The sequence below is a fragment of the Lissotriton vulgaris genome, chromosome 7 (assembly GCF_964263255.1).
Source record: "Lissotriton vulgaris chromosome 7, aLisVul1.2, whole genome shotgun sequence".
NCBI lineage: Eukaryota > Metazoa > Chordata > Amphibia > Caudata > Salamandridae > Lissotriton > Lissotriton vulgaris.
The window spans coordinates 1352525862-1352670040 of NC_141695.1; the positions used below are offsets into that span (position 1 = coordinate 1352525862).

General features: G+C 44.8%; 1 protein-coding gene across 1 annotated transcript; it reads left to right on the plus strand.

Moving 5' to 3' along the window:
* Nucleotides 1-15880: 15880 nt before the first annotated feature.
* On the plus strand, nt 15881-57117 carry LOC147703682 (perforin-1-like). The gene is made up of 3 exons (XM_086932042.1): nt 15881-15912; nt 45647-46231; nt 49751-57117. Exons 2-3 carry the CDS (start codon nt 45684-45686, stop codon nt 50835-50837), a joined length of 1635 nt encoding a protein of 544 aa, XP_086788168.1. The 5' UTR covers nt 15881-15912; nt 45647-45683; the 3' UTR covers nt 50838-57117.
* The last annotated feature ends 87062 nt before the right edge of the window (nt 57118-144179 follow it).

The following is a 144179-nucleotide window of genomic DNA, read 5'->3' on the forward strand; positions in this document are numbered from 1 at the left end:
ACGGAGCCGTCTTTTTCGAGGGTCTTCAGGAGGTCGGGTAGGGGCTCGGAGTCCTCTTCAGCCCCACTGTCGGTAGCCATCAGGAGACTAAGTTCTGAGCGAACAAAGTGAGGCTTAAGTCGGTTGGCATGGAGGACCCGGAGGGGGTTCCTGGGGGACTCCATGTCCACCAGGTATGTGACAGGGCCCTTGCGCTCCACCACTTTGAAGGGCCCAACCATTTGTCCTGGAGGGCGCATGGTTCGACCGGGGACATGACCCAGACCTGTTGTCCCTGCTCGAACTCAATGGACGAGGCGTTTTGATCATACCACCGTTTCATGTCTTCTTGGCTGGCTTCGAGGTTGGCCTTGGCAAGTTCCCTGAACCGCCGAGTCTGGTTCCGGAGGGTCAGGAGGTACCGGTACACATCAGGAGGAGCATTCTGGGTGGACACCTCCCATCCTTCTTTGACCAGACTTAGGGGACCCCGGACGGGGTGCCCATACAACAGTTCGAAGGGGCTGAATCCCAGGGACTTCTGTGGGACCTCCCGGTAGGCAAATAGGAGGCAGGGTAGCAACACGTCCCATTGGCGCCGTAAGGGTTCTGCTAGGCCCATGATCATACCCTTGAGGGTGCGATTGAAGCGTTCCACCAGTCCGTTCCCTTGCGGGTGGTAGGGGGTCGTAAATTTGTATGTGACCCCGCACTGTTGCCATAGGGACTTCATGTATCGGGAGATGAAGTTCGTGCCCCGATCACTGACGACTTCTCGGGGGAAGCCCACCCGTGAGAAGATTCCCATCAGGGCTCGGCCCACCACGGGCGCTGTCACGGTCCAGAGAGGTATGGCTTCGGGATAGCGGGTGGCATGGTCCACCAGGACGAGTATGAACCGGTGACCTTGCGATGTCCGGGGCTCCAGGGGCCCCACAATGTCAATCCCTACCCGCTCAAAGGGAGTGTTGATGACTGGAAAGGGTTGCAGGGGGACTTTTCGTTTTCTGCTGCTCTTCCCGCTGGCCTGGCAGGTGGGGCAGGCTCGGCAGTGGGTGATCACATCGTTCCTCATCTTGGGCCAGTAGAAATGGGTCACCAGGCGGCTGTAAGTTTTGTCCTGCCCCAGGTGCCCGGCGAGAGGTACATCATGAGCCAGGTTCAGGAGGAAGTCTCTGAATCGGAGGGGGACTACCAGCACCCGGCTGGCCCCTAGCTCGGCAATCTTCTGTTCGCTGTAGAGAAGCTCATTGTCCCAATAGACCCAGTGAGCCCCCGAGGCATCCCCTGTGCTCTGGGCTGTGGCTTGCTGTCGGATCCCCTCGAGGGAGGGACACGTTTTTTGTTCTTGGCGGAACTGTTCTTGAGTGGGACCACCTTCCTGGTGCCACTGGGCCAGCTCCGGGAGGTCACGGAGTGGGTCAGGTTCTTCGTCGTTGGGCCCCGGTGGACCGGGTTCAGGGGTCGTGTCTTCAGTGACGACGGGCGGTGGAGGTTCGGGCCACTCGGGTTCTTCAGTGGAGGGGATGGCGCGGGCGGCCATGGATCGGGTCGTCGCACAGACCCATTCAGGGAGGCCAAGCATCCCCAGGTGCTCCCTCCGTTCAACGGCAGTCCAGGGGGAGCTCTCGAGTTCGTTCCCCAGGAGGCAGTCTACGGGGGCATCGTCTCGGACGGTCACTTTCAGCATGCCTGACACTCCCCCCCATTCAAAGGGGACGCGGGCCATCTGGCACAGGCTTTCAGAGTTATTCGCAGACCGTACTGGGCATCGCACATTGGGCAGGATTTGATCCGGGGTCACCAGATGGCAACAGACGGCCGTTACGCTGGCTCCCGTGTCGCGGAGGGCTTCGGCCCGGTGTCCATTAATGGTGACCCACTGGCTGTACTTCTGCGTGTTGGCCGGGATGGGGGTCCGTGGGACCATGTCTCTTTCGCCTAGACATACCAGGGACATGGCTGCGGGCTCCCACTCGGTCTGGTATTGTTCACAGTCTTCGGCTTCTTCTTCGCCTTGTTCCTCCCCTAGGGCGACGGCGGTGATCTGGCGGTTTAGCGGACCCGTGGCATTGGATGGTTGGTTTCTCGGACAGTTGGGGTCACTGGCGTAATGACCGGGTCGCTGGCATTTGTGGCAGATAATGTTGGAGCGGAATCCCGGCCGTGCCGGAGGGCTTCCTCTCCCGGCCAGGGACCGGGGAGTGCTGGTGGGGGGCACCGTGGCGGTGTCCCGGCCCCGGCCCTGGCCTCCTCCTCCTCCTCGTGGACGGTGGGATCCCTGGGAGGCTCGGCCTTGGTCTCCCGTCCAGTTCCGGGGGACCCGGGTGCTCTCCCATCGATCCGCTTCAATGGAGAGTTTCCGGGGCTCAGTCAGTTTACTGTCGAGGAGATGCTGCCTTAGTTCGACGAAACAGTTATTGGAGAGGTGTTCCCATACGATGAGATCGAACAATTGTTCGTAGGTGGTGACCTGGCTGCCCTTGATCCACCCCTCTAAGGCTCTGCTATAAAAGTTCACATATTCTACCCAGGTGGTACCGGGGATCCTTTTACAGTCTCGGAATCGCTGCCGGTACATCTCGGGGGTGAGCCCATAGCGAGTGAGGAGGGCGGCTTTCATATGCTCGTAGGAGGTCATCTCAGCATCGGGGAGCTGTAGCAGGGCATCTCTCCCTTTGTTGACGAATCTCCCCCACAACCCGGCCCCCCAGTCTTTTCGCGGAACACGGTGGGAGGTCATGGCTACCTCGTAGGCCTTAAACCATTGCTGGATGTCGTCGTTCTTATAGTACTCTCGGACGACATCTTTGGGGATGTGGACCTTGGTGTCCGTAGAGGGAGCGGAGCTCTGGTTCTCGGAGACGCCGATGTCCTTGTTTTGTTTCCTAATTTCTAGCTCTTTCAAGCCACGCTCGTGTTCGTACGCGAGCTTCTTCTCCTCCAGCTCCCTCTGGCTTTTTTTCTCTTCCAGGTCTCCCTGTAATCGCAGTTGTTCAAGGGCTATCTTTTTTCCGCTAGTTTCAGTTCCCCATCTAAGCGGAGTCTAGCCAGTTCCAACTCGTGGAGCCAGCTCCTCTCTCGTTCTCGGGCATCCTCGTGAGAGAGGCCCGTGTTCCTCTCCTCCTCGGGGGTTGCAAGGTTCTCAGTGATTGCAATGTTTTTGTTTTGGGGAGGCGACGCTCCCGTCTCCACCCAAGTCTGCAGGGCCTGCTTGAGGTCATCTTTGGTGCTTAGTCCCGTGGTAGAGATACCCAAGTCTATGCAGAATTGCTTCAATTCCTTGTGACTGTAATCTTCCAGCCGTTCCATCTGGAATTTCGCGGTTGGTCCGGTTTCTTTAGTCGTCATGGTCGCTGTGTGTTTTTCGTTTGTAGTGGGGAGAGTTGCTCTCTGTACGATTTGCGTCGGTTCGAATCGCGCCGCTGGCCACCAATGTTAGACGGGAAACCTGAGGGTCGGCCGAGCAAGGGGGAGAGGCCTCCTGGCGAGGGCCCTCTCCTAAGATCGTACGGACGAGCAACCACCCCCCTACAGATGGACGCCACACAAAGATAGGTTCTTAACACTTTTATCGGTATTCTTTGGCAGGTTATCACAACGATACAGAAGGAACGGGATGCTGGGATCCCTTTAAACTTAGTCTCTGTGGTAAGGGGGTAGCGGGACAGTCTTGGTACCGGTCCGGTACAGGGATATCTGGCGCACAGCTCTCAATCCTCGAGCTGGAGGGTTCTCTGGTATGGGCCTCGGCAGCGCCAGCAGGACTCCAAGATGGTTCACGAAGATGAGCCGCGGCAGCGCCAGCAGGACTCCAAGGATGGTTCACGAAGATGAGCCGCGGCAGCGCCAGCAGGACTCCAAGGATGGTTCACGAAGATGGGCCGCGGCAGTGCCAGCAGGACTCCAAGGATGGTTCAAGAAGATGGGCCGCGGCAGCGCCAGCAGGATTCCAAGGATGGTTGCAAGAAGATGAGTTCGTCTCGGTGTCTCTCGACTCCAGGACACAACTCCCGACCTGCTCCGGAGCGCCCCCAGTTATAGGTCTGGAGCCCTTTGATGTCCGGACCCTCGCACTTGGAGGTCGGGGGGTCTGGGATGTGCGAGTCCAGACACCCAGCAGGGGGTGGAGCCAGCGCCCAGGGAGGCTGGGGGCGATCGAAACCAGGCGGATGGGGGACCATCGAAACTCCTTCCCCCATTGACTCGTCAAGTGGTCTCTTTACCCCCTGGTTGGATGGTGATGCCTCGATGTCGGGGCTTTGCTGGGCCTGAGGCTGGGGTCGGGCCGAGGCCAAGGCCACGAGGCCTGGTCGTGGAGGGTCCAAGATGGCGGCTGGGCCGGAGACGGTGGTCCGGGAAAGGGTCCGGGCCAGCGAGAGGGTTGAGGAGATGAGGTCGAGTTCCGTCGGGGAAGAGCTGGGGGCGGCCCGGATGGGCGGCACTCGTGGAAGGTGGAAGGTGCTGCTCTTGGCCGGGGAACAGGGGTCGAGGTAGTCCGGGACCCGCCATGCGGGAGGGGTGGGACCACGCCACGAGGCCGGGTCCAACAAGTACCTTTACCACGCAACCTTTACAACGCAGGTCATTACAACAACTTGCGCTGGGGGGCGCTGTAGGATAGGGAATAGTTTAATTTACTATCCAAAACCTTCTCTATTATCCACAGGGACTGGAGTTGGAATAGTAAATTAAACTATTCACTATCCAGCGCCCCCCAACGCAAGTCGCTGTAACGACTTGCGTTGTAAAACCTGCTTGGTAAAGGCATGCATTGTAAAAGCATGCGTAGTAACAACATACATCCTTTTTTAAGCAAGAGTCACTGGGGTACTGCATGTCTGAGCGGGACCTCCAGGATAAAAAGCAATACAAACCATTTTTTCCCCTCATTTGAAGAGAAGACATTGTCTTTCAGTGGATTCTCTGATTGCTTCCCTTCTATTCCCTCAGGCAAGTGGAACACTAGGTTAATATGGGGTAAGAAATGGGGATCCTAACTCTTTTATATAAGGAGGAGAAGGCTGTGGTTTCCATTGGGTTCTCTTATTGCTTCTCTTCTACTCCTTCAATATCCTTAGAGAAACCAACTTGGAAACGAATAAAGGGGGCAACTATGAGGAATTGCATGCTCATCAGAATTGAAAACAGATTTTTACACTTAGGGGGACAAGAAAGGCTGTGAAAGGGAAGGAGGTAATGACTCTGTATTGCATCTTTGGTCCCAACAATAAAACATTTGTATCTGCAAATGCGGTTCACGTGGTCAATCTTCTGCTGCAATTTAGTCAGAAGTGGGCTAGATCAGTCACGTCAGCCCATGGACAATGTACTGTAACAGCTGGTGGAATGCCAAATAGTATGCCTCAGAAATATACTATTGGAGAAGATCCCAGTTACTTCTTTACCATCTTTGAATGAATGGCACACAATGCAGTATGGCTCCAGGAAAGATGAGCGGATTACATGGCTCGCTCCTCACTGGGGAGCTGAAGAATGCCCATCACGTGGCCAACCCAGGCCCAAGAGGATATAATGAAATCAATACGTTGTTTTTGTGATACTGCATTTTGATAAAGATGCATATTGGAAACAATTGTGGTACATTAGGCTGAAAGCCAATAAAACACTGAACTTTATTTTCAACTAAGGGAATGGTCAAAATTAGATATAGGTCTTCATTCGCACCAAAGAAGACCTTAAGAATAAGATGATATTTTAACAGTTAACTAAACTTTTGCCTCTCTCCATGCAAAGTGGGCCCTCAAGTACCCCCACCCCTAGTTAGCAGGTGTTGAGGACAGTGATGGCTGGTAGTGAACGATGGTGGGGAGGCGAGGGGAGGGGGGGTGGATAGAATATAAAAAAGTTAACAAAAAATACAAAAACGTACCTACTGCTTGCGCCACCAGCTGCTGCCTCTCTTCAGCCTCTCCAGCATCCTCGAAGTAGGAAAGCACCTGGATTCTGAGGTCCCTAAACCAATCACAATGCTGCAATGCAGTGTTATGATTGGTCTGAGGAGCTGTGGTTCGGCGCTCAGAAAAGGACAGGGAGCCTGTGAATGTTCCCCACCAGCCTTTGTAATGCAGCCTGGTGGGGAACATGCAAAGTGGGCATGAATGTTTGGCTGGCCCAAAAGGGCTGGTCAAGAATTAATGCGCACTTTGAGTGGGCAAATCACTCCTTCCCTCGGCCCCTGCTCTGGCCAGCCCCATCCCTCCCCGCACCTAGGAATGGGAAAAGAAAGTGATAATAACGCATTTTGTTATTATCATTTTCTTTTTCCTCTGCACTGCCTTGAAGCAGTGGGGCGACAGTCCTCCACCTTAGCGGAGGAGCCCCCCCTGGTTGCGGACCTCTCTCTGGCATATCTGCAGGCTATACCTAGAAACCTGTTTGTGTTCCTTCCACAAGCAACCTGTAATTCCCAATTCAAGCCCACATATGTGTGTGTCTGAGATGATCTTTTGAAAAAAGTAAACACTCATTGTTAGAGAAGCCCATAGGTAGGGGTACAATACCCCAGCTAGGGCTGCTATGCTGAATGAGGACATATAGCCAGAAACTATCATAACAGGCCCAAAACTGAACCTCTGGACATAGGTATGGTGGGGGTCCATTATAGACACACTCATCACTGCTGTTATCCATAATATTAGCAAAGTAAATATTAACTGAAAATCTACTCAAAGTTTGGTAGACATTGGTCCTATATTTGTCCCTAGACCCTTCCGGAAAGGGATCCAATATATCTCAAATGCTTTTGTGAGGTTGAAAATCTTGTAATCATAGAGACTCTGGGACATCTTTTCCTTAGCCTTCAGGGTTCTTTCTAAAATATAAGAGCCCATTGACCAATGACAAATATAACCATGTTGAATTTCTATTCTAGGAAACAACTTTCAATTGGTTACAACAAGCACTGTTTCCTGCGCCATAACTCAATGATTTTTTAGAAGCCAGTGAAACAAAAGAAGAGAAAACCCAAGAAATGAGAAGAAAAGAAACTGGGAAAAGAGATATTGTTAACTTCAGAGGGTGAAAACACAATTGACTGGAGACCGGAGGGGTCATTCTAACTTTAGAGTAGGTCAAAACTAAGACCATGTTTTACAGTATGATGAACTGAAAGCAAAAATGGAGGGTTCCTTTGATATCCTCCTGACCTGTCCCTATTTCCAGCACAAAGCGGGTTTGCCCAGGGAAGACATGGCTTGGCTTTTCGGGCTGGACTGTTCCCATGAGGCACAGGGTCAGACTGATTTGCATATGGCCATGTCTGAACTGGTGTGGCGGAGTGAGCTAAAGAATGGTGATGGATTAAACCCAGATCAGTTGACTGGGGGTGAGTGTTTGTATTGTCAACGCTCCGTCCATCATCCCCTTTGGTTTTTCTTTGTTCGCCCTAAGTTGGCAGGGTATGCTCAGACGTGAGCCCCTTGCTCACTTTGCCACTGGATTCAAGCAAGCCCGGCTGAAGACGGCTGTAATGCCAGAAACCGGTCCTGGAAGCTTGATTCCGGTCCAGGCAAGACATGGCTTGGCAGTTTGGGCTGGACTGTTCCCATGAGGTACAGGGTCAGACTGATTTGCATATGGCCATGTCTGAACTGGGGTGGCGGAGTGAGCTAAAGAACGGTGATGGATTAAACCCAGATCAGTTGACTGGGGGTGAGTGTTTGTATTGTCAACGCTCCGTCCCTCATCCCCTTTGGTTTTTCCATATTTCAGAACACTGGCACCAGTGGTATCCATTTTAGGATCCTGGTTTAGCATAGCACAAGATGGGGCATGGGATATAGCTCCCCAGACAATGCAAGTGAATTTCCTACATTTCTGAAGATGGAGGTTGCAGAACCAGACCCTTAAGTGAGGGCAGATGGAGACAGGACTGAAGTTAGAAATGCAATGAGGACATTTTAGCAGAGGATTGCTAAATGGCCCTTCATGAGCACTTCCATTTGGTGGATGGTGTGTGAGATAGGGCATGTCAGAAGATTCTGCTGTTAAAGTTCAGGCAACCTGGGTCTGTCCTTTTGTCCTTCCAAGATTACTTCTTCAGGGAGGCCTATGACACCTAAGTGTCAGTCTTTGCACTTAAATGTGCCTGTGTTCTCAGATAGTTCTGCTACTAGCCAGCATCATTAATACCCGCTGGACGAGCACTTTCACTTTGTACAAAGTCTTGTCTGCAATGCAACCAGGAACTGTCATTTGAAAAAAAACCTCCTTAAACCAACATTCAACAGTGGATCAAATCCCCCTGTCTGAAAAATGAATATAAAAGTGGGGCCCAAAATATCCCGCTTAGTTCCTGTTCTAAGTAAGTCTTGACCAAGAAGGGACGTGCTCTGCAGAGTACTCGAAGAGCTGCTGTGGGAGAAGGGCTGGTGTCTGCATGACTGCCAGTCTCCCAAAGGTAAAGGGAAATTACCTGAAGTTCTTGTAACATACTAGGGAAGCTGTGGGTCTGCAAGGAGCCTAGAAGCCTGCTTACCTGCTCAGGATGGGAAGGAGTGTGACTGGCCGGGCAGGAGGCGATACATTCAGGAGCAGAAGTCTAGCCATTTTACTAACGTACTGAGCACCAGGAGAACTGACTGATATTAGGAGCAGAGGTGTAAGGAGTCCACTGGTCTCCTGGTGCATGTAATGAAGTAAGTGGTACCCCTGCAGAGCTACTCGAGGGACTTGTACTGCTGCTGCCTCAACATGTGGCGCAGCATTGCGAGAATCAATGTCGCTGCTATAGTGGAGGAAAAGCCCCACAGCCCAGAGGCTGCATCTACTGAAGATGAGCACCCACCAACCAGGCCTACAGTGCTGCTCATTTCTTGCAGCTTGAGTGAGAAGTGAGGCCACCTTCTGTGGTCCTGGGCCTCTAAAATGCGGATCCTTTGAGATTGTCGATCTCACCAACCTGTACATCACTAAGCCTCATCTCTGCTGTACAAGTGGCATGTGAGTGAAACTCTTTGGGGCCTATTCACAGACTGCACTTTGTAGTAAGTTTAGTAGTACTATGGCCATCTTATTAATGTATTATTAAATGCTATTCAAAAACTTACTTGCAGAGGTCTAGGCTTCCACCACTCCTATCTTTTCTATATAGAGGCCTTCGACCCAATTGCGGATATCTCCACACAAATAGGGCTGGAAAATGTAAAATGTTAATTAGTTAATACATGGGGTTTTAGGGAGGACTGAGAAGGAGTTTAGGGAGGAACATCTACCAACCCACAAAAAGGGTAATACAACTATTATTCACAAACGGCACTTCCAAAACTACTGCAAAAAGCGCCAAAACAGTTGTAAATATACTCCTGTGTAAGTCCAGCACCACACAGGGCCAAGCACTGATACTGCAACACCCTCACAAACAAAATAATGGTGGCAGAAACTTAAAGAAGATCCCCAAAGGACATATTGGTAAAATAAAGTCATTTATTTTGACTTTTCAAACATTTTAATACATTTAATTTATTGTTAAAATAAAACATAAATATTATCTTATAAAATATTTGAATACATTTTTGTATTTAAAGTTATATGTGGCTTTTATTTTTCAATGAAAAATGTAAATGAATTCTACACATAACGTTTAGTAATTGTTACTGCATAGTATATAAAGATAAACATTTTAAGTTTGGGGTGATTAATGATTGTGTAACGTAATTTGACCTTCAACTCGAGCACCTGCTTTACTTTATCTATTAGTGCGTCCTGTTGAAGCTGACTTTGTAGCTATTTTAGAATGGCGCTGGCAGCTTGCCGACGCCATTCTAAGTGGGGCTGAGGGCAGAAGGCACAAAGTGGGACAGAGGGCAGAAGGGGACAAAAAATGAGTGGGGCAGAGGGCAGAAGGGCACAGAAACGAGTGGGGCAGAGGTCAGAAGGGGACAAAAACGAGTGGGGCAGAGGGCAGAAGAGCACAAAAACAAGTGGGACAGAGGGCAGAAAGGCACAAACACGAGTGGGGAAGAGGGCAGAAAGGCACAAAAACGAGTGGTACAGAGGGCAGAAGGGCATAAAAAACGAGAGGGTGGCAGTGATGAACCAGAGGGCGCACCACGGTCTAAAAAATCCGCAAATTTGCACAAATTCGTGAATTTTGCGGATCGCGAATTCGCAAATCCGCGAATTCACGAATCGCTAATTCGCAAAATTCGCCCATGCTTAGTTATTGTGCACGCTCATTTAATGTTTTAGTTCAGAATTTCTCCGTCCCTTACTATCATTCCTGAGAAGCCTTTGACTGCCCTCTCTAGCTACCCTGAGTAGTGTATGAAGAGCCATAGAAGGATGAACACCATGGGCAATTACCACAGCCATCACAGTTGTGGCCCAGTAGCCCTGTCAGCCCTTTGGCATCCCCAAAACGGGTCTGGCATAGACACCAAAGACCTATCCTGAAGCAGTTAGATATCTCTAGGTTTCCTAGTTTCAAGGCCTGGTGGTTTTGTTAGGATCTGTTTCGATTTCAGACATTTAAACAAAAGGGGACATTTACAACAAAATGCCGGAGCGCTGCGCTTTGCAAAATCTGGCAACGCCGCACTACATTTTCTAAACGCAAGGATGCGCCGTGTTTACCAAAATATGGCACACCATTGAGTTTCTCCTAGCGCTGGTGCTAAAAAGGCTGCCTAGCGCCAGCACAGGCACCCTTGCACACCCTCTTGCACATAATCAATAATGGTGATTTGCTCTTCCTATGTGTGCTGCAGCCCACATGGAAAGATGTTGCTCCTTGGCTGCTGCAGACTGTGGCGGTACCGCTGTCAAGTACCAAAGGGTAATGGAAGTAGCACATAATCCCAATAATTTGCATGTGTCAGACTATTTAGAAAAAAATTGTTTCGTCAGTCCTTCTTGTAGGATCACCTGGTACACTTAAGGTTCGATTATAAATCGTGCAGACCAGAATTCCTATGTGGAATTCCATGATGCACAATTATCAATGAAACAGCGTTCCCGCACTATGGTTTGCTGGGTGTGGGAGCAATGGACCTGGTTTTAGTGGATGGGAAATATGGCCTGCATAATCACTGTGGGAAAGGGTCTCATTACAGCCCAACCCCTTGCCCAGGCCCTGCCGACTTCATGCAATGCATCCAGGGGAATATGTAATACTACTCTGCCAGGCAACATTCACCCCAACCCTCAAACCTCTCCCACAGTCCCCACCATCATCTCTGCCCTACTCCACAAATAAGTCTTTGGAGACAATTAATGTCTCTGTTAAGCCACCGGAGTCTGGAATACCCTGCAGAGTTCTGCCTAATAAATCATGATCTGCACAGGTATTTAACATTTTGAAGGATCTAACTTATAATTGAAGGAATTCAATGTGGTAATTCTAGAAAGTGTCAGTAATACTGGAGGGACAGACTCTTTGCATTGAATGTCTCACAACTTATGATCAGGGCCCAAGTGTTGGCACGTCCTTGTCTCCTCATGGATGGGCTCAGAGCAAACCCCTTCGAATATGTCCAGGTGGCCCAAAAGTGTCAAATATCTCATTTATGCACTCTGCAAATTTTTCCTAATCACAAAATGTTTTTTTTTACCTATATTAAATTGCAATCTAGAAGGGGTGTATTTTGGGTATTTCTTCCAATTTGCGATTCAATCAGCTATGTATCAATGATTTGCGACAACCGTTCTTCTTCTACTGACTCCCAAGTTGGGGTGCTAACTGATTTACAAAGGGGAAGGGTACCCATTTGGACTCATTTCCCTTTGGAAATCAGGGTGGCAACTGAAGTTTTTCAAACTGCAAAAGATTTTTTTTTAAAGTAGCCACATTTCCTTTAAGGGAATCAGGCTGCTTTGAAAAACTATGTTTTCTGTTTCGAAAAAAACTCACAGGATCAATGAGGGGTCTGCTATTCCTGAAGGTCATCATACCTTTGATTGTAGCCAGTAGCAGTGAGTCACAGATTGTGACCTCCCTAATAAATATCAATTAGGCTGCGATTCTCTATTTTGCAAATTGACTGATTAGTCCATAGGTCGTTAACAAATTCAGATTTTATTACCTAAAGTTGGAGGGCCGGCTATAACACTGGTGGTGCCCTGTGCTACAATGTTTGTTGGCACCCCCCACCCCCAATGGCCACATCTGCCACGGTTCTCTCAATAGCACCCTTTAACAGTGCCTCTCAAGTCTCCACACTAACTCTCTCTCAGATTAATTTAGTTTTATAGCACCACTCACTGTAAGGTGTCAGAGCACTTTACATCACACACACATTGCACAGAGACAATCATATGTGTGTAAATCAGTGTATAGAAAATGTGACATCAGACAGCACAAAAAGGTTGTAGGAGTGACATGTCATTGATACTGGTAGGCAATATCGTTTAATATCCTACTTCTAGAAAAGCACATATTCAGAATTTAAAACATAATACCATTATTACAGGTTCTTTTAATAATAAGAATTATTTTAAACCCAAATTAACCCTTTTGGGAAAATTAGGATAATGAAAGACTGTGCATTAAAACATATAGCTCCAACATATACCTTGCAGTGTGCATGCAGCTTTTTGATGACAGTTAATAACACAATGTTCTAATATTATGATTTTGACTTATAAACTACATGTAACAAAATTAGCTATTTTACAAAGCAGTAACCCACTGATCCAATTTACATTATATGCACGTTCTGATCTGCATGGTACATGTTCTTAGCAGCAGGCATTTTAACCCTCTGCACTACCTTAGGATGATTCCAAATTTCCACTAGACAACCCTGTCTCTTCCCAGGAAGACAATTAATCACAGGAGTTATCTACATTGTAATTGATGCCTGAAATAACTGGAGGCCAGAAACACAGCAGCAAATGCTTTTAAAATGTTAATATACTTTCAAAAATGACGCCCCCACCCTAAGTCAGCGCCCGGTGCGGTGGCACCGATTGCACCGCCCTAGAGGCGGCCCTGGTTGGTGTGCAATTTGGGACGGCTTTGAGTGAATCAAATCATAGTACCTCTGGGCCATTTTTCACATATTTTGATTCTGCAAATATTTCACAGGAATTTGATGAAGAGTGAAGTCTTAACCACACAGGATATGTGAGCCAATTACTTTTGTGATTCACTTCAGCTGGTAGCTTCAGAAATTATTGACAAAAATATTACTGAATATATCGCACATGATGAACTGGAATACTTTGGGGCCTTTTCACAAACTGCAGTTTGCACTAAATGTTGTGGTACTTTGTGATATTACAATACATCTAGCCATGTACAACAAAATGGGAGGGCTTCAGAAAGAAGTAAGGAGTGGTTTAGGGAGGGCTAATGAGGTGCTTAGGGAGGGATAGACCCCCCCCCCCCCACTAAACTGTAAGCCCATTTCTATACACAAACTGCACTTCTAAAACTGCTACAGCAAAAAAGGATCCAAACAGTTGTAAATATATTATAGCTCAGCTCTAGAGTAGGTCTAGCTCTGCACATGGCAAAACCAGCAGTCCTGCAGTACCCTCCCATAGAAAAGAATAAAGGCAGGAGCTTAAAATAACGCACCAAAGGAAATAATGTTAATATAATTCCTTTTTTTAATTAACTTTGACTTTTTATCAAGAAATAAAAATGTAATTTGATGTAAAAAAATTATATATAAACATATGTAATATTATTTTACTGTACAATAAGTTAATAACCTGTGGTAAATCTAATATTAAATGAAACTTTAAAAATAACAATTACATTATTTTACATTCTATGCATTTCTTTTTAAATCTTTTTACTACATTACAAATATAAACCCTCCTTCTTTAGGTGGTATTTTGTAAAATAAATATTTAAAAAATACACTTAAAGTAATGTATTTAAATTAATTACATATTTTTTCAAAAGTAAATTCTCAGTGCAATAGCATTTTATTTGTTCTACATTTTAAATAAATATATGACATTTATTTCCATCAATGTTTAATATAAATATATATATATTTTTTTTAAGTTTAATAAATGTTTAAAATTGTCTCTCTTCTTTGCCATAGTGAGATCTCAATCCTATTGGTATATGTCTCTGCCAAATTGGGTAAAGATACAAGTAGTAACTTTACACTTGGAAATTTAGCGCGATCCCTGGTTTCAGGAGGTAGAGACATGTAACTTTACACTTTGCAGTATATTTACTCTTGGAAATGGTGAATAGCCAATAGTGGTATATTTTCTGCAAAGTGTAAGAGTAAAGTGCAAATGTATCTTTATGAATTGGCCCATTTATGTCTGTGTTATTGATGTGTGCATAGTCCTGTCTCTCTAACCCACACACACTGTCATGTGATGCTAGGTGGCTACATACAAATAGCAGGATTGCACAGGTCTGACTTATCAAAACTTTGCACTGGTGCAAAATCAGCAAAAGTGATACAAACAGGTGCAAAGTGTTTTTGGGGGTTACTTTCTGCTGGAAGTTGCATAAAAGTAAAGCAAAATAACACTATGCACTACTTTGCTTTACTTTGCATCAAGCAGGCGTCCTATGTGTGGTGCCTGGGAAGTCCCATGCAACCACCCATGGTTTTGTTGCAAAGCTCAATCTACTAACATTAGTAGAAAAGCCTTTGTACCAATAAACTATGCCTCCTTGGGCAGGCACACAAAAGTAGAACATTTTCTACAAACTTTTTTAACTTTTCATGTGTGCTGCACTGTACAGGACATATATAACTTGGAAAGAGGCTAAAAATAGATATACCCATAGTTTCTGACCTGAAAGGGCAGTTTTCCAGTTCAAAATATAAGTTATAAAAACACAGACACCTTTGCACTATGGTGCAAAGGCTTGTGCATGGTTCAAGACAGTTAAATGGTGCACTGGCGCTTGTGGAAAGAGTAGCAGCAGCACCATATCTTACTAAAGATGGTGTTGTCATATTCACCTTCTTTAACGCAAAGCAGCTCAGCAAATTAGGGCTCTGCACTGCTTTGCGTGAAATATTAGTAAATCTGTCTCACCACGTAAATATTCACTCAAGCTATGCATTTGAGACACTTTAGTGAGGCTTCTGCAAGAGAAAGATTAGCAGGGTAGGCCTTCCAGAGCTGCTAAAATGAAGGGATTTGCGCCTGTATTTTAAAGCCTTTTAAAAAAGTAATTTTGCGCCTATCTGTACCCTAGCAAATAATGCCCTGTAGCCTTTTACTTTTAGTTTGGACATACAATTTAAATCAGAACTCTCCTTGTTGCAGCAATAGCGCGGAGATACCCCTTCGGGGGTGTAGTCTGGCGCTTTACAAGAATATAAAATAAATAAATAAATAAATAAAGACCTTGTGGTGTGGATGACTAATTGGTTTAAGAGGCCCCCTCTGGTATCTTGACTTCCCTTGGGGCCTGATGACCTTGGATGGATTTCTGAAATGTGGAGATGATGTCCCTCAGGCGTGGAGCAGAGGACCCGGAACCGCAATTGATAGAGAGGCTGTAATCCTTCTGGATAGCCAAACTGAGATGAAATGGAGGGGGTGTCCAAGACGCGGGCCAGAAGGCAAAACAGAACAAGTAGCAAGACTGAAGATCCTGAAGAAACTCCTCGGGTTGTACTAGTGATTTAAGAAGGCTTGAATCAGAGAGTACCTGTGCCAGTGCTGCATGGAGCTCGGTCCGTATATCAAATACCTAACATATATATTTGTATACGTGCCATAGCAATGTAGATAGATAGTTTGAATTTGAGAAACAGAGACGAGGAAGTGGACAGGCAGGATGTGTTGAAGAGTGTGAAAATAGTGATGAATAAAGATAGACCTCACATGCTGGAAGGTGCGACTGCAGCTATGAAAAGAGGAAGGGGGCAGGCAGAAGCAAGTTGGGAGGAGGGGTCTGTGAAGCCACAAAAAGGAGCGGTGGCTGGGTGGTGTAAGGAGAGCTGTTGAGACCCGCTGACCAGAGGAGAGCAGTGGGTGAGTACTTCAGATCTATTCTGACACTGGGCTCCTGGAAGTGTTGTCAAGGCAGCAGAATTGGGGAGAGGTTGTGGCCTTCGGGCCGGAGCTGTTGACTTTGGAGCTGGGGGAACCAGGTTCGAGTCTGGGCTCAGCATCCTGTGATTCTGGACAAATCACTTACAGCTAGATTCATGAAGCATTTTTGCGGGCGCAAACGATGCGAATCGCAGAATTCGGCCGTTTGCGCCCGCAAAAATGGCATTTGGAATTCATCAATGGGTCATGAACTCGCAATTTGAAAAATCGCAAAAAAATTGCGATTTTTCAAATTGAGATCGCATTTAAGGTATCTCAATTTGAGATTCATTAAATGCTATTCATGAACCATTAATAAATTGCGATTTCGCTATTTTTTGCCGCTATTTACCACGAAGTCTGACTTCGTGGTAAATAGCGAAAACTGAGAAAAATGCACTTTAGTGCATTTTTCTCAGTTGTATGTTACACACGCACATGTCCTTTGGACATGTGTGTGCGCAACATAAGTCTAAATTTACATTTCAGGGGTGTTACAGGGTGACCTTTGGACACCCCTAGCACCCTTGAAATCGCATCCTTATTTGCGATTAGCAAATTGCTAATCGCAAATAAGGAATAACTCCCGATTCATTCGTATGGGCCTAAAAATTCCTTATTTGCGATTAGCAATTTGCTAATCGCAAATAAGGAATGTGTAGGGATCGCAATTTATTTAGCGATTCCTACATGAATCCCCTTTTGCAAGTCCTTAATAGCGATTCCTTAATAATCCCAATTAGGACTCGCAAAACGGGACTTTGATGAATCTAGGGGTAAATCTTCCCGTGCTTACCAAAAATGAACTTGTTGTGTAACACTAGCTGGTGCTCTTGTAGAGCGCTCAAATACCTTCGGTTCGAGTTCGCGCTACATAAATCTGTAAAAAAAAAAAAAGATTCCTAAATCACGCCCTGAAATGGTTCTCTCCTAGTGGCACCCTAGAACGAAAGAAGTACATCAGTCCTTGCCCACGGACACTAGGAAAGGGAGGTTGTTATGTCCAGATCAAGGAGGTCTGCCCCCTTGATTTGATGTGGCAGGATCGTGGTGCCCATCCACTGCGGGCAGAGACGTGTGCACACGTGGGGTCTTGGTAAATTGCACGCTAACTTAACTTAAGGTTTGACTTCTCAGCATTCTGGGAGGTAACTGTGCGGAGCCAGAAAAACGCCCCGCAGGAATATTATTGTATATTCAGCCTGATGAGCGTTTTTACTAAGTTCACTGGTAATTGCCAGGTGTAGTTGTAATGCCAGGAGAGGCGCAGTAACAACATGCACTTCCGTAATTATCTGGCATTGCTGTGCCAGCGTTTTGCTGCAACGGGAGACATGTTTGATGGCAGGTGGAGGTGATGTCTGTGCCGGTTATTCCCCACACTCCAGCCCCATATGTAAACACAGCTAAAATGGCTGTGGGTAACGGTAGTTCTGGGTCACTCACCCCTTTCCTTCACATATCACGACTTAGGTTGTAAAGGGAGCCTTAGTTTAAAAGTATGACAGGGTGAATTGGACGACGCCGGATTCCGGAGGGGGGTTGAAAGGTTACTACTATGTACCGAAGTAGGGGTGCCCTGTGGAGTGAATGGTCCATCTGATTGAACTAATATTGTTAAACTAATAACATCTGTTAATTAAAGCACTTCAAAGCTGCAAGCTAGTGGCAGTAAGATGTACATAGATACTGCATTTTATTATACTGATATTGCAATAGTGAATAAGAAATGAGATTTATCAGAGCTGCTGATATTATTAAATACTAGCAGTAGTCCATGCTTGTATTTTCGTTATTATCTTCTTTACTATACTTCTGACCATTACATTAACTCTGGCTCCCAACTATTCGCAATACAACTGGCCGGAAAATGTGGGGGGCACTGGGGAATGCGTCCTCTTAAAGAAACAAGCATAGACAAAGCCAATAGTTTTGTCTTTTTTTTTTATAAATAAATGTTTTGTATTTTGCTGCATAGAATTCTTGTGTGCTAACACATAGACCGTGACTACCAAATCATTCAGTTTTATGTTGATACCATGGCTAGCTTTCATGTTATCTCAGATAAAGTAGAGTGCATGAGACATTTACCGGTAGATGCATCAACGTTGTCATTAGCGATTCCTTATTTGAGAAAAATAAGGAATCGCAAATAAGGAATCGCAAATGGCAATGCATCATTTCTTTCGCAATTTTATTGAGATTCTGTAAAAATCGCAATTTGTACCGAATCGCAATAAAATTGCGAGTTTCAAATTGCGATTTCGCAATTCCCATTGATTCCTATGGGCCAAAAGGCCCATAGGAATCAATGGGAATTGCGAATTCGCAATTTGGAACTCGCAAAATGTTAATGCATTCCATGGGTGCAGGGGGGGTCCAAAGGAACCCCTCCTGCACCCCTGAAATGTATTTTAAAGTGCATGTTACACACATACATGTCCTAAGGACATGTGTGTCTGTAACATGACAGTGTTTAAAAATGCATCTTTGGGCATTTTGACACATTTATGCAAATTTGCACCCCCTATTTGCGAAATCGCAATTTTATAAATAATCATGCATTGCTTTTAAGGAATCGCAAATTTGCGATTCCTTAAAAGCAATCGCATTTTTGGAATTCGCTAAAAATAGCGATTTTCCAAAAATGCTTGATGCATCCCAGACACCTATTTAGGAAGTGCAAACGGCCGAATTTTGCGATTCGCACCGTTTGCACTTCCTAAATAGGTTGATGCATCTAGGCATTCGAGCTTTAAAAAGATAGCACCGTGAGCACCCACCTTTTGCCTGCTGTGACCAACCATAAAAAGGTGAACGCGTTTTGTTTCCAGCAGTACACCTTAGCGATCTTACCTTGGGTTCTGGAGCAGCATGCTGCCCGGTATAAAGCACTTCATATGGGGAAGTAAGCGCTATACAAATGAAATTACAATACAATTGTGACTGTTGCTAGGTGGTTGTTAATGGTAATAATTTAGTGTAATGGGGGAGGGGGTTGTTTTCTTTGTTATGTACCTTGAGGAAAAAAGAAAGTAACAGTAAAGGTAAATTACATACATTTACAGCTGATGGAGATAATCCCCCATTCTATTATAAGATGAATATTTCTTTGTATTTTTGTACTATAAAAAGATAAGTCCATATATATGTGTATGTATTCATATATATATATATATATATATATATATATATATATATATATATATATATATATATATATATATATATATATATATATATATATATATATATATATATATATATATATATATATATATATATACTCGCACCTAATTTTGTATAACACTGGGGGGGTACATTTATTTCTCCCCAAAAACTGCCCATGGCTCCCTGCAATCCCTCTGATTGAGCCCTTCGATGTGTGTGACAGGCATTCAGATGTACTATACAATTATGTTTTGTTCACTTAAAGAGTATCACTTGCCACAATGCATTAATTCTTATATTTACATGCCTTGATTTTTCTTATAATTTGTCATGGTGACATTAACCATTTTCTACTGATTAATTAGGATGACTTGCAAATAGCAATATTTATTTCATTTCTATGCACACTGTCTCTTTAAAAATGTGGGAAATTCATGGAAGGTCATGTGACCAAGATCTCAGCCGAGATCGAAACGCGTCTTCTTTGTTTGCCTGAATAAACCCGCAATACTTCTTATCGCATACCTGGTGTGGCTTGTCATTTCTGCAAAAATCGGTGGGAATTCTTGTTGAATATATATATATATATATATATATATATATATATATATATATATATATATATATATATATATATATATAATATATATATATATATATATATATATATATATACATTCATTGAAAAAAGCAAAGTTTAAAGTAAAGTTATAGTTAGATGTCATAAAAAGATTATCTTTGTTTAAAAAACAAATGATACATTCATTGATAAAAACAAAGGTTAAAATAGCGCTATAGTTAGGTGAATTTCTCAGTGTCTTCATTACCATTCTAAAGATAAAAAACCCCACAGAAATTCTGCAGTTATAGTTAGTAGACCTAACTATAATTTGTGCTCTACCATTTACTGCTTATGACCTCACATATGACATCATTCATGACATGTTCTATGACATAATTGATGACATCACTAATGACATCACTGATGACATCATCCAAGCTTCTTTTGTACAAATAACTCTTTAAACCTGTATACAATGACTGCTATGAAAGTAAGTGTAAAATACTAATACAAAGTCTTTATTGCTATTGTACATACAACCCTGATAGGTAAAGCAAGCTTATGTTATTTGCAGCATTGACCCTATACCATACACTTCATGGGTATCTGAGTTCATATTGACTATGAACCATAGATGAAAAGGTAACCTATCCTGCACACTGTATTCAATCTGAATACACCTGTTCAGGGACAACCATTTTCCTCCAGATACTCAAGCCTTGTTACTTAACTAATGTCCTACTACAGACAGTCTTTACCTGTGTCAAACCTCTGACAGTCACTTAACCTACATTGAGAAATAAAATGGATATGAGTAAATAACTGGGTACTGTTAACACTGTGTACTCCATGGAGAGAGTTTCTTCTGTACTACACTGTTTGCAGACAGTGAAAATCTCATGAGGAATACAGCACAGAGTTTTTAAAAGTATCTACTAAGAACGTGTACACTCTATGTAAAACATCTGAAGAGCGATTTAAAAATACCCAGGTCTGAAGGTGCTAGAGATCATACTAACCGCAGCCTTAATACTGTGTAGAAAAATGTACTGATAGCCCATCTTCCTAAGCAAAACAAGCACATGTACATAGGCTAGTACCTGTTGCACACAGTCATCTTTGTCAAGTAGAAATTGTCATGCTGAGATGATTCTGTCTAAAAGTGCAAGGCTTCTTACAATACTTAATATGTAGTACATAGAATCTTTGCTCTGCTGGAATCTTTTTCTGCATTAACAAAAAATTGTGTGAGACATAATGAACACAAGTCAACTGTCACCTGGACACAGAGTTACTCTTCAAAACAATGATTCAGAACGTGCTCTATACCTCTTCACACCTATGGTGCATCAACAGCACATGCGTTTTATAAACACTTACACCAATTATCTGAACACAGGTGGTTCAAAATAATGTAGAAAACTATTATGGCAGTTATCCGCCACTATGTAAACTATAAAGCAAACCAGCAAATTCATTGGATGATGTCATCAGTGATGTCATTTGAAATGTCATGAGTGGTCAGTCTGTCAGTCAGTATAACTTTATTTCACAGATAAAGTATCAACATAAAAATTATTCTGCAAACATACATTCATCAATAGAGATTTGGGCTGACATATAGCTAAAATATAGGTTAAAACAACAATTGTGGTTTTAAGGACAAAAAAGAAAAAAGTTTTAAGAAACATTTCAGTAATTCATATATATGTAAACAGATTTCCAAAAGAGCCAGTTTTTTAATTACATTTTAAAATCTGGTAATAAATTCAACTTCCTTCTATTTAAAACAGATAAAAAAAAGCAGCCAGAGAGAAACATGTAAAAGGGTCTGGTAATGACAGAAGATAATATAGGGCTACACGACATTGTCTAAAATTATTTTTCCTGATAAGAGGGACATAAATCTTTTACTTTGAGTTTCGTAAAATGTACAGAAAAATAAAAAATGCAGGTCATTCTGAGACGGTCTCTTATCACAAGGGCAAGGTGGAAGTGCACTAACCACATAAATGTTGGACGGGTAGGCTTGCATAAGAGAAATATAATTTAGGCAAAATATCACTAAGATGTATCTGTGTTGGGGATGCGGCACAAATGTTAGATATGAGGCCTTAGTGTTAATTATGATAGGTACTGTTTGATGGTGTCTTACAGTAGACAATTTGTGGTTAGAATCATCCTTCTTTGAATTAAAATAAGATAATAAGCGAGTCTTCAGTTCCCTTTTAGTTAATGACATGTACAGTTTCGGATCCTCATAAAAGTTTTGTAGGTCAACGGCTTGCAAGGTATTCCTAATATATTTTAGCCAGTTTATTTTTCTTACACCATCTAAATTCAGAGAATTGTTTATAATAGCTCTAGTTAATGGGAGAGTTTCTTTTCGCCATACTGAATGCCACATCAGAAAAGGAGTGATCCAAACTTTGTCAGTAATATAGGGAACTCTCAGCTCCATGTGGCAGATATAATTAGAGCAAGATTGAGGAAGAGATATCACATTTTTCAAAAACCATCCTCTCTATAAGCTGTAATTTAGAGATGTCAGATATATCCCAAACGGCTGCACCATAAGATGCAGCAGATAATGTTTTGCCTCATAGACCTTTTTTATTCTTTCAATTGGCTTAGTCCCAATTTTCTTCATAAATTTAAAAAGAGCCCCAATGTTTTTTAACATCAATAGTCCTCTATTGGTGACCATATTTGTCAAATTGCTATCTCTGTCAAACACGATCCCCAAGTATTTAAAAGAATCTACGTGCTCTAACTTTAAGCCTTCAATATACAATCAAGACTGTCTCTGCTGCTTGGACCCTGCCACAAGAACAAAGGATTTAGTGTAATTAATGTTCAGATCCAAATTGTTCATATATTTTCAATACTCCTCTATTAATTGCTGTTACGCATTACCAGTACTTGCAATGAGCGCTGCCTCGTCAGCATAGAGGAGTATCGGGACAGGGGAGGGGTTAATATAGGGAACAACAGTAGTGGAACCTAATAGAGCGGATTTGACGGCATTAGTATACAAAGCAAATAAAAAGGATGTAAGCATGCATCCTTGCCTCTCACCCCTAATAATTCTAAAGTGGTTTGTGCATTCACCATCCTTGCCGAATCTGACGCAGGCCGTGGCTTCTGCATATAAGTCATGGAGAACATTAATTATCTGCATACCAATTCCCATGGCTTCCATGATCAGCCATAATTTAGATTGTGCCACACAGTCGAAGTCTGACGATAAAATCCATAAAGCCAAGGTATAAATGATCATTCTTAGCCGCCATATATTTTCCGATAATTAGATTTAAATTCAAAAATTTATCCACTGTTCCCTTACCTTTTCTTCAGCCACATTGGCTTGGAATTATTAGATTCTTATCCTTGGCCCATTCCTCCAGTCTATTTAAAAGTAGCCGGCCCATTAATTTAGCTGTTGAATCCAATAAAGATATTGGCCTATAATTTTGTGGGACCGACTTGTCCCCTTTTTGTATAGATGGGAATGATAACTGTCTTCTTCCAAGAAGATGGTACACCTGTTTGAGCTATTTTATTAAAAACATTTGTAACAAGTGGAGCCCAAAGTTCTTGATTTTCTAGGAAAAATAAATTGGGACCCCATCAATTGGGACCCCATAATTAAAAGAATCTACGACCTCTAACATAAAGCCTTCAATATACAATCGAGACTGTCTCTGCTGCTTGGACCCTGCCACAAGAACAAAGGATTTAGTGTAATTAATGTTCAGGTCCAAATTGTTCATATATTTTGAATACTCCTCTATTAATTGCTGTTACGCATTACCAGTACTTGCAATGAGCGCTATCGTCAGCGGAGAGGAGTATCGGGACAGGGGAGGAGTTAATATAGGGAACATCTGCAGTGGAACCTAACAGAGTGGATTTGACGGCATTAGTATACAAAGCAAATAAAAAGGATTTAAGCACGCATCCTTGCCTCACACCCCTAATAATTCTAAAGTGGCTCGTGCAGTCACCATCCTTGCCGAATCTGACGCAGGTCGTGGCTTCGGCATATAAGTCACGGAGAACATTAATTATCTGCACCTCGATTCCCATGGCTTCCATGATCAGCTATAATTTAGATTGTGCCACATAGTCAAAGTCTGACGATAAAATCCATAAGGCCAATGATCATCTTCTTAGCCGCCGTATATTTTCCGATAGTTAGATTTAAATTAAAAAATTGGTCCACTGTTCCCTTACCTTTTTTGAAGCCATATTGGCTTTGAATTATTAGATTCTTATCCTTGGCCCATTCCTCCAGTCTATTTAAAAGTAGCCGGACCAATAATTTAGCTGTTGAATCCAATAAAGATATTGGCCTATAATTTTGTGGGATCAACTTGTCCCCTTTTTGTATAGATGGGAATGATAACTGTATTCTTCCAAGAAGATGGTACACCTGATTGAGCTATTTTATTAAAAATATTTGTAAGAAGTGGAGCCCAAAGTTCTTGATTTTCTAGGAAAAAATCAATTGGGACCCCACCTGAACCCGGTGCCTTTAATCTTTTACACTCGCTAAGAGCAAGCTGTGTCATTTCCAGGCTAAAAATAATCTTATCTTCTAAACTAGAAGGCAAAAAAGGCGGTAGCTGGGGGATTAAATTGTGTGTGTTACCAAAGACACCTTCAAAGTGTGCGAATTCATGCCTCCTCATCCACATGAATATCTGTAGTCATCATATTATCATCCCCCAGGAAGGGGGCATTAATTATGGACCAAAAGTCCTGTGAGCTATTTAGTGCTGCAGCCCTTTGCAACTTTTCTGACATCTCATCCTTTGGAAACTTTAGCTTTGTTATCCTTGCTTTTTTGTATGCCTGCTGTAATGTCTTCCCAAGGTTCTGATCTCTGGGTTGTACCTTCAGAGCCATGTGAAGATTTGTAAGTGCTATCACACAATCATTGTCAAACCAAGTGGAGGACTTACGATTCTCTTTGGCTATAGCGTAGCAGATTATGATTAATTTTCAACAGAATTAATTCAAAGGCTAGTGGCATTTCGTTGTTAGTAATTGGGTCGAGACATATCAATATTTCTGATGCCTGCTGCTACTATATTCCCAACAAACTTGGCCGAATCCACCCCAGCTTTCTTTGCAATCAAAGGTTTAATGGCTAATTTAGCAGAAGGTTTATTAATTTGGGTAAAGTAATTTCTGATTGAGTCTGAAACCAAATTATAATCAAGAGTTGAAAAATAAGAAGCAGAAGAGAACGTAAAATCCAACTGACCGTTAACAATATCCTGTGGATTTATCATTATAAGATTAGTCGCTATCAGTAGCCTATTAAAAAGGTCGCAATACTTATTGTGACTAAAATGGGGAACAGAATGGCCCTCTACATCTGTCAGCACACATGCAATTGTGTCAGCACTTTTACAGGGGTGGGCATTAAAATTGCCCATCCAAACTATGGGGCCGATTATGATAGCGGATAATCCGCATCCTCCGGGCCGGCGGAAGCCACCGACAGCCCGGAGGATGCGGATTAACCGCTGCGGACTGAGAAAAGCCAGATTAGGATGGCTGGGGCATCTTTTTTCCGTCCGCCGCTTTTCCGCCGCGGTCGCCTTCCGACCGCGGCGGAAAAGCTCTAACATGGCTGGCGGTGTCTATCAGACACCGTAGCAATATTAGGATGGCGGCGCTCCTATGCCTTTCCACCGCGGCATTTACGCCGTGGAAAGGCATACAGTCATTTCTTTGGGGGCCCGTTGCGGGCCCCCAGGAGTGGAGGGGGGTGGGAGGTGCACATGTGGGGTACCTATGGTACCCCCCTGCCTTTGCGTGCACTAAGCAGCAGGCACCACGCGGTGCCTGCTGCTTCGTGCACGCAAAGGTAAACATGCATTTATTAACATTGCGGCGTGTGCTACTTCAAGCAGCACCCTCAGCAATGTTAAACATACAGGATGTGACCGCCAGGGTGGCGGTCACATCCTAATTCACACGGAGGGACCGCCGCTGCCCCTGCGGACGTTCCCTCTTCCTCTGGGGTGGCGGATGGACGCAGGTTCGTCCGCCATCCTAATAGGCCCCTTAGTCACTAGATTTGTGATATATGTTCTCCAATGTCGCAATTTATTTTTAAGAGGAGCCAAGATTTCTGCTTGATTGGTACCGAAATGAATATTATATAAATGTATAAGAATCCATGTTCTATCTTTATAATGCTCACAAGGAATGATATCTTATTAAGAAGATGTAATACGATTTTTTTTTTACCTTTAGTGTAAGTGTGTTAGACAACAATGTTAGTAAGCCTCCCCTTGAACGACTGGCATTTGATGGCATAGCAGAAGACTGACCTGAGGGAAATTACTTACTAGCATGCAGAGGGGAGAAGAGGGTGTGTTACTGCTTCTGTGGACTGTTAGCAAGCCTCTGATGAAAGAGCAGGAGCTCTGAAATGCGTCAGGCTATGAAAATGTTTGGGATGAAATGCTGGTTTGAAAGTAAAATTTCTGATGAAACATCCTTTGCTTAGTGCATCTTCAATTTTTGGATGCAGATTTCACAGATTTTCACAATAATTTTGCTGGCCTTCACCCCAAAATACTGATCAGACTGCTACCTTAATGGCCATGTGGCAACTCTGCTTGCAGCATTTCTGTGCTGTCTGCACCCGTTCTGGGTCTCTATTGGCCCGCCTGCCCCCTGCAACCTTTCAGTGCTCCCTAGCTTGCCCTGCAGCCCCCACTTTTAGCACCAACTACATCCAACCCCTCTTTGTTCTCTCTGCCACAACTCTGCAGCATCTCTATGGACCCCCACCCTTTGTGGCACCCATATGTGCCCCACCTCCCCTCCATGTGTCCCTGTTCCCCTGCAGTCCCCCGCTGTGCTACTGCCCCACCTGTAGTCCATGTACTCCACCACCACCACCTGCCCCTGCTACCTGTTTGTGGCTACCACCCCTTATGTGCTGTGCCTCATAGCCCCACAAGAAGCTATGGTATGCCACCCATGCACTGCTCATATGCGCCCTCCCCTCTCCCCCCTGGAAAGCCTCTATGTGCCTTCTCTTCCTCCTATTTGCCCCCTGAAGCTCCTCTGTGTGCCCCTGTCTTGATCCTGCACCCATTCTGTGTGCCACCTCCCAGTATACAGCCCGTCTTTGTCTCCCCCTTCATCGCTTGCATGCCATGCTCTCCTTGTGCCCCTTGCCTCTCAAAAGCCTCGTTGTCTCCCTGCCATCTGTGCAGCCCCTGTTTTGTTGTCATGCCCCTACAACTGCTCTGCATTCTCCTCCTCAACTCTGCACAGACTTGTGTGTCTCTTGTATCTCCAGCAACCCCTCTGGCTGCCCTACATGCCCCTGTTGTGTTATGGTTAACCCTGCAACCCCTTTCATGACTCACTGCTCCAACATGCTGGGCCTCTCTGTGGTCACTGCAACCCTTCAGCCCCTCCTTATGCCACCTTCCCTCACCCCCATGCAAATCCTCTGTGCCCCAGTGTGTGATTTTAACTGGTGGCCACAGGGGAGCCCAATGGCACTTAATTTTGGGGACTGGCAGCTGTTTTTCCTCTATATACTTTAATTCTTTATCCAAAGAAAGAATGAGATAAGCAAAAAAGAACATGCAAGAGTTAGATAATGAGACAGGCAGTGCCTGATGCTGGGCTAATGTGGCATGAGGTGGATTCAAGACTATGCAGCCTTGGTATTTTATCCAGCACCTTGACAGTCGGCCAAGGTGTCATGCGCACTTTAGGTCCTGCCACAACTCCTCCCCCTGTGACGCAGGAAGCCCAGCTCCGCCTGCCTACAAAAAACAAAATGATAATAGCAAAGCTATGATAATTTTATTTTTTGCATTCAACTTGCAGCTGAAGTAGTGGGGCAACGCCCCACCGCCTTAGCAGGGGAGTTGCCATTGGACAAGATCGAAAGTCAGATAACCCACTATTCCGTAGCTCATGCAATGCTGTGGGCAACATAGAATTGTTTAAGCTGCGGGTACCAATGCAAAGGCATGTACCAAAGGATATGTTTGTATGCTTATAACTTCCAAACCGCTCAACGCACGATCAAGGGAGTCGCCAGAAAATGAAAAAATGCCCCCTCCCCATTTGAAACACATCTCAAATCACACCAAGCATGTGAAGTGAGCGAACGTGACCCTCCAGCATCCCCACACACACTGCAATTCTGCCAATGCACTTCAATCCTCAAACATGTCTCAATTATAATAAATCTTTCATTCTGAGGCAGAGGGCAGCTTAAGAGAGAGTAGTTGCAACCTACATTTTCAATCTAACGAGTGCTGGGAGAGACTCCTTGTTTTCAGATCTGAGGACGTAGGGTGAAAAGTAATATTGGAAGTAAGGAAACGGGTTTCATAACATGAGGACAAGAAGGAATCTGGACTAAGAGACCTACTCCAGTGGGTGAATCAAAGAGAACACCTCCATCTCCAAAGGAAGAGCTGTCTCAAAGCATTACATAGACCTACTCCAGTGGGTGAATCAAAGAGAACAGCTCCATCTCCAAAGGAAGAGCTGTCTCAAAGCATTACATAGACCTACTCCAGTGGGTGAATCAAAGAGAACACCTCCATCTCCAAAGGAAGAGCTGTCTCAAAGCATTACATAGACCTACTCCAGGGGATGAATCAAAGAGAACACCTCCATCTCCAAAGGAAGAGCTGGCTCAAAGCATTACATAGACCTACTCCAGTGGGTGAATCAAAGAGACCAACTCCATCTCCAGAGGAAGAGCTGGCTCAAAGCATTACATAGACCTACTCCAGGGGATGAATCAAAGAGACCAACTCCATCTTCAAAGGAAGAGCTGGCTCAAAGCATTACATAGACCTACTCCAGTGGGTGAATCAAAGAGACCAACTCCATCCCTAAAGGAAAACCTGGCTCAAAACATTACATATATGGATATATGCAGGGCTTTGTTTGGGATGAAATAACTGAGGGGTCTCTCTAAAGGGCGTGGCCGATGTACTTACGGGAGTGGCTAAAAAATACATAAGCTAAAAATCTGTGCTTGACATAGTGTGCCGCATGACTGGCTTTCTCTTGCTTCTGTCAGTTCACCCAGATATGTAATACAACAAGTAACATTACAACAACAATAAACCAGGACTATTGAGTTTGTCAATCATTGTTAGTTGCATATGCTAAATAAGCAACAACTATGGCTTCTTTATGTATAGTATTGAAAATGCTTCAAATTATGAGACAGTGAAAGCAGTTTGGCAGTAGCTCCTTTTCCCTCCCAGCAGCAGGCAAGGGGGGTGTTGGATTCCGCCACCCCGAAAACTCATGCCACCCACCAGAATGCCGTCCCCCCCCCCTTGCTATGCCACTGAGTGAAAGAACTATAACAAGTCTTTTTGATTTTATATCAAAGGCAGTGAATGGAGTTACTCCTGCATAGTTCAAAGAAAAAAAAAATCCACCCTGAGGATGACTACACACATGAAGAGCCCATAAGGACCTGTCGCGGCACCTGCTTTTTAGAACTGCTAGTGCTGAGCACCGGCAGGACCCGGACCATTTAAAGTCCTGGATCTACAGCAGATTAAATCACATCTGAATGCATTGCCTCAGCTTAGCTTCTGTGTATATGGCATACACAGAAATAGTATTTTCTAGATTAGTGGTACCATGAGGTCAAAATTCCCCTGAAAAAGGTAGTTGTAGATCGAAATGTTGCTGCAGTGACAGCTTGGGGTAAGTGCTAATTATCTCACCTGCTGGAATCCAATACCCAGGGGTTTCAGAATGTAACTAGTGTAATAAGTAGCACCTAACACAAATTATGCCCTCAAATTCGAACATAACATGCTAACTCTGGTGCTTTCTGTAACAAAATTCACATATTTCAGTTTGAATAATGAATAAAAATACTTTTATTTGATCTGTTAAAATCATAAAAAGAGTGGAACATACCACCATGATGAAAACATAATTCAGATACAAAATAAAAATTGCATTAAAACATTTTTAGTTGTCGTAACCCTCATGTGAAATGGAACCAAAGAACAGCTGAATATTGAAACAGCAATGTAAACATATCCATGCTTTCTGTTGTAATTAAAGTGCTAATGCCAACAAAAAATGGGGAGGGAGCAAAGTTCAGAACTGCTATGCATAATTTTCTATCCAGTTTCATAAGTCACTATAGTTTCCTATCCCGGAACATTTACTGGTACAATCGTGTTCTTACCTAGAGCTTGTCATAGAAAGGAGCTTTGTAAGAAAGGGAGTACAGAAAAAGGTATGAAAAAGACTTAGGCTGGCTACTTTATACCCTTCTGCCAAATTCTTTTTTTGGTGTTTCATTCTTTCCAAGGTTTTGTGCTGTTTCTTTCTTTTCTAGTTCTTGTGCTACTAGTGACAAAAATTTAACGGTGTTGCAAGACAGTTGAACTGAAGAACCGCTGAGGCATTTCATGACGGCCGCTCTGCAAGTCTGGATTTGAGTTTCTCTTAGGATTGGCCTTAAAAGTGACGTCCTACGGTTATGTAATGCCGGACAGATGCATAATAGATGTAGTAGTGTCTCTGCTCCGTTACCACAGAGGCGGCAGTCCAGTGATGGCCAGGTCTGTAGCCATTTTGGAGTGAGATCTTTATTTGAAAAAGAATCCAATGTCAGTAAGGTTAATTTCCGCTTGTAGTGGTCTCTGAAGCATTCTTGCAGATAGGGTTGTGGTTTCATATGCGTATAGGATGGCATCACAACCATGCATGACTTTTACTGACAAATAAGGTTTTATCAGTTTGAAACAATATTTTTTTAATCGATTTGTTTGTGAGTTTTTTTAAAGCAGGGTATGAAAGGGGTGTTTGCCAGGCTTCCTCCAGATTTAAGGTAAGAAGCGCTTGTTTTAAAATCTGGCATATCAAATTTTTGTTCCTATATTGTATTTCTACCTCCTCCCAGCAGTGGTGGGCAAGCGTGTTGTCTTCCGCAGTCCTCATTCGCCAATAATATTTGGCCAGGACACCTTGTCTGGCTTGCGCCTGGTTCGTTAATCCATATTCCAGGCGTATCTGTGCCCGAGAGATGTGTCACGGGATTAGAAACAGTTTTTTAAACAGTCTGGACTGGGCTAGATTTAGCATTTGGGAGTTCTTGGTTTTCAGCATCTCCGAGCCATATGTTATCGCTGGCAAACATTTTGCAACCACTACCTTTAGGAGATGGTTTGTTGAGCTGCCACTTAAGCTTTTCTGTTGAGTTTTGAAAGCAAATGATAGTTGTTTGATTTTTGTGTCGGCATGTTCTAGGTGTTGTTTGAAACTTAAATGACAATCTAAAAGAACCCCCAGATATTTATATACTTCCACCTGCGATAAGATTTTTGAGTTTATCCTCCAGATGAATTTCGGGCATTTTTTTTAGTGCTGGAAAAACATAAAATGTTAGATTTTTTTAGATTGATTATCAGATGTTCTTTTGAAATGTATATTGCTAGTTGAGAGATCAGGCACTGTAGACCAAGCGGAGTTTGAGAGAGTAACACAATGTCGTCCGAATATTGCAGACTTGCTATTGGTGTCTTTCCTAATTTGGGTGAGTCTCCATGAATGAGACTAAGGTTGCTTTCTAAATCAGCCGTGTAGAGGTTGCAAAGACAAGTCGCCAAAATTCATCCTTTCTTTAGCCCATTTTTGTCGGAAATTTCTTGGGTAAATTCCGGCCATCCCCTTTTTTTTATCTGAGCCCAGGTTTGTGAATATAGGATGATGATTGCTTCTAGTAATTTGGGGGAGATTCCCCAAGCTTTCCTTTTAGCCCATAGCTTGGCTCTTGGCATTTTATCAAAGGCTGCTTTAAGATCTCCGAAACATGTGTAGAGGATGTTTGATTTGTCTGTCGCTTTTTTTGCTAAGAGGGTGAGTGCTGAAATATTTGTTAAAGTCCCAATGCCGGCCCTGAACCCAGTCTGTGTTTTCTGGATTAGACTTTTGCAGCTTACCCATGTCTCCAAGTCTGCCAGTAGATTTGTTGCGTAGATCTAAGTCTCTACATCTATAAGGGCTATCAGTCTGTAATTGCTGGGGTCTGAGCGTGTTCCTGACTTATAAATGGGTTGAAAGATGCTGCCTCTCCAAGAGTCAGCAATATTTCCAGTCTCTAAGCTATTGGAAAACAGGGGGGTTAAATAGCAGGACCAAAACTCAGGGTTGTACCTGAACAGTGCATTCAGTAGGCCTTTGGGGCCGGGTGCCCCGTCCGATCTCAAGTGATTTATTGTATGCAGAATTCGCTTTTGTGTTATCTGTACAGGTTCTACTCTTTGCGCATGCATGATAAAAATGCTACTGGCTTTCTGTATTTCTATGATTTCGGTTTGGCGTTGGATAAAGTCTTTAAGTCAGTGACTGATGCGTCCGCTGATATCCATTTTTCCATACTCTAACTCCTAGCCTCTGATATTTTCTCTGGACTGAAGCACCTTTTAGTCTTGTTTGCATTATCACCTGTGCCTACTGTTGTCTGAACAGTTCTGAAATTGTATGTGTCTTCAATATGAATGCTCCAAGATTGTTCTGTTATGTGGGAGGTAAATTGGAGATGTTTGCTATTTAGCAGAAAGTTTATTTTTGCCCAACACTGTTTCGAGTTTCTCTGCTTACTTACGTGGAGCAAGTTGGTCTCATAATGTTCTTTGTGTGTTTCCTTGGCCACCTTTATCTCGTGTTTTAGTTCCCTTTTTGTATTTTCTATTATTATGAGAGTCTGGTGCGGAGGTTGGGGACCATTAGTTCGAATTAACCTTAGTTGTTTGTTCAGTACCGTATACTTGGCGTGTACCATGGCCCTCCTCCGGCTCTGGGTGTTTTATGATCTCTGTGGGTAGGTTAACATTTTTTATTGATGTTGTTTGTAAAAGACTCCCAGTGCCCCGTAATATCTCCAGCGTGGTCTGCGTCTGTAGATGATAACAATGACTCGCATGTCTCTAATATTTTGTCGATGTTCTTTTCATACCAAATTAACCGTTTTAAGTTGTAAAGTTGTGTTGTTAATGTAAGAGGATTTGCCTGCTCTGACCCAATTGGAGTGATGATAAATATTTCAGTATTTACTGAGTTCATCATACCATTACATTCTAGGAGGTTTGACATGATGACATTAGTGGAAGTATCTGTGGGTGCGGTCTTTATTGTACCTGAAAAATGCCAGGTGCAATAAACATCACACAACTTGGGCGGGTTTTGCACAGGGACTGTTATTTAATAAATATTGAAGGAGAATCTAACTAAATTACTATTTTCATTGAGGCTATATCTTCTCCTGACTAGCTATTGAATCACAACACTTCCTGATCTAGACAGGTATGAAGTTATGGGTTCCCATCACCTTAACTGCTAGTGGTCTATCCCCCCACTGCCCCCCCCCCCACCCTCCTCCTGGAGGTGAGCCATTTTTGGATGTTTGGGGTGGTCTGCGTACTTACTACGTAATAACTTTCTTCATGAAAGTTAATGTCCCTTTTTCCCACATGTTAGGGATTCTAAAGGCACCTAGGGCTTGTGGAATCCCTTGGATGGAACCAATAAAAAAATACCAAATACAGCAAAAATTTGGGGGGTTTGGAAAATTTGCAAAAAAGTGCTGGGCATGAAGCCTAATTTTTTACTAACAATGGCATCAACAAAAGGTACGCTATGCTGGAATCTCCATACACCCAGCTTTCAGGAACACACAGAGTTCCTGGAAAACATTTTTTACCACAGTTTTTGGATTTTTGTATGTGGTTGTCTATTTTTTCTATTTTTTGTGGTTTCAGCCTACTGGAAGTTTGAAGTGGAACCGGGAGTAAAACCTCTGGGTGAACCTGGAAAGCTTTACATTTATGAAAACTAGACAACATGTAGAATTCCGCACTTTGCATAGATCGCTCAGGGTTTCATAAATAAACTAATTATCGAAATAAAAAATAAGGGAAAATATAGAAACCGCTAATTTCATCTGTAATCGTTTCCCCAATGGATGATTCACAAAAGTAATATACTGTTGTGCCAATCAGATCCTTCTAGTCACGGGAATATATAGTGTTTGTTAGTTGTCCAAAAACACACAATACTCAGAGACAACAAATGCTGCTTATTATGATTTTTCACTGTGTTCGACTGTGCTTCATTTCGTATGGTAAAATCTATTGAATGAACAATGGGCATAAAGGAAGTGTTTACATTTTAAAAAATATACACAAGATACTGTGTCATTGTGTAATGCAGATTGATGGGGAATTTGCCTAACAAGGTGATGGAGTAGACCTGTTTCTCATCTGTTCTAGCAAACCTTAGAGGCATCCTGCCTGAATAGCACTGCAGGACCACCAGAGGGGAGGATAGCAGTTCCCCTTACAGGTGGCAGGCTTGCCGACCTGTTGCTATTCTACTGTGAAAACTGAGGGAATTTGAGGTGAGGTGGTGAGACCGTGCTCCCGTAGACGTATTGGGCAGAGCAGCACCTGCAAGGATGACAGCACTGCTCTCGATTGGAGCTGTGAGCCCCCGCCTGGAGGATATTGGAGGATGCAAATCTGAGGGCTATTTCCAAGGCCAAAGTGGGCCTGCTGATCCGGTGATGTTCTGCAGTGCACTTGGAGGGCCCCTGAGGTGAGTAGGTGAGAGCGGGCTAGGCAGATGTTCCAGGACGGAGATGCGTCAGTGAAGTTCGGCTGCACTAGTTCTGATTTGAGCTGAAGCCCCTGGCCAGGAGGACAACAGAGGCTGCACTACTGCGGGTGACCCCTGATGCAGAGCGGCCTTCCGCCTTGGCACAGTTGAGGTGGTCTGTGGTGGTCGCACCAGATGGCGCCTCCTATGGTACTGTTTTGGAGTGGGCACCCAGCTCCACTAAATAGACCTAACAGAGGACATTTGGAGGGTTCCCGGGTGACAATAGGGCTCTGGACCTGGGAGGGGTCCTGTTAGACGGCGGAGTGCAGGTGAATACAAGGCCTCGTGGCACTAAGGAGGTTGGATAGGTCCAATTGAACTATGGCCCCAGATAGGAACAACCCTGATAGGATCAATTCACAGGGGCTTCGCAAACCAGCCTTAGGAGGTGCCTAGCATATTACCTTGGGGGATGTCCCACAGAGACCCACAGAGACCCAGTGAGAGGCCATATCTGGTAGCCGGACTGAGTCCTGGGTCCAGTGTTGCCCAGCCGCAGTGAGTCATGGGTCCGGTGCTGCCAGTGGGGAGGCCCCAGAGGGTCAGCTATACCCATAGACCCTTGCAGCGGGCGGGCCTCTGAGAGCCTGGGAGATGCAGCCAAGGTGAGATAGGGAGATCTAGAGTGGACTGTGGGGAGGGGTTCAGAGCCTGGACCTGAGAAAGTCTTGAAATCCTGCAACCAAGCCGCAGTTGGTGCAACTTATAGGAAATCTGGGAGAGCCAAGTGCACCCCTCACTGACCTTGTGCCTTAGAGGAACCCTTGGCCCACTGTTATTTACTCCAGGAGGCGCAAGCATGGGAAAGGAAGGAGCCCCTAAACACAACAGAATAAAACAATATGCAACTCCTCACCGACCCACACACCTGACGGAGTCCCAGACAGTGCAGAACTGGAGGGTCCCTCAGAGGAGCCTTCAGGGGCATATTTGCTGACAGCTACACACAGCTCTTGCAAAGGGGAGACGGGCTAAACTTGCTATCAATGTAAACCTGGCTTATACAGATCTACAGAAGTTAGAGGAGCGAATACACACCTAATAAGGTATGGTATCAGAACCTCAAATGGAAATGAAGAAATGGAAGGTGCAGGTAACGTCACCAAAACTGGCAGTCAACTTGTTGCATAATGGGGTGGACGAAGCGGAAAATGTCTCCCACTCAAATAACTTGTGCTTCCTGGGCTTTCCAGAGCAGGCAGAGGGTGTCAACGCAGCAACCTTTTCCAAGGACTGGACTCTTACTGGCCTGAGAGCGAGAGACCTCTCCACAGAGTCTGTGTTGGAACAAATGTCCTGGTTTAGCCACCCATGCCAGGCACTCCCCAAGAGCTTTAATTGCTCGTGTTTTAAACCACAAAGACTGGGAACGTATCCTGTGGACAGCCAGGGAGTCAGACCACCTAGCCTTTGAAAATAAGAAAATCATTATTCACCTGGACTACACAAGCAAGATCCAATCGCACCGTAAATCTTACCCTGAGGTGAGGCAAAGTTCAGAGCCACGAATCTTCAATATATGTTGCTCATCCCCGCCTGCCTTAAAGTGATCTCCCAGGGAAAGAGTAACTTTTTCGAGGATTCAGAGGAGGTATAGGGCTTGGCTGAAGGTGTGGGACAATGCTGGGATGCGTCCAGAGGGCCCCCGATGTGAGGAGGAGTGGAACACACAGTGGCAACTTGTGAGCAGCAGTAATAGGAGGTGATCTAGACCCCAGAGAGGGGCCTGCTGAGTGACACCACAGAAAACGATCCGAGCACATGGCACGATGGACAGAAAGACAACTTCTCCTAGGAGGACCAGAGAACACACTATAATGGAGCAGAGGCCATGGTGAAGAAGACTTTGATTGCAAAGACTGGAGGGGGGGAGTCTGAGTCATAAACAATGAGTGACACTGTCCTACCCTGATGTCCCAATGCCTGGAACTGCTGGGGTGTAGGCAGAGACAACGGACAGTCCACTCACTGATTTAGGGTAGCAATAAAATGGGCAAAGTCTGCTTCACAGGATTAGACCTGGGACTGGCTGGGCATTTAAAACTCCCTGGGATTGAATGGCTGGAACAAGACATTGGGCATCTCTTTCCGTACAAGGTGAGGGAGAGAGCAACAGGTAACAGTTTCTGACCCCAACCCCAACCAGGCGATTGCTGTGGAGAACCAACTCTGGTCGGGAAGCAGCCCTTTAGGGAGGAACGGGTGGGTGATCAGACCCACATAGAGTGTTCTGGTTCCATTGACTTTATACTCTTCTTCTTTTTTCTTTTTCTTTTCTCCATTCTCGGTTTGCAAGTAGTGCTCCTGACCCAGACTAGAGACAGGGAGGAGCGACTAGTTAAGAAAGTGGGGGAGGGTCTTTGTGCATGTGGTCCTAAAAAGGAAACCTAGATGTTACATCAGGACCGGGCCCAAGTTGGAGAAAGTGAGCTGTCTGCTGAGAGGGTGGGTGGTGTGACGGAGACCTTTTTGGAGGCATGTTGGGGATCAGTTTACAGTTTATTGATAATGGCAACTGGGACTCGTGCAAGAGACTTGGAAGATATGAAAGGTATGCAAGACTTGGAAGCCGATATGACCATCCCATTGGTATTCCAGAGGGGGAGGTGGGCTCATCCCCCGGCTACCCTACTAGAACATGAATAAGATAGCAGTTACATGAAATGTGCAGGAGTTAATTAATTGCACTAAACACTGCGATGGGCACTCTTAAATCTGGAGATATAAGGTGCAGGAAGAACTTTTGCAGGAGACCCATCTGTTGAGGGCTGGGGCCTCGCGGCTAGGCAAAAGATGGTGTGCAGGTATATATTCTAATTATTCTTGAGGGGTGGTCACGTGTATGGTGGCTGGAGTCCCTTTCCTACAAAAGGAGGAGCATCTCAACCCCCAAGTGCGCTATATCATTGTAGTGGGGATACCGGATGGGTACGAAACCTGCATTGTGAGCTCTTACGTGCCCAACGTAGTTGACCAGGGATTTTACCCTAAGAAGCTGAAATTAATAGCCCACTACATACATGTGCGACTCGTATGGATGTCGGACTTTGAATGCATGCTGAACTGGAGACTGGACAATGCTCCCCAAGACAAGTTTATAAAACCCACATCAAGGTCTCTCTTGAGGAAGTCCTGGAGAGACTTAACTGGGAGTGTGGCTACACATCACCCAACTTAAAGCAACTACTCTTTTTATTCCCTGTACATGGGGTACACAGCAGGCAGGATATGGCACTGAGGTGGACAGAGGGGGAAACAACCTTTACAACAAAACTTTTACAATGCACCATCCACTCCATCGCATGCCATTACAACGCAACCATTACAACGCATGACACTACAACGCATACCACTACAACGCATGTCATTACATCGCAGTCATTACACGCATACCATTACAACGCATACTGTCACAAAGCATAGTACCCTTAATAGTAATTTTTACCCCTACACTATCCAACACTTACCCTACTTTTGCACCCCCCTGGAGTTAGAATAGTAATTTTTACCCCTACACATCCAATACTTACCATACATGCAATGTAATGGTATGCTTTGTAATTGTATGCGTTGTAAAGGTAGTATGCATTGTAATGGAATGCGTTGTGAAGGTAGTTTTTAAAAATTTGTTGTAATGGCATGCGTTGAAATGGAATGCATTGTAATGGATGTTGCATTGTAAAATATGCATTGTAAAGGTATGCGTTGCAACGTCATACATTCGGACAGAGGGCCTAGCTATGTTCAGAAGCTCTGCATACCTTAGCTGATACCTATCAGATCACTCCTCACTGCTGGGCACAGTGCTTAATGGGTGGGTTATGCCTAAAATCCTGCTGTGGCGACTCCATATGGAAGTGCTCCAGGATGAGCACATAAAAAAGTTCACAACACGCTTCATTAGAGAGAACTTGAACACCACTGATAGCAGGCTGACTGAATGGGAGGCTTATAAAATGGCACTGTAAGGGGAATGCATTGACTGCATGCATGAAGTGCAAGAGCAGTGGGAGCAGGACCTCACAGATTTATATCATAGACAGGCAGGTTGGGAGAGCCACCCTGACCAGTACCCCAATGCTGGCCAGCAGAAAATGCAGCTCAAACAAAAGACTGGAGACAGCCTGGCATGACTGGAGAACTATACCTGCACCCAATACAGATAAAGCTTTTTAGGGAAGGTGATAAACCTGGTAAAATGTTAGCATGGCTCTTAAAAAGGGACAGGTCATAATCCCATATTCTCTCAATGTGTGGGGCGGATGGGAAGGTAATGGTGGCCAGTCACCAGACTAATTCTGGCTGTGTGATGTACCTGTGGGATGGTTTCGGCTGAGGCACTGCTGGCGGCTGAGGAAGTTATGGAGAAGTATCACCTGATGGCTGCACTACCCAGGCTGGGCCAGGTGCTTCAAAAAACTCCTGGAAGCCCCCTAGAGCTGAAAGAGATAAAGGAAGTGATAGGTGATATTAGCCTGCAAAGACCCTGTGGACGGATGGGCTCCTTGTGGAACTGTATCAGACTCTCATTGATCCTACTGGAATTTTGTTTAGAAGTATATGCGACAGCGAGGGAGAAAGGAGAGTTACCGCAAACCATGAGAGTATGTACTGAGCTGCCTCTAGTTCACCAACCTATTCCAGCTGGGTTGGTCCCAAGCGCCAAGATGCTCCATGGAGTGGTAGTAGCGCTATACAAATTTGACGTTACATTACATTACAGAGGCCACAATCATGCTGATACCTAAAAAAGGGAAAGATCCAACTGACCTCTCCTTGCTGAATACAAATCTTCAAATACTATGCAAGGCCTTGGCCAATACACTACTGCCGGAGGTACAGACAGTGATACAGTAAGACAAAAACCAGTTCATCCTGGGGAGGAATACCATGTACGATCTATGACAGGGTTCTCCATAGTGGTCCTAGAGGGTCAGATCCATGCCAGATTTTTAAGATAACTACATTTATCTAAATGGGGATATTTTAAAAATCTGATATGAATCCGGCCCTCCAAGGCAGACTTGGCCTCCTCAGCAGATAAGTATGCGGTGGTAGCCCCCGATATTGAGAGGGCATTCGAAATGGTGGGGTTGCATGACATGTGGTCTGTTCTGCGACACATGTGAATCAGCAACAATTTAGTACAATAGATGTGACTAATATAAACGCATCCAGTGGTGCCGGTGGATACTGGGTGTGTGATCTCAGACTCTTGGGTGCTGGCGTGAGAGACGAGGCAGAGATGCTAGCTGTCACTTATTCTTTTCGATCCATTGGGCAATAATGGGCCTGAAACATGTTTACCCTTGACTTTCACTAACTATAGCTGGAGTGGACCATTATATCCACCTCTTGCTTAACTCACGTTTTTATCCCTGACAAAGGAACTCAGTGATGAGCTGCAGGTACACACAGGTTTGAGGCAGCTGATAGCTCTGGTAGGTTGTAGAAGATTGATTACACAACTCCATATAGGACTACTGGCAGACAAGGGGAGGCATACAGTGAGTACCAAAGATAGGTTGAGAGTGGATTGCTGAATGGTCTGAGAGACTGTGAGAAGGTCAGTCTGGTGTCACCCAACACCTGCTTTCAGCTCACTCTCTTCAATTATTTGCTTGACCCTAATGAAGCTCTCTAAAATATATCCTGAGAATTCCACCAAGGGCAGCAGCTTTTTTACTCATGACCTGGTTTTGTGCCTGGCTGGCGGGCTTCTGGATGGAGATGGTTAGCACACTGTCTCATATAAACGGAGTGACCTTGAAAAAGACGGAGAACTTCTGTTTACTAGGGGTGCTCCACAGGCACGAGCCAAATGTCAGCCCAAATGCTGACGCTCAGGGTGGTTCTTGCAAGGTGAGGGATCGCAATTCTCTGGAGGCACCCTGTGGAGGTGGGATTTACAAGAATGGGCTCTAGCAGATGAGAAACATATCAAACATATCCACAGAAACGACAAGGTGGCTGAGGATTTACTAACTTGGAGGAAGATGGTTGCAAAGCTATTGGATCCCCTAACCACTGAGTTTCAGTAACTGTTATGGAAGGAATGTATGCACTAATATGGGGCATACGCATGGTCGAAAATTGTGTGAATCGGTTGAGGGGTGGGGCGGGCTTACTGAGTACCGCAACAGTGAGAGATGTGAAAGAAATGTTTAGTGGGATGAATTGCCCGGGTAGCATCTCATTGTTTTGCTTGCCATGTGTTTTTAGTTTTTTCAATGGAAAATGGCAAAATAAAAAGTTTACAAAAAATGCAGATTGATTGTAACAAACGTTCTACTCCTAATTACTCCCACAATGCTTTATCCCTATTGTGTGGGTGGGCCTAGTACTGAAACAGACCCCCTCATATTGAAAAAATTCAGCATTAAAAAAGACCCATTTCAGCAATGTTGGTTGCTGAAGAATTTGCTGCCATCTGGGAAAACTGACTAAAACCAGCCTTTTCTGAAAACTAGACATTAGTGACACCTTGGAATACCGAAAAAAACACAGGCATTTCTGGAGTCTGGTAGGTATTTCCGACAATGCCCTGCAAGCCTCAAACTTTGGTTAAGTGAGTTACAATATGTACTGAGAGTTCCAATACCAGAGTTGAAACCAGGATAAAATTACCAAAATGATATATTTCATGGGCTTGTAACATGACCTTCCAGGGTATCAAATGCTTTCTTGACTCCTAATGAGGCCAATGTGTATTCCTCGTCAAATATGATCATGTGCGCCAGGCTCCGTAGGTTATGTACAGTGTTCTGCTATGTAATAAAACCTGGCTGTTTAGGATGTATTATATCTTGGCCTATTTTCAGGGCTCTCATTACAATGGCAGGTTAAGAATTTTGCTATCTACTGTCATCATTGACATCGGCCTGGATGAATTCAGTCCTTGTGTGTTTTGCCAGGTTTAGGGACCATTACAAAGAATGTTTCTCTGAATGAGTCAGAAAGATAGGCACTTCCATTGGACTCATTACAAATTTCCAACTTCTCCATCAGTAGCCCAGCATATGCGTGGTAGAACTCTGGAGTGTATCCAGCCAATGGGTCTTTTATAAGATTCACTGAGGATAATATTTACACTTTAGTTAGTGAGTTGTCAAACTGCTCCTTTTCCTTCTGTGTGAGAAGCAGCAATCTAGTTTCCTGTAGGTCTACACTAATCACTTATGAGTCAGGGGTTATTTCCCTTGTATGTCATTTCTGTAATTTAAATATTGTTTTAATGACCATTTGGGTGTGCTGAATTTCTTAGTTCTGATTAACTATATGAAAAATGTGGGAGTTTCCATGTATTTTTCTAAACACTGTGCTAATATCTGCCTCTCTTACATGTGTAGGCATAACTAAATCATGTGTACTAAATAACTAAAACCAACAAATGCAAATGGATGATTAAAAAAAACTAACATGTTTTCAATCTTTTAAGTTTTGAAAGAGAAATTCTTGCCTTTTTCTTATTCCATAACATTTCTAAAAAAGACTTAAAAATCTTAACCCTTTCGATGCGGATGACAAAGCCAGCTCGTCATGGGCGTTACCTGCGCTGCGTGCATGACGAGCTGGCTTTGTCACAAAAGCCGCGATTTTCAAATTTCAGCGCACAGCGGGAAAACCCGCTAGCGCGCATACGGTTAAACTTGAATCTAGGTAAATTTGATAGTGTAGAAATAAAAAAAGGAGCTAGTATCATCTTCAGGATATCAGTTATCTCCAACAGAATATTCTTTAAGGAGAGCACTTCAATGCCATGCACATCTTTGATTTACTATCCCCAAGGTTTACTTCAGTTGTCTCTTCAATTGAGTTAGAGACGTAAACATCCAAACCCTTGATTTTTTGAGTTTTCTAAATCAAACAGTAGTCTCCAAACGAATTCAATAGCAAGTTTTCTAACTTATCAACTAATCATTCATACTTAGAATCAATGGAAAATTAATCCACTTCAGCAAATAATTCTTGCATTTTAATACACTGTTTGAAACGTGTAATAAGATATGGTCAGCATATGCAGATAACTTTAATTCATTGCCAGGAAAACATTATTTTCTTTAATCTGATGTAGAAAAGGTTCTAAATCTGGAAAAGACAAAAGCACTGATAAGGGACATCCCTGTCTTGTACTGCTTCTGAAAGAAATTAAGCAATAAACTAACAAATAAAGTGATATACTTCAAACATTTGGTTCCAATACTATGCCATTTTAAAGTTTGAAACATGTATTCCGAACCCAGCTGGTCAAAAAAGCTTTTTCGTGCACCAACTACAAAAACAACAATTTTTAAGGTCATACCCTAGGTCTTACTTAATATTTATATATTTTAAAGTGACATTATCCTAAAACAATGTTCCCATACTTATATGCAAATAGATTAGGAAGAATGAATCTTTAGCCTCCGAACTTTCAATTTAGCATATAACTTGCAATTCGTGTTAGTCAGCGAAATTGATCTGTAGTTCTTCCATAAAGTTACATCTATCCTTTCTTGACACAAATGTATGGCTCAAGAAAAGAAACTGCTGACCTATCCAGGAAAAATCTCTTATATAATCTCAAAGGACGCAGGTATTAGTATGTAAAAACTTTATTCTATCTGGACTTGGAGAGTTTTGCAATAGATTCAATGTAAGCTCTCCAATAGTCAACTCTACCTCTTCACAATATTTGAACAAATCATTTTTAATATTTGAAAATATGTATTTTAATAGCTGGTGTAGACGGAGTAATCTTTGCAGCATGCAATTTCTCAGAGTATTTAATTAAAACAGATACTAATATTTTAATTCACAACTCTGCTAGTTTAGTGTTCAATACTCTTTACAAGTGATCTTCCTTTTAAGCCTTCAAATAATGTTTATAATTTGCCCATTTTGTTTTGACTGCCATCATATTTGACTTTAGCTTTGCACTGAATAGCGGATGCATTTTTATATTTTTCTTAATAAAGTTGGCATTAACCTTGACTAATTCTTCCAGTACACCTTGTGACCTACATGTTTACTAATTACTTTCTAAGCAGTTCATTTTCAACATATTCTCTTTCAATTTTGAAGAATTTATCAGAGATCTTCTTCATATACACAACGTATTTCATAAAATCCCTAAAAGGTATCCCAAGAGTTTGCACAGAGGTGTCTACATGTGAATTTAGTCCTCAAACTCTTTTAACAAGGGCTTCAACTTTAGATGCATATAACATATCCTTTAACAAACTAGTAAGAATCTCCATCTACTTTATTCATTTTGGAAAAAAAATCTAATTCAAATGTAGTTAGGGCATTATCAAATAGTAAGACAGTTTCATTTTAGACCCCTTCCATTTTGTGAATGGGTTCACCACGTCAACTTGGGAGTGGTAACTTTTCCATGGTTTACAACTGCTATTTTGGACCTAAATCATTGAGACATATGGATAGTAAATGCTATTTTTAAGTCTCGTCTATAACGTCTTCCCAACAATGATTCCTTATATATTTTTAAACCCATTTTAGGAGTCAAAAAAAGTTACTGACCCCTAAATGGGATTAGTACATTGCAAAAGGCTTTTTTGATGTTGCAAACTCCAAATCGGAACATTTGTGAAAAAATTGATACTTGTATAGCGCACTACTCATCCGCAAGGGTGAACACAAAAATGCTTTGTACATCAGGCCCCACATCCCTTAACATATCACTGAACATGTGCTTTAAAGTGGTGGAACTAAATGGCTTAGGATCTGCTTCAAGGCCACAGGATGGGAGAAAGTTTAATGAAGAAATTAAGCAAGATGGTATATTTGATTTTTTTTAAAAGGCTATTTAAAATAGCTTAACCCAATTTCCTGACCTCCTAATAAATGTTTAGGAAAATTGTGCTAAACAAATCAGTGTTTTGCTGCCATTATATAGTTTTCTTTTATGAAGGGTGAACCCCCAAAAGTCCTGTGGAGGGTTAGGTTCCTTAGCATGTTGTAAATCTTTTTTGAATGCTTAATGAGTAACTCGTGTAATTTATTGCACTATATATATCTAAAATGACAGCAAAATCATGGAAGATTTCGCAGAACTGCACAAGGAGCGTAAATCAGCGTTTAGGGATATTTTCCATAGCGCAAAATGCACTCTCGCATCCTAAAGGGAACAGAACACAAATCAGCCAGCAGCCTCGCGTGCTCACTAAGTTCATTGTTCATGTGCTGCTGCAGTAGAGTTTTTGTGCCAGAATATTCATAATTACGTAAACGCGCGTAATAGGGTAGTTTTTGGTAACTTCACGTCAAAAGAGTACAGAATTACTTAAATTACTTAGATTACTCTGGCATAATAAAAATTTCACCCAAGCAGAATTTTTAGAGAATATAAGTGAAAACTATGCTGTAAAAGGCACCATTTTGTTCAATTTTCTTACAATGTAGCAACTCTCTTTCCCACCTTCTCTGAGCGCACCTGAGGGAATCAGACTTGTTTGCTTGTCCACTGTAATTTGAGGTAGGTATTTAATCACCATCACTTTCACCAGCCGGAACTGATAACAGCTAGATTCTGTGACGCAGAAGAAGTGCTACCTTTGCGCCAGTTCCCTTTGATGTCTGTGCTACCCACCTTTCAAATAATCCAACTCTATTAATAGGCAACAACACATATGCCTGTTAGTGAGCTTATAACGAGATGAAATTAAAATCACCCAATAAACGGCACCAAATCAGAAAGAGGACTTGCTACTAATGAAACCTGCTTTATGTTTACTAATGGTAGCATTGGTGCTTCCAAAGTGCAACACAATTTAGTGGTGTGCTTGCAGGACGGTTAATGCATAGCAAATAGACGCCACCTTTTCTATTGCACTGTGCCACGTGAATGCCTTTGCACAAGTTTAGCAAATATACCTTTTAGTTTTCATGGTTTTACCCCTTTTGATTACAAAAATGATGTTGGAAACTGAAATGTAAAGTGTATTTCTTTCACATTCACATCACAGTATTACCAGATTGGCCATGCAAAACAGCTACAAACCTAGGTTTATTCTTGTTAAATTTACGAGATTTTTGGCGTACTCCTCTCAAGGAGGACTAGTTTGTTTTAATTTTGGACAGTTACCTTGGTATGAAGTGACTACATCCGTATATGCTCGTAGAGACATATTGACAGAACCAGTGACCTAAAATATGGTAAATCGTGGGGATGGTGTCTACAATGAACCCTTGATTCTACGCTAGTTGCATTAATTCTCTGTGCTTTGTTTTCAGGTGAGCAAGAGGTCTCTCGTTAGGGCGCCAATAGGTGATGGCCATGGGCCACATTGGGAAACATGTGTTTTCCCTGTGGGTGCTGGTGGTGGCCCCAGTACTTATAGCCAATGCGGACGGCCGCTGCATGTCTGCCACCCCTGAAGAATGCAAGACATACAAATACATCCCTGGCATTTTCAGCGCTGCGAATGGCTTCGATATCACCACGATGAGCCAGAAGCAGTACCCAATAATCCAGATGACAACAACTCCGGGCAAAACATGTATTGTGTGCCAGAACAGACACCAGCACCAAGACTTCCAGAAGCTGCCAGACGTCTTCGCAGACTGGACTGCCATTGATCAATGTCACAGGAAGATTGGCACCACCAACTTCCCATCCAGTGCTGAAGTAGTGGCGTCGCTTGGAAAGTGGGTGAAGAACAAGTGGGCCATAGGACTTCGCCCGCTGCCCCAGCAGAGCACCAAAGAGCAGCTGGTCTACGCCGGCTCTCAGTCGGAGGAGGCCAAGTTTGCGAACGACAAAAGGCTCCACGACAAATACAGTTTCACAAAACACGAAGTCCACTGCAGTTACTACAAGTAAGTAACATTGGGTATGGAGTCGGTGAATGGCCAATGTTCATAACAACATGCTGTAGAAGGGGCTACTTTGCAAAGTGCTCAAAAACTGCGGCGCTGGAGGGGTGGGCGACCACGCTGAAAGGATGGGGAGCGAGTGAGCCTGCATTGAAATGAATGAGGCCAGCAATGCACAAGTGAGTCAGTCTATTTGGTGAGCACGTCACTGACGTGGGAACGAAAGTCGATGAGGTGAGGAAGGAAGAAGAATGACGTGCACTCCGTTGCAGGAAAAGGGACCAGGGAGAGAGGAGCAAGGAGTAAGTCACCGTGGAGGTGTGTGTGGAAGTAGGAGGAAACCTGGTGAAGCAAACGAGGGCAGTCGAGTAAGAATGAGTGGTGTTCCAATTGAATCAGACCTCGCACACTCTTTACACACTAAAGTTGCAGTCTGCCCTACCTTGGCTAAAACAAATGCAGAGCGAAAAAAGTATACATTAATCAAGAGAGAAAGGATCACTTGTCCTGTACAACCTTTAGGCCTGCAGGAGTGGGTTGGTTTGGCATCCCAAAGTAAAAGACCCTCATGCACGTGATGGGTATGGTGGTGTTCAAGCGGTATATCTTGGTTCTCCGCTGTGTACGTCACGTGTGTGCATAATCATAAGGTCATTGAGTTATGCAGCCTCCACCTGGAGGATCTTACCCAAGGTTGTGCCAGTAGTGAGCCAGTGATAGGGAGTCAATAAAAAGGCCCGGAAAACCAGATAAAAGGTATTTATTAGGTCTGGGTTCGGGTCTGAAGAACTCTATAGATGTGCACCTTTGGATGAGTTATGCGTCGTAGATGCACACATAGTTATAAAGTTAAAAACATTGTAAAGGGGAAGTAGGGAATGGTCAACATGTTTCTGCCCTTTCTGCCTAGATTAGGGCTTACAGGCATTCGTCAGGACCGTTTACGTGAATTAGGTGAGGGAAAGAAATTAATAAAGTGCTCTCAAAACAAGGTGATCAGAAAATAGGATTAATTAACCTGTTTTCTTTGAGTAAAGGTCTCAATGTACCTGGAATAGAAATAACACAGATGCTTTTACACATACATGGGGAAGGGGAGACATTTACAAGGGGACAGATAAAAGCAGGTATCTGCTAAGTAAGTCTAACACATTCTTAGACTACATTCACAATTGAAAAATGGCAATACTTCATAAACCAACAGTACATCATGGCAATGTCAACTCTCTCATCTCACACTCCACGCTAGTGCAGTGGGCTGTTGCATGCTCAGGGAAGGTGGATCATGCATGTTTTCTTAAAATCACTCATATTTAAGATTGGGTAAAGATTTACCTAGGAGCGAAAAAAGTAACCAATCTTTATCACAGGGCAGCCTTATTCTTACCTTTAAAAAGGGAGATTCGAGGGAGGGAACAAGCACTTCCTGACAACCACCTACAAAGAGTGAAGTAATGACCAAAAGTGCCAGAACCTTCTTTCCCCTATTAACTTAACAGTTTGGAGCTTTCCAACTCTGACCTAGCTAACCTATCCACATTCCCTATCCTGTGGCCAGCACCAACCCGCCCAAGAGTCGCGGGGAAGACACTGCTATGGCTCTGCTCCCCCACACGCATTTATTAGCACATGTGCAGTTATGTGGTAGCGGGGCGAGAATAAGACTCTCCTTATGCACACGAGGCTGGAGGCAGAGCACAAGCAGGATTCCAGAAGGCGGTATAGCTGATGACGTATCCAGTGCATACAACGCCAGAGGATGGGAGATGAGCAAGATTCCTTTGATAGTCAAGCATCCAGCCTTGTAGAAGGGAGACAGGCCTTTTCTAGAAGGAACAGCATGGGAGACCGGCACACCCCATGTCATTTAAAATGCAATGGAAACTAGTTAAATTGCTGTTTCCCTACTTTAAGAAACTCCAGTATAGAGTCCTTCTTTGAATGTGTTTTGGCACTTTCCAGCGTGCCGATAACAACCTGAAAATCTTCCATTCTAAAAGAGAACGTTTTTGCATCTTTACAGATCCGCCATTTTAGAAATTTCAGTGCGTGACACAGGTTCATATATACATTTTCCTCTAGCCCTGTGCCATTCTCCTACTCTTGAAAATTGACTGTAGGCACATGAACTGGTATTCCTGTTCAGAAAAGGATGTGGAAGGAATGCTTGTATTAATCTCACCCATTAGTGTTCCCAGAATCTGCATGTGAAATTTTAATAATGTCTAAGAACATTTGCAAAGAATACAAATTTTGCAGCTCATGAAAATTGCACTGTTTTCTAATTTTTCAAAAAGTTTTTTTGCAAAACTCTGTGTACTAGTGTAAATGTATGCCAAAAATAGTTTATCAGAAGAATTTTCCTGTAAAAGATTTGGGTGCCAATTCATTACCCTGATCATTATTTGCCCCAATTTCCTGCAATTTGGTTTAATGTATTTCTTACAAAAGTTATTAACTTCATAACCGTTTTAAGACATTGAGAAGATTTTTGAAGATTTGAAGAAATTCACAGTTTTCGGAGAAACACCTTCACAACTTTCCACACTTGAAGTTCAAACACTAATCACTCTTTTTGGACAGATTACTCTGTCTATAAAGACCTCAATGGATTTTCATATCCCCTGATTCAAGCTGGTTATGTACCAACCACTGTCTAGCCATTGTGCTGTGGCCAGAAGGGTTTTGCTTTCTTTCAACCTGCATTTCCCCAGCTGGCTCTGTTGTCACTGTCCTTTGGCCTAAATTCATGAACACTTTAAATCCAGCCTTACCTGCCTATAGGAGAACTAGATGAGAGATCATAACTCAAAAGTGGTAGACCACACTTATTACAAATTTTAAGACGATCTCTGCTTTAGCTCCCCAGCCTATCCTGTAAACTGAGGCTAAGCCCGATACTAATTTCTTGGGGAGTTACTGTCCTGAGTCAGTACTATTTTTGCAACAATACGTCATGAATAGCACCTAGCAGTAATGGAAATAGGTTTTGACACCCGAAGACCGTATAGTAAGAACTGCTAGCAAACGCTGCAATCTGAATTTAAGTTTTTACTATGGTTTTCAATGTTGTAGATCATTAGAATGAAGACCTTCCCTATATGTCACTCTGTGGTGGTTGAATTATTTATACCTGCTTCATGAAAGATTTTCCTGAGTTTCTACTGAGGAGATTCCTCTATTTTCCTCCCACCTTGTGGTTACTCCTAACAAAAGTGGGCAACCAGCTTCTCTTCCTTTCTGTACCTCTCCATACCTTACTTCTGTACATCCTCAGCATGTTTCCAAAGGAGGATATTCTTGCCTGGTCTCTGCATTGAATCTACCACTATACTTGAATGACATGGTTCCCACCCCTTCAAAAAAAGAGATAGAAAACATTGGAGAAATGTAAAAAAAATGCTTCAGTTGAAACCCATCACCAATGCCTTAAAAAGTGCCTTAAAATAAAAATAAATAAACTAGAGAGATGCTAACAGGTGATTCCTTCATATAATTTCCCTTCCCCTCTGTCTTTTGCAGGTTCGGTTTGAAGCGCGATATCCCTCTCGATCCCATGTTCTTGACGTGGTTGAAAAGACTGAAGCACCCATACAACTCCCAAAACAAGGCTGTGTACGAGGAGCTTCTTCAGCTGTACGGCACGCACTACATCCACCAAGGGGAGCTGGGAGGCCATGCTGAGGAGGTGACTGCACTGAAGACATGTGAATTGTCCCTAGATGGCTTGACCGTTGATGAGATAGGTGACTGCCTGTGGTCGGAGGCCTCCACCCAAGTGTTCAGGATGGGCACCAAAACCACCCGCCATGAGATGTGCCAGAAGGCCAAACAGCGCCTGCTCTCGAATGGCTTATTCTCAAGGAAGTATGATGAGCGCTTTGTGAAGGCCACAAGCCGCTCTTCAAGTGATATTTCTCTTCTCTTCATGGGAAGTGAGAGCCGCAGAGAGATGTTGACCTGGATGAAAAACTTGAAGAAGGAGCCAGACGTCATCTCATACTCATTGACACCCATCCATGAGCTGGTCAACTTTAACCCCACGATCAAGGAGGACTTGAAAATGGCAATTACTGACTACATCCGTACCAGAGCCTTTAGGAGGAAGTGCCCGACCTGCCCTAAGGACACGATGCCAAGCCCCCTTAAGCCTTGCACATGCCTTTGCAAACAAAATGATCAGATCACCCAAGACTGCTGCCCCAAGAAACGAGGCCTGGCCATGCTGACCGTACAGGTGAAGAAAGGGGAAAAGTTGTATGGGGACGTGATTGGACAAACAGATGGGTTTGTGAAGGTGTGCCTGGGGAAGAGGTGCCTCCAAACAGACACTATTGATAACAATGATAACCCAAACTGGAATTACAAAATGATTTTTGGACCCATTGTCTTGAGCCCGAATTCCAAATTGGAAGTAAACATCTTCGATCAGGACTATCTCTGGGCAGAAAAACTGGGATCATGCACAGAGGCACTGGGGAAAACCAATGGCTTTGAGAAAAAGATCTGCTACCTGAAGCATGGCAAAATCTTTTACGATATCAATGTGGAGTGTGGCCCTTATCTGACAGGGCTGTCCTGCTCCGAGCACAAAGCCAGCTACCACTGAGCTCCACCAGTGCTGGCCGCCAAAACCAATTTCTCCCTCACCAATGAAAGCAATGACCAAGTAATTTACTTCCAGAGAACATATGGCCCTGTCTGAAGAAGAACTTTACTTCAACATAAAAATGCTTTGATCTGCGTATGAGGCCATCTTCAACCATATTTTAAAATTATATTCTTTGATGTCTAACTTTTATCTTTTTGGAATCAGAATTCAAGCTGAGCTTTAGTTGTAAATTATACAGATTCTTTGTAGGTCTCGCCTATGAGAGAGAAAGTAATGTCTCTTGCGAGACCTCATGTTACTTTACAGGGGGCTAAGAGGCCACCCATTGGTTACCATTACATGGCTTCATTGTCATGTCTATTTCTTTGCTTCTTAGTGGCCAGCTTCCATAGGCTTCCTTACTCTTCGTGTGTTTTCCATTCCCTGGAACATGGACATATTACTTGTGTCCTTCTACTGCTCATTGTTTAGGTACTGCTTTTTGTTGTTCTGTTTTTGTTTATGCACCCCATACAGTGTGTATTTTGCAGATGTCTCCCTCATGTACTGATCCTCCTTTATGTACCTCCCTCAGTCCCTTTTGCCCGCCGACCCTCTGTTGTCTGTCCGATTGTCCTGGCTTCTTCTTCCTTTGCTCTATTGTGTATCTGTTTGCTCCCAGCCCACCCCGGCCACCCATAGTTGCCTATGTGCTAACCTTAACCCCTATCTCACGTCCTTTACTGTCCCTGTACTCTCCCCTCCCATCCCATCATGCCTGTCCTCTCCCCAGCACCTGTCCTTGTCTCCTGCACTAAGACCCTCATTGAAGATCCCGGCAGTGCCTCCACTCTAGGCACCGCAGAGAGATCCCACATGCCTCCACTGTAGAAAATGCTCTGTTGCAAACGCTGCACATCCTAACAGTGCCTTAAATATAGGCCTGCTGATAAAATTTGTGCTGTCGCCCCATTGTGTTTCCTAACCCTCGCCCTCTCCTCCCGCTCTCTTTTCTTCCTCTTCTATTCCCTCCCTCTCTTCCCCTAATTCTCTCTCCCCTGCCTGCGTTTCCTTTCCCCATACCTGATCCTTGCCTTTATAACTCTTGTTTCTCCAGCAATTACATACCTGAAACTTTTGTAATTATGTAACTATGGGCCAGATGTAGGTCGCCAATTACCGGCCGGTAACGGACGATTTCCGCCGTTACCGACCGGTATTTGGGATTTGGCATGTAGGGGGCATTTTATTTACAGAATCGGTATATTTACCGATTCGGTAAATGTACACAATCGGTAAAATACCGAACCGGTAAATTTACCCAATCTGTAAATCAAGATGTAGGTGGCACTTTAATCAGTGCCACAGGCCCTTACTGAATCGTTATTTACCATGGAATACTATTCCATGGTAAATAACGAATTCCAGTGTACATGCACATCTGTGCATGTACACCTGTGCCATGTGGCACACAGACATGCCCTAAGGGCATGTCTGTGTGTCACATGGCACACAAGCCAGAAACAGGGGAGCAACAGGGTGTCAAAGTGACACCCTGTCACCCTTGCAAATTCTGTAATTTTACCGATTCTGTAATTACCGAATCAGTATTTGCCATTGATTCCTATGGGCTTCAAGGCCCATAGGAATCAAAGGCAAATACCGATAATTACCGAATCTTACAGATTCGGTATTTTTACCGAATATTTTACCTACATAGCAATTACCGAATAGTGAATACCGAATCGGTAATATTCGGTATTTACCATTCGGTAATTTGCTATTACCTACATCTAGGCCTATGTTCTTGAAGCAATTGTACCTCCTCATGTAAAGCGCTCTGAAACCTCTGGATTTAGCCAGGGCTATATAAAACTTTGCAAAAAGGAAGGTAGATCCAAGAGTGCTCCTACTGTAAGCACTGCCGATCCCAGCAGGGTCTTTGCTGTGAGCATAGCAATACTCTTCAGTTTCCTTACAGTAAACAGCGCTGATCCAAGCAGTGCCTCCACAGTATACACCGCAGATCACAGCAGTGCATCCACTTTAGACACTCCAGACAAACCCCGCAGTGCCATCACTGTAAGCACTGCTGATCCCTGCAGTGCTTCTCCTGTAAGCACTGCAGACTTATCTAGCGGTGTCTCCACTGTATGCAGCGCGCATCCCTCAGTGTCCTATCTGTCAGCACTGCTGATCCAAGCAACACCTCCAATGTAAGCACTGCAGACATCCCAGTGGTGCCTCCACTGCAATCACTGCTTATCCCATTGCTATCTTACCTGCAAGCACTGCAGTTCCAAAAAGTGCCTTTACTGAAAGAAATGCAGGTCCCAGCAGTGCTCGACTGTAAGCAGGGCAGACAGATCCAGGGTCGGACTGGCCTATATGGCGATCAGTCTGGCAGTGCCAGAATGGCTTGTTTGACCGGTCCATGTGTGGGCCGTTCTTATATGTTTCTGGGCCTGTTCTAGGGTCTGGTGGGTCAGTATTGTGCTGTTATTTTCCCTGATAGTACCAGAAACACTGCATGCAGCAAGCACAAATGTATGCACTCTCTCATACTTCCCTCTTGTCAGGGCACAAGTCCCAAAAAAGAAGTGGGGGGACGGGGTCACCGGAAGTGACGTCACAACAGGAATCTCATGGGTATTCATATGCCTCTAGATGAAAGGTGGTCTGCACCCTGCCTCGTGGGGGCTGCGTTTAATCCCCCCCACAGTGAATACAGGACAGACGTTCTGAATGAGCTCCGATCTTGCCCCAGAGAGGCCAAAGCATGAAGTCCAGCTTTTGGGGCGGGGTGACGGCTTCCACCTGGTAAAAACCCAGTAAAATAAGTGGGGGGACGCCGTGCACCCGCGTGGTACCCCGACTCGAGCCCTGCCTCTTGTTCTTCCCCGCCTCCCTGTTCCTCCACGCTGCCCTCCTTCCGTTATCTGTAGTGTTGCCACCTACCACCCGCACACCCTTCCTTCAGTTGTTAGAGGTGTTGTTCTCAGTCACCCTCCAGTCCTTCTACCCTGTCCGTGGTGTTTGCCTCTCCCACCCTGCTTCCCTGGTGCCACCAGGGTCCGATTGGTAAAGCGGACACTCGGGCAATGTGCCGGAATTTGAGTTGCAGCTGTGGGCCGCTTTTTTGCCAGAGTGGTGGCTGATTTGTGCTGTCTGAGCTGTTAGGAAGCCGCCAGTCGCCCAGTGGGGGCAGGAGGAAAATGGGCCTCTATTACCTCCCTTTTACCAGCAGGATGGAGTGCCATTCCCAGTCTCTCGCCGGGCTGGCCCATTAATGTATGCAAATTGAACAGGGGCAGGGGGCCTAAGCAGACGTGTCCTCACTTATATTCAGGTGTGGTTCACCATTGTAAAATAATCCGTGCACAAAGAGTCCTGGCGACATTTGTATTTTTTTTTTATCTCAGTGAAGTTAAGAAAACATGCCTCTTTTAGAGAAGCCCAAGTCCTTCTTTTTATAATACTTAAAACACTGATGCAGAGTTTTGTGGAAAGGTGCAACCCGCAAATGTGGGACACTTTCTTTTTTAGGGTGCCCTGGCCTATTTTTGATCCCAATCCAACCGTGGGTGCTACCTACATATCTTACCTCTATTCCTTAACCCTACCCCCTCCCGATGCCAGCATACTGCTCTTCCTTGGCGGTCAGATCCGTCTCTAATCCCATAACTCTTGTCGAATGTGTGATCCTCAACAAGAAGCTGTGTATGTCATTTGCCACTGCCTCTCATCTCCCAAAAGTGAAATTTCTTAGCACTCATACGAAAGCTGTTCTGGGCACTATATGAAGCTGGAGAACTGGTCATTTCGACATAGGCAGATGCCTCACCTGGCAGAATCAGTCAGATGCCAGGTGCAACCTCATAAATCATCTTACTGAGAGTAGAACCCTTGTCCTGCCTGCAGTTTGTGTAGATTGCCTCTAGGCGAGTCATCAGGGAGTACGTGACCTGCAAGTTCAGCTGCATTACAAGCATGCTATAGAACCTGCTGCTGCTGAAGGGCATGACAGCAGGATGTTACCCCCTAGCTGGTCTTTGCGCTGGGCACCCCTAGTCGGCTGCGCTTTTCAGTTGGCAGCTGGGTGAGGTGTGTTACACCAGACTTGTTGTGCATCCCATTGTTATATAAGCAGAACTGTGTTAGCCAGATATAAGCTGCAGTATCTATTGCATGGATGAATGACTGAATTCATGAATAAGTGCATGATTAAATGTATAAATGAGAGCATGCATCGATATTTGAATGAATGACTAAATGCACAAATATGCAAAAGCTTGGAAGTATGATTGAATGCATGCATGCATGAATGAATGGTTGAATTCACAACTGAACAAGGAAGTTATTGAATGCATGGATAAACAGATGGATGGGTGATTGAACGAATAACAGAGCACATTAATAAACACATGCTTGAATGAATGCATCCTTTGATGGACCAATGAATTATTGACTTCATAAATGGATGGATGAATTGCCGTACATGCGAGCGACTGATTGAATGCATGAATAAACACATTTATGGATTACTTCTTGAGTGGATTAATGACATTTTGATGGTATGTATGAAATATCTGCTTATTGCATTACAAAGTACATGATTACATTTATCTTTAAAGTGATTCATTTGCATAGTACACCTCTACAAAGCCAGCCTCCTCGTACATGGGCTGGCTTGAAGGACTAGGTGCACAGCAGCAACAACACTTCTTCTCAGGGCAGTGCCACCTTCTGTCCTCCTTCTTACCTCACCCACCCCCTCCGTGCTGCCTCCTGTCCTGCTCTCACTTCCACCGCCAATAAAAAACAAACATCGGCAAAGCCAATAATACGAAAGCTATTGGCTTTGTCAATGTCGTTCAGCTACGTTGTATAGCAGCGACATAGCACTTTTTTCAATGACTTTCAACCATGTCGAACAGCACCATACTGTTACACAACATGACTTAAAGACATTGACAAAGCCAATAGCTCTTGCATTGCCACAAACTATTGGCTTTGCCAGTGCTTGTCTATTTTTACTCTCCCTCCTGGCACTGACAGACAGAAAAAAAGTTATCCCACCACACCCTCTAAATTGGGCAGAGTGTCGGGTGGCTATCCTCCGACGAGCCGTACTCCATCGGGCCATTGTAGGAGTTGGTCTGAGACGAAGCTGGAGTAGTCTTCGCCATCGACATAGACATACTTAAGGTCAGTTGAGCACTAAATCGAGTGGGCAAGCAGTTTGATAGAGAGGGTACTCTGTCTCCGTTGCAATGGAGTACCCTTTCAGCCATACTCAAAACCTCCCCCATGGGCTCCAGTGCCGTTCGGCTAGATTAGCAAAACGCAAATACAGCGTACATAAATCTGAACTTCGTTCTGTAGGTAGCTGATAATATATAACAAGAGAAAACCATGCTGAGAAGCTCTTGAGAATCTAAAGCAGGTGATTTGCATAGGCCAGAGGCTTTTAAAAAACAGAAAAATAACTAGTAAAAATGTCTCCCTTTTATACTGAGTGCTCCACGCCTAATGATGTAACTGAGCTGTGCTGTAGGGGTCTTAGAATACTGCATAGGGCAGAATGGTTGCATCTAAACAACAGTGTCACAAAATCTCAGGTAGACATCCATTTGTTGAAATCGCATCAAAGCGTAATTGTAAATTTACGCTTCATTTTTAATGCCCTGGTTGTGGTCTGTGACTAACTATTTTTCTTGAAGATTCTATGTGCTGGAATACATGTTAGATTTAATTACAAATAGGCAAAAGTGAGACTGAATATCCAAAATAATTTAGAATAAGATGGTATGCCTAGTGAGTATCTAGTAGTCTGAGCAATAGGTTCACTGTGATTGTGTAACTTATTGAAGCTACTTTACATTATGATTTGCTAATATATGTTAAGTATACAAAAACTAAACAAAGTTTGCATTTCTCTTTTTCATAGTTTCAAATATTTTCAAATAGCTAATAATACAATTGAACCTTCAATTTTAACTTTTAGTTTTTAAAAAAAAATTTATTGTTTTATATGCTGAATTTTTTGTATATGCATCATTATATAACTCAGAATTTATGATATATTGGTTCGAATTCACCAAACATGATAAAATATGGGATTTGATGCAAGGTTTAGAGCTGCTCTTTAATTGCTTTTTTTTTGTTTCTTTTATTCCATTGGTTCATGGATCTATACGTTGGTCCTGATTTTTATCTGTAGAATAGTGCACATGATATCCCCTACTACTGAAGTCACATAGGCTAATGAACCTCAATAAAGCATTTTTGGTTTGAAGCTGTAAAGTCTCATTTTGTTGTCTCCCGTAATCTGATGCGTCTGTTGCATTCTCTGCATCGCGTCAGGACTCAGCATTGTTTAGCATTCCACATTTCCTCCTGTTGGTGATTTGTCCATATCTTGAAGAACTGGTGCATCCACCTGCTCTGTAATCCCATTTTGTGAACCATTGTATTAATGCTGCTCATGGTCCAACACAGAGAAGACCTCATATCCAAGGAGATAAGACATCAATAATCCTTGCAAAGCACAAAGCAAGTCCCTGGCTAAAAGGGCCTCTGCACTCGGGCCGGGGGCCAGGCATTCGTGGCGGGATGTCTGCATTGATGTTTCTCATCAAGGAGGTCCCACCAAGATAACTGCAATTAGAAAGCAAAGATAATGTGGGATAGCTGGGATAGCTGGGACAGGGGTACCTTTTAAAAAACAAGCCAGATTAGGTGCCAAAACGTTGCAGGCTCTGTGCAATTTAACTTGTTTACAGACTAGGGAATGTCCTACTGTGGAATCAAAGTCCTTCCCCTGTAAGTAAAAGGTGCTTATCCGCACGCTGACATCTGTAGAGGAAAGGTAACAACCACAATTCATGAATATAGTTATTGCCCAAGGGCTCATATCCACCAACGGGATGATGTTTCATGCATGATGTGTGAACTGAAAAAGTGAGATAGGCAGCGAAATAATCCCATGTATTACCCATACCGCTGAAGCATTCCCTGCTACAGAAAATGGTAACTGTCCAAATATGTAACAATGTGTATGTTGCGTCTTTCATTGACATTCATTTCTGTTTATCAGTCAAATTAAATGGCAAAAATAGTGCAGAAGTATTCAAATAATCCCATGGCACTTTTCCATTTTTGAGTGTTTGCAAGGTCCAAGCAAACTGCATTACAGAACGTAACTGAATCAGACCATTATACAAAACAGACACTTCATGTTGAACATTATCAATGACAGATGAAACAATATTATCTAAAGTATATATATATGGGGAGACAGTGTATTAATGATGTTACCTACTACTGCAAGAACCTTTTCTAAATTAGCTTGGTCAATTTGTCCAGACGCACCGTAGCTTCCATCTGCGAAAGTTTCCAAAATTCATTACTTGCTGAATAAATAAAACGTTTTCTCCGAAGGGATTTCGGACCTAAAAGAAAATCAGCCAGGTCGATGTCACCTGACAAAAGAAAAAGGTGTTGTTTCATAGACGACAGTGTGGAATGTTCCAATCATTGCTGACACAATTTACCCACTGAATATGTGGTAACTGTATGGGAATATGGGAAACGTGGATCAGGTCTACTTTGTGTAACCCTTCTGTGGTATTCAGGAAAAGCAATTGGCAACCATTGGAGCCCTTTGGCCACAGTAATCACCCCAAGGGGTCAATATTAGAAGAGTTAAGTGTACCATTTTGAAACATGACAGCCAAGTCTTCAATTGTGTAGTTAGTGTGTGTTTGACATGCATCATATGAAGGCAATAATGGAATGGAGGGAATATTTAGATTTTTGGCGGTGGCTAAACCAAAAGAAGTAGTCTGTTGTACCGTGTCATTCACAAATAAAAATTGAGATGGTATCAGACATGCGCGATGCAAAGCTTAAGTGCCCTGCAATTGCCAATCTTAAGTGCCCCAAATAGATTTTAAATCTATTACGTCCTTCCAGTGCTCATAACCCTTCATGGACAAATCATTCCTGAAGGACAGGGATTAAACTAAATTAGTGTGTGTCAACATAAATTTAGTTTGGGACGGCATGCTTAGTTTATAAAAATAGGACTGGGGGTCTGAAAGAAAGCAACCAGAAAAATACATAAAATTACTCTGTTTGGTCTTTCAACTCCCCTGTAAAGGTGTCGTGCAATGCTCCCACTGTGTATAAATAGAAAATGGTCTCAGAGTGTTGGTTTTGTGTAAAAAATGATGGCCATAATGTTGATAACAGAATAAGTTTGTGTAATTTGCCGAATTCAAATACAAATCTTCAGTGTCAAAAGTAGCATAATATTTTAAATATTTTAAATCAGAGAACAATGAATAAACGGCAGGAACATACCAGTCATCAGAATGTATGTCAGGCAAAACCACATCTAAGGAAACGCAAAACATGTATGGAATGTTTAAAATTTCAGTCGGGCCATGGAAATAGTAAGATATTTTATCCCAAACAATGCCATCAGTAACCTGTAACCAATCCAAAAATTCTTTATTTCGGTCATTTAGACCATAAAAGATACAGTACAGAGACACAATGATAAAACTTAACTGTTATAAGCACATTTCATAGAATTCATACAATTGATTTCCCAAATAATCAAGGCTTGAAGGGGATTAAAAACAGTTCATAGCATTGTCCACACATTAGAGGATTTTTTTCTTTCTTATCTGCCAGATTGCCATTAAAAATTTAGCAACCGCAAACACTATATGAGGCAGAGTGCTGGTTTTCAGTACTCTGTACGCATGCAGATAACTCCTGAATCCCAGATTTCTGCAAAGCGGCGCCTGCCAATATTTTCTGGATTTATTATAGGCAGGGCAGACAAACATTATGTGAGTTTCATCTTCCTCAAAAGTGTTACAGCATGGACAAATTTAGTCATTACCCTTTAGCCATTTACAAGTGAAGGTTTTGATGGGCAAGGAGCCTAGCCTCCATTGTACAAACAATTTTGTCGCTAAAATGGGATAGATAAAATCCATAAAACATTCAAATACATAGGAATTTTTGGATTCCAGGAAACGGTCTGTTAGAGTGCCACTATTTTGTGCGGACAACAGCAGTGCTAGTCTTTTTTCTTTATGAGTTTGGACCAGACTTTTGCGGGAAACCCTTCGGCAGCCTTGTTCAGGATCCTCCCATAACTCGGACAAGTTCATGGAATACAGTTCTTTTTTTACAAAAGCAAGCCAGGGGATTCTGTCGCCTTGGTTCAGGTTCATGACATGGATAAGGTCTTGCCTGTAGCGAGCAAGTTCGTTAGTGGACCAAAGCCTATGCCAGAACCTCAATGGCTTTGACTCTAACTCCTCAGCGATAGAAGGGAGGCCCATGTCTAATCTTAGGGGCAAGAGCGGTGTGCCTCGAGGCAGGGCCAGGAGGCGTCTGAGAAAGTTATTTTCCACTCTTGCTAATTCTTGGCCTGCTTTATACCCCCATAATTCACTCCCATAGGTTGCGGCCGCCTTGGCTTGGGTTTTGTACGTTTCAACTGCCGGACTAATAGGCTTGTAGGTTGAGGTGTTTACAACCTTCAAGATTGCGCCCGAGAGCTGAGACAACTTAAGCAGAGATCTTACTATCTGGGGGTCCCAGGATAAGTTTTCCTGTAGCCTTACCCCCAAGTACAGAAAAGTTGTTACCCTCTCAAGGCTGGCTGTACACAAAGTGGGGTTGGGTCTGGCTTTTTTGGGTGGATTAAATATCATGAATTTGGTCTTTTCTGTATTGATCTCTAGACCATGTTGTCTACAGAAAAGACCAAAATCATCAAAAATCCTTTGAATCCCCATCGGGGATTTGGAAAGCAGGAGGGTGTCATCAGCAAACATAATAGCCGGCACCCTCCTGCCTGCCAGACATGGGGCATCATTGTCCTTAACATTATCCAGGTGGGATATAACACTGTTGATAAAAAGGCAAAACAGGGTCGGCGCCAGGACGCAACCCTGCCTCACCCCCCTATGAACAGGGAACCTTGATGACAGGGCACCATCCCTCCCGCACCTGACCTGCGCATAATTATTATTGTGGAGCCTGATTATAGTGTTTAGTAATTGAGCGGGTACCCCCAGCTTTTTCAGGACCTCCCACAGTTTCTTGCGTGGGACCAGGTCGAAGGCTGACCTCAGGTCCACGAACACCATGTACAGCCTCCCCGCCTCAATCCTCACCGTTTTCCAATAAAGCAGGACGAGGCGGAAAATCTGATCCATGGTGGACGTGTTTTTCCTGAAGCCAGCCTGGAGGGGAGTCAGGATTTCATTGGCCTCTACCCAGTCTAACAGGTGGTTCAGGACAAGGCGAGCGAATAGCTTTTGGGGGACGTCTATAAGGCTGATCGGCCTGTAGTTGGCTGGGAGCAGAGGAGAGCCCTTCTTATATATAGGGACAATCTCCGCCCCCAGCTAAGTACAGGGGATCTCCATACCTCCTAAGATGGCATTGAAGAGGATGTGGAGGTACGGGCCCCAGATCTCAGGGTGGTGTCTGAAAAGATCCCCAGGTAGTCTGTCTAGCCCAGGGGCCTTCCCCATCGCCAGTCTCTCTATAGCGCTCACCACCTCGCCAAGGGTAAATTCCAGGTCAGCTTCAGGAGAAGCAGAGCCCTCGAAGGCCACACCGTTAGCTAGTGGGGTGGTATCTTGATAAAGTGCCCCAAAATGGGCCTCCCAAACAGAGGAGGCAATATTAGGCTCCACTGCTGCTTTGGCTTCTCCTGTGCCAGTGTTCACCAGAGACCAGAATTTCCTAGAGTCTTTTTCTTCTAAAGCGTTAGAAAGGTCATGCCATCGGTTCCAGTCCCACTCCGACCTAGCCGTAGCCATTGCCGCTTTATAATCCCTCCTAAGTCCAGCAACCTTAACCTTATTAGAGCCTGCTTTTATTGTAGCAATTAGCTCAGTCTTGATCTTCTTGCATGAGGAGTTGTACCAAGTTGGGGTTCAAGTCTTTTTCCTGTGTGCTGCTACCACTGGATAAAAGACCTCAGCAAGACCTCCCACTAGTTCAGCATGAATTTGGGCCAATTCCTTGTTGTAGTCTGCGGGTCTAGGTTGTTCAATTAGATCGCCCACTTCTTTAAACCTAGGGAGTGCTATTTCATATATTTTGTTCATGCTACCTTCCGCATTTAACAGCTTCCCCCATTTTACTCGGCGCCTGTTAGAACTGGCTATTTCTGGTAGGCTAAGGCTGACGCCAAAGCCAGGCAGAAACCACCATTCTAGTCAGGGCAAGGAAGTCACACGCCAAGATAACCTCTGCTCACCCCCTTGGTAGCTTGGCACAAGCAGTAAGGCTAAACTCGGAGGCAATGTGTAAAGCATTTGCGCCAGCGCTCAACAGCAACAACATACTAGGCACACCACAGAAGAGACTCCACACAAGGTTATTATAAAAATAACTTTTGTATTGTAAAAACACATCAGATAAAATCACACATGTACATGGTGCCAACTGGCACGGGCAATATTCACAGGGATTATGTACACAAGATAGGGCCACAAGGGCCACTGTCATATTCAGATATAGCACTTCTAGATAAAATGTAGAATATCAAATCACTTCTAGAATAAATGTAACATAGAATAATAATCAAAGATAACCACCAGTAACCACTGGTAACAGGAACCAGGACCTTACTAGGACCACCTGTACTAAGAAAGAAGAACCACCTAAGTATCACACAGCATTAGGGGTCTAAGAAAGAATACATTACTCATGATGCAATAAACCTACATTCAGAGGAGTAGAAAAGACAACCACCTAAGAATAACCACATTTAGGGGCATAAACCAGAACACTTTACCCATGATGCATGAACACATTCAGAGGAGTAATAAGGAGAAACACATGATGACTAAACATTCAGAGGTGTTAAGAATAGAGCACATGATGCAATAAAATCACATTCAGGGGTGCAGCGCAAGAAGACACATGATGACTAAACATTCAGAGGTGCAGTGCATGGAAAGGAAGACACATAATGCATAAACATTCAGAGGTGCCATAACATAAGTCAATAGCGCAAAAACACACAGTAGGCAATTACTATTTAAAAGCATAGAAATCACATTGCGCCTACACTACATAAGCCACTACCTGTGGCAGTCCCTAGGCCAACTGGCCTTGTTGGGGCAAGGATGCCCTGTGTCCAATGTCAGGGCGCGCTGCCATGCAGCGCTAGTCCAAAGTACAAAAAAAAAGCCTAAACGTGGCAGGTGACCACAAAGTGCTGGGCACCTGGGCATCGCAATAAAATAAACTGCGACAGGGTCCTCACTGACCCTTGGGCGCAAACTGCGCCATGCTGGAGCCACACAGGCTCTGGGACACATATAGGCCCCTGGAGCCCTCTGGCTCTTCAAATCACGTAGGGCACCTCGATCCTCTCTGGGCCCTTAAAACAAATCTGCCCCCTTAGAGCCTCCATGGCTCTGAACACAACGATAGGGGCAAAGAGCCTCTCGGGGCTCTACACGCGTTCGGGCGACCCGCTGCCAACCGGGGCCGCCCTTGAAGCTCTCATGGCCCCCCCACGAACAAGGGGCACGAGCTCGCGCTGCTGGAGGGGCGGACACCGACAACGTGTCCCGGCGCCCCTCCTCTCTTCTGTCCCACTCACGGTGGAGTCCCCTACGGGGGACTCTAACTTCTTAAAAATGCCCCCAGGTGCTGGAGCGGCCCGCTGCCAAGTGGGGCCGCTCTTCGCAGTCACTGTGCCTTCAGCAGGCACCAACAGTGGCCCACGCGGAGCCCCCCAGCCCTTCAACTCACCGGGCTCTCCTGGGCGGGGCTCCTCCGGGCGGCGGCTTCTTCTTCTGTGCAGCGCGGGGCTCCTCTTCCATCACGGAGTCCCGCCTGCAAGCTCAGCTGCTCTCGGCCTTCGGGTCGGGGCTCTCCTCTTCTCCGGTCTCCCTCTCAATCACGGGAGACCGGCAACATCATCCAGGTCACCAGCAGGGCTCTCCCCAAGACACGGGAGTCCTGCTTACACCGGCGCCGCCATGCTCCTTCGTCGCCTCACTTCCGCCCCATGGCAGGCCCCGCCTTCGTCACGGCCGGGCCTGCCTGACTTCCGGTTTCGAGGGCCGCCAATGGCAGCGCGGCCCTCAGTGGGGAGGCGGGTGCAGCGCCTCGGATCGCCGGGCCGGCGGTGGTGATTCCACGAAGGTAATGCCGGGTGGGCTCCGGCTTCAAAATAGAAACGGACAAATAAGCGGCAAGTCCGCGGAAGCGCTCTTAAGCGCTATAATCCAAATACAGCGCGTTCCAAGCGCTACAGCCATATGAAGCGCTCATAAGCGCTAGGGACAACATCCAGCACTCCCCCAGCGCTACAAGGACCAAGAAGGGTTTAAAAATAAAGCGCTCCCAGGCGCACTCAGCAGCAAAGTCCTCCAGGCACTTCCAGGCTAGCATAAGCCTTGGCAAAAGCAAGCCAAAAGTCCTTCAGCAGTCCAGGACCTTAGCAGTCCTAGGAGAGGGAGCAGCATAGCCCCCAGCACACAAGAGTCCTCCAGGAAGTGCCGCAGGCAGGGGGACAGGCAGGAAGAGTCCCCCAGCAGTCCTCCAGGCATCCAGGGGCTGGGCAGCGCCCGCCCCTGGTAGATTCAAGTCAGAAACAAGAACATTTTGGAAGGGGATACAACCCCTTCTTATACAGTGCAAAACCTTTGAAGTCCTTTGAAGCAGGCAGTGTGAGAACCAGCTGGACTGGTTTAGAGGGAAGTCCCCTTCAGTATCAGGGACAGAGGTGTCAGTCGCCCAGCGGGAGGTGGAGCCAGCTTTGTAGTTACACAGGAACAGCCCTTCACTATCAGGTGCCATCTCCTCCCACTTCCCTGGCAGCAGATGCTGCCTTTCATCCATGGGCTGACTCAGACAACCTCCTGGGCTCTCCAGCCCCTGTCATCCTCAAACCAGACAGTCAATCCACAAGCAGGCCCATGCACTCTGGGCCAGGCTCACCAGCCAATCACACGCTAGCAACAACCTATACAAATATGCCAACTTCCAAAAGTAGTACTTCTAGACTAGACACAGTCATGTCGCATACATCATTTTGCGGCATTCACTCTCACGAGTTGATACATACCAAACTCGCCCCTGCACTCCCCACACATCAGGAACTACCATGGGCATACATACTCCCCATTCATTCCTATGGGAGGGCAGGTCACTCACCACACATACAGAGAGCTCATGCACTTTACACTGTACCCCAGTGAAAAAGTGCGCAGAGGCCTAAAATCACCAACACCAGGTTCCATAAATAGGCTAGGAAAACGCAAAAAGTCTAGGGGTGAACCTGCCTAATGGGCCGGGTCCACCACAACCCCCTTCCAGCCAAAACGCAGGGTAGACCAATCACACCACTGATGGGCTTCACTGCTTTGGGCGACAAAACCACGGACACGGCCTCGCACAGCAGGGACACCGTCCAGTTTTGCGCCACTCTGAACCTACATGGTTTCCTCCAAATAATAACTCTCTGACTCAACTAGGGTACCCCACTGGTACACACTAGTCATCCACAGCCAAGACCAGGCCATCCAAATCACAGGTCCTAACTAATCCACAGAGCGGGGGGTAGTAACCCCTGGCATACAATAGCCATTCTCCACTCTCTCTCTCAGTGTAGCTACAACTACCACTGATCCAACAACCTAGGGACCACACCCTCAGGCTGACCAGAGATCACGGGCAAGAATGCCCCACCCTACCTCTACTTCTGGGTTTCCGCACCCTCACAGAAAAGCACTTTACCAGAACACAATTCTCCTACCAGATCAGGACCTCACTCCATCACTGGTCTACCACCTGGGAACTATTCCACTTCTGAGGTACAAAGCACACAGCACAGTCCCTCTTCAAGCAGGTGGGGGGACACAGCACACAGCAAAGCCCCCTTTCCTCTACCTTGGTGGAAACAACAAACTGCAGGTGAGCCCCAGAACACACAGCAAGGGCAGCCCCCTCAGTCTCTTCAGCTGATCCACTTTGGCGGAGATTCCTCTTGACCTAGAAGTTTCCTAATCTCCCAACCTAAGATCTAAACCCTCAGGTTACACCGGGGTCAGAAGTAAGGACACCGTCCCTCTGCACCCCCTTCCAGTATCAGTATGTCTCAGGCTAGACAGAGCACACGCCAGCGGCGTATCAGCGACACACTTTCCTCCAGTACTCCTTCCAGGTCAGGCCACACCCCAACCCGGCTTTCCCCCCTCCTCGGGGAACGACCTCCAGAGGCCCCACAAATGGTCAAGCACTCTAGACGGTCAAATGCTCAGCGAGCCAGGACTTCTGCACCCTCCACTTAGGAGCGGTACTGCCCAACACTAGGACCGCCGGAGTTCTGGTTACAGACACTCCCCGTCCTCTAGACACAGGAAGATCCTCCTCAAATGACCTATGTACAGCTTAGGCCCCTGACCTGGCGCTCCCTTAAGGAACCCTCCAGGCCCTGAGACAGGGTTTCAGGCCAACGTGGGACACACCGTCCCACACTCACTCCGCCTCCACTGAGACAGGGCGTGAGCCCCTACACCCCTACCATACTACTGGGACCAAGCTGGGTTACACATGAACCTCTTCCCCTTTACAGGATCATCAGATACACAAGCCACTCCTTTTGGAACCACTCCCTAATGCCTCTGCAAGACATCTAGCACACCACCAGACATCCACCTTCCTGTCCAGTGCCTCTGCAGGACCTCCTGCACACCACCAGAGGTACACCTCTCATGCAAGCTCTTTAACAAAAAGAAAACTCACACCAACTCCTCCAGTTCAGCACATCACTCATTCGCACACTCCCCCCCCTCGGACTGGTAAGGCAGTTACTACCACCCCTGATCACTCAACCTGACCACACGTGACACAGGTACCAAACTCTGGGAGCGGGGAATGGGAATTAACACACTGGACACATTAAAGCTGCCACCACTGGATCCTACCACACTGGGGAATCCAGACACACACACTACACTCAGGGAACAACCACCCTCCTGAGCTAGTCATTTCTCCTCACACTCCCTCTCTTCCATCTACCCACACAGGGACAGGATTTGGGATTGGACACGGGACCCAGCGAGGGATTCCTAATCTATGGGAACCTCCCCCTCTAATGGCGTCCCGCCCTGTCACTTTCTCTCATCTGCCACTAAACATAAAGTGCAGAAACACATTTGAAAATGACACTCTTGAGGAAAAAAAATCAAAAACAATAATCCCAAACATGTGACTATCTGAAAAAAAAAATTGCAGAGTTTTGTAATGTAGCCAGTTGTCGCTATGGCACTGCGCAAACACATGTCCAAATCCGCACCGCTGACCAACAATGTTAGAACTGGCTATTTCTGGTAGGCTAAGGCTGACGCCAAAGCCAGGCAGAAACCACCATTCTAGTCAGGGCAAGGAAGTCACACGCCAAGATAACCTCTGCTCACCCCCTTGGTAGCTTGGCACAAGCAGTTAGGCTAAACTCGGAGGCAATGTGTAAAGCATTTGCGCCAGCGCTCAACAGCAACAACATACTAGGCACACCACAGAAGAGACTCCACACAAGGTTATTATAAAAATAACTTTTGTATTGTAAAAACACATCAGATAAAATCACACATGTACATGGTGCCAACTGGCACGGGCAATATTCACAGGGATTATGTACACAAGACAGGGCCACAAGGGCCACTGTCATATTCAGATATAGCACTTCTAGATAAAATGTAGAATATCAAATCACTTCTAGAATAAATGTAACATAGAATAATAATCAAAGATAACCACCAGTAACCACTGGTAACAGGAACCAGGACCTTACTAGGACCACCTGTACTAAGAAAGAAGAACCACCTAAGTATCACACAGCATTAGGGGTCTAAGAAAGAATACATTACTCATGATGCAATAAACCTACATTCAGAGGAGTAGAAAAGACAACCACCTAAGAATAACCACATTTAGGGGCATAAACCAGAACACTTTACCCATGATGCATGAACACATTCAGAGGAGTAATAAGGAGAAACACATGATGACTAAACATTCAGAGGTGTTAAGAATAGAGCACATGATGCAATAAAATCACATTCAGGGGTGCAGCGCAAGAAGACACATGATGACTAAACATTCAGAGGTGCAGTGCATGGAAAGGAAGACACATAATGCATAAACATTCAGAGGTGCCATAACATAAGTCAATAGCGCAAAAACACACAGTAGGCAATTACTATTTAAAAGCATAGAAATCACATTGCGCCTACACTACATAAGCCACTACCTGTGGCAGTCCCTAGGCCAACTGGCCTTGTTGGGGCAAGGATGCCCTATGTCCAATGTCAGGGCGCGCTGCCATGCAGCGCCAGTCCAAAGTACAAAAAAAAGCCTAAACGTGGCAGGTGACCACAAAGTGCTGGGCACCTGGGCATCGCAATAAAATAAACTGCGACAGGGTCCTCACTGACCCTTGGGCGCAAACTGCGCCATGCTGGAGCCACACAGGCTCTGGGACACATATAGGCCCCTGGAGCCCTCTGGCTCTTCAAATCACGTAGGGCACCTCGAGCCTCTCTGGGCCCGTAAAACAAATCTGCCCCCTTAGAGCCTCCATGGCTCTGAACACAACGATAGGGGCAAAGAGCCTCTCGGGGCTCTACACGCGTTGGGGCGACCCGCTGCCAACCGGGGCCGCCCTTGAAGCTCTCATGGCCCCCCCACGAACAAGGGGCACAAGCTCGCGCTGCTGGAGGGGCGGACACCGACAACGTGTCCCGGCGCCCCTCCTCTCTTCTGTCCCACTCACGGTGGAGTCCCCTACGGGGGACTCTAACTTCTTAAAAATGCCCCCAGGTGCTGGAGCGGCCCGCTGCCAAGTGGGGCCGCTCTTCGCAGTCACTGTGCCTTCAGCAGGCACCAACAGTGGCCCACGCGGAGCCCCCCAGCCCTTCAACTCACCGGGCTCTCCTGGGCGGGGCTCCTCCGGGCGGCGGCTTCTTCTTCTGTGCAGCGCGGGGCTCCTCTTCCATCACGGAGTCCCGCCTGCAAGCTCAGCTGCTCTCGGCCTTCGCGTCGGGGCTCTCCTCTTCTCCGGTCTCCCTCTCAATCACGGGAGACCGGCAACATCATCCAGGTCACCAGCAGGGCTCTCCCCAAGTCACGGGAGTCCTGCTTACACCGGCGCCGCCATGCTCCTTCGTCGCCTCACTTCCGCCCCATGGCAGGCCCCGCCTTCGTCACGGCCGGGCCTGCCTGACTTCCGGTTTCGAGGGCCGCCAATGGCAGCGCGGCCCTCAGTGGGGAGGCGGGTGCAGCGCCTCGGATCGCCGGGCCGGCGGCGGTGATTCCACGAAGGTAATGCCGGGTGGGCTCCGGCTTCAAAATAGAAACGGACAAATAAGCGGCAAGTCCGCGGAAGCGCTCTTAAGCGCTATAATCCAAATACAGCGCGTTCCAAGCGCTACAGCCATATGAAGCGCTCATAAGCGCTAGGGACAACATCCAGCACTCCCCCAGCGCTACAAGGACCAAGAAGGGTTTAAAAATAAAGCGCTCCCAGGCGCACTCAGCAGCAAAATCCTCCAGGCACTTCCAGGCTAGCATAAGCCTTGGCAAAAGCAAGCCAAAAGTCCTTCAGCAGTCCAGGACCTTAGCAGTCCTAGGAGAGGGAGCAGCATAGCCCCCAGCACACAAGAGTCCTCCAGGAAGTGCAGCAGGCAGGGGGACAGGCAGGAAGAGTCCCCCAGCAGTCCTCCAGGCATCCAGGGGCTGGGCAGCGCCCGCCCCTGGTAGATTCAAGTCAGAAACAAGAACATTTTGGAAGGGGATACAACCCCTTCTTATACAGTGCAAAACCTTTGAAGTCCTTTGAAGCAGGCAGTGTGAGAACCAGCTGGACTGGTTTAGAGGGAAGTCCCCTTCAGTATCAGGGACAGAGGTGTCAGTCGCCCAGCGGGAGGTGGAGCCAGCTTTGTAGTTACACAGGAACAGCCCTTCACTATCAGGTGCCATCTCCTCCCACTTCCCTGGCAGCAGATGCTGCCTTTCATCCATGGGCTGACTCAGACAACCTCCTGGGCTCTCCAGCCCCTGTCATCCTCAAACCAGACAGTCAATCCACAAGCAGGCCCATGCACTCTGGGCCAGGCTCACCAGCCAATCACACGCTAGCAACAACCTACACAAATATGCCAACTTCCAAAAGTAGTACTTCTAGACTAGACACAGTCATGTCGCATACATCATTTTGCGGCATTCACTCTCACGAGTTGATACATACCAAACTCGCCCCTGCACTCCCCACACATCAGGAACTACCATGGGCATACATACTCCCCATTCATTCCTATGGGAGGGCAGGTCACTCACCACACATACAGAGAGCTCATGCACTTTACACTGTACCCCAGTGAAAAAGTGCGCAGAGGCCTAAAATCACCAACACCAGGTTCCATAAATAGGCTAGGAAAACGCAAAAAGTCTAGGGGTGAACCTGCCTAATGGGCCGGGTCCAACAGCGCCTGTTTGAGGTGAGAACCAAGTTACCAGGCTCATCGCTAGAAATAGAAGCTGATGACCCAACTACAGGTGCGGGGTGTTGGATCTCCAGTAGGAGCGCATTGTGGTCACTATCTATTCTAGGTACCACCCTGAAATCCTGGACTTTGGGCCACATGCCAATGTCTATAAAAATGTAATCTAGCCTCGACTCATGGTCCTTCCTATTGAAGGTACACAATGAGGGGGTGTCGGACGGAGTACGTCCGTTGCAGGCCCTTATTGCGAAATTTAAAGTAAGGGTCAGGATTTGTACTGCAAGCGGGGACCAGGATTTAGGGTGGGGGGATAAGCATGGTGGAACTCCCCAGAAATCGTCCTCTATGGTGAGGGCGCCCTCCTTTAATCCTTCTAGGGGTTCAAAGTGGCAATTGAAGTCCTCACCCATCACTATCTTATGGTCACCTGACAATTGACCCAGAAAGATTAGATAAGTCTTCAAGAGTGGGTGATTCCATGGCCACAGCAACTGGACGAGAATAAACATTAATAATTGCCAAAGTTGTTGGGCCAGGCCACCTGAGCAGCACACATTGGATGTCCTGTGTGGCTAGCTACCCAAATCGCCAAACCACCCGAAGGCCTCCCCTTGCCACTCCACCTGGCCGGGATTTCAAAAATGTCATAACCCATTCTACTCAGGGGTTCCCTCGCCCACGTCTCCTGGAAGAGGCAGACATCACTGCCTCCTATCAAGAGATCCCAGTCAGTTGTGTGTACCTTGTTTACAATCCCCGCCACGTTCCATGAGAGGACCTTCAAACATTGAGTGCGAGCCCTAGAACCTGCCCCGTCAGATGTATTAGGTGCAATGTCCATAGGTGGATCGACAGTTTCCGGGACAGTTAGGGCAGCTGGTATGGGGATCGGAGCACACCCGGCTACAGATATTAAATTGGTACCCGGCATGCCCTGGGATAAAGTGGCTACATGGCCCCTGGGGCTTTCAGAAGTTAAAATGCTCCTTAAGGGGGGTTCCAGTTTCCGGGTGGTAATCTCACAAGCTGCTCTTGCCAACCCCTTGCTTGAGTATTCATTGACAGTATTTTGATATACCTGTGGGAACGCACCCTTTTTTGGTCAATCAACATGATCAAGACAGGAAAATCTGTTTGGATGCATGAAGTTACCATGAGTGGGGAAAACATTATGCTTGGGCCTGTATAGTGAGCCATCCACTGCAAAGCCCACTCTAGTGCAGCCATCGTCCCTCCTCATGGTTGAGTTACGTGTATTTGGATAAATGTAAGAGAGGGGGACCAATTCAATAGAGGTATTGCCAACGCTGCCAAGCCAGTTACAAATGTAGGGAGCAACCTGTGGGCTCCTAAAGCTGACAATTATACAGTCCCCCACACATTTCTTGGAAGTGAACCCGATCCATGGGACCCTTCTAACCATAAGAACATCTTCTTTTAAATTAGGTGGAAGTGGCCTGTGGATATTTAACCAACTGATTACCTTGTTGCGTAGGGAATCCTGCGGTTCCGTTACGCCACCGGTAAGCTCTGGTACCCCCATCAGGATCACGGTATAGGCTACTGCTTCAGGGGGCAAGTTTACTGCCCTACGCCTGATGTTAGGGCTAGTAGGGCAGTTAGTTGCCCCATTAGTTGGTCTCTCCTGACTAGATTGATTTGGTGGAGCAGGTTGTTTTGACCTCCTGGGAGCAGGTACCGGGGGCCTCGTCCTTTGAGATACTAGTGGTACAGGTTGGGGGACTGGTACAATGCTATTGTTAGAGGATTCCCCTGGCTGGGCTAATGGTACATTTGGAGCTTGGGTGGTTGTGACAGATAGAGAATGAATAATCCCAGCACTTAACCCAGGAGCCCTTTGTGAATTTACTCCTAACCCAGAATCAACACCATTATTCGTACTCTGTTTTTCTATGGCTGTCAGTCTGGCCTCTATTGAGTCCAGTTTGGCGGACAGGGGATTCAAGAGACTTTTAAAGATATCTGTGAGTGAACTAATAAGGAGGTCTGTGGTATTGGAGGGGACCCCGCCGAAGATGAAAGGCCCAGTATGCACAGGTAGGGGTGGGGCAGAAGGGGAGCTAAATGTTTCCATCCCATTTCTCGTGGGTGATGCACCAGGAGAGGCCACATTATCTGCATTATCAACATGAGTGGGCATTATTAGATCAACCTTAGCCCTTTTAGCGCCTTTAGGCATCCTTGTTCTCTTCCTTTTGGACGCAAGATCCCCTCTACTGCTCTTATGTTCTGTAGGTGCTACTGCAGGGCCCTCCCCCTGGGCCTCAGACTGTGCCAACTCAGCGTTAGGAGAGAGCTCTACAACCCCGGACAAGCGTAATGAGTCTCTGTCCCTGTGCGAAGTTGAAGTTGAAGGTGTCCTTAGTTGTTGAAGGACTGACTCTATGGTCTGATCAATGCTATCCATGAGAGATAGATGGGTAGCATCAAGCAATAGAGGTGTACTGGCATTAATAGAAGAGCCCGGGGAAGCCAGGGACAAGTTAACTGCACCCTCCTCAATTTGTTTTTCCAGTATATTGAGACCCTTATTGACCACGGAATTGGCTTTGGAGAGAAATTTGTCCATAGTACCTGAAACCACATGAGCAGCCTTGCTTCTGGATTCTCTGCTGGCCATTTTGAGCAGGGCCCCTTCGGGACAGGAACCAACCAGTAAAAGTAGACTGTAAAGGCAAGGCATCAGAGGGGTGGCCCGGTCCGGTCTCTACCGTCCTCTAACGGCCTAAAACGGCCCGCCCTTTGCCCGGGCTTAGCCTGGCGACCGCCCGCGCGCGTCCCGCGATGCGCGTCTAAGGGCGTGGTTCTATAGCCGCTGGCCTTGAGGGGCGTGGCCAGCCGGGAAGAGTCTCCAGGTGCGGCGTGTCAGCAGCCACCTCAATTCCTGGGACTCGCAGTCCCGCTGCTGCGCCGATGGTGGTGTCTCCGCCCTGCAGCCCACAAAGTCTCCTTCCAAAGTTAGGGCACTGAAGAGTTCTCCCTGCACACAAGCCTCGAACGGCGCCCGCGGAGCGGGGGGCGTGAGTCGCAGTTTTAACCTCACAGGGCGGGGGGCGTGGCCAGCCGGGAAGAGTGTCCAGGTGCGGCGTGTCAGCAGCCGCCTCAATTCCTGGGACTCGCAGTCCCGCTGCTGCGCCGATGGTGGTGTCTCCGCCCTGCAGCCCACAAAGTCTCCTTCCAAAGTTAGGGCACTCAAGAGTTCTCCCTGCACACAAGCCTCGAACGGCACTTGCGGAGCGGGGGCCGTGAGTCGCAGTTTTAACCTCACAGGGCGGGGGGCGTGGCCAGCCGGGAAGAGTGTCCAGGTGCGGCGTGTCAGCAGCCGCCTCAATTCCTGGGACTCGCAGTCCCGCTGCTGCGCCGATGGTGGTGTCTGCGCCCTGCAGCCCACAAAGTCTCCTTCCAAAGTTAGGGCACTGAAGAGTTCTCCCTGCACACAAGCCTCGAACGGTAACCTGTAACACTGATATATTGACAAGAGCTTGGTCTCTTATTATTTTATGGGAGATTACATATGGGGGACCAGGACAGAGCGTTCAGGTAAATAGTGGCCATTAATGAGTAGGAAAAACACAGTCACAAACCACATGAAGAGGAATATCATTGTAAGCACCATCCAGGTATATGTCCTGGTTCGGACTAGGTAAGTTTTGAACCAGGAGAGGAAAAGACTGGTACGTGTAGGGGGCTCTGCCACAGATGATGACGAGGAAGATGTGTCAGATGTAAAACTATTACGGTCCATACATTAACCACTGGAACCCAGCTGAAACAACAGGGGTTGTGCTGCATTAGATGGTTCAGGTATGGTACTCTAAAGAATGTCAATTATGACCTCAACTGGAGGAGAAGCATACTCAATATCTATAGTGGTGGATGAAGAAGGTAAAACAGGCAATAAATCAGTTATCGTTTCCATCTCCCCCTCCATTTTTTGGGGAGTAGTCGAAGAAACAGAAGCCATCAGATTCAGTGAAAGATCTCGGCGTGGAATGCTTGGAGGCCCGGAACGCGAAAGCATGAAATATCTACTGCTGCAACCTCCCCCTTAATCAAGGCAAGGCCCAGGTTCCCTGTTTACTCTGTCCTCTTGGTCCAGGGACCACATGAGTGTGACATGCTTAAACTACACACACTACAGAAAACATGCTCTCCCTCTTCCGACTTCATGTGTTCCATCCATATAATGGATAAACGTGTCCCAAAGGTATGGAGAACTGAAGTATTTGTAACAATAAAAACTATTTAATGTGACTCTGTTCACACATAAAAGACATGATAAATAGCACAGAAGAACACCAATCAAGAATTCAAGCAGTACTTGGTCCATGCTACAGACAAAAGAGGAGGAAGTGAAGCCAGTACTGGCTGCCTGTCAGAAATTGGGTTGCTGATTGACTGGGCTGTAAGTCCTGGTGAAGCAGCATCCACAATCCTAGTTAGGGTAAGGCACAAGAAAACCCCAAATTAACCCATTCTCACCCTTTGGCATCTTGGCACAAAGCAGTCAGGCTTAACTTAGAGGCAATGCTTCAAACCGTAAAACAGTGAAAACACCATGCAAAAAGATTCCATACCAGGTACAAAAATACAGCTTAATTTAATAAATAAAACAAGATCAAAATGACAAAACTCCAATTAGTAGAACCGGAGATATTACATTTCAAAGGTTTTACGTAAAATAGCCCCAAAAATAGTAAAGTGGTAACTGTGTTTATCTGGTTGCGCCGGCTTGGGACAGTGTCAAAAGTTCAGGCCGACCACGATGGAGCATGGGCCAGCTACAGGGACCCAGCTAGGCCAGCTGAACTAACGTACCTTAAATCCTAGATTCAGGAGTGTTGTGTGAATCCACCGCATTAAAGAAGTGTTGCTTAGTGGAAGCAATTTGTTCTTTCAAAGATTCAGCGATACTGCAGTGTGAGTTCGTGTTGCATCGGCCTGTCGGTGGGGCTTGCAATGCGAAGTCTGGTGTTGAGGATGCGAGGCGCCGCAGAAGAGAAGTGTTGAGTCTGATGAGCGGTAAAGCTGCTAATCATCGTCAAGGCTGCCATCGACGAAGGATGTGAGGAGTTTGCTCTGGAAAAAGCCTAGCATTGCAGTGGTTCCCACGGTGCTATGTCGGTCCCAAGATGCGGTACGTGCCGGTAATGTGAGTCTTTGCAACGGGTCCAATCCATTCAGCGGTGCTAATGCATCGGTTCTGCTTGGAATTGCACCCCACAGCAGAGGATGCGTGGGTTCTGATGGTCCACAGTAGGCAATGCACCTTAGGCCCACTTGTAAGGGTCCAGCACTGGAGTGGCACCACTTGGCAGGGTAGACTCACAGATGACAGACTCTATGTGCAGAAGCAGAGTTGTTGGATGTCTGTTATGTCCCTGAGACTTCAGATAAGGAGGACAGCCAACTAGCCCTTGGAGTCACTTTGGGTTCAAGTAGATGCAGGTCCAGTCCTTCTCACCCAGGCAAGTGGGCAGCAGGCCAGCACAGTACAGCACAGCAGGAGTCCAGCAAACTAGCAGTCCTTGTAACAGCACAGCAGTCCTTCTTGGCAGAGTATCCACAGGTCCAGAAGTGTACTGATGTGGTGGTGCCTGAGGTCCAGTACTTATACCCAGTGGTGCCTTTGAAGTTCTGGAGACTTTGAAGACTTGCCTTTGAAGCGCCCAGATGTCCTCCCTCCCTGCCCTGGCTCCAGACTCACTATAATGGGTATGCATCCCATGGTATGGGGACCGGACACAGCCTATTCAGGTGTCAGCGAGGCTGTACCCAGTTCCTCCCTCCCATCCTGCCAGGGATGGCCCATTGAGGCACACCTAAGCTCCCGTTGTGTGTCGCTGTCTAGGAGGAATACACAAAGCCCAACTGTCAAAAACACCCAGTAATGTGATCAGAGGCAGGCTACAGGTACCAAATAGCTAAAGTAAGAACATGACAGCTTTCTAAAAGTTAGTTTCAGAATTGCAATTCAAAATCTGACTTCACCATAAGTTTGGATTTGATTTTAAATTGTGTATTATGTTTCTCTTGATGTGCCTTTTATGGCTTTTATTTTGATTGATTGGAAATTGTGATTCCAGAGACACCTGACATAAAGGGATTATCTTTCCCAATTGGAAAATACACCTATAAATTGTTATAAGGTGATCCCAATGTTATCCTATAGGAGAGATAGACCTTCTAGTAGTCAAAAACAAATTTGAGAATTTTTTATTACCAGGACATGTAGAACTCAAAAGTACATGTCCTGCCTTTTTAAATACATTGCATCCTGCCCTTTGGGCTGTCGAGGACTTACCTTAGGGGTGACTTATATGTATAATTCTATTCTGCCATTCATATCCGGCTGAGGACTTGTTCTCAGCCCCATGTGAGGGCCTTCTCTTCTAATTATCTGCATAGGCCCTATTAGTACCTCCTGCTGAGAGAGGGTTCATGCCTCTGTGCTGCCCTCCATCTCCAGCCACAGGATTTGTTCCCAGGCCCATGTGAAGGTCCTCATTTCTAGATGTCTGCAGAGGCCCTCAAATGAGGATGACCAGAGACCTGGTGACTACCTCCTCCTGAAGTAAAAAGTCCAGGCGTACTTCCAAACCATGACAATTTGCTCTCCTCAGTGAATCAAAGGCAAAATGCCTCCTATCAACATATTTCAAAACACACTTACTCGAGTAAATTGTTCACAATCTTTGGAGTGCTCAAAATCTTTTCTGCCGCTGATGTGCTCTTTGTGCAGAAAATTCTTGCAAATTTTCCATGGCCTGTGAATTGTCTACAATTACCCCAGAAAATTGGCCCATCGATCCCTGCAGAGTGGATGGCTTTGCAGAGCAGTGCAATGTATAGAAAAGTAACGGCTTGTGAAGCGCCTAGTCCACAAAAGTAATCTTTTTGGCTTGTTGGTGCAACAAACGTGCAGGCTCAGTATGTCTTTATATTTTTGCGGACTCTAAAAATCGATTCATTTTGAAAAATCAAATTCTGCTTAATGCCGCCAAGTTGGCTGTCTTGGCACTTTGGGAAGCAGTCTGTTCTGCCAGTTTGATTTCTTTTTTTTTAATCTGCTGTCAGCCTTCAAGGAACTTTAGCCTGCCTGTGCCATGTTTACACTGGAATGGGAATCCTGGCTTTCTCACCCTACACAATAAATATTTTACTTCTGAAATATAGGATTTTTTTTTCAAGGGCAAATTAAACTGGGGGGGGGGATCCTGAATAAGCTAGGGATGAAAAATTAATTTCAAGACCTTGAGGAAGACGTGTGTTCAACATCATGGAAGTGAGTGTTCTACAATGGACAGCCGAAGGCATGATGGGAAGATGGAATGGGGTAGTACGTACAATTGAAAAAGAACTTCAGAAACGCCGCAACTGTTACTCCACAATTATAGCTTCTGTTCTTTAAAGACGTTCTCAACTCACTTTTAAAACCAACATTACTTTATGTGAACCTCATAATATGCTTTGTTGCAGACAACATGTGTTTTGCAAAATGTCTACTTTTTCAGGGCAAGCTTTCTACTGTATTCCCTTAATCATCTGCTTCATTAAGTGTGCCATTGTTGCCCTAGATGTATTTGTCCAAAATCTTTATTCCGTAGCAGGGAAGTCAGGTTTCCTACAGAGCCAACATTAAGATTAGAAGACCATTACACGGCTGACATTGAGATTAGAAAACCCCGAGTGATGGTGCTCGAGTGAGGAGGAGCCGCGTTCCAGTCGCCTGGCCACCAGTGCATGCTGGGAGAAATCCTTGGCGATGCTCGGTGCTCGGCACACCCTGTGCAACGAGGAGAGAGCAGGTTGCAGGCAGCGGAACGAGTTGTATGATCTGCCCAATATCGGCGCTTCAAGCCGCGAGATAGCAATACAGCAGCGGATTAGAACATCGAGCAGAACTGAGCTGGAGCCGAACTGCAGGGCGAAGAACCTGGTTACCAACCCCCCGACACGGACGCTTTACCCCGCCCGATCGAGGTGCCTCGCGGAGAAGCTCCTTTTCAACCACTATCCATTTTGCCAGCATAAGCTGATCAGCGCCGCTTTTTCAGTGTTAGCGGCCGTCGGAGCCAATTCTCCCGAGCTGAGGCGGAGGTCTGGTCGTATAACCCACCGCTATTGGGACCTTCTAACTGCTGGCAAAATGCCCACGAGGGGTCAAAAATCCAAGATTAAAGCAATAGCGCCACAAATGGAGCTGGAGAAGGAGAGCGAAAATTCTACCCAGCAGCAGCAGCAACAACAGCAGAAAGGTAAGAGAGACTTGGGGGTTATCAGAAAGACTGCCAAGACTAATTCTGTTACAGGTGCAGGCAGCTCCCCCTCCATTAGCCTCCATTTTCCTGTGTTCAAGCCGGCTAACTCAATCAACTAGAAGGGGGGGGCTGATGGAAACGATAAGATCACACCCACTTCTAACCCCCAAGTACCCTCTCCAGATCCTGAAATATCTACCCCAAGTGGGGTGCAGACAACACCCATAGTTATTAGGGAGAGTGATAACCGGCCTACGTAAACCGGCCCTAGCGAAACCTCAAGTTTGAACCCTGGTCAGGTGTCCGGTGAGGGAGAAGATATCAGCGCAGGGCTTATTCAGCCTCCAGGCTCTGAACCCAACACAGAAAATTTTTACTCGGTCACTGACGGATCACTCTCGGAATCAGGCTCTTGTAGAGAGAAGACCTCATCTGCAGAAGTGCAGTCAGAAGATAACGAGTCTGAGGAAGAAAGCCTCCCTAATAAAGCTTCTGAACCCGATACCGTACTAAGGAAAAGACACTCCAGCTTAAGGGAGCTCACCACATTTCACTGAGTCTACTTGCTCCTAGTGATGACCACAGACCCTCCAGCGTATCTAATGCATCCAATACCACCTCACTCCAGATGGCGAAAATCCTACCCTGGTATTCATACTAAATTCAATCAAGGCATTCCAGGAAGAGGTACGGTCTGACAATCTGACCGCTAAGATTGCTTCCAAAAAACTCCAAAGCGGGATGAGAAAACTTAATAAGGCTTGCACAGACATTGGCGATAGGCTAACTATGGTTGAAACCAGGACTGAGATTCTAGAAGGGGAGGTCGCAGAGGCAAAGGAACAATGGACCTCACACGAATCATGCCTGGCAGACCTAATGACTAAGCTGGTGGACCAAGAAAATCGGCAGCGCGCAACAAGCTGCGACTTCTAGGAATTCCGGAGGGAGTTGAGGGGGAGGACCCTAGAGGTTACATAGTAAAGCTCTTGCAAGCTGCTTTTCCCTCAGAAACTGCCTGGAGCTGGGACTTCCAGCGAGCGCACAGGTTCCCCTTCAACTTGAAGCATAAAATGGGCGTTGGCAACCTCAACGACAAACCGAGGGTCTTCCCGGTATTCTTCGGAAACTTTCTTTTGAGTCAATTGGTCTATGATAAAGCGTACCCAATGTACAGAAAGAAGCTAATGGGGTCAACTTTTTCGCTAAACCGGATTTCTGCCATGCAACGGTGGAGCGCAGATGGAGACTACGGCAACTGATAACCCCGTTCCAACAATTAAGCGCCCAGGTCTATTTATTGAACCCTGCCAGTTCAAAAGTAACTATCGAAGGAAAAACGAGGGTCTTTCTATCTGAAATCAAGGCCGAAGAATTTCTAAAAGACGTTAAAGATATAAGACGGAAGAATTGAATTGAAACTCTAAGATTGTTTGGTTAGGATACACCGGTAGCTAAGCCACTAAGACATTGGCACATGGGACGTTTCTAATGGGCTTTTGTAAGAATAACCAGGGATTACACATTTCATTACTTTGTTTTTGCAGATATGGCTGGGTGGCTGGGTCTCACTCGTGATCACTATCAAAACAAGTCATCTCGACTGCTCAATCAGGGAGGGGGGTGGGGGGGGGGCACCCAAGAGAAACAGGGACACTAAGAGCACTAATGGCACAAAAGGCACGGAGGATATAAAAACACAGGGGGCGGCATGCTATAAAATACACTTCAGGAAAGTCTTACGCAAGCAAAGGGGATCGAGAATTGGCAGGATCTTATAGGGATTGAAACAAATACTAAGATAGGATGACACAGTTATGCAAAATAAAAATTTTGTCCAGCAATATATGTGGCTTAAATGATCAGGCTAAAAGGCTGAAGGTGGCACACGGTTTACGCTCACTTGGTCCGGATCTGATATGTCTTCAGGAAACACATGTGGTGGGGACACAGAAACATCTTCTTTCCTCGCTGGGCTTCAAGGTAGTAGCTGCCACCACACAGGGAGCCAAGATAAAAGGAGTAGCAATACTCGCTAGTCACAGACTCAAAGTGCAGGTGGATAGAGTAAAGACAGACCCTTTACGTAGATGGGCTATTGTAGGATGCACTCTTGAATTAAACTGCAAGTTTACACTATGCTCAATATATGGTAGTAACTTAGATGAGCAAGGGATCCTAGATTGGGTATCAGGGGAGCTAGCCCACTGGCAAACGCCCATAATATTGTGCGGCGATCTGAACTTAAATCTACCCGTGGGCTGGAGCTCAAACAAGGACTGGAGATATTCGGGGAGGAAGCCAAGGGTGTTTCAATCTCTACTGAATTTACTAGAGACTCATGGCTTACGGGATGTCTGGTCTGAGCTAAGACCTAAACAGGAGGGGTTCACGTTTTTCTCAGCTCCTCACGTAAAACTCACAAGAATAGATTACTTCTTTATCTCGTAATCACTGGGTAGCTCTTCTAGTATAGACATAGTACCCAGATTTATGTCAGACCACCATCCACTAATATTGCATCTGGATGGCCTAAAAATTGAAAACAAGAGTACAACCTGGTCCTTTGAGAAAGCACTGCTATACGATATCAAATATCAGACACACATGAAGAAGTGGATAGAGGAGTTCTTGGAGATAAACTTAGACTCCGCTCCTTTGATGGTGGTTTGGGACGCTTTCAAGTCCGGGGTCAGGGGGGAGACTTTGAGTTTTTCTGTCAGGAGAAACAAAGTTGAGAGGATACAGGTTTAGGAATTACAGGAGAAACTAGGGGTAGAAGAAACCAGGCTAGTGCAGGCAATAAAAGCAGGAGGGAATGTCGAAGAAATCCAACATGCAGTCGCTGTTATAAAAACCGAGATTGCCTAAATTTTTGCTGAAAGAATTGTGTCCAAATGGGAAACAACAAAATGGAAACTGTATGAATGTGGGGAACATGTCGGACATCAATTGGCACTAACGATTAGACAACAAACGACATTAAACGCAATAGCGGAAATTAAGACAATCGCGGGGGGCTGACTAAGGATCCCACCGAAATACTTAAGGCTTTCAAAGAGTACTATAGTAAATTGTACACTGAGGAGGATGTCAGGCCCGTAGATGATCGGAGCTTGAATGCTGCAGACTATTTAGACTCTATAGATACACCAAAATTAAACTAAATTGAACAAGAGAAGCTAGAATTCTCTCCTACCTGGGAGGAGATACATAACGCGATCAAAAGTCTTCCAGACGGAAAGGCGGCCGGCCTTGACTCTATCCCTGCTGAATTTGATAAAATCTTTGAAATTCAGATTAAGGAGATATTCTCTTTAGTAGTAGGGTCAATATTCGGAGGCACGTCACCACCTGCTTCTTGGTCACGTGCGAAAATGATCATCTTTGCTAAAAAGGAAAAATCACCTCTAGAAATGGCATCTTATAGACCGATCACTCTAATTGACACTGACTCAAAAATATTCTCCAAAATATTAGCCAACAGGATCTCACAAAACATCCAGAAATTAGTCTCTAACTGGCAGCATGGGTTTATTTCCAACAAAGGTACCACAGAACATGTCAGGAGGGCAATTATGTTAATGGATGCAGCAAAGGTAACAGGGGACCCGATTGCTTTAATACTATTAGATGCTGAGAAAGCATTCAATCGGGTCTCCTGGTTATTTTTGTGGGAGATACTGAAAAGGTCAGGCTTTGGCCCGAATATGCTACAGGCAATTCAGGCATTATACCAAACACCCAGGGCCCAAATCATGATCAATGGAAATTTGACCAATCCAATTACCATCACTCAGGGCACCCGGCAGGGCTGTCCATGTTCCCCTTTGCTGTTTGCACTGTACATAAACCCACTTATCACAAACATTTGAGCAAACCCTGAGATTAGGCCAGATGTCAGGCAAGGGGTAGAAACTAAAATCATGGCATATGCGGATGACCTGGCAATAATTACTCCCGATCCCGAGAAGTCCATCAGGGCCCTGGAATTTGAGACACAGGAATTTGGAGAGATATCTGGCTACTCACTAATTAGAACAAAAACCCAGATAATTATAAATGAAAACATAAGCTGATCCAGCCCCCTAGTAGTTACAAAGGCCAAGTATTTGGGGGTAAGCATCACTGCAAATCTAGACGCAATAGTGGGTAACAACCTAAACCCACTTGCCAAGGATACTAAAAAAGCATTAAAAAGAATTGATAATCTACACCTCACAATAGTCGGCCGGAGCAAGGTAATAAAGATGACTTACTTTCCAAAACTACTGTACTTTCTTAGAACTATCCCTCTGGAATTCAGTGATGCTGTCCTCCAGCTATTTGAGCAAATTTTCAGCCAGTTCATATGGTCTTATTCTAACATAAGAAGGTCTTACAAATGGCTATCTTTACCAAAAGAAAGAGGTGGTTGGGCGCTACCGAATCTTAAACTCTACTACTGGGCTGTCGTTTTGCAGTATAGCCCTTCGTTACTGCTTGATTACGACGTACAGTCCGTCGCAGATCTCCCATCTCCTTACATAGCTTTAATTGGAGTGAATGCTCGAGGAATACTCTGGAGACAACTCGAATTCGGCTACTTTAAGCGGCTGCGGTTCAAGTCTTTAATAAATATTTACCGGGTTTTTACCAAAGTACGAAAACTGGTAGGGCTAGGTAGACTAAATTACTACACTCCAATTAAAGATAATGCAATACTTCCTGCAATTTTTAAAGGATCATATCTTTATAAATGGTACAACACGGGCGTTATCAAATTGGGCGATCTGATTAATCAGGAAGGCGTTCGGACCTTTCAGGACATTAAAATACGGTTTCAGATAGAAGAGAGACAAATATTTCAATACTATGCGATTAAAAGTTTCTTGGATCACAAGACCGGTGGACCGGCTGGATTCAAGAAAAATGATATCATGGATAGACTGCGCTCAAATAATCTGCCTAGGATAGGAACTATCTACTCCAGTTTTAATGATAAAATGCCCAATGATTTAGAAAGGATTGGGCTGAAATGGCAAACAAAACTGAATATGGAATCAAATATTTTCACCTATGCTCTGGATCTGTCCCAAAAGTGTTTACTTTCCACTAAACTGCAGGCACAGTTTTATAAAACAGCTTTTTTCTTATACATTACACCGGGCAGGATAGCTAAATGGGGGAATGGGGCGGGGACTGTATGCCCTCGATGTCAAGAATATTCAGCAGATCAGACGCATATGTTTGCCACCTGTACAAAACTTAATCCACTCATTCAGCAAATTTAATTCTTTGTAGGGGCGGTTTTAGAGCAAAGGATACAATTCACCCTTGCTGAATTACTGTTAGGGTATGACGGCAGCACTAGACCAGGGAGACCATTTATCTTTGTAGCTATGACTATTTACAGAATTTGTATCGCAGCACACTGGAAAGACCCTAACCCGCCCTCATTTACACAGTGGCAGGCCAGACTACTGGCGACTTATAAACTGAAAAAGGCAATTTATGCAAAAAGAGAGAAAAAAGCTAGGAAAAAGGGCCTCGCGCTCTGGGAACAGCTAGAGAAATGGGCAGATGGTACACAAAGCTGAATTAAGCAGCATGCTGGCAAAACTGTTCTTTTCTTCTACCTGCTTTGGAGCATTATGTAGTAGCTTGGCATTAGGAAATGTTTGCTTTTCTCCCTTTTTTTTTTTTCTCTTTTCTTTACTCACTACCTTTAAATTTTCTCCCGTTCATTGTTTGTAAACATAAGAGGGAACGATTGTAAGCAAATGTTGCGAGTTGGTGCCGGGGGGGGGGGGGGAGGGGGGGTCCTGTCAGAAGTGGAGCAAAAGTATAATCTGTATATTGTTTATCATTGAATAAAAAAATAAAATTTTAAAAAAAAGAGATTAGAAAACCCCTACAGGGCTGATGTTGAGATTAGAAAACCCCAACAGAGCCAACATTGATAATAGGAGACCCCCACAGAGCCAAAATTGAGATTAGGAGACCATCCTATAGAGCAATTATTAAGATTAGGATGCCCCCTACAGAGTCAACATTGAGAATAGGAGATCCCTTCAGAGAGGACACTAAGGTTAGGAGACACCTACAGTACAGAGCTGACACTGAGCAAGTAGACACCATTAGAGCCGACACGGAGGCTAGCAGGCCCGATAGAGCTAGCATGAAGAATTGGAGATTTCCCAGCATAACCTACATTGAGATTGAAAACCCCCTCCAGAGCCGACATTGAGAATAGGAGGTCTCTATAGAGCCGACACTGAGGTTAGGAGACACCTACAGTACAGCGCTGACACTGAGGCTAGAAGATACCTACAGAGCTGATACTGAGGCTAGCAAACCTTTATAGAGACAACATTAATAATAGGAGATCTCCAAGGAGCCTACATTGAGAATAGGAGATCTCTACAGAGCCAACACTAAGGCTAAGAGATTCATACAAAGTTGACACTGAGGCTAGCAGACCCCTATAGAGCTAGCATTGAGATTAGGAGACCTTCTCCAGAGTGTACATTTGGATTAGAAGACCCCAACAGAGCCAATATTGATAATTGGAGATGTCCTACATAGCCGACACTCAGACTAGGACAGCTCTACAGAGCCGGCTGAGGCTATTGATACCTACAGGGTTGACACTGAGGCTAACAGACCCCTATAGAGCCAGTATTCAGAATAGGAGACCCCCTACAGAGCCACCATTGATAATAGGTCACCCCTTATAGATCTAGCATTGAGACTCCATCCAAGGTACAATTTGAGATTGGAGACCCCTATAGAGCCAGCATTGAATCAGAAAATCCCTACAGAGGCAACAGTGAAACTAGGAGACCTCTTTTGAGGCAGAATTGAGATTAGGAACCCCTTCAGAAGTGATACTGAGCATATCAGGGATCTACAGAGCCGGCGTTGAGGCTAGGAGACACCTACAGACCTAGCATTCAGAATAGGATACTCCCCACAGAGCCACTATGGGGATTAGGAGACCCTCTACAGAGCCAGCATTAAAAATAGCAAAACCCCTACAGAGCCAACATTGAGAACAAGAGATCCTGAGAGAGCTGGCACTAAGGTTAGGTAACATCTACAGTCGACAGCTGACACTGAGGTTAGGAGACACCTACAGAGCTGACAGTAGAATTACCAGACCCCTATAGATCCAGCACGGAGAATGGGAGACCCCCTACAGCGCCTACATTAAGATCAGAAATCCCATAGAGAGCCCACAATGGAAGGCCCCCAAAAAAGCCAAAATTGAGATTTGAAGACCCCTACAGAGCCAACATTGAGATTAGAAATATCCACCGAGCCAACATTGAGATTAGAAGACCCCTAGAGAGCAGGCATTGAGAATAGTAGATATCTACATAGTTGACACTGAGGCGAGCAGATACCTACAGCTGGCACTGAGGCTAGCTGATCCCTATAGAGCCAGGATTGAGAATAGGAGACCCCCTCCAAAGCCTACACTGACTTTAGAAACCCCTCACCTTCGAAACCCCTCATAGAGCCTACATTGAGAATAAGACACCCCATACAGAGCCTACATTAAGATTATAAGACCCATACAGAGTCTACTTTGAGATTAGAAGACCCCTACAAAGTCGATATTGAGATTAGAAGATGCTACAGGGCAAACATGGGGATTAGAAGACCCCTACAGAGCTTACATTGAGAATAAGACTTCTCTACACTGAGCCTAGGACATACCTCCAGAGCTTACACTGAGGCTAGGAGATATCTACAGAGCTGACACTGAAGCTAGGAGACCCATACAGAGGCAACGTTGACATCATAAGACCCCTACAGAACAACATTGAAAATCGTAGATCCACCCCCAGAGCGTACATTGAGATTAGAAGGACCCCCCGCCACTGAGCCAAAATTGAGACTAGAAGACCACCTATGGAACCTATATTGAGATCAGAAGACCCCCCCTACAGAGCTGCTATGAAACTAGGATAATTCTACTGAGGCAGAACTGCTGTTAGGAACTCCTTCTGAACTGATACTGAGGCTAGCAGGTGCCTTCAGAGCCGACTTTGAGGCCAGGAGACCTCTATAGAGCTGACATTGGGATTAGAAGGCCCCTATACAGCCAGCAATGAGAGTAGGGGAACCCCTACAAAGCTGACGGGGAGTCAAGGAGGACCCTACAGAGGCAGAACTGAAACTACAAGACCCTACACAACCAATAGTAAGAATGTCAGACACCTAGAAAGCCAACATTGAGATTTGAAGACCCTCTAAAGAGCTAGTACTGAGACCTGGAGACCGCCGATAGCGCAACACTGAGGTCCATGATACTCCACCAGAAGCAAAGGTGAGATAAGGGAACACCAACTGAGCCCACATTGAGAATAGGAGACCCTCAGAGTGGGCAGAGGCTGGACATTGTTTGAGATCAGAGACCTAGAACACACTGCGCTGGGACCAAAACTAGGGGACCCCTGGAAGAGGATACGTCCTATGCTCGGTTCGTGCAGGTCTCTGGTCTGAGCCAGAGGGTATCCTATCTGGGAGTCTCCTGGTCTTGGTCTCAGCTCATTGTGTTCTAGGTCAATGGTGAGAGGCTACACCTTGAATCACTGCCTCAAACCAATGACCTTGAACCAACAGAGCTGACTTCAAGACTAAGAGACCCTGAGAGAGGATGCCCACTGGCTCGGACCCGAGAGCTGGAACACACAAGCAGAAACTGAGATGAGGAGACACCTAGAGTGATACAGCCTGGCTCAAACCTGAAACTTGGAACCAATCGAGCTGAGACTTAGTCTAGGAGACCCTTAGAGAGGATACACCATGGCCTAGACAAGAAACCTGGAACACACTGATCTGAGACTGAGACCAGGAGACCACTACACAGGATGGATCCTAGCTCGGACCAGAGACCTGGAGCACTATGAGTGGAGACCAAGACTAGAAGGCCCCTAGAGAGGATACCCCCTGGTTCGGACCAGAGAACTGATACCAACTAAACTCAGACCAAGATTAGTAGACTCCTATAGAGCATACCCCAGCTTGGATCCGAGACCAGGAAGCAAGCAAGATGAGACTGAGGCTAGGAGACCCCTAGAGAGAATGTATACCAGTGCAGACCAGAGTCTTGGAACACATTGAGTGTTGTACCTGATACACTCAAGTGATCTATGCACGTATGTCAGGTAATCTATGCAGATATGTTAGCCTCTATTAATAATACTGTAAGTAGGTTTTATTTATATTTGTACTTCATTGTTATCATTGCTTATGCAGAGTGAGCGCTTGCTGGGTTAAATATTCTGATGTAGAGTGTTTTCACTTGAACTAGAGGAGTTCTGGGCTCATGCTGCTTTCGGTGTTGATTGGCTCAGTTACAACTGAGTGGCCCATGCAGGAAGAACACTGGTTGTGGGCTCCCTATTGTGGGCTCCCTATTTATGAAACACTGGAACTTGAAAAAAAAATAAAGTTTTATATTTTACCTGTTTGAAGTCTCTTTTCAACATTTGGCGATGAGCTGTGGAGTTATTGAGGAGTGAAGATTCAGGGAGCCTGCACCAGACATTAATTACAGTTGCCTACTTTCAGGCAACTCGGACACAGTGTCGCCATTTATTGCAGCATCTATTTCTGTTGGCGGGGAGTTTTGCAACCTTTCTTGTTGACGCTCTCTCATTTATCCGTCCCAATTGCTGCATCTGTCTTTCGTGCAGTCACTCACGCACACACATTGGAGCGTGACGGCCTTTCAGCAACTGTTTCCGCATGCGGATTGGTATGTACTTGTACAAAAGATAACAAGTGCTTCCCCACGTCTCTGTCTCAAGACGCCATCCCGCTTTATATGCCCGGCGACATTTTAGATTGGGAAATACATTTTTCTCAAACTGTTGTGACAAAAAATCATAAAATAGCACCATACAGAGCAGTCTTGATAGGAACCAAGTTAGACAAACATGTGACACAAACATACATATACGTTTTTATGTATGTGTCATATGTTTGTCTAACTTGGTTCCTATCACTACTTGTTACAAATCATAAATTCATGCATGCTAGTATTGCATGACTCTACAAGTACTATACAAGACTGCTATATATGAGGCCTTTTATGATTTCTTGTCTTCCTCCCCCAGGTCAGTGATTTTACATTCTGCAGGTACACTTATAAGGTACTTAGTATTTGGACACTACTTGTTGCATCCTTGGTCCTATTCAATGTGTAGATTAGTTATAAAATTCATGGTCCTGAAGAATTGCCCTAGATCACATCTTGACTAATTGACGGCATGAAACATGTTGACCTTATAAGTCACCAGGCATTATTGTCCCCACTGGTGACATCACGTTTTAAAATAAGTCAGGCATACTCATCAATTAAAATTTGATTTGAGACTTGCCTAGCCTTTTGCAAGTCACTAATCACTACATCGACAACTACGCTTCCTCAATCTACACAAAGGGCCTTCAACTTGCACTTTATATCAAGGCTTTGGAAAAAGATCTCCAATAAAGAGCCCCCTTGAGGGTGCCCATCAGGCATTGTAGTGACCGCCCGACGAGGGGCAAGCCCGATGGTTAAGCATGACACCCGCAAAGGTGTGTGAGGGCCCGATTTCCAAAAAGGAACTACTCAGCTTGTTGTGGCTCCTTTTCTCTGACCTACTCCCCTTTGTCCTTTATCCCCTGCAGGAACTGCAACAAAGTTTCCTAATGTACTTGGCACATATTTTTAAAGGAGGCTCTGTTTATGTTTATTTTCTGAGTTTGAAGCACTTTGAAATTCTAACTCACATTGCAACATGACTACAATGGCTTCAACAGCTTTTGGGCAAATCACTAAATTTTTCCAAAATCCAGGAAAACCAGCTTTTAAATCGATGGTGTGCATGGTTATGATCTTTTGAAAACTTTTAAAATGCTGTTGGTGCTGGTGAATTTGAACCAAAGAGCAAACCTGCAATTTTATTCAGTCAATTAGGCCATAATGGCCAACACATTTTTGACTATTTACCAAAAGCTGTTTCGTCAGTGGTGGCTGGTATTTAACGGCGGTGGGAATGAAAAAAAAGAAAAACTTACCTCTGTGCTGCCGCTTCCCGGTCCTCGTCTTCGCTTGCTTCCAGGACTCCAGGGCAGGAAGCAAGAAGCACCCGGCTTCCAGGCTCCCCATAGCCATTCACAATGCTGCAATGAAAAGCTGTGATTGGTCTGAGCGTTGTGGTTTGTTGCTCAGCCAGGTAATGGGAGCCTGGGCATGTTCCCACCAAGGCTGTATTACAGCCTGGGTGGATAACATTTAAAGTGCGCATGGTGGTTTGGCCAACCCGAGACGGCTATCCAAAAGCCTCATGCACACTTGGAGTGGGCAAACCTCTCCTCCCTTGCCCTGCTCTGTGAGCAGAGCAGGCCCACCCCTACCCAGCTGAGAAAGGACGAAAACATTAAATGATAATAACAATGAGTTATTATCATTTCAAATTTTGACCTTCTCAGTGGGGTGACGCTCCTCCGCCTTAGCAGAGGAGCTGTCCCTGTATTGCACCATCTGGGGAATCTGCAATTTAGGATTTAGGATTAATACCAAGGTTTATCTGCGATAAAAATCGCCGCAGCTCAGCGGTAAATTTTTGTCTATAACCAAGCAATAGCGATAATTATCGCTATTACTTGGTAATATGCCCCTTGTTTTTTGTCCAGGCCCGTTCCTTCTCTTTACACCCTACTCCATAATAAAAGAATAGTCATGTTTTTCTGTGAAATTGCCATCTGTGAGCTACAGGGCAGAAGCAACCGAGAGTCTGAAGAGCAGGTGGAAAAGTGGAGTACAGAAAAGATCGCTGTTATCCATGTAAAAGATGTGAAAGGTGATGGTGTACAAACTCCAAAATGATTTTGATGAGGTCCCAATGAGCAGTGTATACATTACTGTAGATATGCAGAGGTCACATGTTTCCGCTGTGGGTATTAAATAAACGTTGCCTGCGCTTTCCTGCCAGCCCTAAACATTGTTTTAATGGCAGGCAGGAAAAGGGGCGTTATTGCAGTGAAAGGAAAGGGTGGAGGACAGTCAAGACAGTGCAAGGCCCGTTTTCAGGACAGTTTTTGTTTATGTGATATTTATATCCTTGAACATAGATGACTAGTTACTTACTTAAATGCCGCATTTTTTGCCGACTAGACACACCTCAGAGCAATTTCACCAGCATTTCCAAATCAGCATTTCATCTATGGGGGGCGACTCACAAAAGCATTTATGAGTAAAAGTGCAGGGGTACTCTTGCGAGCTTCTGTGAATTGGCCCAATCTAAAATACGAGAATATTAGGACCGTGTTCATATACATTTAGGAACAATAGAAAAGGCGGTCCCTATTTAGTACTTTGGAGGGAAGGGATTTAGACGTTTCAGGGCAGAGTCACAAACGCATGTAACAGTTCCTCAAAAAGAATTTCCGTAGTAACACTTCCCATACTCTTTAGTGAATCCGCACCAACATGCCTGAAATCTTAAAACAATCTTGCAGGTGCGTACTTTTAATACATTATTATTATCCCAAAGGGCCAAAGTAAAGTAGTTTAAAAAGTCAATTCATCTAAGTGCGTGATGTGGTATCACATTTACAGGTCCTCTCGTAGCCTACATGACTCTGGGGGAACGCGCGGGGGGGGGAACCGGGGGTCGCGGGTATTTAAATACAATACAAACAAATAAACTAAAACTAAACGTACCAGGATGAGGCATCTCCTCCGACAGTCCTGCGTCACATCACGTCTCCCAGTCCAAGTGACGAATCGTAGGACTGGATGCGACTGGGGGCAGTATCCTGCCATTTGACAGGGCATGGGGCGACTGTATGTCACCGCCCGAGCAGGAGCCCATCTGCAGACTCCTGCACTACACTAGGCATGTGCAGCATGCCTAATATAATATCAATGGAGTGGCCGTGCTAAATAAAAAGCGCCCCGCGCAGATGAGCAGTAGAAGGCCACTTCTCTGGACTCCTGCTGCTCTCGCCTGCATGCATGCACTGTGCGTAATTGTTGAATGACGCATGCACACTTGATACTGTGAAGCAGCTGCCAGCACAGGCCGGAAAAGTAAACAGACAAATGAATTGCGTCTGCCGTCTGCTTACATTTCTTGCTGCCCATCAACGTTACAGTTTGTCTTGTTGATTGTGCCAAGTGGGACGCTTCCCCGACGCCCCTAATTGACCAGCCACCACTGGGACTGGCCCATGGCTTCCTACGTTCCTAGATCAGACGTGGGACAGCTAGATGAAACCACATTTGGTGGCACCGACATTTCCCAAATCTAGTCCTAAAAAATGAACATCTGATCTAACTAATGGTAAGGCAAACAGGGATACCAAACACTTGTTTCACCCAATGACATTAGTTGTATTTACAAATAAACAGTAAAAGAAATAGGCACTCACTCATTTTTATTATGTTTCTTATATAGCGCCAGAATCAACCCCCGAAGGGGTATCTCCGCGCTTGCCTTGGGAACCCGTCCTGGCTTTTCCCTGTGAGATAGCCCCTTGCAGGGCATCCTCAAGGTGAAAGCCAGGCATCCCACCGCAGGGGGGGGGCCGTTGTGGAGATTAAGCAAGCTTAATGCCCAGAGTTGCAGAGTGTGAACCCATGATTAGGTCAGGCACCGAAGCGAGAATTATCGAGTCCATGGACATTTGAGCTCAAGACCCTGCCGCGTCGGGAATTGAACCCTGGTCCCGGGTCTGACCTCTGCTTCAGGGTCTGCCTGCTCTAACCAGTGAGCCACACTTCTCAACATCGGTTGTTCCTTATCTAGTAAAGGAGTTTTGTGGCAGCGTGGAAAGGCCCAGGAATGTCTTCCACAAGCGCCCTCCTTTACAGGACAAACACCCCTCAAGCTGCCAGCATAAAACAATAATTCAGTTGTAGAGAACAGTTGTTCATGCTATTGCTAACAACCAATGGAAAGTGACTGCGCCCTATTCTCTACTGGAGACGCCTTTGGACAACTCCAGAGATTAAGCATTACGCAGATGGTTTCCTGGCAATAATTAAGGAAGATAATCTTCACAAGATTAACTGGCTAAAAAACCTAAGGGCCATGTTAATTAAATTGGGCCTTTCTAATCTTTGAACCAACCTGCAGGGGGAAGTCTTTCCAAGTAAAGAAGCCCTCAAGTCTCAATACTGGGATTGGGTAGATAACAGTCTTCTGAGAAGCACGAGATCTGACTCTATGGCTGGTCGTTTCCTGGAAGTCAAAATCTGTCCCATTTTAGAAAACTACTGGGACAGTATTACAGTCTCATTGGACAGAAAGTTAGTCTTCCAGTTGAGGTCTGGATCGCTCCCTTTAAAAGTATTAACTGCAGGATGGCAGAGTTCGACCTCTATGTGTTGTCCAGCGTGTGAAGTTGCTACAGAAAGCCTAGGCCATTTTTTATTTGTCTGCGAAGCTTATTCGTCACCAAGTAGGGTATAGCTAATTCCAGTTTGTAAAAATCTTGGGTCACGACACAGTGTAGTGGCTATGAGAATCCTATGTACATCTACTCGCGAGTCGATTGTTCTTGGAGTGGCCAAATATCTGGGGTGGGCTTGGGCAATTAGGCGGAGGCTGATGGGTAGGTCTAGTTAATTCAATGTATATTTTTTAATGTAATTCTAATGTAATTTGGTGTTATATTTGTGTGTAATTTTTCATTGTTTGGTATTGTACGAGCCCGCACAACTGTTTTTAAGAACAAGTATATGTATCATGAATTGTTTTTATCTGTATTGTTTTTGATTTTATGTTGTGCTTTTATGAGAAGTTATCTCGAATAAAGCTTGTACTACTACTGATATTCATTTTGCGAATAGTTCTGATCAGAGGACAGTCAACACCGAGCCATTAGGTTTTCAATTAACTAAACTCCTCTAACAAGCCAAAGGCTATCATTTTGTGGAGGACAGCTTCCCTACTGCAGCTTAGTAAGGGAGGAGGTGCGGTTGCTAGGTTCCCTTTATTTTTTTTAAAACTTATTAACTGCATTTTGTCCACATACCTTTAAAAACATCGGAAAAGTAATAGTTGTGATAACTCGTGGCTTGGTGAATGCGGGGACCTTTCTGGTACTCCCTTTGCAGATTGAAGTATGCAAGCATAGATACTCAGGGCCCGATTCACAGAACTAACTTAAGACAAAATCCTAAACTTACTACTTTTGGTATTCACAGAAGTTAGGATTTTGTCTTAAGTTTGTCTTAAGACAGACTTAAGTCAGAATTTTGTCTTAAGTCTGTCTTAAGTCTGTCTTAAGACAAACTTAAGACAAAATCCTAACTTCTGTGAATACCAAAAGTAGTAAGTTTAGGATTTTGGCTTAAGTTAGTTCTGTGAATCGGGCCCACTGAACCTTTGTGAATAAAACAGGGCGCCAGATTGTTCAGTTTGTATAGGATACTCTGCCAGCAGATTTCAACACATCTTGCATCGCTTTACATGAATAGAGCACAAATTCACTACGCTGTCCCTGCCATCACTGTTTCTAAAGGTGGGCAAAAAATTCAGCTTCACAGAGCCTGGTGGACACCACAGATAGATACAGCAACTTACAGGTGGATGAAGTCATGGAATTGTGAAACATAAGGGCAGGACATTGGTTGGAAGGCTTAGATTGGTGATACATGGCATTTTAAGAAAGGTCAACTTATCTCCCATTTTGAACAATTCACAGCCAGAACTAAGTTCTAAATTGTCTTTGCAGACAGAAGTGGCTAATATTGTGAAAACCTGAAATAAAATTCAAAAAAATAAAACAATAAAGAATTGTGCGGTCATTGGGGAAGCATCAGGCCTATAATATGTTCTGCTGCAGCAGTGACTCGCTTCATGGCCAGTTTGCTATTGCGGTCTTATTGCAACATCTGGGCAACAAAAGCGGGGATGGATGTTATTGCAGAAAGTGAGTGATGCCTCATCTATATGCCATACTTACTAAAGCCAAAAAGGATCCATAAATAAGTGAACAGGAAGCACACACTCCATCCATGCAAGGTAAATGCCTAACCCCAAAGCGTACAAAGAAGGGAAGGGACAGACTGCTTGGCTACAGCGCCGGCTCTGTGAAGCAGAATTTTCAGCACAGACATCTCATCACTGTACCCCACCCAGCAGTTAATAAATATAATAGATTGATCAATCCAAATAACTGACTAACATAGAACCACTCAAATTACGTTACTATTTCACTATACTAATTCAAAATTAATCCATATGGGTTCCAGAGTAGCATGCTACTCACCAAAAAAGCGCTATATAAATACAAACCTCTTTCCCTCTTCTATGAGTGATGTCACTGACCATGTCATGAGTGATGTAATATGCGATGTCATCAGCAGTGCATTGCAGGCGCGCAAGTTATAGTGAGTCCAACTAACTATAATGTGGGAACTTCAATGGTTTTATGTCAGTAAAATTTCCAGCTAACTATAACTGGTGTGAAACCTATGGTTTTTTCAGTGAATTTAATAGGTTTTTTAAATGCTAATTCCTAACTATAACTGGTGTGAAACCTATGGTTTTTTCAGTGAATTTCATAGGTTTTTTAAATGCTAATTCCTTTCGATATCGAGTTTCTAACCTATGATTTTTTTTTTAATTTGCTGTTTTGTGTAATTATTATTTATTTATTTATTTTTTAATCATTTTTTCCTGGGGCGCTCTGGTAGCGCGCTCCGGTAAGCTCTCCGGAAAGCGCACTTTCGTTCGTGAAAAAAAATATGAATGAAAAGTAAATAATAACGCAAGACATTTAGTACCATACATATAAAAGCAGTTTTTTTTAATAGGGAAATGAAAATGATTTTGCATTTCCGTGAAACTATCAAAACGTCACTTCGGCGCACCGCGTAAGCGCCCCCGGAAGCGCCTACGTTCGCGTCACGTATGCGACCCGGAAGCGCCTAAGTTCGCGCCGCGTATGTGCCTACATTCGTGCCGCGTGTGCACCCCAGAAGCGCCTACGTTCGCGCCGCGTATGCGCACCCGGAAGCGCTCCGGTGCGCGCAGCGTCAGCGCGTCAAGTCATGTGACCTTAAAATAACACTTTTCATTGGTTGCTAACAGTTTTTTTTACAAAGAATGAAATCCCACCCATTTCCTTCACTTCTTCTTTCACTTTTGTGACTGAAAAACCAGTTTTTTGCTCTTGGATCTTTCTTGGTTTACCATGGCTGCCAGAGAATCCAGCAGTGATGATGAGCCTGAATTCATCGATGAAGAGCCTCCTCAGCCAAAGGTGAAGGAGCATTTCATTTGGAATTTTTTTTCAATACCACCTAACCAGAAAAAGGTGAATGCTCTAAAAGTGGAGTGCAGGATCTGCAAACAAGTCCTGTCACTTGGTGACCCCAATAAGAAATATTCTTTTGGGAACTTTACAATGATACAGCATGTGGAGAGGAGGCACCCCCAGAATTTTGCCCGGGAAAGTGTCAGGGCTCTGGCACAAGAGGTTCCCAGTGATGGGGCCTCTACATCCACCGGAGGAGCAACTACTTCTGGGAGGGGGCGATCGCAGGAGCTCGTTCCAAATATTCAACCTGCTTTTAGCAATGCTGTCCTGAAATGCAGATACTGCGATCAACTCCTTACCTATGGGGAGCAAAGTGTCCTGCTCATGGTTCGAGCATTGGAGAACCATCACTGCCGTTCCCAGCCCTAATTTATTTTGTTTTTTTTTGCTCCTGTTGAGCAGTTTCCATTCCCTGTTTTTGTTTCTGTTCTTAAAAAAAAGAAGAAAAAAAAAGTTCTTTTCAGAACTACCTCCAATTCTCATCAAAGAGCTATATTCTTAAAAAAATGAAAAAGAGTAAGTGAAATGGAGTGCATTGATAATGGAAAGGAAAATGAGTAAGAAAGAACAGAAAGGTATGAGAGGAGAAAGGAAGTAAAGTAGGGGGACTGAAAGAAGGTGAGTGTTGGGCAGGAAAGTAAGGAGAAGAAGAGTGAATATGGGGAATGTGGATATTCAAAGAAAATGTTGAAAAGGAACGGGGGTGTGGAAGGGTAAGAAAAGATGCATTACTGGAGTTGAAGACTGAAGGCCTCATTTATGAAGCCATGCGTCACTTTAACGCCACCAGAGCGTCACTTTTTGTGACGCATCAGTACAGTAAAAAATGCACCTTATTCAGTCATATTTACAAAGTGGCGCATCTAGGTAGATGCGTCACTTTGTAAGCCCCTGCGCCACATTATTCCTACGTCAGGTGTAATGTATGCAAAAGGGACGTATTGACGCAAGAAAGGGTCGTAGAGGTGACGCAGTGAAATCTATGAGATATCACTGCGTCACTTTTATGACGCTGTTGCGTCCAAATATTACGCCTGTTTCACAGCAGACATGCAGGCCCTTTCACATGGGGCCTGGCCCCATGTGAAAGGATGCATTGCTGGAGTTGCATCATTTTTGAGACACACTCCAGCAATACATCACTTTTGCGCTTACAGATACGTCTGAAATACTGACGTATTTGTAAGAACTTCCAACATAATACGTCATAAATTTAATATGATGCATGAGTAGAAGACTAAAGGCCTCATTTATGAGGCCATGCGTCACTTTAACGCCACCGGTGCGTCACTTTTTGTGACGCACCAGTGCTGTAAATAATACACCTTATTCAGTCATATTTACAAAGTGACGCATTTAGGTAGATGTGCCACTTTGTTAGCCCCTGCTCCACATTATACCTACGTCAGGTGTAATGTATGCAAAAGGGACGTATTGACGCAAGGAAGGGTCGTAGAGGTGATGCAGTGAAATCTATGAGATATCACTGCGTCACTTTTATGACGCTGTTGCTTCCAAATATTACGCCTGTTTCACAGCAGGCGTGCAGGCCCTTTCACATGGGGCTTGGCCCCATGTGAAAGAATGCATTGCTGGAGTTGCTTCATTTTTGTGACACACTCCAGCAATGCATCACTTTTGCGCTTACAGATACGTCTGAAATACTGACGTATCTGTAAGAACTTCCAACATAATACGTCATAAATTTAATATGACGCATGAGTATAAGACTGAAGGACTCATTTATGAGGCCATGCGTCACTTTAACGCCACCGGAGCGTCACTTTTTGTGACTCACCAGTGCTGTAAAAAATGCACCTTATTCAGTCATATTTACAAAGTGACGCATCTAGGTAGTTGCGTCACTTTGTAAGCCCCTGCGCCACATTATTCCTACGTCAGGTGTAATGTATGCAAAAGGGACGTATTGATGCAAGAAAGGGTCGTAGAGGTGACACAGTGAATAAACTGGGGGCCTCATTTATGAAACGTGACGCATCGCTGCGTGAAAACAGCGATGCGTCACGTTTCAGTGTGCACTCCTTACGACATTCCTGATGCGTCATATTTAATGTATGACGCATCATGTCGCAAGGAGTTACAGATACGTCAGTATTTCTGACGTATCTGTAAGCGCAAAAGTGACGCATTGCTGGAGTGTGTCACAAAAGTGACGCTACTCCAGTAATGCGTCCTTTCACATGGGGAAAGCCCCATGGGAAAGGGCTTGCGTAAGTCTTACGCCTGCTGTGAGGCAGGCACAAGATTTTGACGCAACAGCGTCCTAAAAGTGACGCAGTGAAATCTCATAGATTTCACTGCGTCACTATTACGAGGCTTTTTGCGGGGGAACGCCCCCTCTGCATACATTATACCTGACGCAGGTATAATGTGGCGCAGGGGTTTAAAAAGTGACGCATCTACCTAGATGCGTCACTTTTTAAATATGGCGCAACAAGGCGCATTTTTTACACCGCTGGTGCGTCACAAAAAGTGACGCACCGGCGGCGCAAAACTGTCGCAAGGCCTTCATAAATAAGGCCCTGGATTTTCCCCATGCTTCGCTCCCCGGTGCGCTCCCCAGTGCGCATAGCGGGTGCTCCCCCCGCGCAAATCGAATTTTATTTTATTTTTTTAATGCCCCGCGGGACCCTATTATAGCCCCCACATCAAACCTAGGGGGTCAGGGGGGGTCTACCCTGCCCCCTTATAGCCATTTCCCCATTTTTTTTATGCCACCTCTTGTGTCTCGATCCTACTGAGACACAAGATGGCGGCCGCTCCAGACTGTTTCGAATGTTTACAGACACCCGTGAGCCAATCAGCTTTCCATGCGCAAGTCGCGTTGCAAGCCCGGTGCGCTCCCCGGTGCGCGTACCGGGGCGCGCCTATAAATATATATCTTTTTTCGATCCTAAATTACTCAAAATCCACTGGAGCACATATCTTGAGACATAGCAAAGGCACATCGGGCTACCAGTCCCTACAATTTTGCCAAGTTTGGTGTAAATCCATTCAGCCGTTCGGGCTAAAAGTGAGTTCGACCTCCCTACGGAAATTAACATGGGGAAACGCGTTTTGGGACCCCCTTTTATCTCGGCCCCCGCTTGACGCATCCCCCCAAACTTTCAGGGAAGGACCGGAGCTCGACGAGGCCATTTTGAGGAAATTTTCAGGCAGATTCGTCAACCGGCGCCAAAGTTATTCCAAATAGAATTTTGAGATTTTGCATTGAAAAAAATCCTAACAATAACTACCTACTGGCGACCGCCAGTAGGTAATATATATATATATATATATATATATATATATATATATATATATACACATATAAAGTGTTACATTTTGAAGACTATAATGTTGCTCCATCTACAATAGGATTCTAGACCACATTTAAAGGTTCACATAGGCTATTGACTTACCTCTTAGTTTACTATTAGCATTGTCATCAAGGCGGTGGTATGAATTTTTCTCAGTTCATGAATAAAAACTGTGACTTTTAATAAATAAACTATGTAGTGATATATTCTGATGTCTTAAACTGAAACCACTTCAGCATGAGAAAGAAATACACTTTTTCGAACTTTGAAGGGACTGTACCATATTTTTACTTTATGTTTTTTGCACGATATACATGTCAAACATTTTTATTGCTTGGTTCAGGCACCGACTCTTACGGCCACATGCATCATTGTTGCCGTTTGCGATTTCTTAATTGCGAAAATTAAGGAATCGCAATTAAGAAATCGCAAAAAGCTATGCATTAAGAATTCGCAATTTTTTTTGAGATTTCTTAAATTTCCTTAATTGCATTCCACATTGCATTCCTATGGGCCTAGAGGCTCATAGGAATGGATGTACGGCTTTACGACGCATACTTTTACAACGCGTGCCGTTACAACGCGGTTTTTCCAACGCAAGTCGTTACCACGACTTACGTTGGAGAGGTTGCGGACTTAGGACTTTTTTAATTTACTAATCCAACACCAGCCTACGTACAGTAGGGAAGGTGTTGGATAGTAAATTAAAAAATTCCTTGTCCTGCAGCTCCCTCCAGCGCAAGTCATGGTAACGACTTGCTTTGAAAAGACCGCGTTGTAACGGCACGGCGGTGTAACAGCCGCGTAGTAAAGGCTGTTCACCCATAGGAATCAATAGTAAGTCATTTTCAATTAGCGATTAGCAATTTGCGAATCGCAAATTGAAAATGCAATGTCAAGGGTGCAGGGGGGGTCCAAAGGACCCCCCGTGCACCACCTGAAATGTACAACACTGCCTTGAAGCGCCTGATTTGAACAACATCGGTGCAGCCTGGTGACCATGATGATCACGATGTTCCTGAAGGTATCTGCACGCAAAATTATTATTTTGAGCAATCTGGACGGATTCCTATAGTGGTACCTGCATGCAAAATTATTTTTGCGGACACTGCGGTCCCTGCACTTTCCATTGTCTAAAATGGCGGGGGCCATAAACAGGAGCCATAAATCGTCTCCACTGCCCACCAGATGACCATGAGGCTATATACCAATGCGTTCAGGGGTCACCAAAACAGAGATAAGTCTCTCTCCTCACCTCCATGCAACACAGAAGCTGTACTCTCTCCTCCCCACCAAGCAACATAGATGATGGACTAACTCGACCTGCCCTAGAGTAGAAAGGGAAACTAAACTCTCTAAAACACAACAGACAAAGGACTACTACAAAGGACTCTTGTCTCTGTATATGCTACTCTGGTGGCCATCTTTGACTAGTCCTCCTCTTTGGTGGCCATCTTAGACTAGTCATCCTCATCAACTGCCCACACCTAAGACTATCTTCAATTTCTCCTCTGGACATGATTATATCCACCCTCTTACAAGTCAAAGAAGATCTCCACACCATCAAAGATCTTCTTACCACACACACCAGACAACCCCTACCTACCACCGCCTCCTCACCCAACAAGTCCCCCATCCACCCCACATACCCTCTCAAGCCATACTCCCCACTTTGGCCCTCTATCCCCGCTTGCAATCACCCCCATCGCCCCCGTCGCGCCCTCAACTCCCTTTCGGACCACGACTTATACACCCTCCTTCGCTCATTTGGCCCTGGTCCCTTAAAACACACAACCGCTACACACCTCCCCATTCCCACAATCCTCACAAATCCCCTTAGGCCCCCCACTCTAAGCAACAGAAGTTCCATCCCCAATAATCTCAGAAAAGTCCCCCTCTCTCTAGAACACTCGATCACCCTTCTCTCCCCCAGACTCAAATGCATCCTACTCAACTGTAGATCGGCCCCGAGACACTCCTCCGACATCGCAGATCTCATCATAGCAATGGACCTCGACCTAGCCATTCTGACTGAAACGTGGCTAACTGAAACTTCTACACCTATAAGGGACATACTAGTCCCCCCCAACTACCACATCATTAGGCTCGACAGGACTGGCAGGTTGGGCGGTGGAATCGCATGCATTTTTAGGAGCAACCTCTCTGTTACCAAAGTCACCTCCCCCTCCCTCACTTCCTGTGAACTCTTCTGCCTCGATACCTCCAGCGAGGGCAAACCTGTATGCTCTTTACATGTCATCTACCACCCGCCCGGGGACAACCTCAACTTCACCCAACAACTCATGGACACGATCTCATCCAATGCCGGTCGGCAGATCACTCAAATTTACCTGGGTGACTTCAATCTCCATTGGAACGATCAGAAAGACGCATTGGTGAATAGTCTCAAAACTTTCCTCAATGCGCTTGACCTCACCCAAATCTGCAACAGCCCGACAAACGCAAAGGCTCGATCCTCGACCTTATCATCGCCAAAGAGGACTCTACCCAATTGGGGTCGATCCAACCCTGTGACTGGTCAGACCACCACGTTATCACTTTCTTCATCAACGAAAAAGTTAAACCTAACACGGCTCAACCCACCAAATCCAAGATCTGGAAAAGGGACATGAAGAATCTCAACCCTAACTCCCTGCCTTCTCACACTTGCAGTCTCCTCCTTCCCCCTGCGGGTGCCCCTGATGTTCAATCTCTGACTGACCTCTACCTCGATTCTATGAACTCAATAATCAACGAAGCTGCCCCCCTGCAACTGAAGAGTGTCTCCACCAAGAATTCGAACCCTTGGTATGATGGCAGACTCAATGAAGACATTGAGTCTGCTATGCAAATGGCAGAGCGCACCTGGAGATCTGACCCCTCAGCACTGCACCTAAAAACGCTGAAGAACAAGAGAAATGCCTACTTTAGGAAAATCAAGCATTCGAAATCTGACTTCTTTAGCCTCCAGCTGGATCAAGCAAAGAACCGACCAAGAAAACTGTTCGAACTAGTCAAAACTCAAACCAAGATGCAACCTTTACAATCAAACAGCACAACAAGCGATATTCCACACTGTGAAGACTTTTCTGCATTCTTTAAGCTAAAGACCGACAACATAAGAAGTGATCTCCTCAATGATGTAAGCCGATACTCCAGCCCCATCAGCATGACTACCACTCACCCTAAAAACAACGCATCATGGACGTCATTCGACACCTACACTGAAGAAGCAATTCACAAACTGCTCGGCACCTTGAAGCCCTCTAATCACTTCTCAGACCCCCTACCTGCTAAAGCTGTGAAAGACTTCACCCCCCTGCTCCTCCCACTCTGAACCAAAATCATTAACAGCTCCCTTCAACAAGGTCTCATCCCAGACTCCCTCAAGGTGGGGCAAGTCACACCTATACTCAAGAAACCTACAGCTGACCCGGCTGACCTGAACAACTATCGCCCTATCACCAATATCCCCACCTTGGCCAAGCTACTGGAAAAATGTGTACAACTCCAACTGACAAAACACATTGATCAGTTTGACCTCCTCAACCCTCATCAATCAGGCTTCCGAGCGAAACACAGCACGGAAACGGCTATGACGCACATAATTGATGACGCCCTTCAAATCCTTGATCGCAACGATTCCTGCCTCCTCATCCTTCTTGACCTCTCCTCAGCTTTTGATACTGTCAAACATGAGAACCTACTGGAGCTGCTAAATACCAGAATGGGTCTATCCGGGACTGTTCTCAAATGGTTCACTTCCTTCCTACATAACCGGTCTCAGCAGTTCAAGATCAACAACGTGCTGTCTTCACCTGTGCCTGTAACTTTAGGCGTCCCACAAGGCTCCTCCCTATCCCCCACATTGTTCAACCTCGTCATGGAACCACTCACCACCTTGCTTCAAGCATCTAATGTACACTTCCATATGTACGCTGATGACACTCAACTTTACCTCAAGCTACAATCCCCGGAAGACATCAAGCTTCTGAATTCCACACTCAGAAACACCCAATCATGGTTGGCCGATAATCACCTCAAACTAAATGCTCTGAAAACTGAGTTCCTTCTGATCTCACCTCCCACGAAAATTGCCATCACCCAAACCTGGCTCAATCACCTAACTGCGCTCAATGTCCAACCCACCATAGTGGAATCTGCGAAATCCTTAGGCATTACACTTGACGCCAAGCTCAACATGCAGCAGCACATTAGCAAAGCTACTAAAGGAGCTAACTTCCAAATCAACACGTTGAGGAAACTTAAACCCTTCGTCCCAGCTAAGGACTTCCAAACTGCTGTACAGGACCTAGTCATCCCTCGCATAGACTACGGAATTGTGGCCTTTAGCGAACTCCCCCTTTAAACAACCGCACCCCTAAGAGCCTCCTTGAACGCTGCCGCGAGACTCATCACTGGTTCAAGGAAACATTCGCATATATCTCCTGATTTAAAATCCCTGAACTGGCTGCCCTTTGAGGCCAGAATACAGCTGAAAATAGCCGTTATGACACACTCGGCCGTTCACCACAAATCACCCAGCTACCTCACCCAAAAGCTGACTATATCTGGAGGCTCGAGATCCAATAGAAGTACAAAAAATCTACTCCTGAAACCTCGTAGATTCCGGAAGGAAAAAACATGCAAACGCTCCTTCTCAGGAATGGCTCCCAGGATCTGGAATGCACTCCCTCCTGAAACCAGGCTTATCTCCTTCACGGCACTTTTTAAGAAAGAGGTAAAAGCCATCCTTATGGCCAAGTTCACCTGAACTCTTCTGCTGCTGGAACAGAGACTTCTGCACCGTTGCTGCAGTGCTGGTTACTTGATTGTCTATTGGTATTATATTTGTACATGAATGATATCCTATTATGCTATTTCACTTACTACCGACTACTATATTGTTCCTAATAGTTGGTTCCAACTACCTTATTGTTGCCCCTACCCCTTGTTCCTGCAAGCTTTAAGAAAGAGGTAAAATCCATCCGTTTGGCCTAAGTTCACCTGATCTCTATTGTTGCTGGATCTAAGACTCTGCACCGTTTTTGTATTATTAGTTACTTGGTCGTTTACTGGTTTCATATATGTACTTGATTGCTATCCTATTCTACTATGCTACCATATTGTACCCAATAGTGTATTTAATCACCCTCCTGTTGCCCCTACCCCTGTCTATGTAAAGCGCTCTGATATCTGCAAAGATCTTGTTCGCGCTATATAAAACTTTGAATGAATTAAATAAATAAATAAATAAATAAGTTCCTTTTTTTACACACACATGCCCCAAGGGCATGTGTGTGTGTAAAATGAAACTTTCAAAAATGCACTTTTGTGCATTTTTGAAAGTTTTCGCAAATTACCATGAAGGTCAAATTCATGGTAATTTACCTCTCCCTATTTGCGAATTTGCAAATTTAAAATGTTTTTGCACTGCATTTAAGAAATCTAAAATTGCGATTTCTTAAATGCAATCGCAATTTTAGAAATCGCAACATGATTGCGATTTCAAAAATTGCGAAAAACATGATGCATTCCAATTTTGTCAATTGCATTCGCAAACGGCCGAAAATTGCGATTCGCACCGTTTGCGAATGCAATTCACAATGATGCATGTGCCCGTTAGAGTCAAACGAGACCAATGGCTCGGCTCTGGCTTGATTTGCCCTATTATTTTGCTGGCACACCAGCATTTATTTTCGACTCAGGATTAGTACAAGGGGATACAATGATTTTTCAAAGGCAAGGACCAGAAACATGGTTCCCTGCCTACATGCACCGATTTGACAATTCTATTATCAAGGCTTCTCCTAGCAGAGACAAACAACAGTGCGTGCAGTCAAAATGCATTTTAATAAATGATCCCAGGGCATGTACTTCAGGCCACTGTCCTGCATGTTTCTGTAGTCATGAATTTCCAAGGAGAACTGCCTGGCCCAAGTGGGACGGACAGGGGCGAAGCTTTGGAGGGGGTTTGGGGTATGACACACCTCCACATGCCTTATTGGCTTGGTAGTTGGACCTAGGGGTCCTGGGTCGGGGCTGCTATGTCTGCTTGTTTTTCTTTTTCTCATTTCACTAAGAGCTTTTAACTTGCTAATTTGTTTGGAAAGGAAACTTAAATATATATGGCAATCTCACTACTCCACCCATCAGCCCACTGCTTTTTCAGTAGAGGCATTTGAGATTCACACCTTCCGAATCTCACTGACTAAGCTACGCCCCTGGCAAGGACTCGAGCGGATCATGATGACACTCCCTCCATCAAAAATGGCAACAATTTGCATATTGCTCTTTGTGGATCTTCATCTGTGATTTATGCAAAGCTGTTTTAGATCTAGCGGAGTCAGGAACTCTTGTTGTTCAAATGTTCTGTCCCATTCTGCTCTTGTTTGCTTTGGATCAGTCCCCTTCAGTCATTGCTTGAGAAAAAAGACATTATTACATATAGCATTTTGAGGATGTTTACCTATTTCTGTGGTGATTTCGAAGAACTGTCTTTCTCCAGGATAAGAGGGCAGCCCTCAACCTGTTGGTTGGGTACTGCCATCAAGTGCACCCTCTTTCTCATTCCGGCGCTATAGGGAAGTGGCAGTGGCAATGTAGGTGGACTTGTTCAGTTTATTTTAATGTTTGTACTAGAACTCGATAGGGATCCTGACTCTAAAGTATCTGCCATACTGAATTTTCATCACTCAGGACAATACAGCCTTATCCCTAGATGACTACCATGGTGTCTTGAGAGATCATCAAGAGCTGTTACTTTGCAAGATTTCATGGTGACCATGTTAGGGCCAGGCAGCCCAGTCTGCAGATATAACCCAGTGTCAGTCTTGGTTCCCAGAATGTCATAGAACCATTAATTAGTTCTAAACTTAGACTGTGAATGTTGCCAATGACCAAGTTCAAGTTAGAGTCGAAAAATGGTGATGAGAGTCCAAAGACTGCCACTACAATCATGTATGTACAGGGCCTGATGCGCAACAGGAGTTTGTGCCCACTTTTCACACACCTGGTCTCTAAGGTATTAGAAAAGGAGCCACAGACAGTTGTGCGCCCCATCTGTAACAGGGCTTTCCTCATTTGCACTAAGTGGCCTCACGCAAATGAAGGGATGCCTTTGCACCCACACTGCATTACAGATGCAGGCACGGGGCAAATAAGGCAGAGGGGTAAATAACCGATTGTACACCCTTTCACATCGGGTGCACAATTATTGCACTACATGTGAAGCAGTGGACAAGCAGTGGACCCCATAGGTGCACTTGCGAGGGGGACAGGGATCCCACCAACAATCTGGACATTCCTCTACAGGCTGGTGCTGTCACTCATTACACTGAGCTAAAGGGCCGTCCCTGCTGCTGTTTAACAATGAGGTCAGTTCTGCTTCCGGTGAAAGAAGGAGCTACAGTTCAGCCAAGCGCAGGTGCGAAGCAGGGCCGGACTGGGAACCAAAACCGGCCCAGGCGAAGGAGCTACAGTTCAGCCAAGCGCAGGTGCGAAGCAGGGCCGGACTGGGAACCAAAACCGGCCCAGGCAAAGTGCTCTGGTGGCCCCCCCGCCCCCTCCCCCGGGGGTTGGGGGTGCCGCCCAGCTCTTTGCCAGGGCCGGTTTTTGGCTGATTTTGGTACAGGGCTGATTTTGCAGCTATGCTGCAAAAACGGCCCTGTAACAAAAACGTCCCCGAGGGGCCCCAAACCGGCCCCCCACCCATGCGGCGCACCGGGGGATTGCCCGGTGCCCGCTACGGCCAGTCCGGCCCTGGTGGGAAGTTTCAGAGTTTGCACCTGCCTGGGGACAGCGAAATTTTTTCTGTAATCAAATAAACTGCCCCAGCCTTTGCCCAGCTTTCATGCTCTTTGGTGCAAACTGGGACACTGTGTCCGATATGTAATTTGGCATCAGGCGAACCAAAGGCTAAATTTAGTTTATCCCACAGGACAGGCTCTCTCTCCCTGCCTCTGTCCTGTCCCAGTGAAGTAGTAGTCTAATGTAAAAAAAAATGTTTGGAAACTTCGAGGGGGACACACAGGCGTGGAAGCCAGGAGGGTGATAACTATGTGGCAGATTCAGTAGGGACAGTGTGAATAGAAAGAACTATGAGCCCTACTAAGTATCCACCAACAAATAGGTTTAACATGAAGAGAAAAAAATGACATCTTCCAGAACGCAAAGCACAGTTAGCCATATTTTTAGACCAGGATTAAGTGTCACATGGGGTCTTTCGACAACTTACGTTGAGTTTGCTTGTGAAACAAGCAGTCACAGTTTTTAAATTGTAGAGCCACATTCTTGGATAAAATCCAAGGCGATTAAGAGTTGTTGGGAAGTTGGCAGAGATGTCATTTCATGTGCAGATTTCCACATCAAAATGCTAATGGTCAAGCAGCTACTCTTATGTTGAACAAAAAAACTTGCTAACAAACGGAGTGAGCTCAAAAGGGCTGAGGCCCTAGGAGAAGAACTCCTTGCAGTTCTATCCCTTCCGTGATAATGTCTGAAGCAGATGCAGAGCGCCAGGGAAGGCACAACCATCTGTGCTGGTGCCCTGGCATTGGAGGAAATCCATGAGGTGCATTTGTCAGAGTCTGCCACCATGGGGGAATCTTTTTTATGCAGTGTAGCAATGGATATGTATGCACGAAAAAGGAACAGGGAAACTGATCCTAGTAGTTCTTATCCACTTTGACCTCTGCAGTAAAGAGGGTCCAGAGTCCATGTTATCAGGTCTACCATTAGGCAGGGGTTACCAGGCCCCACCATATGCACTGGATGTATGGAAGTCCAGGTTTTACAATGCTGAATAACAAAAAACAATGTGTTTATAATAGATGGAGCCCATTAAAGCATGTCCTATCAGTCATGGAGGAGGAGAGGGAGATTGACATCCTGACCCACTGCCCTCTGTCTGAAGGTTCAGGAAATAGAAGTGTAGCAGAGCGTTGCACAGGCGCACACAGGGCATGCAAGGTTGGGTGGGCAACTTCACAATCACATGCTTCCTATGCGAATGGGAGGCAGAGGTGAGGGCAGGCAGAGACAGACAATGTCAAAAGCAAAACTTTCAAAAATCAAAGAGAGGGGAGAAGGAATATGTGATCCTTTCAATTTCCTTAGGTTTAATGTCAATAAACACACGAATCTGGAGAGAAGAGATTTTTATACCGTTTCACATCACCCACTCACCGACACATCACTGGTCACTACTGCTCTTAACTAAGGGTAAAACCTCCTGGTGGAGGGTGCAAAACCACTAAACCCAATGATTATGCACACACGTGTGAGGGAAAGCGGAGAACCAAGATATACCGCTGTAGTTACCATCTAGAACACGTGCATGAGGGTTTTTATTGGGACTAGTAAGAACGAACCCTACATACCCTGTTTATGCAGGACAAGTGATCCTTTTCTTATGATTATATGAAAAGAAAAATTTTGCCAACAATCCCTATAGGAGCTGCAACACTGTAGGGACTCACCATCTAAATAGTTGTTTGACCATGACTAGTTGTTCCTAATGGGTCAGTCTCTGAAGTTTCCTTTAGAGGCTGTGAGAAATGTGTTTGTTGGTTGATGAAGATGTGAGCCCTTCTCAGTAAGCAACCTGAATCCCAGTCAATGTGAAGCACTAAAGTCACTAAATTAACATGTGCTTAACTGTCTTGTAGATTGGCACAGAAGCAGTTATGTTTACCTTAGAGGCAATGTGTAAAGTATTTATTTATGCAGTACACAAAAAATAATAACATGAAAACACAATGCAAGAACAATCCCACACCAATTTAGAAATATACTGTGCATGTTAATAGATTATTTGACACTAAAATGACAAAAATCTAATTTGTAGAACCGGATATATGCAATTTTAAAGGATTAGGTAAAAATAGTGCTTAAAAGCACAAAGCGCTAAATGTGGTTATGTGGTTGCACTGGGCTGGTTATGTGGTTGCACTGGGCTGGGACAAAGTCACAAGTTCATGCTGACCACAATGGAGCATGGGCCAGATACAGGGATTATTGTTAGGCCCACTGAGAATTGATTGTATGTGGCCTGGCTCCAAAAAGGCCGCCAGGACTCTAACACGCACTACTACAAATTGAGTACTCCTTTTATACGTTTCAATTCAGTTTTATCATGATATCAAATCAAATCATCACATTTCTCTCGTTGTTAGTACATGCGTTACTTACAATATAGTCAATTACATTTGCGTTACATAAATGTACATTCACCAAGGCATTCAGGCTGCAGTGGCAGTTAGCATGGCCTTGGTGAGGGGTCTCTAGGGGACCCTCTTCAGTCCCAATGACCTAGGTACCAGGGGTACCATTTACTAGGGATCTGAAGTTGTGCTAATCATTGTACAGTTTTAAGGAAGGAGCTCTGGCACAGGGGTCCTGCTTGGCAGGGATCCAATGCACTTTCAATCGAAGCCACATCATTTTCCAGGCATAAAGTGGAAGGCTAACCATGTCAAAAAAGGCACTTTCTCACAAATACATATGAGTCAACCCTAAGGTAGGTCTGTAAACAGCTCATTTGCAGTGTATATTGTAACTGAACAGCTTTACAAGTTTTACATGCTTTGGTAGTGAAAAACTTGGACATTAGTTTTTCACAACTGTGAGACCTTCCTCTCCTATAGGAAAACAATGGGTTTACTATTTAGAACTAATAAGTGCTAACTTTTTATTGGGAGCAGGTAAGAAAGGCAAGTTTGGTGCCTGATGATTTGTAATTTAAAATTCTCTTTAAAAGTGAAGTAAGATTCTAAGTCTCAATGCTGAAAATGGCACTTTAGAAAGATGTAATGCAAAACAGAGCCACCCAATATTCCCAAAGGGACTGGGTATATTAAATAACAAAATACAGAATGTCCCTATAGGAATTATTACACAATTGATTTTTGAATTGTAATTTAGTCGCCTAGGCGATCTATGGTTTTATACAGGCAAGGAAAAACAAACAGAATTAAACTGTTCTTTATTTTTCTTATATAGCGTATACACTAGGAAGCGGCGGCATGTTCTCCTAGGACGCGGGAGTCGAGTGGGCAATAACGGCGGTGCTTCTCGAGCGTTATTAAGTAAGTGATATTGCCGGTCTGTACATCTCCGGTTTTAAAACGAGGGATTTGGGTCCCATTAGTGTACGTTTATAGTGCAGGTCAAGCTGGGTATTAATGTGACGCTCTTTTGACCTAACAGGTAACGTGTTAAGCTCCTGTTTATGTGTGGCAGTCACATTTCGACGTTGAGGACGATTGAGGTATAGAGACTCCGACTTCTTCTGTGAGTGGTGATTTATGCTTTAGAAGTTTGATGAACATATTGGGACTACATGTCATTGACAATGTGCTGTTGTTGGTTCCTTTCTCTCGTTTCCATTAGCAAATTGGATATTTGAGTTCTAAGTCGTAGGACCTCCGGCTGGAGGTCTGGGGTAAGACTCTGTTGATTTTAATGTTTTCACTGGTTTGAAGGCAGTAGGCACACGAGTACACACTTGTTTGGTGATGGTTGATTGAATGGGTGTAGTAAGTGTTTAGTTGATTGTTTTGGTAACAGGCACAATGTGGTTGGTTTCGTTTTGGTGGTGGCTGATCTACTCTGCTCATGTAAGAGGTTGGCTTGAAGTCCATTTTTCATTCGTTTTTTCTTGGGTTAAGTAGACGATACTATTGTTGCAAGGGTACGATTATATTGTACTTATATGTATATATATTCACTTTTAGATTTATATGTGCAACGTATGGTCCTGATGATGGTCCTATGGATTTTGTTAACCAATGTGGACCGAAACGTCGGCGCTTGACAACCTTTTTTGCTAAAGGATGTATCATCATTTGAATTTCTATTGATTGTATGACAGAAAGTAATTTCTAGAACATGGTATTGAGTGTCTCCATGTTATTAGCAAAGGTTGTCATATACTACTATCAATTGATCTCGCAAATATAGTAGTATTTCTGTTGCCATATTATACATTGTGTGTGTAAAAGATTTTTTTTTGAGAACAGTACTTTAGAAAGATGGCTTTTTGTCTTAACCATTTTGTGGCTGCAGCCTGTCACATGACTAGGTGTACTTACCAGTTGACCTTTGTGCATTCCTTCTAGACAGCATCACAATAGAGGGTGTGGGTGTTGGCAGGATAGGCCATCTCTGACTTGAAAGGGGCGGAGCTGTCACCTACCACACTTGCACTTCAAAATCACTGGCCCAGCTCACACACCAAGGACTTCACACTAGCCTATAATGCCACCAGACAGACTGGGAAAAGGGCTAGGAGGCAAGAAATTCCAGACGCATATGTAGGGAGAAAATCTAGAATCTTCTCCCACTTCAAAGTGGGCACCAGTATTGGACCCTCAGACCCACTTTTCAGATCATTCTTGAAACTGCGGAAGACTCAGAAGAAGGACTGCTCTGCTGCAAGAAGAAATACTCTGCTGCCCTGCTGCTCTGTGGGATTTAATCCCTGCTGCCTTAGTAAGGAGGACTGTACCTGCACCTTGATCTCTGGTCCACTAGAGTGACTCCAAGGGCTAGTTGGCTGTCTCCTTTATCAAAAGACTCCAGCCATATTGAACCTTGCACCAGGACCCTGCATACTGTGAGTCCTGACTCTGTGCCTTCCACAGGTGGAGTTTGTGGAGTTTTGCCACTCTGTGCTGCTCCTGGAATGCAGAGTTTGGCAAAAACTCTGCCAACCTACCGGCGAAACAGAGTTTACCGGCACACTCACACCTAGCCTCAGCAATCCCGCTGTGGGGGAGTTACTTGTGGCAACAATATGGGTTCTTGGCCCCCAGTGACCCTCAGCAGCCAAGGAGACTTTATCCCCCAACCAGGGTTGTATGACGATCCATCGTGAACTTTCATTTCGCGCGTGTTCACATTGTGGGACACCCGGCGCGGGGGTGTCCCATTGTGGGACACCCCCGCGCCGCACGGCCACCAGCTGCTGCGTGTGCCCCATCGCCTTGCCCTCTGCCTCGCTGCCTGCCTCGCTGCCGGCCGACTCTGCTGTTGTCGTTTTGGTTTTTGATTTGTTTTGTCATCCATTTGTGCCTGTTTTGTTATATTTTCTGCCCGTGTTAGTGTGTTTTTGATTTGTTTTGTCATCCATCTGTGCCTGTTTTTGTTATATTTTCTGCCCGTGTTAGTGTGTTTTCCTTCCTGTTTGCCCGCCTACCTCGCCGCCCTCCGCCTTCCCTCCCCGCTCCCGCCACCACCGCTAACCCCGCCCCTTTTTTCCTTCTGTTCCCTCCCCGCTCCCGCCTCCCAGCTGCTCCGCCCACCCGCGCACTTCGCCTTATATGGCAACAGTGCGAACGCGCAGCGGTCACGCGCAGCGGGCGCGCCGATTGTGCGCCGAAGGCGCGCCAAAGGTAAGCCCGTCTACGCCCGTCCGCGACCGGATCGCGACCAGCGCCAGGACCCCTGGCCCACAACGACCCCGACCTACCCGCCTGACGTACTCCGCCGCCACCCTCATCGCACTCAACACCGGCCGACTCCCAGAATGCCACCAAGCCACTCCACGACGCACCCACGGACCCTTCAGCTGCCACGCCTGCAAATTCACCTGCATCCGGACCTGCCTCGCACCAGCACCCGCCAAGTCGAACACCAGCAGCACCCACCTCAAGTGCATCCTGCTCAACACCCGCTCCGTCCACAGACACGCCATCGAACTCTGGAACCTTCTAGACGCCACAGCCCCTGACGTTGCCTTCCTCACGGAGACCTGGATGAACGCCTCTTCAGCTCCCGACATCGCCATCGCTATCCCAGAGGGCTACAAGATCGTCCGGAGGGACCGCAACGCCAACCAGATGGGAGGAGGCATCGCCATCATCCACAGGAACACCATCCGTCTCACGACCAGCACCGACAACACCCTGACCAGCGCCGAACACCTGCATTTCCAGATCCACACCAACCCGAACACCACCCTCAGAGGCACCCTGATCTACCGACCTCCGGGACCACGCACTCAATTCAGCGAGGACATCGCCGACTTCGTCAGCCCGCATGCCCTCCCCTCCGCTGACTACATCCTCCTGGGGGACCTCAACTTCCATCTGGAGAACAACAACGACCGCAACACCAGCACCCTGCTCGACAACCTCGCCAATCTTGGACTCAAGCAACTGGTGTCCACCCCCACCCACCTCGCCGGACACACATTCGACGCAGTCTTCTCTTCCAGCACAGACGTCGACTTCAGCCACGCCACAGAGCTTCAATGGACGGACCACAGCTGCGTCCACTTCACCTTCAAGAGAACGACAACCCACCACCACCAGCAACAGGCCGCCCGCAGAAGCTGGAACAAGATCCCAGCAGACCAGCTCGCCACCTCCCTGAGCCAGCACCCTCCTGCCAGCTCAGCGAACCCCAGCCAGGCCGCCGACAACCTCACGAAGTGGATCAGCATCTGCGCGGACGAGCTTGCCCCGCTGAGGACCCCGCCCAGCAGACCCGGCAGCAAGAAAGCCCCGTGGTTCACCGACGAACTCAAGAGCTCCAAGAAGAACTGCCTAGCCCTCGAGAAAGTCTGGAGAAAGGGAACCTACACCGGACAACAGGACCTCCTTCAAGCTTGCCACCCGGAAGCACCACCAGCTGATCCGCGCCGCCAAGAAAACAGCATTCAAGGACCGGTTGGACAACAACGCACACAACTGCAAGGAACTCTTCAACATCGTGAAAGAGCTCTCCAACCCCAGCGCAGGAAACAACGACATCACCCCATCGCAAGACCTCTGCAACTCCCTCGCTTCATACTTCCACAACAAGATCGCGGACATACACAGCAAGCAGCTTCAACAACCAACCAACGCACACCATGACCGAACAGCCACCCCCCACCACCACCCTCCACGCCTGGACCCCGATCAGCACCGAAGACACCATCCGCACGATGAACTCCATCCACTCCGGATCACCGACCGACCCCTGCCCTCACCACGTCTTCAACAAGGCCGACGCTGTCATCGCACCCCACCTGCGAGACATCATCAACACATCCTTCCACACCGCCACCTTCCCTGAGAGCTGGAAGCACGCCGAACTCAGCGCTCTACTCAAGAAACCAACAGCGGACCCCACCGAACTCAAGAACTACCGCCCCATCTCGCTCCTCCCGTTTCCAGCCAAAGTCATCGAGAAGACCGTCAACAAGCAGATGGCCGCCTTCCTCGAGACGAATGGATCCCTCGACCCCTCACAGTCCGGCTTCGGAGCCAATCACAGCACCGAGACCGCCCTCATCGCCGCCACCGATGACATCCGAGCCCTGATGGACAACGGAGAAACAGCGGCCCTCATCCTCCTAGACCTCTCCGCGGCATTCGACACTGTCTGCCACCGCACCCTAGTACAGCGCCTCAGCAACATCGGAATCCAGGACAAGGCGCTGGAATGGATCATCTCCTTCCTCGACAGAAGAACACAGAGAGTCCACCTACCACCGTACAAGTCAGAGGCCTCCGAAGTCATCTGCGGCGTCCCTCAAGGATCATCTCTGAGCCCCACCCTCTTCAATGTCTACATGAGCCCCCTCGCGGCCATCGCACGCAAACACAACCTCAGCATAATCTCCTACGCCGACGACACCCAGCTGATCCTCTCCCTGACCAACGACCCGCCTCCGCCAGAGCCAACCTGCACGAAGGGATGAAAGAGGTAGCCGAGTGGATGTCGACCAGCCGCCTGAAACTAAACTCTGACAAGACGGAGGTCCTCATCCTGGGCTCTTCACCCTCCGCCTGGGACGACTCCTGGTGGCCTCCCGCCCTGGGCACCGCACCCAAACCGACAGACCATGCACGCAACCTGGGCTTCATCCTGGACTCCTCCCTCTCCATGACCAGGCAAGTCAACAACGTCTCCTCGGCGTGCTTCAACATCCTACGCATGCTACAGAAGATCTTCTGGTGGATCCCCACCGAGACCAGGAAGACCGTCACCCAGGCCCTCGTCACCAGCCGACTGGACTACGGCAACGCCCTCTACGCCGGTACCACCGCCAAGCTCCAGAAGAGACTCCAGCGGATCCAGAACGCCTCAGCCAGACTCATCCTCGACATCCCAGAAACCAGCCACATCTCCGGACATCTGAGAGACCTTCACTGGCTCCCCATCAACAAAAGAATCACCTTCCGCCTCCTCACCCACGCACACAAAGCCCTACACGACCAAGGCCCGAGCTACCTCAACAGCCGGATCAACTTCTACGCTCCCAAACGCCACCTCCGATCAGCCAACCACGCCCTCGCCGCCGTCCCCCGCATCCGAAGAGCGACTACAGGAGGAAGGTCCTTCTCCTACCTGGCCGCCAAGAACTGGAACTCCCTCCCGACCGACCTGCGCCTGACCCAAGACCACCTCTCCTTCAGGAAGAAGCTGAAGACCTGGCTGTTCGAGCAGTAGCGGCACCCCCCCCCACCCCCAGCGCCTTGAGACCCTACGGGTATGTAGCGCGCTCTATAAGTGTCATTGATTGATTGATTGATCGCGTCATTTACATAGCAACTGTGCTTACATCGCTATAGTTTGCACCGCACGTTGTTGCGACGCTAATGCGGGCATATTATTGGACAGCCTGTCACATCGCAGCAGTTACATCGCGCGATGTGACAACGCAATGTTTGTGCCAGGTGTTTAGGGATTATTTCCCATTTCCCGTTTTCCTCGAATGAAGAAGTCTGAGAGAAGAAGATTGTTGCCATTAATTAAGAGAAGAAAGGCCCCTGGCTCTGGGACCAATGATCTACCAGCCAGGATGCTTAATTTTTTTTAATTAAAATCATATTCAGCAATCCAGTCTATTAATGCTTCAATACGTAGTGGTGTTTCAACGGCGTTTGACATGGTTAAGCATCAGTTGCTGTTAAGGCGTCTGGATGGCTTTGGTATTAAGTGTACTGCGTTCGACCGCTTTAAAAGGCAATTTGCTCTTAGGACCGTCTAGGCTGAACTTAACCATCATCTGTCAAAACATTTTCTTGAAGAGTGTCAGTGCTTTCGTACCTAGACGTAGCTCAAGATCTGAGAAAGCACAGACAGTCAATGTACAGACATTTCTAGGAGACACCACAGGTAGTGGAGCCTTTCCGGTACTTTGTATTTGTTACACCATGCAAAGCCACACAAAATGGCTTTGCGTGGTCTTAGTAAATGCCAAAATGGATTTTATATCTGGGCTACACCACAAAAGTGATGGAGAGGATATTGTATAACTGCCAGAGCTGCTGAATTTCGAAGTGTGGAACCATCTACGAGTCTTGGCATGTGCTCAAAATCCTGTGATTGAGGACAAATCACTTAATCTCATCATGCCCAAAAAAAGAAAAATGAATCCATCCATCCACCCCCCCCACCCACCACACACATATCACCCATACACCCATCCATCTATCCAGACAGCCATCCATTCATACATTCGCCATCCATTCATCCATCCATCCATCCCCGAGCACCTATACATGCATCCATCCATCCCCCATACATGCATCCACCCATTATTCATTCATGCACCCATACACCCATCCACACAAACACCCACCCACCCAGCCATCCAGCCACCCAGCACTCATACATGCATCATTCATGCATTCATCCATCTATATACAATAATAACTACATAGCCCCTGCATTTTTTAATGGCATGTGACATAGTCTGCATTTCAGTTTTTGAATGTTGTTACCATCATTTAGCTCCATTTTTACAAGGAAAATCCCGTACAATCAGCGAAGCTTTGCCGAAGCCCTGCCATGTCATTTGTAAAAGGAAAAGCACGTTTTGAATGGTGTTACGATCATTTTCACAAGCCTCTTTTACTTTGAATGGTGTTACGATCATTTTCACAAGCCTCTTTCATTAGAATCAGCGGAGCTTTGCCGAAGTTTCATGTGGCAGACTGTGACGTTTTTTTTTATTGGCAAGCCTCTTTTATTGCAATCAGCCCTGTCATTTTTACAAGCCTCTTTTAGTAGAATCAGCGGAGCTTTGCTGAAGTTTCAAGTGACAGACTGTGCATGGATGGGTGTATGGGTGGATGGGTGTATGGGTGGATGGGTGGATGGGTGGATGGATGGATGGATCTACCCATCCCCATGCATCCATCCATCCATCCATCCACCCATCCATGCATCCATCCAACCATCCACCCATCCATGCATCCACCCATACACCCATCCATGCATCCATCCATACACCCATCCATCCACCCACCCATCCATCCATCTACCCATCCCCATGCATCCATCCATCCACCCAACCATGCATCCACCCATACACCCATCCACCCATCCATGCATCCACCCATACACCCATCCATGCACCCATCCATACACCCATCCATACACCCATCCATGCACACCCATCCATCCACCCATACACCCATCCATGCATCCATCCTTACAGGCATCCATCCATGCAACCATCCATCCGCCATGTATTCATCCACCTATCCATGCATCCTTCCATACACCCATCCATGCATCCATCCAGTAATACAGTAAAAAAAAGTAATGTCGCGCTGTACTTTTAATTCCTGCATCCATCCGTAATACATGAATAAAAATGTAATTTAACGCTGCCCGTTTAATTTCTTCGAGTTGATAGGAGGCTCGAACCCTTGCTGTCTACACCTAAGTCGTCAGTCGTCACACCTACCCGCTAGGCCACATCCTCTCCCTGTCATCGATGCGGCCATCGTAAGATATATTTGTAACTCCGTCTTTCGCCAAATGATATTTTATTCTGGCCCATTGTAGCAAATTTACCTTTAGGACTAATTCCGTTTTTGTCGAAAATCCATGTTCCCATTTTAAATATCATCTTCCATTCCCAATGTTTATAAGTACATTCGGAATAATACATTCTGAAAATCCATGTTCCCATTTTAAATATCATGTTCCGTTCACTAAAATCCCACTCTAAAGTACATTCCCATTTTATGCGTAGTAATGGCATTTTAACATTTAACATTTTAACATCGCATGCGATGTAATTGCATGCGATGTTAATGCCATCGTTCCGTTGTAGCATGCGCACTAAAAGGCTGCGATGCCAACGACAATGCGATGTAAACGTCGCGGTGCAATAGCACCGCAATGTATTTCCATTGATGTCATTGGTGTTTCCCCCCAACCAGTAGTGAGCCAGGAGGCCCCTTTGCAGAGTGGTTGTGAAAGGGGAGGGGCATCCGAAGATATCTCAGCAACCCCACTGTGGGGGTCTTACTTGTGGAAATAATAATGGTTCTCAGCCCCCATTGACCCTCAGCAGCCTAGGGGGCTTTATCCCCCAACCAGTAGTGTGCCAGAGGACCCTTTTCAGAATGGTTAAGAAAGAGGGTGGGGCCTCCGATGATGTCCCAGCAGTCCCGCTGTGGGGGGGACTTACTTGTGGCAACAATAGGGGTGCTTGGCCCTCAATGACCCTCAGTAGCCAAGGAACTTCATCCCCCAACCAGCAGTGTGCCAGGAGGTCACTTTGCAGAGTGGTTGGGGAAGGGGCGGGCCTCCGACAGCAACTCAGCAATCCTGCTGTGGAGAACGTACTTGTCCCCAGACGACTCTCAGCAGCCAAGGGGACTTCATCTGTCAACCATTAGTGCGCAGGAGGCCCCTTTGCAGAGTGATTGAGAAAGGGGGCTGGCCTCCAATGACGTTGCAGCAATCCCCCTATGGGGGAATTACTTGTGACAACAATAGGGGTTCTTGGCCCCCAATGATCCTCAGCAGCCAAGGGGACTTCATTAGGGGTGGCCAAGCAATACCTCACCAGCTCATGTTACTCCACAGACTTTGGCGGACTTTTTCCGGCAACTATGTGGAATTCTGAGGAGTGAAACTCCGCAAGCTCCACCAAGGCCTACTTCCCAGTCCTGGATGCTTGAAATTGGGACTAGAGGTGCTCTGCCAGCACACCTGTGGGTCCCATCAGAATCGACACACACAGCGCAACCCAAAACAAGAATACGCATTGCGGCCCTCGCAGCTCCTCATTGGAACCAACACAATGTGTCACAACTTGACACAGTGCTTGCCTTGTAACTCTTGCAGCTCCTCTTCGGAACCGATGCAGATCAACACAATCCGATGCAGGACCTTGCATCACACCTCGGAACCACCACTGCATTGCACAACGCCCCACATCAAGAACAGAGGTCCAATTCTCAGTGGGAATGAAACAATGAATGTGTGCGGGTACTGCACTCTATTAACCTTCTTTGTACGTTTGTGCGATATGTGTGCTGTGTTAGATTAGTGCCTGCTCACTTACGTAACTAGTTGTATGTGGCCTGGCTCCAAAAAGGCCGCCAGGACTCTAAACACGGACTACTACAAATTGAGAACTCCTTTTATAGTAACTATGTTTCCTTTTTCTTTTTAAACAGACCCCTGATGAAGGGGCTGATGCCCCGAAATGCATTGGGTTTTATTGTATTTTGAAACTATTGTTTGAATGCCTGTGTGCCATGTCAACGCAGCACAACCTAAGATATGAGTAAGTCACCCCTCTAGCAGGCCTTACAAACCCTAAGGCAAGGTGTACTGTATCTAAGGTGTGGGTATATATGCATGAGCAGATATGCCCCTACAATATTTAAATCGATTCTGAAATATTGAAAGTGCCAGGTGAAGCCATAGAGAGTACATGGGGTTGAAACTCGACAACTTGAGTTCTGCAGCACCATTATGGCTTCATTGAACCCAGGCCTGTTTGGTACCAAACAGCGCCTCTTAGTAAATGTATACTGATGCCAGTGTTGGTTTAATTCAAACATGTACTCAGAGGGCACCTCAGAGGTGCCCCTAAAAAGCTACCAACCCTGGTGTGGTCTCTGACTGGCTTTAGGCAGCTTGCCACCACCAGACATGTGACTTAACCCCTGGGTTGAGAGCCCCTGCTTCCTGAGGCCAGAAACAAAGTCCATCCTGGGTGGAGGTGTCATGCCTCCTCCCCTAGGGAGGCACAGTGTCTGAGAGGGTAGCTTTAAAGGCCTTGCCTCATTTGTAATGCGACCGAGCCTCTGCTGCTAGCAGCAAATGGCAGCCCCTGGTTCAAACCCCCACTTTTGAAATGAGAACCGGTGGGAAAACTAAGTGAGAATCGAAAGTGTGCCCTCCTTCGCCAACTCCAACCCTCAGGTGCTGAAGGCAAAGTGAAGGACATTTTCCAGTAACCACCACCTTGAAGATGGTGGGACTTATCCAATCAGGGCTATGACTATGTCCACCTTCCACTTGAGTGTGGTATAATAGAGGGCGTAGACACCCCAGGTAAGGAGCCCATTGGTCCCTACATGTCAGTCCCCTGTAACACCCCTAAATCTAGTATTTCGGTTTCACCTCCAGACCCTGAAATTTGATTCCTGGTGAATTACGAAGACTGGACACGGACAAGCCACACCAGCAAGAAGATGAAGGATCAGTGGCAGATTTGATGCCAGCCCTACCGGCCTGTCTGCTGCTTTTCTCCCTTACTACAAAAGTCGACTCATCCTGCAGGTCCAGCAACCTCCAAAATCCTGGGAGGACTGCCTGCCTTCTATAAAGATGAAGAAATTCTTGTGGGTAGCCGACCTATCCAAGACGAAAACCAACTCTAAAACAGAAGAGCTCTGCCCTGAGGAACCGCAAACCTGCCTCCGGACTCACTTCTGCACCCTATGCTCACAGCCAGAGTCCAAGTGGCTCACCGGTCCTGCGAAGGTTCCCCATCGATTCTGAGTTCACTGTGGGCTGCAGCCTCAGTCCAAAGACTCCCCCGGACCACAACCTGCCGATAAGCTGTTCCCAATGCAAAAGGACACCTGCACCCGAAGCCCCTAGGCCTTGGGGAGCTTGACCAATGGTGTCCCTATGCCCCCTCGCATCTTACCTTTCCTGGGCAGCTGTGAGTTTTCTTTAATCAGCCTCCTGGCCCGAGCCTGCAGCCTTTCTCCAAAACTGATCTCCCCCATTGATTTGCATTGGGTGCCCAATGCTGTGTTGGCACTCTGTATCTAGCCGCCCTGTGCCGCTGAGCTTGTAAGTTTTGTCCTGCTTGTGCCCCCCCTGTGCTTACCTAAACTCCAGGAGATCGACTCCTGAAACTACTTTACTTACCTGTGAGGAGCGCAACTGCAATCACCCGTGGTCTCCTTTGGTTAACATTGGGCGCTCAACCCCGAATTTGACCTCTGCACCTGGCTGCACCTGTGCCTCTGGTGGTGAACTCTTGGTGCTAATTTGAACCTTGCCTGGTATTGACCTGAAACCCAGAGGACTGATTTTTTAAGTTGTGTACTTACCTTCAAAACCGCATTCTTGTTTTCCTCCCATAGGTGAACATCACTGAACTGCAAAATTGCAGATTCCACTTTTCAAAATGAAAAGTTTTTTTATTGAAAAACGTACTTACCTTTTAACATGCATCTTGGTCTTAAAATAAATCTAGAAAGAATCTTCTTTTTATAAAATAGGTGTGAATCTCCTTTTTGAGTTGAGTGTCATTTATTGGTCACTGTGTGTGTATAACAAATGTGTTACACTCCTCTGTGTTAGGCCTAAGGCTGCTCGACCACACTACCACAAATAGAGCACTTCGGGTTTACATTGAGCCCTGTACACTTCTGAGGGAATCTGTGAACTCTTTAGATGATATAACTAATTATTGGTATATCACTTAAAGAGCCAGCTTCCTACGGTATAAAAACATTTTTTTGGCATGGCAAAAGGATTATTTTGGCAAGTCAAATTAGCATAATACAACTGCTGGCAGGCTACAATGGGAGGCCTAAGACATGTTTTACTGGGCTACATAAGTAGGTGGCACAATAAGTGCTGCAGGCCCACTAGTAGTATTTAATTTACAGGCCCTGGGTATAAGGTTTACCAATTTACTGGGCACTTATAAGTAAGTTAAATATGGGAATCAGCTTTAAGCCAATGTTATCATGTTTTCGGGAGTTATCAAAAGAACATTAGCACTGGTTAACAGTGGTAAAGTGCACAGAGTACTAAGACAAAAAAAAAATGAATTCAGCAAAATAATTGCAGGGGTGAAGGCAAAAGGTTTGGGGGTGACCATCGAGAGAGGGCCATGTCCAACCGAGACCAAACGGATTACCACAAATTTATTCCAGTAGTTTCAACTACAAGAAATATGACTATGAATGGGCTGCTTGGCTATATTGAAATGTGAAAACCAAGTACATATTTACCCAAAAATTACAAAAGTGACCTTCCAGTTTGTAGACACTGGTGCATCTTCTAGATCTCCAAAAAAAGCATCAAGAGTCAGGGGAGGTTCAAGTGCCTTCAGAAACTTCTTACAGCAACATGTACCCAAACCTCCAGTGAAAGCTGCCAAAATTTCTATTTTTTTTCCAGTTTGGGGATTGAATTGAACTTCTCAGAAACGTAAACGAGCCGATCTGACTTCACCCAAAGAAAAACTGACACTGTTGTGCCAGACCTGACTGACATGTCCTGTGACATTCTAGATTTCCATTGACTGGTTGAAAGACAATCACAGTTTCGACAGATTTTGGCTGTATGGGAACCTAAAACAATCTGAGAAATGCTAAGGCTTCGTGATGCTTGAGAGCATCTCCCTGGAGGAAGAAATCTTTACCTCATGAATGCATAGCTTCCTCTCACTTCAATCTTCTAAGTCTTGATTTTTTGAGGGCAATAAATCAACCCACTTACCTTTTATATGTTTTGTTTATTTCTGCTGTGTTTATTTTTAACTGTACTGCTCTCCTAAAAGTGTACTAAAGTTATATTCCTTAATAAAGAAGTAGAATTACCATGAAAAGGACATTGATCAGTGTGTGATTAAAAGTGCCATACTGTACTCAAATGCATAATCCTAATCAACTCCAAGAGTTAGCATAGACTGTTACTTCAGTTACAATTAGCAAGCCACTTGCAAACCAAGGACACTTTGTGAGGACTTAGTCAACCATTTGCAAGTCAGAGCATCTCTATCTAAGGTCCAGGGCACACAACGATAAACTGCAGCCCATGACCTGAAAAAAATGTTTGACATTGCAAACACAGGGATAACACAACTCAATGCAATATCTATATTGTCAAGATTTGCAACTTTCTGCACCACTTAAGAACTCCATCAACTCCTTTGGAACCGAAAATAACGGGTCGCGATGAACACGTGTTAGGTGGTAATGAAAATGGTCTGATTTGCCTTAATCGCTGAAGAAACCACCTGCAGAACTTCCTCTCTCATATTATATGGTGGAGGGAATTCTGCTGGTAGAGTCTAGTCTCGAATTATGCACATCCTCCTCAAAACGTTGTTTTTTTTCTTTCCTCCCTTTGTTTACTCCAATGCAAATCAGCCACTATTCATGATCTCCAGAAACCTCAATCTTGAGTCGATTGACTATGTGAGAAGTTGATCTTGTTCACCCTAGATAAGCCTACAGTCGAAGGATTGAAGGGCTTCATTTAGATTTTGGCTGACAGGGAACACAAATGGTGTTGCATCATGGGCCGGAGTCAGGTGAATCTCCATTATTCCAGCAGTGGAGCATCCAATAGCTCTGCCAGTGGAAACCTTTAACTGAAGGTCCGACTGACATTGCATTGCTGGGCAAAGTACGCCAGACCATACCTCCAATATAGGGCAGATGTTGGGATGTACTATTTTCCAGTTTGGAAGTGCCATGGAAATCATGGTGGTCCCGCAAAGGAAAGGAAAACATGACTCTATTAACCTGGAAGAAAACTCCCAGCATGTCAGAGTCAGTTATTTTCGTTTTTTCAGAACAAACTCCCACATTAAACCTGGTTACCCCTCAGCAAACTTTCAGTGCCTTCAACTGAGCCTCCACACAGCACCTCTTCTGAAGGCATAGAGATCTCTGCCTGTCTTATGGAGATTTCTAAATATGAAGGTCGCTCTTCCACTAGGGCAGCACAATAAGTCCCTCTGCTACACTGGCAAACCCAGGGACCAACGGCCAACCTGTAAATAAGACCTGACAGAGGAATTTACCAACACGAGCTTCTAAGGTTCAAGACCACAGCAACATCTGCCAAAAGTGAAAGGCCACTTCTGCACCACACTGTAGCAATACAACACCCATTCAGTGAAAAACCCTTCCTACTAGAAAGCAGAACTGAAACACCTTTGAACTATGCTGTAAACTTGTAAGAACTAAAAGGACCATCCCAAATTTGCAAATAGGCAGGCTAAAATCAAATGCAGTGATAGGAATTGATGTCAGCAGGGAAGGTGTCATAAAACAACAAAGGCAGCCGTTTGCTGAGGGAGGCTCATAACACTGTCACTCATCCAGAACAGCGAGCCATAAAACATTGATTCTTCTAAAGCAGAAGTAATAAACTACCACAAACACTCAGCAGGAAATCCCAATCTAAAAAACACTGATAACCTCAATACCTATAACAAATATGCAACTGTACAGGCCAAGCAAAAAATAATTTTGCAGCTCAGCAAGTTCTGGCCAATTAAGCCTGCGAATATGTGCAGCTGTAAAGTCTGTGCTGAATCTGGGGGTGGTGGTTGCAGGTGGTGGGCACCTCTATTTATTTTAGTAGACACAGACTTCGACCCAATCATGAGAGAGACAGGCAGAAAGGGGAGAATGTAGGAGGGTGAGAGCTATAGGAAACAAGCACTGGTAAATGCATTAGGTTTCACCTACATGATCAATAGCAAGCTGCTTTTTGTTGTAAGAGGTAGCTTGCTGAGTAGTTGAACAAAATAAGTTGCAGAGAGTCTGGTAAAGTGTTATGACTTTTTTATGTACAAAAAAGCAATATAATGCACAGTTACTAGTGATGTAGTGGGGGTAAGTAATAGCAACGTTTTGAAAAATTAAAAGAAAGGGAAAATATATAATTAATTGATGTAATAGCAATATTATGTGTTTAGAGGAGTTCTGACACTTTTTGGGCCAGGTGCTATTGCACATGTTGCACCATTCAAATCCTGACCCTGTTATCTGCAAGGTAGCTGCACTTGTAGTTTCCTGGTATAAATAAAATATAGCAATATTAGGTGTTTAGTGGGGTGCCTAGAGCTTTTGGTCCTGGTCTCATTGCACCTGCTGCATTATTGGAATTATTACCCTAGCGCTTGCTAGATAACTGCACCTATGACTGCCTGTTTAGTTGTACAATATAGCAATATTAGCTCAGACAACTTTTGGGCCTGGTGCCACTGCACCTGATGCACCATTTAAATCAAGCCTCGTTCAACTGCAAGGTAATTGCAATTGTGACTGCCTGTTTAGTAGTAAAATGTTGCAATGTTAGGTGTTTAGAGGAGTTGTGACAACTTTTTGGCCTGGTGCCACTGCACCCTCTCCACCATTCAAATCATGGCCCTAGTGTCTGAAAGATAACTGCACTTGTGACTGCCTGTTTAGTTGTAAAATATATCAAGAATTGGTGTTTAGTGGGGTGCCTGGAGCTTCTGTTCCTGGTGCTTCTGTACTTGGTGAACTATTGAAATCATGACCCTGGCGCTTGCCAGATAACTGCACTTGTGACTGCCTTCTTAGTTGTAAAATATAGCAATATTACGTGGTTAGAGGAGTTCCGCTAACTTTTAGGCTCGGTGCCACTGCACCTGCTGCACACGCAGCACCATTAAAATAATTACCCTGTTACCTGCAGTATAACTGCACTTGTGGCTGCTTGTTTAGTAGTAAAATATAGCAATATTTGATGTTTAGTGGAGTTATGACAACTTTTGGCCCCAGTGCAGCTGAACCATTTAAATCAAGCCTGTTTAACTGCAAGGTAATTGCAAATTGTGACTGCCTGTATAGTAGTAAAATATAGCAATATTGGTTTTTTAGAGGAGTTTTTACAACTTTGTGGCCAGGGGCTACTGCACCTGCTGCACCATTCAAAACATAACCCTGCTGTCTGCAAGGTAGCTGCACTTGTGACTGCCTGTTTAGTCGTAATATATAGCAGCTTTAGGTGTTTAGTGTGGTGCCTAGAGATTTTGGTCCCGGTGTAACTACACCTGCTGCACCCTCTGCACCATTCAAATCATGGCCCTAGTGCCTGAAAGATAACTGCACTTGTGACTGCCTGTTTAGTTGTAAAATATAGCAATAATTTGTGTTTAGTGGGGTGCCTGGAGCTTTTGTTCCCGGTGCCACTGCACCTGGTGCACTATTAAAATCATGACCCTAGCGCTTGGCAGATAACTGCACTTGTGGCTGCCTGTTTAGTAGTAAAATATAGCAATAATTGATGTTTAGTGGAGTTATGACAACTAAATCAAGCCCCTTTTCACTGCAAGGTAACTGCAATTGTGACTGCCTGTATAGTAGTCAAATATAGCAATATTAGGTTTTTAGAGGAGTTCTTACAATTTTGTGGTCTGGGGCTACTGCACCTGCTGCACCATTCAAATCATGACCCTGTTGTGTGCAAGGTAGCTTCAATTGTGACTGCCTGTTTAGTGCTAATATATAGCAGCTTTAGGTGTTTAGTGGGGTGCCAAGAGTTTTTGGTCCTGGTGTCACTGCACCTGCTGCACCATTTAACTCATGACCCTGTTGTCTGCAAGGTAACTGCACTTCTGGCTGCCTGTTTAGTTTAACATTTTAGCAATAATCTGGGTTTACAAGGGTTCCTAGAGCATTTGGCCCCGGTGCCACTGCACTTGCTGCACCATTCAAATTAAGACACTTTTAACTGCAAAGTAACTGCAATTGTAACTGCCTGTTTAGTAGTCAAATATTGCAATATATATATTGGACTCCCCCTGGAGCTACGCACCATTCAGGATACAGTACTGTTCAAACAGAAAGTGAAGACACACTTGTTTGTTTAATTTGGTTTTTCTGTCTCTCTCCTTCTCAGTCTCCATCTTACCTATGGCTACACGCCGGGACACTCAAGAGTATCCATGCGTGCTATAAATTATAACAACATAACATAACATAACATAACATAACATAACATAACATAACATAACATAACATAACATAACATAACATAACATAACATAACATAACATAACATAACATAACAATAATATGTGTTTAGAGGAGTTCTGAGAACTGTTGAGCCCAGTGCTACTGTACCATTGAAATCATGACCCTGTTGTGTGCAAGGTAATTGCACTTGTGGTGGCCTGTTAAGTAGTAAAATATAGCATAGCACTTGTATTTTAACTTTATTTTCAATATGCAGTGTTTAATATAACATTTAGAATGTTATCATAATGACCAAAATGTTGAACAAATCAATCTGATAATGCCTACAAAGTGCAAAGAAAGGTACTGAGGCCTGAATAGGAAATTACACAAAAGTTCTAAGGCTAAAGCATCTGCTCTACACAACTAAGTAATAAAAAGCAAGCATTCCAGCATACTGCTAGAAGCTGTCTGCCTTTTCCGTGGGAAGATATCTTATCTTGACAGAAGAAATCTATTCTTGACAGTGAATGGGTCTTAGACATGTGAACAGCTATAGTAGTGGCGGCTCCTCCGCTAAGGCTAAGGAGTGTTGCCGCACTGCTTCAGCTGCAAGTTGAATGCAAAAAATAAAATGATAATAACGTTTGGTATTATCAATTTGGTTTGTGCATTCAGCTTGCAGCTGAAGCCAGGCAGGCAGGGCTGGGCTCCTCGCGCGTCACAGGGTTAGGAGTGGTGGCAGCACCTAAAGTGCGCATGACACTTTGGCCGGCCGTCTCGGGACGGCCAAAGAGTCATGCGCACTTTGCATTTTCTCCATGCAGGCTGAATTACAGCCTGCTTGGAGAACATGCACAGTCTGCCAGCCCCTGGTTGAGCACTGAACCACGGTGCTCAGACCAATCACAACACTGCTAAGGCAGCGTTGTGATTGGCAGGGGATTCTGGGAGGCTGTGTGTTTTCTCCCGTGCAGAGAGGAGGGCGGAGAAAGAAGAGGAAACGGTTGGTGGGAAAAAGATAAGCCCTTTTTTTCAAAATCATTTCCCTCGCTCCCTCCCTCTGTTCACCAGTCCCTGCCCCACCCGCCTCACCACCCCTGGTCAGTAGCAGCCGCTACTGAGCTTCAGTAGATATATCGTAAATGCATGAAGCCTGGTGAAGTTAATGGGAGAAAAAGTTCCACACAAAAGAGAATTAACACAGTAATTCAGTGATGGGCACTGATAAGAGCCCACTTTTAAGATATATTAAATCAAGAGATTTCACAAGCACAGTGCAAGCGCCATCCAGGCGAAACCTAAAAACCAGTGACAAAGTAAGAAAGTAGGCATGAAAACGAACCCCCAAAGAACCTGCAAGAGTAAGATAAAGAAAGAGTTGGTGAAAGAAAGAGGCATGAGGTGGAATTAAGACTAGACAGCCTTGATATTCTTGATTTGTTCCTTCTATATTTCTGTTGTTTGTGTCACAGGTTGAATGCATAAGGTTCACATGTTTGAAACAAATGTAAAGGTCAGTGCAGACATACCAGGAAAACAGAAAAACAGATATGACATTTTGTAGACAGTTCCCACTTTCTCAGTTAGGGTTACCATATTGCTCAAATCCTTAGGACACCAAGTATTGATCCCTGACTTTCATTTAGCAATTACTAGTTATCATATTCTCAAGGAAGTGGCAGAGAGAGGCATTAGCGTTCTTGGCTTAAGGCCTCTCTCCGCCACTTCGGAAACATGAGGCTGCAACCTATTCACAAGGATATAGTGCAGCTTCATGTTTCCCCCTGTGATGGTGTTAAGCTTTACAACTTAGCGCCACTGCAGGCACCCTTGCACCAGAGTGCAAGAAATAGAACTTACTGAGAGGTGCTTATCAATGAAACCCCTTCTCTTCACCTCCGAGCCAATTGTAGAGAATACTCATGGGATATCATCAAATACTCATTCACCTTATCTGATTACATCTTGGGATCTCCCATTGGGTCAACCGGATCAGTCACCTGCAAATATATCTCTCCCTAACTTAATCGTTAGCAATCCAGTGTCTCCAGTTTCCACTACTTTGTAACAAGACCCTATAATTAATCCTCCTGCAAAAAGGCGAAGGGAAACTGCTATCACGAAACATAACCAAATAAAACCTGTCTGTTTCTCCAAAGCGAGGGGTACACAGTCCGAAGTACCAGCGCCAAGTCACCTCATATCCAAAACGACTCAAATTCCAAATATACTGTCCTCAAAAGTTTCATTCTGTTAGGAATTATGGGTGGGAGAAAGTAGAAGATTGACAATCCTTATGTATCATATTCTGATTAAGCTAATGCAGATTGAACAGCGTTTGGCCAGCCTCGAAGCATTTAATACACCAGTTCGATCTTTGAGTTAGCCCCATAGAGTGGAGTCATGCACCCATAGAGGCAGCTCAAACTGAGCCTATTGAAGTCCAAACTCAGCCAATTTCATAATCATCATCAGTGCAGGAACACATAACTAACCATGGAAGCCGGGTTATTGGACTGTGTCCCACAACAACTGATCATGAAAATCTACAAACGGAGGCCTCAATCTTACAAGAAAGGGGTCAAAGTCACTTATTACAACAGGCCCCCCTAGTGAGAAATGAACTAAGAGCACCTTGTCAGATTACAGCAACAAGGAACACTAGCCCTATACTTACAGGCGATTACTTGTTACCAGCTCTCCACCTTCCACCGGAAGCTTCCCCTATGGCATTGATTTTGGCTAACGTACCACCACTTCAGGACAATCAGTCTTACAAACAATCTGAAGAACTCCGGCTTTGGGAACACTCAATAAAATCATTCTGGCCAGAAGGGTGGGGTGGTTGGGCAGTTCTACATATACTATAGTGTGAGATTGTGTTGTGATAATTTTAACACCGCACAGTTGGGTTACATACTCTTGGATAATCTCAATAGGTCTCCCCTTTGGCCCACGCAGATAATCACTGTACCATTGGAGCACTTTTATAAACAGGCAATTAGCTTAAGGGAGGGCATGAGGTCAAGGATGGGTCAACCGTCCACGAGATACATGGATGCCCCAATTATTTGTCTAGGAGTAGACTCCTAAATAGATTTGATCCGCTTTCAGACCTGGAATCATATGATTGACCACCATTGCTGAAAGGGAGAATACCTACTCCAGCTGAACCACCACCAGTGGCATAGACAATATCCATGTTCCCCTCCTCGCAATATATAGTAGAAGGAAATAAGATCTCCTTAGCTTCTTGGAACGTGGCAGGAATTGCCGCAAAAGTAGGTAACGATCACTGGCTGAATCTTTGGAATTCCCTGGAAATGTTATCTGTTTCCAGGAAACATGGGCTAAGGAGCCAGTGTTTTTTCCTGGATTCCTTACATTCTATATCCAGCGGTACCATCTACTTCAGGTAGAGCAAAGAGGGACTATTGACTTTGATTTTAAATACTGTTCCTATACTAGTAAAACAGGTTGGCTTAGCAAATACCAATTTCCAGTTTTTATACATTGAAAATAGAAATATAGGACCCTGGATTCTAATAGATTTTTACAATATTGAATTCAGTGAAAACATGAAGAAAGTGGTAGAGGACCTAAATAGAGAGTTAGATAACTTGCAGAAAAATAAAAATAAGAGTCCCACCTATATTATCTGGTTGGGGGATTTTAACACACACCTATGTAAAAATAAATAGTCTAAGGTGTGTGGTTTAGCAGACTCCCAGGGTAACAATCTAAAGCATTTTATACATAATGAGTAGTGCAATAGTTTAAAAAAAAATTATTTTTGAGGAACATGTGCACAATAAATAACTCAATTGCAGGCCAGACAGGGATGACATTTATGTGTGGTAGTCAGGAGTCAACCATTGATTTTATTATAGTCTCTTTTTGGCTAAATGGAAAAGTGGTCCATTTAGACAACATGTTTACATGTTATAGCGATCACGCCATTTTGTTTATGTCTTTTAACTATCCCGGTAAGGCGGAAAAACACCAAAAGAAAATAGACACTATATCGCTAACCAGGAAGAACAGTTATCAGTTAAAATGGACACAGGTTGGGAAGCTGAACCTGGGCAATGAAATTATAACGCATGTAAAGGATGATATTTTAAAGTGTTTGATTGAGGGATGTCCACCTTTATATATAGTTACCCAGTTTATATCCCCCTTGTCGAAATTAAAAGTAGCACTTACCCGCCTTAAGCCTGCAAAACCAAATTCATCTAGAGGATGGTTTGACCATGAATCCTCTACTGCAGGGAAGGATCTCATTATATCAATAAAAGCCCCCCACAGAGATCCAGATGCAAAACCATTTTTGCGAAGCCATTATAATCAGGTGAGAAAATGAAGAGAGAAGGTCATTAGGGAGAAGGCCTGGAAAGATCTTGAGCAAGCTGCCGTTTCGGGTAGCAGTAGGGAATTCTGGAGAGTTATAAATGCCCCTTACTTTAAAGACGCCAAGGATCCTGGTTTGGATTCTCATGTCAATGAGGACACTTGGGTCGGTTATTTTGAAGGCATTTTTGGTCCCAAAGGCCCCCTGGCACTTCCGCTGACGGACTACTCTCGACTGCTGCAGGGTACTTTCATATTTTCATTGGCGGAAGTCAGAAGAGGGCTGGAGTCTTGTGCACCCAGGAAGGCCCTGGGTCCAGATGGGATCCCAATTGATCTTTTTCAGCATAACTATGATATATGGGTCCCTCTGTTAAGGAATGTTTTAAATAGTATAGCGATTGAGGGTTCTCCCCCATCCTGGAACCAGAGTGTAATTGTCCCCATCTATAAGAAGGGAAATAGGGGCATTCCTAAAAACTACCGCCCTATTTCCGTTCTGATACCACTGCAAAGTTGATGGGCAGACTACTATTATCTAGAATGGAGGACTGGGCAGAAGAGAAAAACATACTGATGCAAGCTCAGTACAGGTTCCAGAAGGAAAGGGGGACGGTGGATCAATGTCTTAATCTGTCACTCAGTATAGATAAATACACCAATGTAAAAGGGGGGAGAGTCTACATGGCCTTTATGGACCTCTTGGCGGCCTTCAACTGTGTTTCCCACGAGAAGTAGTGGCCAATCCTGGAGGGGATGGGGGTTGATCCCTTGATTATCCACGTTATTCGCCAGCTGTTCGCCAATGCCACTGCCTGTGAGCGGTATGGCAAAGATGGGGAATGTAAACGTTCATTTAAGATTGAGAGGGGACTCAGGCAGGGCTGTGTCCTCGCCCCGTTTCTTTTTTCCAGCTATACAAACAGGATGAAGGCTGCCCTGACTGTCTCACCTCTGGATGTGCCTACATTTGATAACATCCCCCTCCCAATATTGACATACGCTGACGATGCGGTTCTAATCGCCAGGACAGGGGTTGCATTACAATCTCTTATAACCTCATAAGCTACATTCATGGCTTCATTAGATCTCAGGGTCAACAAAACAAAATCCTTTGTTATCATAGCAGGAGCCAAAAGAGGAGCAAAATCTCCACATTTCCAGCTGGCCTCTAGGAAAATTGAAGTGGTGGACTCCTTTCCATACTTGGGGGTCCTATTCGATAAGAACCACACCTGGAAAAACTTGGTGACAGCATGCGCTCAAGGTAAGGAGAGGAGCCTACAGGCTATTAAGGGATTTGCAAGGAAGCTGGGAGCCAGTCCCTTGGACATGATTAAAAACATCTATTGTGCTAAAACGAAGGCAATGGTAACATATGGAGCGGGAGTGTGGGGGATGACACCCTTGGACCATCTACAAATTATTGATGATACATTTTTTAAAAACCGTGTCTCATTGCCTCTGTCACACTCGAACTACATTCTACATCTTGAATTGGGGTTGCCATACCTGCTGGATTCCATTAGACTAGCCCCAATTCTGTTATGGCTTTCGATTTGGTGTAGGTCCACGGTCAAGTTAACCCAACGGATATTTGGTAGTTGCTTGAAGTTGGACCACTATAACAGAATTGGATGGCTTAGATATGTAGAGGCTGAGCTGAGGGCACTTGGAAAGGGATAGCTGTTCAGGGACCCCTTACTTTGCAGGAAGACCTTGAAACAGCAAATTATTGATCTATTCTTACAGCGGGCCAACTTCCTACACTGGGAAAAGAATCATCAACAGAAGGCGCTACGCGCATATGATCTTATTCCATCTAGACTAGGGGAAGGATTTTCATACCTCTCGTGTTTCACCTATGCACACCACAGGTTTATACTATTGCGCTTCCGTTTGAATTATATCCCCTTGATGCTGGCTTTACCAGTAAAGAAGTTCAACATTCTGATTTGCCTCCCTGCCCTTGTGACATTTACTCACCCCAAACAGATTTACATGTAGTTTTATTCTGTAAGTTTTACAAAACTGAGAGGGAAGTTTTTATCCTCCCAATCCTGAGACACCATACATTTTCACAATGCAGGGTGGCCTTGAATTTTTAAAAGGCACTCTCTGATCCCTTTGTCTGCTTTTCTGTAGCTTGTTTCTTATGGGCGTGTATAAGAAAGAGGAGGCACCAGGGTATGTTGTTTTAAATTACTGTTGAAATGGGAAGTCTGTGGCATTTTCTTTACATGGTTCTTAAATCCTATCTTTCTGTGTAGACTCCACTGAAGAAATTTGGAAAATGTTAACAATATAAATTTTTTAAATTCTTTTTTATAGTTTTAAAAGTTTTCGTATGATGTATTGATGGAATGATTCTTTTATGATCTATGTTAAAACAGATGGAATAAAGATTATGAATCGAATCGATATGCCTTTGGCAAAACTATCAAGCTGAGTATGTTTGTCTATCTGTTAGTCTTTTGAAAATGTGCCATTTTTCCCAAAAACAGCCGTATTTACTGGGTATTGTCACAGCTCACTTTACATGTAAGACAAGTGCTTTTGTTTGTCCATTTCTGTTTCTTAGTATTATTTTCCACCCAACTCTACCAACCTGAACTGTGGTATATCTAGTCACCAGGGTATGTGCCCAATTCTGACATCACAAAGGTGTAATTAGTGTTGATCTGTATCGTGGAAGACATTTCACAAAATCTCACATCATTTCATACATAGACACATTCATGGTGCATGCTCCTATAACATATGCAACCGCTCCATATTAGGATCTTTTTTAAAGTTTATTTTCTTTAGCCATGCTGCGCAGCATCCGGAATGCTGTACAGCACAGCTAAAAATCATTGTAAAAAGCCAGTAGGTCCCAAAGGCAAAACATATTGGTTTTCTAAATGCTTTTACCACTGGGCTCTCACTTTGCTTTGTGGGGAGCACATTGAGAAACTACCTGTTCGGCATAAAATAACGCTTTTCTGAACAAATAAATGCACACTTAGTAATCGTGTGGGGACTTACATTCAGAAGAAATGCGACACATAGCTTTCTTGAAAGCGTTTGAACTCAATTTTCACCCTTGCACAGCTATGTCATGAGCAGGGAAATTTGAAGGATTTTAGAGGTCCAGGGCCAAACATATATTGGAGGCCCTTTTATGGAACAGGTTTGGATTTATGATCCATTTTCAGCTCTTTCATGCCCTCTTTGGCCAAGTTGCTGACAGTGCACAGGCAAATTCCAAATGTGTTAACATCTAATATTGAGAGATAGAGAGGTGTGTTTTTAATGTTGTAAAACAGAAGCAGCGCACTAGTATTATTGCAAATAATCACTGTGGCGCACCCCTATTCCTTATGTATGAGGTCCCCTTTTTAGGTTGAGTCATGGCGCACAATAAGTGGTGCATCCCTGATGATATGCAGGGATGCGCCACTTATTGTAAATCTGCCCCATACTACATATTTAAATAACGAACCAAACCACATTCACTGGATGATGTCATCAGTGATGTCATTTGAGATGTCATCAGTGATGTCACTGACCGTGTCATGAATGATGTAATATGTAACATCATCAGCAGTGGACTGCGGGTGCGCAAATTATAGTTAGCAGAACTAACTATAATGGAGGAATTTCAATGGTTTTGTACGAGTGAAATGTCCAGCTAACTATAACACCCCTAAAATCTATGTTTTTTTCAGTGAATATATATATATATATATATATATATATATATATATATATATATATATATATATATATATATATATATATATATATATATATATATATATATATATGTGTTCATGTGTGTCTGTGTGTATCCACATGTATATCAAAAATAAGCTGAGAACTGTGGGTAGTTGCCAAGTTTAGGTGGAGAGCAGCTCCCATAAAAAGCACCCTACAACACCAGCGACACTCTGAATCTACTCCCCTCAAACGTCAGTTATTGTGGCAGAGTTATTAAGCATGGGATTAGTACATTGCCATCCATGGCAAGCTAGAAATGGACAAAGTATGTTTCCATTTCTACTGCAAATTAATTGAGCATATGATTAGCACAGTACCGTCCATACCGAGCTGTAAAATGACAAAAGCATTTTACAATTCAAAGCACAGTGTTACAGCTGTGGATTGGTAAAATACCACCAACGCCAACCTGAAATGAATAGCAGCAACTCCTTGCAGGTGTTTTGCTATCAATATAGCTCATCAAAGAGTTTTAGCTTTGCCTAGACACAAGGAAGCACCCAATTTAAGATAAAACAATACCATTACAGGCTTAGAGTGTCGCATGATTCATGCAAAAAAGAAGCAGATACCTCTGGGTAGTTTTCAGGTGTAGGTGCAGAGCAGCACCTGCTTAAAAATGTTGTCAAGTAGCTCTGACAACAGAATCGCCACTAGTGCATTAACTGTTGATACTTAAACAGTGTAGCACTGAAAAAGTTGGAATAATTACAACTACAATATACTGTATTTGTTAAATGGTGAATGACTTTGTCTGTAAAATAACCACCTACGCCATAAAAATGGTCATTTATTTACTTGTTTTTGTAAAATATTCACGTCATTATATGTGAAATTAACGTGTGTGGGGTAGTAGAGTCTAGTGTTAATTTCAGTTAATGAATGAATTCACTCGTGAGTAATCATGTGGCCAAGAATTGGTCAGGGTCAAAAAGTGTCAGTTTCCCTTCCAGGATAAAATTGCATTGTACAGCATGATGACTAGTCAGAGTGGTTGGTTGTTCGTCCCATGTATGTAAGGGAGGACACCCTTGGCGATGTATATATAAATAAATAAATATATATATTTATCTATATGCACAATTAAACCATAAAAAATATAAACTATTCAATAAGAAAAACATATCTTCATTAATTTAGGTAAGAAATATAATATTTCAATTTTAAAACCTCAAAAAACACATTGCTAAAAAGAGAGCCTAAATGTACTAGTCTCACTCCAAACAGGGTAACAGTAGAGAAAGCGTTAGATTTTGGGGTGGGTGGTTAACATGTACTATACCCACTCCAAACAGCACAGCAGTAGGGAAAGTGTTGAACTGCAAAGAGTTTTAATTTACTACTCCTACTGCAGAGTAGGGAAAGCAGTTCACTTCACAACATGAATGTGATTTCCATATTTTTTTCCAATGCCCAAGTCTTGATCTCTTTTGGAAAGGCGGGGAGACACGTTAACATCTATTTTTTACATCAATTCGGAAATTGACCTACCTTAGTCTTTTTTGGTATGAACGATCTAATTAAGAGGGTATGCTGACAGAATCAAAAAGCTCTCCTGTTATACTTAGGACTCTTATCAAGAAGAGAGATCTGTATTAAATGGAAATCTGCTACCCACCCAGGTAGGGAAGACTGGCTTAGAGCCGCAGTTAACATGTCAAGACTTGAACAAGACACTGGACATGAAGGCCCTCCCAATATCTGGTAACCCTTTACAACATGGGAATGACAGAGGTCTTTGATTAACTAACCAAAGTTTTTTATAATTTTTCTGGGTAATACGGTCCTATGATTACACCAATCCTCAATCACGTGACGAAGACCAAAGGGCCTAGATGGAACCAGTGAGCCAAGGGGCCCCCAGAAACTAAGAGTGTGAATTGTCTAGTTAAATCTGTGAAAGTCTTGGTGAAGATGAAGACAAAAAAGAAACAACATGAATGTAGAAAACATATTAAACTCAAAATAAAAGTTATAAACAAGGAAAATATAGATATATGAATTAACAACACTAAAAGCAGTTAATCAGTTTACATAACTTCCCATTATAGACCCCTACAAACCTAGCAGCCCACAACTAAAATCTAGGTAAAATAAATATTCCAAAAATTGCATAGTTAAAAATCGATTGTCAATTAATTAACAATCATTAGTTAATTAATAATGAATTAACTTCCCACCCTATACCCCTACAAACTTAACAGCCCACGAATAACATAAAAGAAAAGTAAGTCTGTATTACATATTTTACATATTAAATAACAATCATATGCTCACCTAAAATATATTAAATAACTCATAAGTAATTATTACATAACTAACTTCCCAGCCTATCCCCCTACAAACCCAACAACTCATTACAACACTATAAATTACTATTAATCATGAAATAGCAAATTCTAAATCATGTAAAATTGCAATCTATATTTTTAAAGCATTAACTTTTATATAAACAATAGTAGCACAAAAAATAAATCAAAATAATTAATAAATGATACTTTTAACAAATATATTCTTTAAAACTATACTAAATACATCAAAATATGATATTCTTGTCAACAATATTTGTGCATCATTATATTTGTGTGTCATGATATTTAATTTCCGATATTTATTTCTTACAATATTTTAAACTCAATATTTTGTCTAAACACCTATATAAATATCTCAGTGCTGGGCGGTCTCTGTTCCTGCTTTGCTCAAGGAGTTGCAAGTTCCTCTGTGAAGCTGATACATGATGGTGAAGTCGATACGATGTGGTGCTAAAACCGACCTCACATAAGGAAGTTACCCAGTCAACAGCTCCGCAAGAAAGAGGGGACAAGAACGGTTTAAGAAACTTGTGAAAATTAATACTTCTCAAAAAATTTACTTTTTCACAGAATACTGCATACATATTCTATTAAAAAAAAAAGACTGGGTTGGGAGAGTTAACATAACCCAAATCATTTACATACTGAAAATAAAAAGCACACTGGTGTATTTTATTGCTAACTTATTGCCAGTATGGCAACTTATAAAATGAAGTCCATGCACAAAAATAAATCACTGATACATTTTAAAATCATGGCTAATTACATAAGGACATGATTTCTGTGATCAGATTAGCCAGGGGTTACTTGTCAAAACACTATGAGGGTCCTTCCCCCTTCACTAAGAGTTTTACCCACCACCCAAGTAGGATGGCACGGGGTACCACGGCTGACGCAAGGCACCTAAAATGGTGGTGGATGGTGGCGGTGCCTAGCAGGCACCGTCCACCAAATTAGGATGTGGGAAAGGAAAGGCTGGCGGGGATTGGGGTTGGCGGCTCGTTGTGGGCCTCCCTTGTTTTGGGGGGTTGTTGCTGCACTGGGGGTACCCATGGTACCCCCATGCCTTTCCCTGCGTGTGTGACAGACACCGTGTGGTGCCTGCCACACAGTACAGGGAAATGAGGTGCATGTACATTGCGAAAGGTGCTGCATCCAGCAGTACCGTCCGCAAAGTTAAGGGCCCGGGATGCACCCGCCATACTTGCAGGTACATCGTAATACTTGTGGTGGGACTGCCACATTACTGGCGGGCGGTCCCAACCACTGCAACAATGGAAGGCGGACTCATGTCCGCCCACCATCGTAATGAGTCCCTATGTTCCCATCCCAGGTACTTAGAAGAGGGTGCACACCAAGGAATAGTGTTTTTGTGATATTTTAAAAACAGAGACATTATAATCAAATATCTTAGTCCATATGCGTTACAAAAATCAGCTACAGAAGTGTTGGCAATATCTGAGACCAAGCATGGTACTGTGCCTACATGCATTAGGAAGCATTTGGTTTACAATGGTATTTCCAAAGTAGCCCAAGTCTTAGAAAATGTCTTTAACGGATCTTATATATTTTTTTCCAAAGGCTAATGCTTTTCAATTCATCCTCAGTAGAACAAACATTTGCTTCATACTAATAGCTGCAGTTTTTCAACGGACAACTAAGCACAGTAGATCTAATATCAGAATTGTCTACCCTTCTCAGGATAAAGTGAAATGTATTGTCAAAGAAAAGCAACATTTCAGATACTTAAAAAAACACAGTCCCTCAATGGGGCCCAAATTGCTAATCTATCTCAAAGAACGATGTGTATAGCCATTCTATAGCATAACATCCCAAAGTACAGTAATCCCTGTGTTCTGCAATTTCTTAAAACCTTCCAGGGAGATATTAAAAGCTGGCCTGGGTTCAGCCAACTATACAATGGTATTAAAAAACATTGTTCAATTGGGCCAAATAAAAAAAAACGTACCCAAATTATGTAAGAAATATGTTTAAAATATGATGCCTTGCTTTAGGGTCTGAATATGGTTACTGGGGATTTAAGTGAAGTTATGTTATGTTAAAAAGATTTGTAAAGTGCTTGCATACCTTGAAGTGTCTTGACGCTGCTTCAAAATTACTGAGATCTGACAGCTAAACGGTATAGGTTACCAACCCTGGGAAAAGCACTATGCTACGCTCGCGTAGTTTGCAAAGTTTGCACTACTTTGCACTATGCAAATTGCACGTAGCACAGTGCAAACATGCGTAGCTTAGTGCAGCAGTCATTTTTTGCTTGCTCGCGGTCCTCAACGTCAAGTTGGCGACCGCGAGCAGGCAAAATGACATTGAGGCAAGACTTTTTCCTTGTTCTTGATCATCAACATCAAGTTGCCAATCGCGAACGTGAAAAATAAACATCCCGGCGAGATTCTCAACGTGGGGCGGTCAGGTTTCTCATTGCGAGTGGTCGCATATGCTCACCACCGCTCGCAATGAGAAACTACCAGTCCGCATTGAGAAAGTTGCTGCTCGAGTAAAAATCTACTCGAGCGGCAGTAAAAGACAGCTCGCACTATGTAAGATGCCATTTTCAATGATTGCACAGTGCGGATAAGCATCCGGCACTGTGCAATCATCGCGAACAGCGTACTACACAGTTTGCGTAGTGCAACGCGTAGCTCGCATAATGCGATGTGCACTTCGCATAGCTACGGGTATTGCTACTGCACAAAATACGCCCAGTCTCATAGGTTACTTCATTAATCAATCAATCATCCAATCAGTGAGGATTTATAAGATGCAAGAAATCATCCAATATGGTATCCAGGTGCTTGCAGGCCCGGGAGGTGATGTTGCGGAGGTACGTGGGGAGGCTGCATCGACAAATGAATCGTGGGGCCGAGGGATGAGCCCTGGGTGGCACTGAAGGTGATTGCCTTGGGTTCAGAGGTGAAAGGTGTGAGATGGATTCTCTGGGGTCTTCCGGTGAGGAAGTAGGTGATCCATAGGAGTGCTTATCCTAGGATGCAGATGAGGTGGAGTCTTTTGATCAGTGTATGGCGGTAGTTAAAAACCATGTTTTCCAAGCTTTCCTATGAAAGGCCAGTGGTCTAAGGTCAATTTAATGTTTGCTGGATGTATACTTATAAGTGGAACACCATCACACTGAGCATGCTTTGCTAGGAACTTAACTTTGGAGCTACAAGCAATTTCTGCAATTTGGAACACCCTATTTAGATTCTTGCTTTGTGCCATTGTTATCCTAATCTTTTGCTGAGATGTATTTAAAGCCAAAGTATTTGAGGCTTATTGTCTTGTAGGCTCTTCAATTGAGCTACTGCTTATAAAAACACATTGCCCTTTTTTCACTGAAATATAACTGCCACAGTTAGGGATACTCAAATCTGTGATCCATTAAGGTTATTGGTCACCACATTTATGTTGTATTGTGTCCCACAACTCTTTTCATTATTTGAAATATTCTGTTATTTCATGCACAGATTAGGGGTCGGAATGTTCTAATAGTAGCGCTGGCAGACGGGACTGACGCCGAGTTGGGGAGTGCTAAGTTTGGCTGGAAAGTCAATAGGATAGGTGTCAGTCCCCTGGTCCTCCCTCCCAGGATGCACAACCTGCGCACACTGCTGCTGTGAATCTCATATCTACAATATTGGAAAGGTTTTCAAGTTACCTGCATTACTGTCTGTAGAGGATACTATAAACAATTATATCTTGCGTGCTCTGTGAAAGTTTACTTGTGTACAACCAATAAAGTTATATTTTAAGAAAACAAAAAGTATTTGTAGAAGTTGTACCTCCCCAGGCCGATCTACAATACTTTCTTTGGCTTAGCAAATTCTATTCCTGCTTTATCCCAGACTATGCATCCAAATTTGGACCCTTGTTAAATATGTCCTAGAGGGGTGTTCTTTTCAGCTGCAATTCTGAATGTCAGGACATGTTTGAGCAAATTAAAAATCAATTAGTTAGTCCTCAGGAACTGAGACATCAGGATATTGTGTTGCTGTGCATCTTAACAGCGTATGAAAGTAATGTAGTACTGGGAGCTGTGCTCACTCCCAGAGGGAAGGGGGAGATGATGATTGGATATTCATCTTGAGTGAGGAAATATGCAGATGTTAATAACTAAGTAATAGAAAAGAAATTGCTGGCTTGTTGGTTGGTGGTTTCCAAGTATCACAGTTATCTTTGGGGAAGGAAAACTGGGATCAGACAGACCATAAACCTTTAACTTTCATTCTAAGTGGCCTGAACGTGAAAGGGTCGACTCTTAGCATTGCTAGGTTATCCAGTAAATTCTTACAGTTTGATGTTTTGCCAAAATATACTACTGGTAGTCGGTACATTTGTGCTGATAATCTGTTGAGATTTCCAAACAGGGAGGTTTCTTCAGAGCCTATAAAGTCTAACAAAGATGACGATTTAGAGGATGCACTGTGGCAGATAAGGACATTGTGCATGTAAGTGTATTTTCCAAAATAGACTGGTGTATGTAATTGAGTAAAGACATGATTCACAAAAAAGTAATTTGGTTCACTGATTCTGGATGGTCAGAAAAGAGAAATGTTGATTTAAGCTTTCAACCGTTTCTTGAAATTGCTGAGGAAAGGACTCTTGAAGATGATCCTGTCATGAGAAATGACAAGCTTGTACCAGCAGTCAGTTTGAGAGTAGCCATAATACCGAAGTCACATAATGGACATGTAGGTTGTACAGTGATCAAAGGGTATGGATAGAGAACTTGATCAGGCAATCCAAAAGTGTGTGATATGTGGTAATTGTGACAATACTTTGGAAATAGCCTCTCAACCTCTTCATACAATATAGCTCCCATCCTCACCATGTTAACAAGCGGGGATTTATCTAGTTGGTCAACGCAATCTACTTATAAGTACTCACAATTTGCACTGGTGATGTACATTTTTATAGTAAATGGCCTAAGGTCATGTTTGTCAGTGAAGCAACTGCAAGAAATGTAGATTTTATAGACAAGGTTTACCTGGAGCATTATTTTCGGACAATTGTACCAAGTTTGTGCCCAGATCTCATGATTTCTCTGGGTGAATACATTGATCACTTCAAGTACTCATTGTATCATCTCCAAATGAATAGACTCATTGAGTGCATAAATAGAGCACATGGGGAATGTAAATGAAGGCCCATAGGCAATATTTGTATTGATGTCAATACAGTAAGGTCATTTCCAAGGTTCTACCACATCAATCCACATTAAACTGGGGTCTCTCATTTTGAATTACTGAACGCCAGGAAATGAGCCACCAATGTTGTTCCAGTTTGGATGTCGAAGTGGGTCAGGAATGGGAGGTCTCTGAATAATCTTGATACAAATGTGAGAGTAAATATAGAAACAGCACAAGATAAGCAGAAAAAGGACTATAATACATTGACAAAAGTGAAATCAATGTAATTTCAAGCTGGGCACCTTGTGTGGGTGAAGAAATCAGGTTGTGTGTGTAAAGGCGATCCGTAGTATGGGAGTCCCTTCAGAGTAAAAAAGATCAGTGGTAGTGCTGTCAGGGTAACAGACTGTAAATAGTGGAATGGTGAGAGAGTGCTGAAAGTTAATGGTGATCCTGAAAACACAGGCCTCTCTTTCGAGTGATGATGGCTTGGGTGGCCACAGAGATCGTCCATCAGGTACAGATCATATTGGTCCATTTGTTGTCACAGTGCTTCTCCATCAACTACAGAGCAGGTAAGTCACTCCAGGCAAGGACAGGGGGCCTAACCCTGTGATAACTAGAGACCAAGGGAGGAGGCTAAAATGGTCCAAGGTAATCCCCGATTTTTTCTTTGCTAACATATTTATGAAGGTTAAGTATGACATTGCAAAGTATGTTGATTGTTCTACCCCGGAGGATATAGTTATTAAAGCCTTTGAAGCCATTTGTGGGCAGGTTGCAACGGAATTAACTATTACAAGTAAGCCCAGCCCTAATCTAGGGGAAAGGTGGTTTGATTCTAAATGCTCTAGAGATCACTAAAATTTAATAAAAGCATTGCAAACCAAACCCAGAGACAGGGCACAGTTAGTTAGACTCAGAAAAGAATACAAAACTGCAGTCTTTTCCCGCAAAAACGAGATCAAATCAGAGGCCTGGAATGCTTTAATGTCTGCAGAAATATTAAAGGACAGCTCAAAGTTTCGGGCTATTGTTAATAGTCCTCTTTTCTCGGGGCAGGAGAATGGTAGCCTGGAAACTAACATCTCAGTGGACCAGTGGCTTTCCCATTTCGAGGGCATCTATGAGTCAAACAAGCTACATGAGTTTTTTCCAGCTTTAGACACTGATTACGATTTACCTTTGTTGGTCTTTAAAGAAGAAGACGTGGAGAGGGCAATAATAGCATCTTGTAACAAGGCACCTGGCCCTGATGTTGTCCTTGTTGACTTCTATAAGGGTGATGCCAAATTCTGGGCTAAAATTTTAACTAATGTATTTAACTCCACTGTTCTCGAGGGGTTCCCGACTTCATGG

What these genes read in the sequence shown, in the direction of transcription:
- LOC147703682 (XM_086932042.1), top strand. Translation starts at nt 45,684, where the DNA reads ATGGCCATGGGCCACATTGGGAAACATGTGTTTTCCCTGTGGGTGCTG. An exon ending in GTCCACTGCAGTTACTACAA is followed by an intron (nt 46,232 to 49,750) that starts GTAAGTAACATT and finishes TGTCTTTTGCAG; the next exon opens with GTTCGGTTTGAAGCGCGATA.